The following is a 141,869-nucleotide window of genomic DNA, read 5'->3' on the forward strand; positions in this document are numbered from 1 at the left end:
CTCTTTCTCTCCTCCATCACAACCTGTCACCAACGCAGGCTGGGAGCTTCATTGGCAGTACAAGTCCCCAAACCTTTAAAGTTCAGTCACAGGATATTGCTTTCTCCAAAACATGAGCACAAACAGGCATATATAATTGCAGCAATTATCCACAGATTTTGGGTTTTGCATGATGGACACCCCAACTAGGGTTAGCATTGGCTGCTTCCAAGCTCTCTCCTCTTTATTCACAGGCATTATTGAAGAACTTAATAACAATAACCAAACTAAAAGCGTTCTTCGCCAAGACAAATGTATGTGTAGATGTTAAGCCTTGTGTACAGTCGTCCGCATGGCGTCAAAACAAACTTTGAAAAACCTGCACACGAAAGCTCTCATACCAAGAACAAACTTAGTTGGTCTCTAAGGTGCTACTGGAAGGAATTTTTTATTTTGTTTTGTTTTGACTATGGCAGACCAACACGGCTACCTACCTGTAATTTGAAAAACCTTTGCATTACACATATAATAATAATAATAATAATAATAATAATAATAATAATAATAATAATAATAATAATAATAATAATTTATTATTTGTACCCCGCCCATCTGGCTGGGTCTCCCCAGTCACTCTGGGCGGCTCACACCCACAGGGTCTACTTCAGTCCAAAGCGTTACTCTAATTTCTCCATTATAGCTACTGTTTGCAAGCTTGTGGTTGGCTGTTGGGGATCATCCTCATAGAAAGAGGCACACATGGTTTTAAATGTTTTTATTTTTAAAATGGTTTAAAGGTATTTCTGTACCACTTCAGTGCAGACAATATTCAGCCAGGTGGACTCAGTATAAATCAGCTTCCTAGTTGGGTTGCCTTAAATTGATACACCCTCTTGTGTGAGGCTCCACATTTGGCCAACGAATTTGCTATGGATTGCGTGCAGCCCAATGCACTGTATTTACTCCGAGGGAAATGTTCGCACGGAACCACCCTGTGTGCATCTTTGCTTACTTGCAATCCCTCGTTTGGCCACAGGGGGGCGATTTAAACTCACCCATGCAGGAAGCATCCTGAGCTCACCCTGGCAGGGCGGTGTCACACTCGGCTCATGCTCAGAGTCACCCAGCCACAAAAAGGCACTTCTGTCGTTTACAGGGAGAGCCAGCTGCCCACTTCCCAGGTCTGTCTTGCAAAGCAAGCAGATCCATCTTTCCAAACAAAAACCACAGTAGACAGAGTTACATAATTGTAGAGTTGGAAGGGACCACGAGGGTCATCTAGCCCAACCCCCTGCAATGCATGGGGCTCAAACCCACGACTCTGAGATTAAGAATCTCACGCTCTACTGACGAATGCAACTGCTAGGCTCAAGATAACAGGCTGATTATAGTCAGCTGAGGCGGAGGAGTCATCATGGCTAACATGGCTGTCTCATTCCCAGGTGGAGGCAGTGTGGTGTAGTGGTCAGAGTGTTGGAGTAGGGCCTGGGAAAGACTATGTTCAAATTCCCACTCAGCCCTGAAGCTCACTGGGTGACCTTGGACCAGACACCAGCTCTCAGCCTGACCTACCTCACAGGGTTGTTGTGGGGACTGAATTGGGAGCAGGGAGGGCCATGAGCTCCTTGGTGGGATAAAATGCATTCCATAATAAAGAGGGAGATCCTGGGAGGGTGTCAGGGATGGACTGCAGGCAGCTGTGTGGAGTGGGAAGGGCAACAGCAGAACATCTGCCTTGTCCATTCCTGACATCCATGGATAGGGCAGGGCAGGATCCCGTTTGTAAATCCTGAAAAGCTGCTGCCAGTCAGTGTTGACAACACTGAACTTGATGGGCCAATGGTCGCCAATTGTCTGGCTCAGTAGAAAGCAACCTCCTATGTCAGGCCAGGAGGTGCCAATTGGGTCAGAATTTGCAAAAACTGAATTTTTAAAGCTCTTTCAAACTGCACTATTTTCAAATGGCTTTTGTGGTGATTTTGATGCCTCCTAAGTCGGCCTGGGGGTTCCTGGGTGCCATATAAATACCAAGGGTAAACCATCAGTCAACAGTTTGATGCAGCAGCAAACAAGTCAATGCTGTTCTAGGCTGCACCCACAGAAGTATAGTTTCCGGATGTAATAGCACTTCTCTATTCTGCCTTGGTCAGAGCACACCTGGAATACCGTGTCCAGTTCTGGGTGCCACAGTTTAAGGTGGATATTGACAAACTGGAACAAGGTGACCAGGATGGTCAAGGGTCTGGAAAGCAAGCCTTATGAGGAATGATCGAAGGAGTTGGGTATGTTTAGCCTGGAAAAGAGGCGGTGGAGGGGAAATATGACAGCCATCTTCAGATATCTAAAGGGCTGCCACAAGCATGCTTGTTTTCTCCAGCAGGACCCGAATCAATGGCTTAAGTTAAAGAAAATTCCAACTAAACATCAGAAAAAACTTTCTGGCAGTGAGAGCTGTTAGACCAGGGGTCGCCAAACTAAGGGCTGTGGGCCGGATAAGGCCCGAGGGACTTGTTAATCCAGTCTGTGACCCCCACCGCCCACTGCCGCCACCCACTCTTACCGGTGCTGCGCTGCGCTGCTGCCCACTTCCGGGTCGGAGGAGCACCGGAAATAGCTTGTGCACATGCGCAAGCATTATTTTCTGTGCACATATGGGTCGGAGGAGGCCCGGGAACATGCACATAAGCTATTTCCGGTGCTCCTCCGACCCGGAAGTGCGCCGGAAATAGCATGTGCGTGCGCCCCTATGCCCTCCGGCCCGCCATGCGATCAGTGCTGGAGACACTGGCCCGAGGCACGGTAAGTTTGCTGATCCCTGTGTTAGACTGTGGAACAGATTCCCACAAGAGGTGATGGGCTCTCCTTCCTTGGAGGTTTTTACACAGAGGTTGGATGGTGTCTGTCAGGGATGCTTTAGTTGAGATTCCTGCAATGCAGGGGGTTGGACTAGATGACCCTGGGGTTCCCTCTACAATTCTATGATTAATAAACAAACCTGGGTCTCTGTGGTTTTAGATGCCATTTCCGCAGTGCCTATCTGTTTCCATTACCTGGGTTTTTAATGCCAAAGGACATTTCAAGCCAAGGTTGCCCATGCCTCGTTCTGCCGAGCCAGAGGGGAGCTCTTGCTTTTCTGTGTAACCAGAAGAGACAGTGGCTGCCTTCAGGCTCCATTTATCTTGATTAGTGGACCATTTGGCGTTCATTTTTCAAACCTCTCAAATCGATTGCAGAACTGGTTGAGGGGCTAAGGAGAGGATCAGCATCTGAGCTGCAGAAAAAGCTGCTGGTTGAGTGTAGTGCTTGGAGCAAATCAGTTCAGTTTTTCGGTGAATTGCTTCAAAAATAAGATTTAGGGCAGAAAAATGAAAGGACTTCTTCAAGCAGTGCATAGTTAAACTATGGGACTCACTCCTGAAAGAGGCAGCAATGGCTTTAAAAGAGACAAATTCAGAGAAGGCTACCAATGGCCACCAGCCACGATGGCTCAGCTCTTGGAGGCAGCGATGCTTCAGAATTCTGAATATCCGTTGCTGGAAACCACAGGAGGGGAGAGAGTTGCTCTTTAGGACCTGCTTGTCGGTTTCCCACTGGGACATCTGGGATGATGAGCATCTCCGTTGTTAAAGCATGAGATTCTTAATCTCAGGATTGTGGGTTTGAGCAAAAGATCCCTGCATTGCAGGGGGTTGGACTAGATCAGTGTTTTTCAACCTTTTTTGGGCAAAGGCACACTTGTTTCATGAAAAAAACCACGAGGCACACCACCATTAGAAAATGTTAAAAAAAATTAACTCTGTGTCTATATTGACTATATATAAAGTAATTCTCTTGAATTTTTCAATTTTTCCCACGGCACACCAGGCAACATCTCGCGGCACACTAGTGTGCCGCGGAACAGTGGTTGAAAAACACTGGACTAGATGGCCCTGGGGTCCCTCCCAGTTCTATGATTCTATGACTACTTTGATTGATTCCATTTCTATGCTGCTTTTCATTCAGAGGAACCTCAAGCGTCTTACAAGCAATAAATAAGAGTAGCATCATAAAACATACCAGAACAACGAAGCACAGCATAACTCGTATAAAATAATTAACAAATCATCAATAAAACTATCACAATCTATAAATCACTATTAACAAAACAACAACAAAAACTAAGCCGAATGTCACAATTACAGCAAAAGTCATAGTTACAGGTGGGTAGCCGTGTTGGTCTGCCATAGTCGAAACAAAATAGAAAATTCTTTCCAGTAGCACCTCAGTTGGTCTCTAAGGTGCTACTGGAAAGAATTTTCTATTTTGTTTCGAGCAAAAGTCATATTAACATTAACAAAATAGCAGCTTTTTAAAAAGCCCTGTTAAGTTCATACACACTGTCTCCATTCCCCCATGACTCATAGTCTGATAGAGAGTCATCATGGGCCTCACAAGTCACTGGCCGTCTTTTCCTGCACTGTCTTTATGATTGGAGGCCAAAAAAGTGTTGCGCTGGTGCTCGGATCCTGCTTCCCATTGGGGCATCTGGTTGGCCACGGTGAGAACAGGAGGCTTGACTAGAGGCAGACCCATCTCTGCCCTGTGGCGCAAGTGGTGCGGGGAACCAGGGCGCCAAGGTCTGAAGGGCGCCAAGTCCGGGAAGGAGAGTTGGAGTCCGGGCAGAGCAGAGCCCTTGCGAACGAGGAGTGGGCTGGCGAGCTTCTTCCCCTCCCGAGTGTACCATTGAGGGAGGAGGAGGAGGAAGAGGAAGAGGAGAGTCCACCTCCCCGCCCCGAGCAGCTGGAGGACCATGCTAGGGAAAGAGGCCACACTTCCCAAACTTCCTGCCCCACATTCCTCAACATCTGGGGCCAAATGTGAGGAGCGAGGAGAGAGCCGCCTCAGGAGCAGGTGGAGTCCGGGACCCAGCACCGCCGCCATGCAGGAAAGGCGCTGGGTTTGCAGCCCCAGCGCGTTTGGATCAGCTGCGCGGCCCCCTTTGACAGGGGGGAGGGAGAGGGGGGAGGGAGGGAAGGGCACTATCAGGATCCACATCAGCTGTGTGGCTCTCTTTGGGGGGGGGGGAGAGACAGAGAGATGGCACTCTGGTTTGAGGGTGGACGGGAGGAGAAGCGTCGCCTGGGAGAGCTCCGCAGCCCAGCTGGTTTGAGGGGAGGGGGGAAAGCTGCTGGGGGTGGGGGGGAGAGAAAGGGCTGGCGGGGGGGGGGAGAGCTGGGCACCCGCCCACCCTGCACCCATCCCTACCCTGCCAGCGCCTGCCCGCCCACCCTGCCTCTGTAGGGCTTTTGGCGTGGCGCCTCCTCCAAGGAGACCCAAGGAGACACCAGAGTCGGCGGACCCACTGCTGGGCGGACCCACTGCTGGGCGCCCCTGCTCCCTCAACTCAGGATCCGGCGCATGTGCGAGAGAACCACAGGGATGCTGCGGAGTTGAGGGAGCAGGAGCGCCCAGCAGCGGGTCCACTGCTCTCCGCCAACTCTGGGAAGGGGGGGGGCGTGCCGGAGAGATCTTCGCACCACGGAGCTGGATATGCTTAAGACAGCGCTGACTAGAGGGGGCCCTGGCCTGATCCAGCAGCCAGGCTCTTCTGAACTACACCAGGGTTGCCCAATTAACTGAACATGAATTGAGTTGGTTTCAGTTTGAACTGTGAACAATTCCAAGTTTTTCTCCAGGCTCACTCTCTTGAAGGTGCCTTTGGACCCTTTGAAAGGGGCTCCTAAACCCAGGAGAGTCGGAGGTTTGTGGCAATTCATGAGTGGCAATGTGCAAGAAGCGGCACTCTGCACATGCTCAGGATGCATTGCTTTTAATATGTTGCACCTGCTCCAAGGGAGAGCCTAGGAAGAAAAGTTCTCAAGCCAACCAAGGCAGATCCACAGCAATCGTACTTCAGTCTCCTTGTGTGCCAATTCTGATTCCTTGTGCTGAAAACTCGCCGGCTGAGTTTGGGGGCTGGTGGGATGAGCGATATGACAAGCTGGTGCATTGTGCTGCCGAATGAAAGAAGCTTTTTTTCCGTGGTAACTCTTCCCCTTTTCTGTGCCAACCCCCCCGCCCCCGCCCCATTTCTCCTGCCTGCCAGTGGTTCTAAAACACTAATTGGATGCTTAATGGTGGTAATTAATGAGGAGACTTCATCATGAGCTTGCGTGACATCTAGCTTCAGGGTTTTGGGGGGAGGGTTGCCAGGTCAGAGGAGCGGAGGTTTCCAGGCAGGGAGACAGACAAGGAGAGAAACTGAAACACAAGAGACAAAGGGATTTGCAGACTTTGCTGTTATCTCTGATGAACAGGGAATGCAGGTGACTCTTCTGTTCCCGGCACTGGGGGTCTTCTGGCTATTCATAAATGCCATTTGTTACATCTGGGCTGTAATACTCTGACTCTCAGGGGCCTTGGTATGTATATCAGCTTAACCTCTCTGCTGTCAGAGAGAGAGATCCAGTGCTGTCTTGCTGCAGACATCCCACCGCTCTGGCCCAAGTGAAGTTGGCAAACCCAGAAAAGGACTGAGAAGCAATAGGGATCAGGAATCAGAGGATCTGTTTTGCGTGCAGAAGGTCCCGGGTTCAATCACCAGCATGATCCCTCTTCAGAAACCCTGGAGAGCTGCTGCCAGTCAGTGTAGACAGTACTGAGCTAGATGGAACAATGATCTGATGGGATAACTTCCTATTTAAATGTTGGCATCTGTCTGTCTTGAGAGAAAATGGAGTGCGCCTCTGGGGGTGAAGTCAAAGTGCTGCGCTGTTAGCAGCACCAAAGTGACCTCCCCAGGGCACAAGCCTGGGCAGCGTGTCTGGAGGTCCTGGGCTGCCCAGAGGATAAGACCCCCCCCCCGACCTCACTGAGGTGGTCCAAAAGAAAGAAGAGGAATATGTTTGGCCCCAGCTTGGCTGCAGGAGTTACTGGAAGGAGGCGTACAAGGAGACTTGTGCATTTGTGTAGGGATTACTCCTGAGCCTTTTCTAGTCCTGCAAGGTAGTGGAGGTTGAGGACCAGAGTTTTCCTCCTGGCTGATGGGTTCCCTTCCCAGGTGGATGAGCCTCACCTGCCCCTCATTTCTCTCTACGGCACATGCAGAAACCAGCTTCTTGACTGTTGGACCCACTCTTTGTCTCTCTTTAAATAGGTTAATTCAGAGCTACAAGGACTAGAATCTTACTTTCTAGGTTTACCTGGCTCCCGCCAGGTGATGGTGGAATTGAATCTCCAGGTGGGTGAGAGAGTGCCTTTAAAAAAAGTTTATTATTATGATTAGGAAGACTATGCACACAGCTTGCAAGCTTCATATTTGCAGGATCCAGCTGCAAATTATTTCATAGACTCTCAGGAGCCCTCCTCCCCTCTTGCCTTCAGTGGGAGAGGAAGGGTAGTGTGTGGTAGGGGGCTGCACCCCCGTGTCACCACTTGGCAGGGTTTGACAAAATGCCGGACGGCACTCACCGTGGGGCCCACACTGCGCCCGAGCCACATGTCTCTCCTGGGAGAGACGAGGTGGCTTAGGTGCGCACAGACTCCACACTGCCCAAAAGGTCCACCTGCCACCTCCCCCTCAGCTGTAGGGCGGCTGAGTAGGAGGAGGAGGCAGACTCCTCAGAGGCCCCGTGGAGTTTGCTCTGCTGCTGCTTGCCTTCTCCCAATTAACCTCCATCTCTCGGGCTTTGTGGCAGGAGGGAGTGCAGAGGAAGAAAAAGATTTGGGCTGGGCTCAAGAGGAGGAAAGGGTTGCAAGTGCACATCTCTGGTGGAGCACCCCCCCCCCCAGTGACAGGTTTGTGCCCTAAAACTTCAAAGTCTGGGATGCTCCTGACTTGGCAGCCCTAGAGCTTGAGAAAATGTTATCCATGCAGAAGAGCCTGTGTTCAGTCCCCAACAGCATCTCCTGTCAGAGCTGGCAGAGAGAACAGCCTGAAATCCCAGATACCTGCTGCTAGTCAGTGTGGGCAATACTAAGCTAGATGGACCAATGGCCTGACCTGGTGCAAGGGAGCTTCCTGTGTTTCTCAAGTTCTTGGTTTGGGAGCGTGCTAAGCTGCCAGAGCCGACTGAGGCCCAACTAAGCCTGGAAGTGAAATGGTAGGTAGTTTTTTTGCTTTAAGAAAGCACCTTGCAGAACAAAGGCAAGTATACAAAGGCACTCCTCCGATGGTTAAGTTCTGCCCTGCTGGGCTCAAGGCATTTAGAGGGCAGCTCAATCCTCAAGGGGCAGCTTGGACAGCTCCACCAGGCTCTGCCTCAGCTGCTATCTGGCAGTAGCTATTCCATCAGGCTGTGCAGTGGAGGAATGAGAAGGAGGCAGCTCATGCCACCAGTTCTGCCAAGAGACCAGCTCTATCAGGCACCTCCTGACCCCAAACTGTTTCTAAGATAAGCTGGTCGTTGTTAGAACTACCGGTATTTAGGAATTGATGTCTGAATTTGCTTTTTTCCTCTTCCCTCCCTGTCTCCTTTTCCTTGAGTCTCTCTCTCTCTCTCTCTCTCTCTCTCTCTCTCTCTCTCTCTCTCTCTCTCTCTCTCTCTCTCTCTCTCTCCCTCTCCCTCTCCCTCTCCCTCTCCCTCTCCCTCTCTCTTAGATTGTAAGCCTGAAGGTAGGGATACAGTTGATTGTATGTAAGCTGCTGAAAAGTGCAAATGCTAAAAACAAAACAAAACAAAACAAAACAAAAGGAGGCATCTCTCTTCAAAGAATACCCCTCAAGCATGTAGGGGGTCTCAGGATTTCCAATTCCCAAAATTTCAGAATTGTTCCCCCCCCCCCCCGTCATTTGGGGACGAGGTGCTGTAGTCATCGCCAGAACAAATTGCCAATTAATATCAATGGGTGAACCTCCTCCTTGAGTGTTGCATAAGTACTGCTGGATCAGGCCAATGGCCCATCTAGTCCAGCATCCTGTTCTCACAGGGGCCAACCAGATGCTTCAATGGGAAGCCCCCAAGCAGGATTTGAGCACAAGAGCAGGGCTCTCCCTTCCTAGGGTTTCCAGAAACTGGTCTTCAGAAGCATTGCTGCCTCCAGCTGTGGAGGCAGAGCAGAGACCACCCTGGCTAGAAGATTGAGCCAACCTTCTTTGGAAGCCACCCAAGTTGGTGGCCATCACTGTCTCCTGAGGGAGCAAATGTCATCATGTGTGATGAAGGATTTTATTTTATCTGCCCTGACCCTTCCAACATCCAGGTCCTTGGATGCCCAAGAAACACCTTGCACAGTATTATAAACTTCCATCATTCATGCTGCCTCTTTTGCACCAACTGCTGCAACCTTTCCTCCACCCCCTGGATCTTCCTGGTCACCCTTTTCTGACCCTTTTCCAACTCTAAAATATCCCTTTTGAGGTGAGGCCACCAGAACTGTATGCAGCATTCCAAATGCAGTCTCACCGGAGATTTGTATAACAACATTAATAGAACTGACAGCTTTATTTTCCATTCCATTCCTAGTTGTATGGAATTTGCCTTTTCCACAGCTGCCATGAGTCTCCTTCTTCTGCACCTTTGCAGAGAATCTTGCTCTCCTACAAATCTGCACAAACGTGCACACTCCCCATCTGAATTCTGTGAAGGGTTCCCTCTCAGAGGCTTGATGAGGTTTGGAACAAATTAAGCAGCACACACTCAGTTGCAAAAATTGTTTCCAGACCCTACCAGCCACCCAGTGCTCAAAGACTCTGAAGGGCCGTTTCCTTCAGAAAGAAACGTATATATCAGCTTCAAACGCCACTTTCATGACAATTTTGATTAGACCAGCTGCTCAGTAGCAGACTGAGTCCCAGGAGGGTGTGGATGGCGTTTTGTGTTTCTGACAATGCCAACGCCCTCTCTTCCCACCCCCACCCTTTCCCCCTTCATTGCAGTTCTTACATCAGATGATTACAGCCCCATCCCTTTGATTTGCTAACAGATCGGAATGGAAAAGTTGGGGCGGTGGAGGAGGGCTCCCCCCCTTCCCTTAAAAAACGAAATCTGAATAAAAGGGGACTTTTGCTTCCCAGTTAATGAATTGCTTTCAAAGGCACCCTGCAGAGACATTTCCTAACAGTATCCCACAGAGGCACCAAACAGATGCCACTTTTGGCATGATTAATTCTTTTTGCTCTTCTCTCTCTCTGCCACGCCATCCTCCTTCCCCACACCTCCTGCTGGGCTCTGGCACCATCTTCTCCACCAAAGAAGGTGGCAGTTCATGATGGGAATTGGCAAGCTGAGAGCAGGCTCTCACCAGCCCAGTCTGCTCACATCACATCCTTTTCTCTTTTGAAAAGCAACGAAGAAGTGTTGGGGGGGGGGCAGAGAAGTCTCAGCTTCCATTCCAGGGGTCCTTTGGACTAAACTCCCTAACAGGCTATGAAGAATTCAACGTGCTGAGGTTTGCACACAGTCAGAGGTAACAGTGCTTCTGAACAGGAGTGCAGAGTTCCTTCATGCCACACACAGCCAAGCACCCTCACAGGCACATCCCCTTGTCAGATTAAGTATTCAAAGGACTAAACTTCTAAGAAAAATGCACAGTAAAAAATAAGATAAATCTTAGAGCTGGCCTCATTGCAACACGGTGATTGGTTTGAACGGTAAATCTACATAAACATAATTGCTGTTTAAAAAAAAACACCAAGTGACACAGAGATCTGGCCCCACGTGCAAAGGGATTTTAAAAAGGCCAGATGGTGTTCTTGGGTTGTTTGTTGGTTACCGGTAGCTTGTTTTTTGGATCAGAAATTTAGGCGCCATTGTTTTCACCTTTCCGTTTTCATCGCTTATTATAATTGTTCCCTCTGCTTCATATGCGATTGCGGGGTGAAATAACCAAATAAATAAATTTGCAAAGACGAGAAGAAATTTTAGGTGCCAGAATGAGAGAGAGAAAGAGAAAGAGAGAGCGCGCAGAGAAAGTAGGAGGTGATTGGAGGTGATCTGCGAAGGATGCGAGGAAAGGGAGGGGAGGGGGAAGAGCCCTGGGAGACCCCCCTGCAAGACTTGTGAGCCGAAAAAGGCTAATTGTTACAGACAGATGAGCCCCCCCAGCCTATCAATAATTCAGCCCAGAGAAGTGCTGGAGCATGTTGGATTAATAATATATCAGGCAGCTGGGGCCCTCTGCCGCCTCGCAGGCAGGGCGCTGGGCTAAAGAGCCCTGTGGCCTGGCGCTGGGGCCTATGGATGCCTTTTCAGCTCCAATTAGCTGACCCGAGGTGACCGGATGGAGGTCACGGGGGGGCACCTTGGGGTGGCTGAGGGAGGTGGGCAGGTGTGGGGGGGGCGCAGGGGGCTTCCTGATGCCTCCTTGATGGCAGCAGGAGGAGGAAGAGGTGCTGGTCACTCTACAGCCCCTGGTTCCCTGCCTCCTGAATTGGGCAGGGGGGAAATCTTTGTGAGAACTCCTCTGCCCCAAAGCCCACTGTAATGAGGGAAGGGAAAGGATGCAGGGCACTCACTGCGTCCCTGTCCTCAGGCTTAAATCCAAAAAGGCACAGCGCTAAAGGAAAACGGAGCAGGAGGGAGGAGGAAATAAGCAAACTCGGGGGCCAGTTCTTAGCTCAGAGTGCTGCTAGGGACCAGCAGGGGTGGCGAACTTGGGAGTCAAGCAGCACTGGGGGTGTAGGCAGTTCTTCTGCATGGGGCACCCAGCTGAGGGGGTTCAAAATAACAACAACACCTATACTCATATGGGTACCTACTCAAAGTTAGGTCCTGGTCAGGAAAAAAAGTGAGTGCACCAAAAGGCATTAATGTGAAAATAATAAATATTTAGGGCCGGGGGCACCAAATTTTGTCCTTGCTCAGGGCACCATATTACCAAAGTCTGCCCCCTGAGTCAAAAACCTGCTGCCCAAGTTTGATTATTTTCTCCTCCCTCCTACTCTGCCCTCCTTTTGTGCCATGTCTTTTTAAAGATTTAAATCGGAGGGCAAGGAGCATCTTCTTTTCGCTCTCGCCAAGGCTTAAAATAAATAAAAATGGCTTTTGCAACCCTGCTCATTGCCTCTTGGCCTTCACCTACCTTGAAGGGTATTGTGGGGAATAAATGAGGCAGATTTGGGCGAACCAGGAAAAGGCCGGAAACTCAATACGATTGATTAATTGATCGCTCAGCAATATCATGGAGAACGGGAAAGTACAGTGGTGCCTCGGGTTAAGAACTTAATTCGTTCCGGAGGTCCATTCTTAACCTGAAGCACTTTAGCTAATGGGACCTCCCTCTGCCACTGCGCCGCCAGAGCACGATTTCTGTTCTTATCCTGAAGCGTTATTTCTGGGTTAGCGGAGTCTGTAACCTGAAGCGTCTGTAACCCGAGGCACCGCTGCATTTGATCACATGGGGTTTAGCTCTCTGCAAGAAACCTGGCACAACCTGCCCAGGACCAGTAAGTAATTATTCAATTAATCATTACTGTTATTATTACTATTTGGTGTTCTTGTCAATACTATTATTTTTATGTAAGAAATCCAATACAACCGAGCACGTTCCTCCTCCTCCAGCTAGAATTTTGGGCTTTACCTCTTTGGTTTATTATTGCTTATTTGCCTTTGCATCTCATCTTTTTCTCTCGCTCTCTCGTAATCCTCACAGTACCGAAAACCACAATTTTATGTTGCGCACCGCCCTGAGATCTACAGGTGTAGGGTGGTGTACTAATTTAATAATAATAATAATAATAATAATAGTAACAGTAGTAACGACGAGAGTAACAACAACAACAGCCCCATGGTGTAGGTTTGGCTGAGCTTCACCCACAAGCTTCATTGCGGCCGAGTGGGGCTCTGAACCTCGGTCTCCCAGGTCCCAGTCCAACCCTCCAACCACTGCACCACGCTGCCTCTCCCCTGGGTTTCCTCCCGCAGCCCCGACCTGCCCACCCACCCATAGTTCTCTCTTACAGTCCATGCATCCAGACCAGGAAAGGGGCTGAGTCAGGCTGGCTGGACTTATGGAAAGTGTTTTTCTTGCCCTAGCAAATCAATGGGGCTGCCCCTGGCACTTAGCCGAGTCTCTGGAGAGACATAAACTTGGCCCGGCCTTGTCTTCTGCCGACTCTCCCCGCCTCGGTCTGGTGCCTACAGCTGGTTACAGTTTATTTAATATCTTAAGAGGCATTTTGTCTTACCCTCCGTTCTATGGCAGAGAACTGTGTTTTGTCCTGGGGTGGGCAGGATGCACTCTGCACATGCCTAATGGCACTCTCGCCAGTGTGCAGAGAGGGTGGGACTACGACCTGGGAGGGACCAGGGTTCAAATCCTGCCCAGCTCGCAGGGTTGCTGTGGGGATTAAGTGAGGAGGGAGAATGAATGCATGTTTATTATTACGGCTTAAAAACCAGCATAGTAAAATTCAGCATAATTTTTACATAAACATTAAAATGCTGAAATTTAACAATCAATATACTAACTTAAATAGATTTAAAATATGTATCCAAGGAAATATAAACTCCATTAAAAGTTTTTTTAATAGAATAATTTGACTGTGAGCTGTGTCAAATTATGACTATTTGGGGAGCAGTGTCACCTTTTGCTTTCTTTGACATTTCTGGTGATGTGGGGATTCGGCCCATACAGGAGGTCACTTAAATACTATTCCTCTGTCCTGTACAAGCGGCGTTATGAGAGAGGCTCTGCTATCTGGTGAGGAGGGAGAGAACCACAAACACCACCTTCAGCTTCGGGGAGAAAAAATCAGGATATAAAGATATAAAATACAGTCCTAATACAGAGCCAGTGTGGGACTTATCCCTGCCTCTCCGCCTCACCTACCTCGCAGGGCTGTTGTGAGGGTTGAATGAGAACCAGGGCATGGGGAATAAATGAAATAAATAAAACAATAAAATAAACAATACCGCAAGTGCTGGAATCCAAAACGTTACAGCAATGTCACCGGGATTCCTTTCTGGTCCCCTTTGCTTGGGGGATTAAATGAGGAAAGGGAGTCACATGTTACCTTGAGCTCCTCAGAGAAAGGGGGGAGGCAGAGGTTTCTAAACAGAGGTCTGCTGGCCGCCTGTCTGCATTGCGGTGGGTTGGACTACATGACCCTTGGGGAACTCGTTCAACTCACAATTCTGTGATTCTCTAAATGCAAGAACTAACTAAGAATAGGCCTTGGGCTCTGTGCCTTTCTCCCAACCTAGAGGCTAGTAGGAAGTGGCATAATTTTGTTGCTTGCGGGGGGGGGGGGCGACGACCACATTTTGCAAAACGGTTTGGGGGTGAAGGGTGGGGTAAGGTGAAAGAAAAGGCTGGGTGCCCAGGCAGCCCCGCCATGACTCCCCACATAAGCACGCTAGGCCACTTTTGCAGTTGCAGCCACTGAAGGGCCATCCAGAGTGCCATAATTCTGATCTGTGCCTCTTTTCACCTTGAAGTGACAGGAAGCCTTATTGGCGCAATGCTCTGGTTTCTATGGAGACGTGGGTCCTCCAGGCAAAAGGGATGGAGCCCGGCTGAATTGCGGGGGGGGGGGGGGGAGAGACAGAGAGGCAGAGACGCGGAGGTGAGGCAGACAGCTGGTCTTGGGTAAAACTGGGGTGCGCTTGGCACATTATCCTCCTTTTTGTTTTGCCAACTGCAGTAAGGGATTTGTTCCAGTAACGCAGCACCTGTTTCAGATGCTAAAAGGGGGCTTAGAAATTATTGCACATGCATTCACACCGCGGCCCCCACCCGCTGCACCAATTGCAGTTAAATCTGTGATTCCTGAAGCTGCGATGAACTGACTTTATTGTCGTTTTCGCTTTGCATTTGTGTACCTTTTATTTTTATAATACGGAATTTGTTCAGCGTTTGCTAAATGGTTGGTTTTTGTTGTTTGTAGATTTACTGGCAGGCTCTGCATTTTGTATATTTGTATTTCCAGTGCTCCCAACTTGAATGTTTTGAATGTTTGCTGTGAGCTTCTTTGGGCTCAGCTCATTCTGGGAAAGCAGAATATAAGTAAAACCAGTCAATCAACCAACCTGGTTCCTCCTCAGAGAGCTGACAGAAAAAGGTTTTCTAAACATAAAAAACCAGAGCCAGAGATATCAAAATGGCTGTTTCTTTTTAAGAATGGGCTCAGAATATTCGTCCACTTAGCTCTGAACAGAACTTACCCAGAAAGACCAAGGCATGATGGGAATATCCCCACCTCACCCCAGCATCTGGTAGGCAGGCAGAGGATTGTCTCCAAAAAAACTCACCCCACATTTAAAGCACATCCAATGCATTTGTCATCTCCCCCAAATAATCCTGGGAACTGTAGTTTGTTACAGGCCCTGAGAATTAGAGCTCTGTGAGGTCTAAACTACAGCTCCTGGGATTCTTTGGGGGACATCATGTGCTTTAAATGTGCACTGGATCTGCCCAGGATCACTGAAGCACCAGATATCAACGCTGCATGGAGCATGGATGTACAGTGTGTCTGTGGGTTTGTTTGCTTGCTTGCTTTAATTTTACAACTGCTAGTTGCTTTGAGCTGCAGTTTGTTAAGGGCACTGAAACTACAATTCCCAGTGTGGTTTAACAGCCAGTCTCTCTTCCCAGGGAACTCTGGGAATTGTAGCTCCGGGAAGAGGTCTCCTAACCATTCTCAACACTCTTTGCAAACTATGGTTCCCAGGATTCTTTGAGCGAAGCCATGACTGTTTAAAGTGCTTCCAATGTACAGTACAGTGCAGAAGTACAGTCTGCATGCACAAACTGCTGAGCTATCTCTGCCTTACCCCAGGGCAACTATATGTGCACCCCCTTAGTCCTGCCTGCTCTGACTGGCAGCAGAGAGGAGGACCTTCCACACCCCTGGCCAACTGATCCTTTTCAGCTGGAAAGACCAGAGGCTCAACTGGGGGGTGTCTGCATGGAAAGTGGCTGTCCCCACCCTGAGCTCCATTCCCCTTCCTCATAGGGAAAGAGGCCCTCCCAGTGAAAAAGAGACAGACAGGGCCGTGCGGATGGAGGCGTTTAATGCAAAGGCAACACCATCGAGGTGAAGAGGAGGGGAGGAAATATACTGCACCAGAACACAGGACAAACAGAGGGAACAGACCCCCCCCCACGAGATGCCCCAGGGAACATGTAACAAAGAAGGGAGGGAAAGGACAAACGACCCAGCCTGGGACAGGAGAAGCCCCAATCCTGGGCCACAAACAGGTCTTGTGCTCTCTGCATGACCAACATCAAAGCAGCAGCCCCCCCCATCTCCCCTACACCATGAGTAAGAGGAAAGGCGTCTCACACCCCCTTTGTTGCATTGAAAGCTTCCTCCTCTTCCCTGCTCCATTTAGCCTGGAGTAGCAAGAATTACGAGGCAGTCCAAGCACCATCTGACCGGTACTCTACTTGAAGCAAAAGCAATCCAAGAGTCTTGTGGCACCTGGACGGCTAACAAGGGCATTATGGCACAAGCCTTCGTGGAGTCAGGCCCACCTTCTGCCTCCTACATGAGCAAGACAGGTCAGTCTCCAGGCGAAAGAGCAAATGGCCCCTGATCTGGCAGCAGGAATGGCAACACCCAGCACTTTTATTCTAGGGGGAAAGGTGGCGCCGCCAGAAAAAAGAACTGGCAGAGAGGACTCTGAAACTGCCCTTATACAGAACAAGGGAACATCAAAGGAACTAGATGGCATGCCACCACTTTGAGTTAAATAAAAACAAATGTTGATTAGCATTTTGTGTTCATTAGCAAATGGTGTCCATTAGCTTACCAATGCCACACTACCTGTGCTATCGGTGACCGTTTCTTGGGAATGTTTCCTTGCCCAACTCACAAGGAATTAGAAACACAACCTCCCCGGCCCCCTTGAGAACAGAGCATTTTAGAGCTGGTTATGTGATCAAACTCTTGGCAGCTTCCTTGGTTACTGAGCCGCGTTTCCAAATGATGGCCGCTGCAGTCTTGGATGGTTGCTGCAACCGGTCCCATATGCAGACAGACCCTGTGTCAGCCTCAGGTGGAAGGCAACAGTCCCCATCTGCTACCCTACCCCTTATATAGAGACCCAAGAGATCACTTTCTGAAACCTTTCTTCACAAAAGCAAAATGGTCTGGTTTCTTTTGAGTGACATTACTAGCTTCATAACACAGAGAGCGCCCCTCTATGTACAGGCTGCAGGGGGGGGGGTCAGGAAAAAGAGATATAACTGCTATAAATTATGGTGATTCAGTGGTTTAATTTGAACTCAAGCTGGATTTGAGTTTGTTGGTGTCTCTGTTCACCACTCTCTTAAATTATGGGTGCTGGGCTTATATTATGGATGCATGATCTTTTATTGGGTTTGTCATGGCCTTTGGTAAGAACAGCAAACTTCTATTGAATTGAATTGAATTTCTGCCTTTATCTGCCTGCCAAGTAAGATTCCCCTTAATGCATCTGACAAAGAGAAAGCTTTGTGCCATGATAAATTTGTCAGCCGCCTAAGGTGTCACGAGACTCTGTGTTTTGCTTTTGCTGCAAGAGCTTGTTGCAGAGAGAGGATGGAGCAACTCTGGTCCTTGAGGGAGATCCTGAACCAACAGGACAAGAAAGATGCTCCTTCTCAAAAAGGCTTTTAAGCAGAGGCCTACCTGCCAGGGTTGCCGCAGCAACCCATTTCCTGCATTGCTGGGGGCAAGATGAGATGGTCCTCTGGTGTCCTTCCCAAATGCACTGGGAGTGCCAGCAACAATTGGCCATACTAAACGTTACAGGATAAGAAGGCATTGTTTTTTGGGTGGGACAATCGTACAAATTGGAAATATTGCAGGAGTCTGAGCCTACTGCCAGGTGGAGGCAAATAACAAGCCCTGGGTGCAGGAACGCCCCCCCCCCAAAAAATTCTGGCTGCTTTGAGTAATTCAGAAAAACATGAGCTGTGATTCCTGTGTTGCAGGAGTCCAAATCTACAATTGTGTGATTCTATAGTGGGGAGCCTCTGGAAAGCAAGACACATTCTGAGATCTCAGAAGGCTCATTCTCCCCTCCCCATGAAGGCAGGATCGAGTCTGAAGTGGGAAACAAAACAGAGAGCAGGCTCGGGGGGGGGGGGGAGCCTCAAAACGGGCATCGCCTCAGAACCCAGCAGATTGAGACAGAGAGATTAGCAAGGCCAGAGGTGTCAGGGTACCCAGCAAGTGTGGGGAAGGGCAGGTCACCCCAGGAAACCCTTCCCCACTGCTGGAGATGTGGCGGGGGGTGGGGGTGGGTAGACTGTCCATTGTTCTTACTTAGGAGCAGGAGGACCCGAAGTGAGTGCCTCTCCTCCCGATGTCCTGCACTCCAGACATTCAACATGCCAAGTCTCTTTGGATCAAATGAAAAATAAAGAATAAATGAGCAGCTCCTTTGCTCCCACAGCAGCCAGTGGCCAGAGTCCTTTTCACAGAGTCTGAACGGCAACTGGATACAGCAAGGAGAGGTGCTCAGCACCTTTGACAGGCAGCTCTTGAGCCGTGTAGAAATGGATGACTTCGGGGACACTATCGAATGGGGCACTGTTTTGGCCCAAGACATACTTGTTCTCCTTTGTCCGGGTGAATTTCATGTGCATGAAGCCTTGGCTGCTCCTGCCAGAGAGAGAAAGAGACAGAAGTCAGAGGATCCTGGCTTGGGTTTAATTTCACAGGGGGTGTTGCAGGAGGTGCTAGTCCTCATGGCTTTGGAAGCTAAGAAAGAAAACACAGCCAAGTTGCTTCCAGGACTGTTCTGCTTTCATTCACATCGGAAGCTGCTTTGCTCAGACCCCACCCCACCCCCAACGTCTAACTGAAAATACCCCCCAAGTGTCCTGATTTTCCAGAGACAGCCCTGGAATTACAGAAGCCATCCCAGTTTCTGATTTGATCCCAGAATGTCCCGCTTTTCCTTTTTCCTCCCCTCCATGTCTTGGAGAACAATTAAACGTGTTGTGAGTGTGTGTGTGCAAAAACAAGAGTCCTGTTTATAAGGAAAATAAGGCACCTACACCAAATGAAAGAACCAGTGAAGCTGGCACACAAGGCCTTTCCTATAATTTTGAAGGAAAATGTCACCAATCCACTTTAAATTCTTAAATGGCAATGCGCCAGCAACCAACTCTTTATCAGGAAACATGTGGAGTGTTTATCCCTTTATTATAAATTGTCTATCAGAAGTAAGTCCCACTGCATTCAATGGAGCTTACTCCAAGGTAACAGGGTCAAGACTGAGCAGCCTTACACTGCAGTCCGGAGCATTTTTACTCATTCACACTGAGTTCAAAAGGATTTAGGCTACAGTGGTACCTCGGGTTACAGACGCTTCAGGTTACAGACGCTTCAGGTTACAGACTCCGCTAACCCAGAAATAGTACCTCAGGTGAAGAACTTTGCTTCAGGATGAGAACAGAAATCGTGCTCTGGCGGCGCAGCGGCAGCGGGAGGCCCCATTAGCTAAAGTGGTGCTTCAGGTTAAGAACAGTTTCAGGTTAAGAACGGACCTCTGGAACGAATCAAGTTACTAACCCGAGGTGCCACTGTATTCTATTCTTATCCTAACTTTTTCCCTGACAGGAACTCAAGTCAGCTTACCACTAAAATTTTATTTAATTCCATTTATCTGTAGAAGCTGTTGTACACAATCCCTTTCCTCGCACATTTTTCCTTTACAACAACCCTGTGAGGTAGGTTCGGCAGAGAGGTTGCCCTTGGCTCAAGGTGTATGCGTGCATCTGGTGCCTTTGCATGTGGCGAGATGAAACACAGGAGAAGCTTCCTGAGGTAGAATAAGATACCTGAGAAATGTTGGAGGGTAGGCAGTGACAGGCAGAGGCTCGCTGGGATGTGAGCCTGCTCTGCTCGGAGATGTCAGGAGCGAACTCCTTTACATGCAAAGCACCTGCTCAACAGACTTTCCCATAAAGGACCCCAGGTCTCAAGTCTTGGGCCGCAAAAGACAACATTGGAGGAAGAGGGGGCTGCTGGAAAGGAGCAGACTGCAAGAGTCTGGGGAGGAGTGACATTTCTGCAGCAAGCCGTCCACAGATCATGAGGTGGGGAGGGAATCGGTGCTGGAGGGAGAGAGGCCGTTTTAATGTTCCGGGTTTGACAGAGCAGGGAAGGAGATGAAAGGCCACGTCCACGGCAGTTGACACGGCTTGGTGTGATCAAAGCGCCAAAGGACTCTGGAGGAGAAGGGGGTCGGGGAAGCCTGGAACGCCAAGCTCTGACTTCTTTGCCGCAGATTAAAACTCATCTGTCACTTTGCTTTTCCTCTTTCCCTTCCGTTGCAAGCAAGGGATAAATCCTGATGGATTAAGACACTGCATAATCACGACAGAGGAAGGGGGTGGGAAGCCTGGCAGAGGGGCTGAGCTGGGTCCTGGATTCTGTCCAGAATGAAGCCCAGCTTTAGGGATGCTCTGATATTTCAACCTTCTCGTTTATTTACTATTTTTGCATTTGTATATCCCTTCCTCTTCCTCCAAAGAGCTCAAGGTCAGGTGCCTCACTTAATCTCCACAACGACCCTTGAGAGAAAATAGTGACTGGCCCCCAAAGTCGCCTGGCAAGCTTTGTGGCCAAGTGGAGATTTGTACCCTGGCCTCTCCCAGGTCCTCCCTCTAACCCAGGGGTAGGCAGCCCACAGGCCAGATGTGGCCCAATCGCCTTCTCAATCCGGCCCACGGACGGTCCAGGAATCCGTGTGTTTTTACAAGAGTAGAATGCGTTCTTTTATTTAAAATGCATCTCTCGGTTTTTTTGTGGGGCATAGGAATTCGTTCATTTTTCCCTCCAAAATATAGTCTGATCCACCACATGGTTTGAGGGATGGTGGACTGGCCCACGGCTGAAAAAGGTTTCTGGTCCCTGCTCTAACCACTACACTGCACTGGCTCTCGGGCTCATAGATTTAAAAAGCAAGCATCAAAAAGCATTTAAAGAACACGGAACTTAAGAGAACCAACGCCACACACGGAAGAGCCAGGCGGGTGCGCTCCCTCTCGGCGCATGCTGAGCCCATGCGATCGCACGTGGAGGCCCCAAGCGACGAACGCTTCATCATGTTCATGCACAGATCAGAGGGACAGATGTTCCTTGCTCTCTGAACAGCAGGGCTGGCTATCAAATATTTATCCCGGTGCCAGGGAGGGGGGAGGAGAAAGGCTCTCTCGCTCTCCGCTGGGTGCCTCCGGAGCATCCCATAATAGCAGGAGAGCCCCTTTTTGCCCTCTTCACCTTGCGTGTCCCAATATCAGTGGCCCAGTGGGGCGGACGTAAAGGGTCGCTTCTGGGGCAGTCAGCTCCTGTGCTTTTGGTATATGAATTTCAGGGATTAAATGTCTGGTGTCTTTTTGGCTTGCTGCTGTTTTTTCATTTCTTGAACATTTTGGTTGCTTTTACTACTACTACTACTACTACTACTACTACTACTAATAATAATAATAATAATTTATATCCCACCCATCTGGCTGGGTTTCCCCAGCCAGTCTGCGCAGCTTACAACATATAAAACAACAAAACATCAAACATTAAAAAACAAAACAAAATAAAAAATAAAAAATTCCTTCCAGTAGCACCTTAGAGACCAACTAAGTTTGTTCTTGGTATGAGCTTTTGTGCGCATGCACACTTCTTCGGATACACATGAAAGCTCATCCCAAGAGCAAACTTAGTTGGCCTCTAAGGTGCTACTGGAATTTTTATTTATTTATTTTGTTTTGACTATGGCAGACCAACATGGCTACCTACCTGTAATTAAAAAACAAGATATCTTATACAACAACAATAAACAGTTTGCAGTCATACCCAAATTAAAGTAACTGACACCCCCAAGTAAACATTTAACCAACACCAGCCCAACAAAAATGAAACAGAGGGATCAAAATCAGAACTGTCTAAAACATTTTATAACATTTAAGCCAGTTGCCCCAACCCAAGCGCTGTCCCAGCCACGTCCCAGTGGCCCCCCAGGAGCCTCTCTGAGCTGTCATGGGGGAGTCTGGCCCCCCCAGGCCAGGTGGAAACGGGCCTTGCAGCAGGGAGCAGTCTTTCTTCCAGCACTCGGGCTGCAGCAAATAGAGTCACTGCTTTAGTCTTTTTGCAAATGGCTTCAAGGTTTCTAAATTATTAATTATTAATTATTATTAAGATCAAACAGGATATAATTTTTGTAAAACCAATAGCTTGTATGCTTCTAGTTTATCACAGCTTTTAATTTTCAGGAAGTTTAGTTGCTTCATTTGTACACCCTGCCATGTTGGGAGGCAAAACTCCAATTTTTCATATTTCTTTTTTTTTTGTCAGACATTTAGCTTGTTAAATGTTTGATGATGAAGTGCATAAACTGCTTTTGAAAAACCAAAGTATCTCCATTGTACCTTCTGCAAATGTCAGGAAATGCTAAATCATCATCATAAGAAAAATAATATTAATATATAATATACCTGCAAGTACTTGGCAGTCATTCTTTAAGGGTTTTGAAGTGATTTTGCATACCTCTTACGAAGCAAAACTAATTTAGATTAATTTAACCAGCACATATTTCAGATCCCCAAGTTGCGTTGCAACTTTTTTGCATACCTCATTTTTGGGATTTGAAAGCAGGAAAAGTCCGCATTCCCAACTCCTGGAATGTTCCTTAAGATCCTAGTTTGGAAAGCACAGACAGTGAAGAAGATGCCTGCTTACCTGAGCGAGAGAGAGTAGTCGTTGCGGCTGGTCTCGCTGTTCCGGACTAAGTAGCTTCCTTCCTTGCAGAGGGTCAGGAGGGATTCTGCGTCCGCTCGGCTGATGGTGCCGTGAAACCACCTGGGGGGGGGGAGCCCAGCGTGGTCACGGCTTGCAAATCCTCATTCATCCCTTTGCCCAGACTCCCCTTCCTCTCTACCTTTGCTTCTCAGAGCATCCTTTCCAGGGCCAGCTCACCTGTGTGGCAACGTGACTCCCAGGGGCAGCAGAGGCAGCCTCCAGCTGCATGGGGACCATTGGAGGCTGGATCCCTCTCAGCGACACCCCCACAGTGGTCTCCAGGCAGATCAGAGCCCCTGTAGGTAACAGCTGCCCTCCGGGGTCTCCACTCGCCACGGCCTTTGATTCCCACTTTAACTATCAGGTAAGGTTGACCTGATTCCCCCTTGTTTCTGATGGAGATCTTCAGTCGCCCCGTCTTCCCTGGCGCAAGGAGCATCTTGCAGTTCACCTCAGATCCTTGCCAAAATGTCTTGGGCAGGCCCCGATTCCTCCATTGGGAGGGACCTTAGAGGTCAGTGGCTCCAGCCAGTGGCAGATGGTCTGTTTGGGAAAACAGGGGACCACCCCACCACCCCAAGACTGCCTCCATCTCATTGTTGTTGTTGTTGTTGTTGTTGTTAAACTTGTATACCACCCTTTATCCACAGATGCAAACACAAAATACATAACCCAAAGCCCCACAAACCCATAATTCCCTCTCCCCACACAAACACGTTTAAAAGGATATGGGCTGTTTATCAGCCAAGGCCTGGCTGAAGAGGAACGTTTTTTGCCTAGCACCTAAAGCTATGTAATGAAGGCACCAGGCAAGCCTCCCTGGGGAGAGCACCCCACAACCAGGGAGCCACTGCAGAAAAGGCCCGTTCTTGTGTTGCCACTCTCTCAAGGAGGAAGCACACAAAGAAGGGCCTCAGAGGGTCCAGCAGAAGCAGTTTTAGAGTAGATCAGCCACACTGGGCGCTGCGCCTCATGGGTTGCTGCGACAATGCTGTAGAATAGAGCATGAGGAACGGGGGTGGGGCACATTTTAGCGACACACAGGGCAATGCTGAAACTTGAGAGCCTAAAGTCTGCCACTGGGTCTGGGTAGGCACATATGGGGAGAGGTGGTCCTTGACGTTTCATAGGTCCAAACCAGCACTTTGAATTGGGCCTGCCTAGAGTGCAGTCTGGCACTCTATGCTCCAACCATCTTGCCCTGGAGAGCAACCTGGCCGCTGAATTCTGCACCAGCCGAAGCTCTGTGCTGACATTCCTGTCCTTTAATGCTTAGACCGTTACTCTCGAGTTGCATCCTCTTTACAGCTCCCTCCTCCTCACACGTCTCTCTCAGGTGTCAGTATGAAAAAACCTTTCCCCCCCTCTCACCTAATGCAAGAACTTGCAGACATGCAGTGAGATGGGATCCTGGGAGATTCAGAACAGAGACAGCAAAGTCCTTCTTCACACAGCATATTGTTTAATGATGGAACTCCACCCCGAAGGAGGCAAATGGGCACCCCAAAGGAGGCAAATGCAATGCAGTGGAAGAAGGGGTTAATTAGCTTAATTATTAGCTTAATTAGGTTAATTATATATTTACCTGAATGTATTGTTAGTCCAGTGACTGTATTAAGTATAAAAGAACTTTTTAAGTTTTTCTGTATGAAACCTCTCTGTAAAGCTGTGAACTCTGATCTGCATTGCACTGGCAAATGATGACTAAGTGTCTGGAGATAACAGTAGACCTTCCACAGAGAGTAACTGTCCTTGCAGAGAGGAACTGCCTAGGTCAAGAGATAGGGTGGCCTTGCTGGAGTGCGCATGAACCAACTCACGGCTAAATGTCCTTTTGCCTTATATGTACAACAGGAAATGTACAACAGGAAATGTTCCTTAAATGGACAAGGATGTACAAGAGGCAGAGCCAGGGAACTGTCTATAAGAACTGTCTGAAATTTGACTAGTTTTGTACTTGCTTGGCTATCTAAACACCGAAGTACCTCTGCATGCAGAATAATAAATCTTTCTCTCTGAAGCCAGCAGCCTCAGGTGTTTTCTGCTCCCATGTTTTCTCACCGGGCGCAACCATGGGAACCCGTAGGGGTAAATAAGGCTACAGCAGGAACCCTGCCCACAACCATCCCTGGGGGGGCTCAAGCCACCAGGTCCATTGTGCTAAGGCACATGGTGGTGGTGGGGGGGGGGGGTTGATTGGAGGTTTCAGCCCCACCTTCCATTTTCCCATGGCTGTAGGAGGACAATTTACTGGAGCAGTACATTTTCAATAATTTGGTCAATAGTGGCTAACAAGGAAAATTACCCAGACAAAAATAAATTAAAACATCAACAATATCTAAGAAACATGACAAGAAAGGCGATGATGATAATTCTTTATAATCAGTCAATAGCACTCAGAGGATAATAATGGCCCATTCAGACTGTGCAAGGGAGGCAGGGACTTATTTTACGTAACACAACCTTGATTTTCATCAAAGCTAGTTTTGCAGTGCCTGGGAGATTTCACCGGACCCAGTGTGGTTGTTTTATGTTTGCCTTACTCTTGTTGAGCAACATCAGACACCCCTTCCCCCGCCCCAAATGAAATATCCCAAACTGCTTTTGAAAGTGTTCTGTCAGAACGGCACAAAGCCACAGAATTAAGTGTAGCCTGGAGAACTCCACTCCCTAAAAAACAAATTTAAAAAATAAAGTTCCTAGTCCATAAGGATGCATGCAGCTATGTGCCGGGGCGATGCTTGAGGAAATTCCAAAAGAGATCCTCCCCTACAGAGGTTTTCCAAGTCTTTTGGCCTGTAATTCTCTTGCTCAAAGACACATATTCTTCTTGTAGAGGCCAATCAGTGCCTTGATTTCGCTGGGGGCTTTTCCTTTTGGGAAAGCTTGTTTTATCAAATAGGCTTGGGTCAAATGAAACAGCATAAAAATGATGCAAATCGAGCCACTGGGCATCACTTTGCATAATCTTTGCAAGGCACAGGGGTGTCCATTGGTCTGACTGCATTGCTGAACAATAGCAGCAAAAGGACCTCCCACCACCAGGCTGTGATAATCCCCTACACATATGTAGATTTGTACTCTGATTATTCAAAGCATTCTGCTCTGTGCCTTGTCTCTGACATTAATCCTGCTCGGATAACATACTTGGGTCCATTAATTCCAATGGGTCTGCTCTGAGGAGGATTCAGTTTGAGACAATCTAAGTCTCAAAGCCCTATGCGGCATAGGACCCTCGTACTTAGGGGACCGCCTCTCCTGGTATGCCCCACAGAGGACCTTAAGGTCCACAAATAACAATAGCCTAAGGGTCCCGGGCCCAAAAGAAGCCAGATTATCCTCCGCTAGGGCCAGGGCTTTTTCAGTGTTGGCTCCGACCTGGTGGAATACTCTGTACCACGAGACTAGGGCCCTGCGGGACCTGACCTCCTTCCGCAGAGCCTGTAAGACAGAGTTATTCCGCCTGGCCTTTAATCTAGCCTGATCCCCTATTCCTTTTCCCCTTCCCTTTTTTCTGAAGAAACCCTTCTGGATCCCCACACTAAAATTCCTCCCTGGTCTCCCTACTGGCCTAGCATGACTAACCTGGCCAGTTAGCCCTGCGGATCCCACTGGTGTTTGTTTTTATGCTGTTTTTTAGCTGTTTTTTTAAAGTTGTTTAAATCATCGTCTTACATTTGTTGTTAGCCGCCCTGAGCCCAGTTTTTGGATCGGGAAGGGCGGGGTAGAAATAAATTATTATTATTAGTAGTAGTAGTATTAACTCACAAGGTGAAACATAAGATGAGCCCTCCTGGATCAGGCCAGCCTCCTGTTCTCTCCATGGGAAGCCCCAGAGCAACTCTCCCCCCTGGAGCTCAGCCCCATTGCTGCCTCTGCCTGGGGAGGAAGAGCAGAGCCATGGCCCCCCTTCTCCATGAACTTGCCATTTAGGTTGACTTTCCTGGGTCCTGAATCTGCCAACGTTCAGCTTCATTGGATGTTTGCGAGTTATGGGCGGGGGAGAAAAACTTTCCTTTATCCAAAATGTGTGTCCCCCCCCAAAGTACAATACTGGGAACAGTAATTTACCTGTCACAGGAGCTGTGATCCCCAGCCCCTTTAACAAACCACAGTTCCCAGGATTCTTTGGAGTGTTTTCCATGCACATGCATGGAGTCATGCTCCCCTTGAAGCCAAGAAACCAGAGTGCTTGACCCCCCATGTGATGATTTCGGGGGGAGGGGGAGAGTTAGATGAAGACCACCTCAGGACCACTGAGTGAACTACCTTCGACCCGAACAACTTAGATCAAGGGTACCTCAATCGGTAGAGCATGAGACCCTTAATCTCAGGGTCGTGGGTTTGAGCCCCACGTTGGGCAAAATATTCCTGCATTGCTGGGGGTTGGGCTAGATGGTCCTCGGGGTCCCTTCCAACTCTATAGTTCTATGATTCTGTGATCATGAGTTCATCTGCAGGAGCACTGTTAGCCGTTCCCTGAGTTGGCAAGGCTCACAATAAACTGAGTCTTTATTCTCATTGGCTCAGTCCTCTGGAATTCACTGCCACTAGAGATTCAACAGGCGCCTTCCATCTCAACTTTTAAATACCTGCTGAGCTGAAAACGTTTCTATTCCGCCAGGTCTACTTAGGAATGCATCTATCCATCATAGTTTGTTAATTTCTGATTTTAACATTTCTGCATGGTTTTCATTGCATAATATGAGGCACAATGATTGTAAATAACTCCATCTTTTGTGAATAGCAGTATTACACTTACTTACTTACTTGCATGCATACATACATACATGTGCATGTGTGTGTGGCAATCCCCCATCTATGCACATTTAATATGTGCATGACTGCACACATGCACTCCACACCGAACCTGGAAGTGACCCAAAAACGTCACCCAAAGGGTCGTAATAGGGTGAGGTGGAACAGGGTGCTTGCAGGCTTCCCCAATGGGGTTTCAAATATACGTGCCTCAGAACATAACCCCCACTTAAATGGGGGGGTGGCCTGTACATGCACACACCATCATGCGGGAAGGATCCTGATGAGTTTTTGGTATGTTACTATTTAAATAATTGCAGTAACTAAAAATTAAACAAAAAAGCAGCCAAAATCTCCCTTATGTAGCATCAATGACTCATAGAATCATAGAAGTGGAGAGTTGGATGAAGCCCCCAAGGGTTATCTAGTCCAACCCCCTTGCTTCCCCTTATACCTGGAACTCCCCTCCAAGGCACCACACATCTCCCGCAGTCCTTTATACCTGCAACTCTCCTTGCACAAAGAAGGAACATTGGTGCTGGCCCACAAATGCATTTTTACGCGGGTATCAAGGCTTGCTGGCACCACCCCATCACTTACGCCTGATTTTCCAAGGGCAGCGAGGGGTCAATGCGCTCCGCAGCAGGAAGGCTGTGCTCAGGGCTCTGTGACCGGACAAACTTGGAGCTCCCCGTCAGGTGCGGGCGCCAATGTTCTTTGTGCGTGGAAGAGGCAGCGGCGAGGGACGTCCATTCCCAATCTGGGGTCTCAAACTGCACTGTGTGGGGAGTGGAAGGGACCTGTTAGACTGGGGGGTTCAGCTGCTGCCCAATGGATGTTTTTTTTTTTTAAAAAAAAAGTCCCCCCCAGGTGGTAAACAGATAAAGTAAATCTTCAGACTTGTTTTACTGATTTTTCACAAAGCAAACACATAAGCATTGAATTGTTGTCCAGTATCACAACTTGCATTGCACTGTATACATTGCATTGCCTAGAACAGAGCATGAGACTCCCTGTAGCCAATGCAGTATTTGTTAAGGAAAGGCCTTCGAATACCACGGCACTCTTCTCATTTTCTGTATTTTAACTGATCTGAGGGATTTTATATTGCTTTAATTCTATTCCAGCTGAATTACTTTTCAATGATGATCTCTTATATGTATTTAGCTGTTTGCATTTATTACCGGTATTTATTTTTTCACAGCACTGATAGCCACGCTTGATTGTAAAAACAAAACACATTGAAGCAGTTCACAAAAGATAAAACGATAAGACTGAGTAAAATTTACAACCCTACTTTGAAGAATACAAAAGTTAAAAAGCACTAAAACAGATTAAAATCATGTCAACTTTCTAAGCATCTGGGAAGGCATGTTTGTTTTTAGCAGGCACCTGCTTGATCTCAATAGGCAGGGAGTTCCAAAGGGCAGGCACTGCCACCTGCAACAATGGAGCTCTTACAAATGCAAAACAGGGCTTGTGTGGCGCCTGGAATGGTGCCAATTTTATCTGCGTCATTTTGTGTAAGCTGCCTTGAGTCCCAGTCTGAGGAAAAGGCAGAATAAACATTTTAATAGAAGAAGAATAACCCCAATTTATCACTGTTTTTAATCCTTTGGTCATATTTTTTGAATTAATACAGAGCCTGACCTTCTTCACAATGTTAATCTTGGGGTGGGCTTGTGACAGGATGTGCAAAATGCAGATGGGGGGGGGGCAGTAGCACATGAGACATGCCACGCATCCATGTGCAAACCAGCTGTCATGAATGTGGCAAGCACAGGAACAGCTGGGAAGAGGGATGAAAGAGACGAATCAGAAGAGGAAGAACTAGAGGAAAGTCCCAGGAGACAAGGAAACAGATACAGAATACAGAAAAGCGAGGAGGGGCGGCGTTTATTGGGCTCCCCCCCCCGGAACCATAGGGACTAGTGCCTTTAGGGCTGACGTGTTTGAGGACAGGTGTATTCTGTGGCCAGTGTGGCCTAGTGGTTAGAAAGTCAGACTAGGACCTGGGAGAGACCAGGGTTCAAATCCCCGCTCAGCCATTAAGCTCATTGGGGGCCAATCGCTGCTTCTCAGCCTAGCCTACCTCACAGGGTTGCTGTGAGGATTAAATGAGGCAGAGAACCATGTGCCCCACCTTGGGGGAAAGGAAGTGGGACAGAAATGCAGTCATATAAAAGAAATAAGCCAGAAATACTGCATGAGTGGCAGGTTTATTCTGCTTTAGTTGCTGTTCTGTGATGCTTCCCCAGTGCAACAAAAGTGGGGCAAAAAAGAGAAAGAAAGCAGAGGATTTGTAGTGCGAAAAGTTATGGGATTTCAGCAGGATGCAAAGCAGTGTTGCTGCCCCAGAACGTTGCAGGGTTGAAAGTGGGGTGGGAGCAGCAGGAGCACAAGTCATCACACTGTCTGGGGGGATCCAGAGAAGCTGGAGTTTCCAGGGGGGCAAATCTCATGCAGACTTTTCAGTTCCTGTGAGAAGGCAGCTCCAAGCCGCCCAGGGGCGCTGTGTCCCTGTTGCCAACATCATTTTTACAGGTGAAGGCTCCATGCCTTTTCCTATGTGAGTGGAATGAAGAAATTCAGCAGGTGCAGCTTGTCTGCTGGGGAAGCTGCACCCGTTGAATATTTGCCTGCCCTGTGGAAACTTCTGTCTATGTAACAGACAGCAACCCCAGCGCCACTCTAAGCTGAAAGAAAAAATAAACACAGCGCCAACCAGAGAAGTCAAAGGAAGTGTGCCTGGGTGGAGAGCAGGGGGGAAGATGTTTCCAACCCAGAGGGGAGAGGCTGAGGTGGGTAAGAGGTTAAAAAAAGACGTCACCTTCTGGATCTAGGGATTCCTCTGTGCCCGTGAGTTGTCCTACTGGAGGAGGCCAGGGCAAGACTTTATTCTCCTTAATGTCTACTGCAATGGGAGGGGGCATCATGGAGGAGAGGGGAGAGAGAGAGAGAGAGAGAGAGAGAGAGAGAGAAGGGAGGTTGTCGGGAGGGAGGCCATGCGAAGGGAGAAGCACAAGTCAGGAGTGGAGAGAGATGATGGGAAGAGAGAAGGAAAGGAAGAGCATAAACAGAGATGAGTGCAAGTGAGCGGACAGAGGAGAGGAGGAGGAGGAGAGAAGAGAAGACCAGGAGAAAGGGAGAAGAGGAAAGGAATGCAAGGAGGAAAGGAGGAGGGAGAAGGAATGATGGGGAGAGGAGCATAAGAGGGAAGAGGAGAGAGGGCAAGGAAAGATGAGAAGAAATGGAAGAACATGATAACAGAGAAAAAGACGGAGCAGAGGAATTCATGGAGACAGGAGGAGAAATTTGGTGGAAAGGGGAGAAAAGAAAGCATGAGGAGAGGGAAGAGGAGCAGGAAAACATGGTGAGGAAGGAGAGAAGAGTGTTGAGATGAGAAAGAGGAAGGGAGGAAAGAGACAAAACAGACATGATAAAAAAGAAAAGATCTAATGACGGACAGACAAGGGAAGACAGGCGATTGCCCCCTTCACAACAGCCATTCTCTGAGTCTTGCCCCCGCTGTTTCCTCAGCTCTTTTTAATGAAATAAGTGCTTTATTTCTGCTTGACACTGCAGAGGACTGGAGGATACATAATATTTTTAAAATATATAATAATGTTCTTTTTAAAGCTATAATATTGATGGAGTATCCTGTTTTCAGATTATTTTTTTTAACTGTTCCTCTTAAGCTGGCAAAACAAAACAAAAGCCAAAGAAGTTCCTTAAAGGTAAAGGTAAAGGGACGATTCTGGGGTTGCGGCGCTCATCTCGTGTTACTGGCCGAGGGAGCTTCCGGGTCATGTTGCCAGCATGACTAAGCCACTTCTGGTGAACCAGAGCAGCGCACGGAAACGCCGTTTACCTTCCTGCCGGAGCGGTACCTATTTATCTACTTGCACTTTTGCTTTCAAACTCCATTCATAACAAAAGTTTTAAAACTTTTAGAATGCAAATTACATTTGTAATAATTGACTGGCTAATCTGTACTGTATTTTTATACGCAAAATGTGATAATTTAAAAGCAAAGCCCAGTTATACACAATGCATTTTATGTTCCAAAAGGAACAAAGTGACATTTGATTTGTAAAGCGTGCTTTTAAAAAAGCCTATTTCCCCCCTTTCTCCCAAAATTCCTGTCCCTGAAAGAAGACCAGGAATGGGAGGCTTGGGAGTGGAGAGATATTGGTGGCGAAAATAAAAGAACGAGGAAGAATTTCAAGGAATGGCGCTGAAACGCAGAGAAGTTTGGCTCTGTCTCCTGGCTCAGGGATGCTTCCAGAAGACAGCGAATTGGCTGAGGAGCTCCAAAAACCTGGAGCCAGAGTCTACTCTGAGGAGGACTTAGCTGGGGAGACAAAGCAGGAATGCTTGGCAGAGGGTTGGACTGGATGGCCCTTGGGGTCTCTTCCAACTCTAGGATTCTAGGATTCTATTAATCATAATGGCTAGGAATAAATAAAAAAATTGTCCAGTAGCACCTTAGAGACCAACCAAGGAAGTGTGCATGCACACAAAAGCTTATACCCAGAACAAACTTAGTTGGTCTCTAAGGTGCTACTGGGCAATTTTTTTTATTTACTTCGACTGCCTCAGACCAACAGGGCTACCTACCTGAATCTAGAATAATGGCTAGGAATTTGCCTTTAAAAAGAGAAGAAGAAATGGGATTCTCAGGAAGTTGAATTCTGCATATAGGGAGGTCCCATTTACACCCCTTCCACCCAGGGCCGGATTTCGGTTTGATGCCGCCCTCAGCTCCTGAAGCTAATGGGGCCCTTTATATGTCCAGCTGTCCTTTGTCAACAACAAATTGTCATTGTTTTTTTTCGGTTGAATATATGCTATATGGTCACTGATGGACCTCATAGGTATCTCAAGCCATTTGCCCATGTTGCCATGCAACCAGTCCATGCAGAATGTGGGCACCCTATATATAGAAAGGAGCAAACCAGTGATATTTTAGGGAGCGGGCTAACAGGCAGGGCCATGACTTACATCATAGGAGCCTACACAACACAAAACATGGTTGCTGGGTGTAGGTTTTATTTTATTAGTTTTTTATCTTATATTTTGGAAATATACATCCAGTTTTTTTTTCCTTTAAATTTTTTTGGGGCCCCCAAGAGAGCGGGGCCCTAAGCTATAGCTTGTTTATCTTGTACATGAATCCAGCACTGCTTCCACCCCTCTGGCTCCCCTTCTGGAGGTGGGTTGTGTCTGCTCAGCAAGACCCCTGAGTCGGGCTCTCCAAGTGTCCTGATTTTCCAGGGACAGACCCAGAATTACAAAAGCCACCCTGGCTTCTGATTTGATCCCAGAATGTCCCTATTTCCTGCTGCTGTTTGGGGAGGAGGGTGAGCTTATCCCAAGTGATGGTGGTGGGGGCGGTGGGGGCAATGGAGAGGGAGCACCCTGTTGCCTCTCCATGCCCCCCCCCCCCCGGTTGCATGCCCAGCCTCCTCCTTTGGGGCTCCTAGGGGCTGCTGGAGAGTGGTGAGGAGGAGTAAAGGGGGAGCAGAACAGAGTACAAGGAATCTTGATTTTTTCATAATAGTAGTAATTTTTTTATTTGTACCCCACCCACCTGACTGGGTTGCCCCAGCCACTCTGAGCAACCTCCAACATATAGAAAAACATAATAAAGCGTCTAATCTTGCCTCTTTCTAAAAATGTATTTATTGGTATGTGTTTTTCTTTTTGTAAATTTACAAAGAATAAAAATAAAATCGGGATGAAGCACCGTCTGAGGACGGCGGTGTGTGTGTGTGTGTGTGTCCTGTGTCCCGTTGGTGAAATGGCTCTCACCATTCTTCTGATAGGAAATGCTGTGCGGAGGAGGGAGACAAAAAATGGGGGAGTCAAGGAGGGTTATTTGGGGGGGGGGTGCCCCTATTTCCACGTGAGGGAGGTTGGAGGGTATGCTCTCACCTGCGAAGGCCCGAGAGATGTGGTTCTTCTTCCACTCCCATGGCTGGTCATATTCATCGGCCGGCCTCTCGTCGTCCTGGGGCAGCCGGCTCTCTCGGGGCTTGCTGGTGGGCCTGCCCTCCGGATCCGCCTCTGGCTCCTTCTCCTCATAGGGGGTGTCGTACAGCTGCAGCCCGATCCGGGATTTCTTCACCCTTTGCTCATCCCGGTCGCTTTTCCACTGGAAATCTGGAAGGCAGGCCAGAGAGCCGAGACACTCAGGATTCAACAAGAATGGAAACAACCACAATAAAATGGTAGTCAGAGTAGACCCGTTGAAATGCATGATTGAACATGACTAATGTGGGTTTACTCTGAGTAGAACTTCGCTGCCTACAACCCAACAATAGCAAGACTGGACAAAAGATTCCTGCATTGCTTCAGGGGGTTGGACTAGATGACCCTCATGGTCCCTTCCAAATCTACAATTCTATATTTCCAACTGCATCATGCTCAGAGCAGACCCACTGAAATGAATGCACATGACCAACAGGGGCCCATTGGTCAGGATGCACACAGCCCTAAAACTATTCCATGGAGCTACATTCCGTTTTGATCCCAGCTAAACAAGCCCATAATGTAATTTGTGGAAGGGGTATTCCTCTGCAAGAAGTTACCAGCTTTTTAAATTCCCTTTTCAAATATAATGATTATATTCCTCTTGCTCCTGAGCTTTCTGTCTCTCTAACCCCCTCACTATTTCAAGGATCTTTCTGTGCCAATGGGGACTAGGAACTTGCATAGAGTTGGTTTAAGAAGGATACTGACAAGCTGGAAGGTGTCCAGAGGAGGGCAACCAAAATGGTCAAAGGCCTGGAAACGATGCCTTATGAGGAACGGCTTAGGGAGCTGGGTATGTTTAGCCTGGAGAAGAGAAGGTTAAGGGGAGATATGATAGCCATGTTCAAATATATAAAAGGATGTCATCTAGAGGAGGGAGAAAGGTTGTTTTCTGCTGCTCCAGAGAAGTGGACACGGGGCAATGGATTCAAACTACAAGAAAGAAGATTCCACCTAAACATTAGGAAGAACTTCCTGACAGTGAGAGCTGTTCGGCAGTGGAATTTGCTGCCAAGGAGTGTGGTGGAGTCTCCTTCTTTGGAGGTCTTTAAGCGGAGGCTTGACAGCCATCTGTCAGGAATGCTTTGATGGTGTTTCCTGCTTGGCAGGGGGTTGGACTGGATGGCCCTTGGGGTCTCTTCCAACTCTATGATTCTATGGCTGGCCGGCCAATGAAGGTCACATCCCCCACTCCTACACAAGAGCAGCAAGCACCATGTCACCCTGCTTAAGGCAGATCCTTTCCCAGCCTCATGCTTCCCAAACCAAGTACAGTACCATGAACCACATCCTCCACGGCTGGCTATTGCTCGTCTTCTCCCTCTCGCATTAACAGCACAACCCTCTGCATGTTTGCTCAGGAACAACTAGGTGCCTTGGACAGCCTGGATGCAGAGAAAGCGTGGGGGGAACCAGCTGGGGACACCCCAATGGAAGATGGCTCAGAGCCTGGGGAGTGGCAGTGGGGCGACAGTGAGTGGTCAGATGGAGAAGACTGGGAAGAGCCGATGGCAGAAGCTGAAGAGGCAACAGGCCCTAGTGAGCGGGGAGAATCGGTGGCAGAGAGCAGTCCAGAATCAGAGGCAGAAACTGAAGCAGGAGAGGCCAGGAGGCAGAGATGAGGGCCAGGGGGTCTTCTGCTGTATCCAGCTCCCCTCCCCCTTCATCTCCCAGAACATGAAGACATATGAAGAGAGCGGAGCAATGAGAGACAAGATGACGGAGCCTTAGGCTGCTGGGCAAGGAGGGAACTTAAAGAGGGGTAGGGAGGTAGGCACCTTCAGTCCTTGCAACTGCTTCATTGGGGCAAGACCTACGGGGACTGAACTTGGGGTTGCCATACTTCAAAAAGTAAAAACCAGGGCACCCCAAAAGTTGTTGAGGGGTTTTTTGTTTTTACAAAAACACACAAAAAATCATGGTTTTTGAATCTCAGTAAAGTCTGGACATATGGCAGCCCTACTGAACTGTTTTGTTTCTTTGAATGAAGAGTTAACTTCTCTGACATCGGGTACTTTGTTGTTTTATTGCTGACCTAGGGCTGCCAGGTCAGGAGCACCCCGGAACCTAACTTGAGACCTAGGGGCAGCCTGGGCTGGTGTAATGGGGCAGTCCCTGGTGACGCTTCCTCTGCACTTCTTCTGCCCTGGAGACAGGGGTTAATTGGGAGAGAGGAGGAGGGCAGACACACTTTCCCCAGACCATCTCCCAGACCCTGAGAGGCAGGCCCCACACCAGGTACGTGTGCACTCTCATAACCTTCTTGTCAGGAGCAGGCCAGCAGTAAATTACACCGTGCAAGCTGGAGCTAACTCTCTGTTAGCAGGATCTGCACAGGAGTGTCAGCAACTAATCCCCAGCAGGTCTCTCCCCCCCCCCCCATGAAGCAGTTGCAGGGAGTGACAGCTGCCTAAGTCCCCCTCTCTCCAGGGGTTTCCCCAAGCTATTGACAGTGGCACCTGCATGCAGCCTGCTACTGCTCCCACATTTTTATGTCTCTCCTGGTTCTGGGAGTCAGTGGGGAGAGGAGCTTGTCACAGCAGAGTGGGAACTGTGCACCAGCCAGACTCACCTCTGCTTCTTGGCCTCTCCTGCTTCAGCTTCGGCTTCTGACTTCACTCTGCCAAAGACTCTCTCTGCTCACTGAGCCCTGTTACCTCTTCAGTTTCTGACACCTCCTGGGGTTTTCTCCCTCTGACCACTCATCATCATCCCTGGGCTCTGGGGGTTCCCCAGCTGGTTTCTCCCACTACTCCTCTGTGTCCAAGTAGTCAATGACACTTCTCTTCCAGTTCTTTTTCTTCCTCTGCACTCCCTCCCACCACTAAGCCCTTGAGATGGAGGGGGAGAGGGAGGAAGGAGGACGGCAAGTGCCCCAGATAGTCTGCAGCCGGCTTCTGCTGGGCTGAAGCTTGCAAGCTCCTTGCACGTTCACCATGTACATCACCATCATCTTAAAGGTGCTCTTGTCCACCTGGAAATTAAACCCTCCCTCTGCAAACCTGGAGACATCAGGTCAGCCCTGAAGCTCTGGCAACCCTAGGAATGACTCCCACTGATTCCAGTGGGACTTCCTTCCCTTCCGGGAAAGGGGGCACAGCACTGCAGCTTCAATGACTCACCAACAACCACCTTCTGAGCATCGTAAGGTTCCATGTAGCCGTTGTTCTCAGACTCGGCCTCCTCCTTCTCCTCCTCTTCTTTTGGCTCCCGCTGGGCATCAAAGGGATCGGAGTATTCACTCTCTCCAGGGGCCTACGGAGAAGGAAACATGGATGGCATAGAGACCACCTGGCTTCTTAGACCAAAGGTTCCCAACCTTTTCTTTTGGTCTAGTAACCTCCTCACCCAAAAAAAGTATGCAAACGTTTTCAAAATGCTGCTGATGTGGAGGTGACATAGGAGGCCCCTTGCAGGCACTGGCCAATCAGTGCAATCCCCTCTTCAGCCCAAGGAGCAACCTCTGGGGTGGGGGGAAGGCCCAGGTGCAAAAAGGGGGCAGAGGAACAAATGCAAATCTTGCTGCTGGTTTCTACACACACCTCAAGCTTGTTTTCTGCAGCTCCAGAGGGCAGGTCTCGAACCAATGGATTCAAGTCACAAGAAAGGAATTTCTGACTAAACACCAGGAAGAACTTAAGAGCCATTTGACAGTGGAACGGACTTCCTCCTCGTGGTGGACGCTCCTTCATTGGAGGCTTTGAAGCAGGGGTGGGGGCCCAGGGATTCTTTAGCTAGGATTCCTGCATTCCAGGGGGTTGGACTAGATGACCCTCAGGACCCTTCCAACTCTACACTTCTATAAGTGTAAGTTTATAAAATTAGGCATGGCATGGGAAAAGTGGATAAATAAATGTTTCTCTTTTATTATTTACTGAATTTCTATAGTGCCCTGTACCCACAGGTCTCAGGGCGGTTCTCTGTCCCTCATAACGCGAGAACTCATGGACATCCAACGAAGCTGAAGGAAGGAAGATTCAGGACAGACAACAGGAAGGGCTTCTTCACGCAGCACCGTCCATCTATGGAACTCACTCCCACAGGAGGCAGCGGTGGCCATGATCTTAGGTGCCTTTGAAAAGAATTGGATAAATTCATGGCAGACGGGGCCGTCGTCAAGTGCTCTTGCACCCGGGTCCTGCTGGTGGGCTTCCCAAAGCCTTCTAGTTGGCCACTGCAAGGACAGGATGCTGGGCTAGATGGGCCCTTGGCCTGATCCAGCAGGCCCTTCCTGTCTTCTCATGTTGGTGGGGAGTGGTTTGCCCTACACCCACTCTTGTGGCAAAAATGGCATTGGGCAGGATCTCCCCACAGTTACTGGGGACAGTGGCTGTTGTGCTCAGCTCCCGCTTGCAGGTTGACCACTGTGAGAGCAGAATGCTCCCACCCATTGGGCCTGATCCAACATGGCTCTTCTCATGTCCTTATGTCCTTCAGTGCAGCCAGTTTGGCTTTATAGCTGAATAATTTCTCCCCTACTGGGATGAGCGGTTTTTGCAGACTCCAGCAACAGGGTTGCTCCTCTTTCTGCTCCTCTTTCTCCTTCTCCTTCTCCTTCTCTTCTTCTCTCCCCCCCCCCCCCGGAGGGCTCCCCTCCCTCTCTCCCCCTTCTGCAAGGATGATGCACTCTTCTTTTGTCCTAATTGCTGTTGTCCCCACCACTGCATTAGATGCGCTCAAACAGCCCGCAGAGAGGTAATGTTTTGAGAAGCAGCAGGGAAGCAAATGAGACAGGCGTATGGAAATAAGCCCTCAGCCTCTCCTCAAAGCAATTACCCTGTTCCTACCCTTTCGTGCGTGCCAATTGAGTGGTGCAGAAAGGTGCTCGATTGACGGGAGAATTGTGGGGAGGGGAGAAAGGAAACATCTCCTCCATGCATGCCACAGCGCATGATGTGCAATGTTTGGACTGCAAAATGACTGGGGTTATCCTTTGCCACCCGCTTCTCCCTGTGACAGCCCCGGAGCAAACATATGAACATTAGATCCTGCCTGATACTGAGTCAGACCATTGGACAGTCTTGCTCAGTCTTGTCTACGCTCACCGGCAGCGACTCTCCAGGGATTCAGGCAGGGACATTCCCGGTTTGGAGATGGTGGGGATTGAAGAGGGGACCTTCTGCGTGCAAAGCACATGCTGTACCACTGAGCTTTGGCATTTCCCAAAGCGATGTTCAAGGGGCAACACACTGTTTGGCTGGTCCCACACTGACCTTCCTTAAGGAGATTTGCCAGGAATCGTCATCATCCAATGATTGTTAAATGATTTAGTCATTGTTTAGGTCACCATGGCATAAATAAAACAATATTCTGAAGGAGACCTTTAGTTTTAGACAATGCACAACCAAGTCACAACAGACAACATCTTGGAACAGGACATCCATCCCATGTGAGTGGAAAAGTATGGAGTGTGCCTTCTAAAAGAACCTAAGAATAGTGTTTTCATTTTAGAAGCATACCCAAATCTGAGATTTCAGGGCCCAAACCTGAGTCCTGGTGACGTCACGTGGGGCACGAATGCACACTCATAACCCTCTCTTCCTTTTGAGCCCAGCCCAGTTTTTTCTTCTTCCTCTGCATGCCCTCCAACCACTAAGCCTTGGAGATGGAGGTTAATTGGGAGAGAGGAGCAGGGAGGGGAGGTGAAGCCCCTGAGGGTCTATGCAGTAATCTGTCGTCAGCTGCAGCATCATGCACAGTCTTCTTGATACCCTTTTTTTAAAAGCCTTCTCATACACCTGGAAATTCAGGCCCTCCACCTGCCACCAGGAGTGGGCCTGTCAACCTGGAGACTTCTGGCCATCCCTGGAGGTCTAGTAACCCTACCTAGGGAGATAAGAGGAACCTATGTAGGGCAGCACCTCATTTCTGTCAATGGCCTTTGAGAAATCGTGTCCTCCCTCGAAGAGGGCATGTGTTGCGGTGCGACCTGGCAACCAAACCCTTGTGTTGTGGGTGGAAATGTTTGGATAGCCACAACACCCTATTGGTAGGTCCCTCGATGCTGGGTGTAATCGGACCAATGGGACGCTAGCTAAATGGATCGAGGGACCTAAATAAGCCCATGTACGTGTGTATCATCTGTTGTTGGGACGGGGGCACGGCAGGAATTTCCCCCACTTGGCTGATTGGCTGTTGCCATTTGGGTTTCACCTGCCATGTAGCAAATCGTCACAACTTGTAAGGTTGTGGATAGGCTCTGGTTCAGGTGATAGGGATGGGGGAACGCTCTAGCCATCCCTATGTGAAGGGTATTCAGTTAAAGGAATCCAGGGACTCCATGGTTTGGTCAACCCTGAGAGGGGTTGTGCCCGTGCCTGAGTCCAAGGGGACATCTGGGTGGTGGACTAGCATGACCCCGCTTTCCACTGCTCCAGGTGTTCACCCTTGGCTGACCTATGCTGGTGCCCTGGGTCAGTGCTATCTGCCACGGTGCAGGGAGCTAGTCGAACCAGAGCCTATGCAACCACTCACTTGCTGTAATCAATAAAGTTGTGGCCTAAATTCTGCCAAAAACCAAACCAAAAATTTGAGTCTTGTCTGGATTTATTTTAAGGGGGACGTTAAAGGTCTAAACACACAAACTCATAAGCATAGCATGAGTGTCAAGTAAGAACACAGAGACACAAGGAAGAGCCTGCTGGATTAGGGCAATGGCCCATCTAGTCCAGCATCCTGTTCTCACACCAGAGTCCTCATGCTGGACCCAAGCAGGAGAGCAACACTCTCCCCTCCTGCAGTTTCCAGCAAGTGGGATTCAGAAGCATTGCTGCTTCTAACTGTGGAGGCAGCGCTCAGTCACTACGGCTAGATGCTGGTGACACCCTCGCCCACCCCAGCCCCTCCCACTGGTCTTCAGAGATGTATGTGGCCTCTGACACTAGAGGGAAGGTAAAAAGGTCAAGGACCCCTGGACAGTGAAGTCCAGTCAAAGGCGACTGTGGGGTTGCGGCGCTCATGCCACTTCAGGCCGAGGGATCCGCCATTTGTCCACAGACAGCTTTCCGGTCATGTGGCCAGCAGGACTAGACCGCTTCTGGCGCACAGAGGACGGTGACGAGTGCCAGAGAGCACAGAAACGCCATTTACCTTCCCGCCGCAGCAGTACCTACTGTATTTATCTACTTGCACTGGCATGCTTTTAAACTGCTAGGTTGGCAGGAGCTGGGGCAGAGCAAGGGGAGCTCACCCCGTCGCAGGGATTCGAACTGCCCACCTTCCGATCAGCAAGCCCTGAAGGCTCAGTGGTTTAGACCAGAGCGCCACCCGCATCCTGGCACCAGAGGTGCTACATGCCCATCACTAGCTTTCTCCTTCAATTCGTCTAAGCCCCGTTCAAAGCCATCCCAGCTGGACTGGTGGCCGTAGATCTTGTGGAAGAGAATTCTACCGTCTAACTGTGCACTGACTGGGTGAAGAAGTCACTTTGCCCTGAAACTTCATTGCATGACCCCACTGGGTCCTAGTTGGATAAGAAAGGGAGAGAAATGCCTCTTTATTCACCTTCATCGTGTCCTGAATGATTTTATATGCCTCTTTCTGCCCCTGCTTCCTCACCTCTTTTCTAAACGGAAAAGGCCCCGCTGTTGCCACGGGGCAGTCACTCCACCCATCATTCTGGCTGCCCTTTTCTGAACCTTTTCCAGCTCTGCAATCTCTTTTTTGAGGAGCAAATGCCAGAACTGTACACACAGATTTCCAAATGCAGCACCACCACAGATTTGTATTAACGGAATTACGATATTGGCAGTTTTATTTTCGATCCCTTTGCTAATGAGCAAGGCCTCCGACATCCCTGGATTTGTAAGGACTTAACCTTCCTGCCTCTCCCTCCTTTCCCCCAAAATGCACTGGGCTCTTTTCTTTTCTTTTCTTTTTCTTACAGTCCACATTTCATCTTATATAATGTTTGCTTTGGGGGCTGCCAGATTATGTGAACAGCATTTGTGTTAAAATTATTTACAAACAGAAAAGACAATAAGAAAAGTTTTAGAAAACAAACACTGCTGCCAGGTTCATTGGAGCGCCTTTTAAAAACTGATCAATAGATTTTGAACCAGTTAAATTAATCAGCTAAATGCTGCAGTCCTAATTTCCTTGCTACACCATAGCTTCTAAAATAAGAGCTGCCATTTCCATAGGGAGAAGAGCAGATCACAGCCTAAAGGTGCTAGATTGATTTTCTTCCTTAGAGGACTGGAAAAGTAAGGTCTTGTGGCACTTACCCAACTTCCTGTCTCTAGGGAGGAAGAAACAGGTTCAGCAGGCTTTTATGTTGTTTTCCAAAACCTCCACAACCTGTTTTCCCCAAAGAATGTACTGGAACTGTGGTTTGTCAAGGGTGCTGGGAACTGCAGCTCTGGGAGGGGTAAACTACAGTTCCCAGGATCCTTTGTGGGGAGTCATGTGCTTTAAATATGTGGTGTGGATGCAGACCAGGTATGGAGACTCTCCAGATGTTGGAGGACTGAGCCCCAATTCCCATCAGCCCCAACACACTTGGAAGGAAGAAGTCAGACATCTGGAAGGCCACAAGTTTTCCCATCCCTGCCTTACAGTAAGAATTCACAGAATACTCCATGCCTTTTTAGAAAAGGTGAAAGGCTGCTTGAACAGAGAAGGCCTTACAAACTCACCCCTCTCTCTTTTGGACCATGTTGCAGATTTTCTTTCCTCAGTGATCACTTGAGTCGCCAGGTCAGGAGCATCCAGGACCCTGAGATTTCAGAGCCAAAACCTGGGACTCTGGGGAGACCACTGGTCGTGTCATGGGGGAGGTTCCATACCAGGTCCACACACACTTTGCAACCCTCTCCTCCTCTGGAGCCCAGCCCAGTTCCTTTTCTGTGCTCACTCCCACTACTAAGCCACGGAGATGGAGGTTCATTATGACTCCTCCTACCCCCATGAGAGAGTTTGCCCCACGAGAGAGCTTTCCAAACTTTCCATGTTGGGGACACACTTTTTAGACATGCATCATTTCACGACACAGTAATTCCATTTTACTAGCAAACCGGAGGTTAAACCAATCCCTTTCTAGCCCCTGGAGGAGTGCAGGGAGTGTTCGAGCAACACACCTAACACACTGCAGCCAACACACTAAGGTGTTGCGACACACAGTTTGGAAAACTCAGGTCTATGCAATAATTTGCAGCCAGTTCCTATTGGGCTGAAGCTTGCAAACTGCACATACATCCTTCTTGATGATGATAATGATGATAATAACAACAATCTCACCCATGTGGAGATTCAAACCACCACCACCACTATCTGGAGGGGGCCAGGTAGAACCGGAGACTCCAGGTCAGTCCTGAAGGTCTAGCAGCCCCTCCCCCCCCCCCAGCTCACAATATGCTTGCCTGCCTTTGCTACCAATAATGAGTTCACTGGCATTTATATCCATTATCACCAACGAAGGAACTGTCCTGAGTGAAGGGCCCAAGGCCTCCACTGATATTTTAATTAAAAGTGGGGGGCAGGGCCAGTAATGCCCCCTGGGGTGGCACCGCGTCCTAGTTAAGAAGGCTGGTGTTTGAGAAGGTGATCAAAGCGGGTGCCAATCCTGGCCCAACTGCACTGGCTGCCACTTAGTTTCTGGGCCCAATTCAAAGTGCTGGTTTGAACCTCAAGGACCGCCTCTCCCCATATGAACTGACCCGGACCCTTCCATCATCCTCTGAGGTCCTTTTCCATGTGCCTCCTCCACAAGAGGCCTGGAGAGAACAGGGCCTTTTCCACAATGGCTCCCCATTTGTGGAATTATCTCCCCAAGGAGGTTTGCCTTTGGCTGACTGACAACCAATGTCCTTTTGAATGTGTTGTGGAAGGGGGGTTTTTTGTGTTCATATTTTCATTATATATTTTGTGTTTTTTATGTTCTGATTTTACGTTGTGGTCCGCCCTGAGAACTGCAGGTATAGGGCTGTATACAAATTTTAAAAATAGCAGCAATAATGTGCCTGTGTGCTTCCTCCTCATGGAATCATAGACATATAGAAGTGGAAGGTGCCCTGAGGGTCCTCTAGTCCAACCCCCACAACACAGGAATGTCAACTGAAGCTTCCATGACCGATGGCCATCCAACCTCTGCCTGAAAACCTCCAACAAAGGAGAGTCCATCACCTTCTGTGGTTGTTTGTTCCATTGTCAGGCGGCTGAATGTTCACTCGGAAATCTCCTTTCCTGTCATTTGAATCTCTTATTTCCGGTCCCAGCCTCTGGAGCAGCAGAAAATAAGCTTGCTCCATCTTCCATGTGACAGCTCTTTAGATGGGTCTACTCTGAGTCAAATTTAATTAGCTGCAGACAGTGAGGCTAATGAGGACACAAAGTCCATAGGGGAAAGGTACAAAGATGAGCCTGTGATCTTCTTCCTAGGGTGCAAAATTCTTTGTCAAACACCTGCCTCTGCCTATCTGGAGAGATATAAAGAGGGGCGAAAGAAATCCCTCCAGGGCAATTAACACCTCCTGTGAATCACTGCTGTTCAAAAAGAGAACAGAAAGAAAAAACCCACACCAGCTTATCTGAAAATGTTCACTTGGCAGAAAAGAGAGAAAGAAATCAAAACTTTGCTTTAATTGTCTATTTTCCCTGCCTCGCACATTGCCACGCACACAGCTCTCCTGGGATTACTGGACGTGGCCTCAGATTTCACCAGGAAAAAGTGCACTTTGTTGCATTTCTGGTGAGGAAGCTCATTGCATGCGTGCAGCACAACTCAGAGCAATTCACAACAGCCTGGAGTAGTGGCTAGAGAGCTGGCTAGGCTGGGAGAGACCTGGGTTCAAATCCCCTAACTTGGTCATATGACCAACTTTGGGCCACAGTCACTGTTTCCCAGTCTAGCCTACCTCACAGGGTCCTAGCTAACAGGACCAGTGGTCAGGGATGATGGGAGTTGTAGTCTCAAAACATCTGGAGGGCCGAGTTTGGGGTGCCTGGACTAGAATCATAAACAAGTCACCAGCATAACAGCTCATCCTAAGATTGACTGCCTCAGCTCTTCATCTGCGCTGTTGACCTGCACATCTAAACCTGCTGCACATCAAATTTCACAGACATAACTTTTTCACATCTCCTAAAATACTTTTTTTGGTTGTTGTTTAAAAAATAAGTTGACTCCATCATTAATTTGCCCTGGGTCACCACTGCATATTTTATTGTCCAGTAGATTTTTACTGCTGCTTTGCACACAGACAATCCAAGGATCCTGGAAACTAGAGTTTAACAGTGTTTGAAATTAGCCAGGAGCCAGGCGCATTTTGCACCTGGCTTTCAACCACTTCTGACCAAGTGAAGATGCCTGGGTGCCAGGATGGCGCCTGACGTCTCCCCCATCTGGGGATCCTTGGATCTGGACTGTTTTCACACGCTAATATCACATCCTGTAGAATTCTATCCGTTATATTTTATCTGCACAATCTAAATGAATTTCAGGAACCAAAATGCTTTTTCTGTGCAGCCTGAACAGGAGCAGTGAACAACATCATAGTGAGTTGTTGTCACTTGTCTTCGCCCTGCTCACAGTTGAGAAGAATATTCCTGCGTTATGAATGGTCCGTGTCACCAATAAGAAAAAGAGGTTGGAATATAGGCCAATAGATATGTGAACTGGATAAAGTGACTTTTCATCTTTAAGTTCTCAAAGCTCTTAATCTAGCTCAAGGTTGTCATCTGCGCTAGCCAGATGTTTAACTGAGAATCAATCACAGTCAGTCCATCATTTGAAAAATAAGATTTTAGAGCCGTGTTGCCCCCAAATGGCAACTAGACGTTCCATTTTGCTTACTGAAACCTTTATTGTCCAGTAGATTTTTACTGATGCTTTGCACACAGACAATCCAAGGATCCTGGAAACTATAGTTTAGCAGTTTACCTTGGTTTAAGGAGCCATTTGGTGCCTGGCTTATATTTCTGAGGTTTTTTTACACTGGTTAAGGATGCTGGGAATTGTAGCTTGGGGTAAACTACAGTTCCCAGGTTTTTATGGGGTCGATTTTCTTATTGACCACCACCTTGGGGAACTGCAAGGAAGCTGGTATAAAAATGTTTAAATACGTGAAACAGTTAAGTGCCAATCATCAAATGCCTGGTAACCAAGTAAGATCACTTGTCTGTTTGAATGAATGCTTCAAAGCCGCCCTTTGAATTGGAAAAGTTAACTTTGTAGATTTCAATCTACCCTTTGGCATTCCCATAAACAAACCATTTTTTTCACCAAATCAGTTGCGTAGTTATGAGGACTAGAAACTTAGTATTTTGCGGGGTGGGGGAGGGGAGGGAGAGAGACTTGCAAAAATTAGGATGTGCAAGATTGCATTTAAGAACCATGCTGCAAAATGGCACAAATCTTGGGGGTTGCTTGCAAAAGGGGCCTTGTACTGTATTTCACATACCTGATCTGGCTGGGTTGGCCCTTCCTCAGCAGTCAAGAGGGCTTTGCTCCTGTTCAGGTCAGAAGCTTCCACTTTGATGAGTCTGTGCTTGGGGGAGCCGTACTTCCCTTCCAAACTGATTCCTGCAGAAGCAGCAGCAGCAGCAGCAGCAGCAACCCCCTTGTTTGGGGAGCCTTCCGGATCCGGATCCGGTTTCCCGTTGCCATCTTCGTAGGGATCCTCAAAATCCAAGCTCTTCTGAGCTCGGTATGCTTTCAAGATCTCACTTTCGGTGTAATCTGGTTTGGGGGGCTGTGGGGGAGACCTCCTGCTCCCAAAACTCAAGTAATCCTTAAACCACTTGGCCATTTGTCCCCCTTACCCAACAACAAAGCTGCTGATCCCTCTTGGCAGAAGACACCAAGCCGGAAGGAGAGAGGAGTCTCAAACTGCACCCAGCTAATCCTTCATGGGTCAATGTGATTCATAATCCAAATCAGGAGTCTGCACCTGCCCTTAAGAGATGAGAGAGAAAAAGAGAAGCATTTCTGGTGTTATTACAATCTGAAATATACCCAGTTGAAAAAGACATTCTGGCTTTCTGTAATCCTGTGTTCTCTGTAATCCGAGCGTGTCTGATGGTGTTGTGAGGGCGGGGAGGGGGGAGATCGAAAGCAACCTCAACCCACATGCCATCAGCTCACTGAGGAATTACTCCTGTCCTGGGGGGAAATAAGATATCTGGAGCATAACTGAGGTTAGTGGCTTAAGAGACTGACCTACAAATCAGGAGGCTGGGTGTTCAAATGTATTCCCTGTACTTTGCAGATTTGGGCAGCTCATTATCTCACCATCTCCCCCACTCCTAAATACAGCCTTGGCCTACCTCACTGGGTTGTTGTGAGGATATGACTGACATAAATCACTCCAGACACCCCTGGGGGGGGGAATGCTCCAAAATGTGGCCCAGGTGCCAGATCTCATCTCTGCCCAAGTCTAAGCAAACTCTCAACCTCCTGCTTGGAAATATGAGGACCACCATACTTGCCTGCCTTACAGAGTTGTTGTAAGGATCACCAAAATAAACACACAGAATCTGGTGCATGCAAATTTTGCAATGCACTGTCCATTTCAAGTCAAGGTTTCTTGCACAGGAAAATGATTCTGATGGATCTCACCTCTGGTATTTTAGGTATTAATGCCCAAATAGAGGCAGAGGAGAGACATTTAAGAAGTGGTTATTTAGCAGGGAAATTAATCACACACACACCCACACACACCCTCCCCAGAGACCCACATTCTCAAGCTTTGCAAAATATAAAGTTACATCTCTATGCTGCCTGTCTCAGCCAAAGTATTTTTCCTCTCCTCAAAAATGTCCAAAGAATGAGTTTTATATTTGGGAAGGGGGCTTTGAAGAGGGGGAAGCGTTAAGATGCATTCAATTCTAACTGAAAATATATCAGACCAACCACAACACACACACAAACCAACCTTCCAAACACCAGTTCTTAATGGACACACCAGAATAGAAACCCCAGTGAGCTCACTGAGGCTTGCAAGAGAACCAGGCTAGTAGCAAGCGTTCTAGAACTGACGGCGGCTTACTTCAGAGTAGACCCCTTAGACTGAGGAACCCCCCCCAATAAGACGAGCACCTCCATAGACATTCTTGTTTGGGTCAAAAGGTAGCCCCCTCCAAAAAAAGTGTTTTAGGGTTATAGCCAAGAAATTTTTACTCAGAGTAGACCCACTGAAAGTAATGGGCCAAAATTAGGCACGTGCCTTAATTTCAATGGTGAGACGGAGCAGGACCTTATTTACGTGGCAGAATTCTAGATGCGTCTACTCAGAGGTAAGCTCAGTTGAACTCAGGGCTTTTACTTCCAAGTAAACTGTAGCCTTAATCACAATTCCTTTTTTTAAAGCCCTAAAATGGGTTTAGGATACTAAGAGTCTAGGATACTAAGGTCTTACTAAGATCGTTCTTACCTACTCAGAATCAAGTCCCACTGATTTCAATGGGGGTTACTGCCAAGTAAGGATCTGTAGGATTGCAGCCTTAATTTTTAAGTATTTACAGTACTTGTTTCAGAATGAATGGGGGGAAAGAGAGAGAGAAATAAGACATTTACCAGTTTCTTTTGATCCGAGGGGAAATTCAGCCAAAGGTGATTTTCTGGTGTAAAAACATATTTATAATTCGAAAATAAAAACGAATGCCACACCATTTAACAACTCATCCAAAACCCCTTCCAGGATCAGCCAGGTCCTGTTCCTGCCGGGTCCAGTCACCTCCTTCAAGTCCATTCACACAAAGTTGAGGAGTTATTCTTATTATTTTAAAAATAAATTTATAGAGCAGATCAAAACGACCGTCTTCTTTCCCCTTCTTTGTCCGTACCGGCTCTCCTAGTTTTATTACCCCCCATGCAAACAAAAACCTTGCTTCCCTTATTTATGTCCACTGCTAGCAATATTCTTTGGGGTGGGGGGAGATAACACAGAGTGAGAAAATGAAGACGGATCCAATCAGCTCCTAATCCGGGCAGACCCTCCTGCAAATCAAAAGCAACATTGTCCCACCACTCTGCAGAGAAGCAGGCGAAGGCACACGCCATCCCATAATTTTGCTACTCTGTGGCTGGTGGCGCTTCCATTGATCTGTTGCAAAGAGACCCCAAAACAAAACACACAAAGAGAGAGAGAGAGAGAGAGCGCAGGGATCTTTCTTTGGAAGCAAAGGAAAGAAGAAAAGATGGGGAGGAAGGAGGGGGAAAGAAAAAGAAATTAAAAAAGCTCCTCAGCCAACCAAACCCTTTTGCAGGCTCCCAGCTCTCCACCCCTTTTTCCAAGGGAGATCTGCAAAAGCTGGTCTGGAGAAGGAGAAACTTTCAACTGAGCAAGCTGGTCTGGGATGGCTGCTCAGCTGTGTTTCAATATTTCAATATGCCCCTTTAAAAATGGGGGGGGGGGTCGGGAGCCTTACTCCTCTGGGGATTATCCAGATGTGAGGTGTGTGTGTGTTCCTCGGGGGGGGGGGGTTATGCAGAGATGCTCTCCATCACCCTCAGCCAGCCCTAAAGTAACAACAAGCAAAGACACACACTGGATTTACTTTTTTCTTCCTGGTGTGTGTGTGTGTGTGTGTGTCTAAAGATGATGATGATGGTGATGAAAACACACACACAAACTTCTTTTTCACTTCTTTGGTTTTGCTGCTTTAGGTTTATATTGGAAAATATCGCTAAAAATAAAAGATCTGGGGATGATTCAGAGATATTTCCCGCACTATATGTAAATATGTGCTTGTTTGTGTGTGTAAATATATTATTGTTATTATTATTATTATTATTATTATTATTAATCGAACACACACACAAGCCCAGTCAAACCCATAAGATTTAAACAGCAGCAGCTCAGATCTCAAAGCAGCAGAGAAAAAGGAATGAAGGGGAAAGAAGAAAAGGAAGGAAGGATCTTTTCCCTTCCCTCCCATTTTTCTTTCTTTCTTGGGAAATGGCAAGCTTCAAAGGCGGGGGGGGGGGTAACAGGTTGCTGGTATTTTTGGGTTGGTTTTTTTTTTTTTAAACGGTTTGGAAAGGGTGAGGGAGGAGGAGAAGGGGAAAGAAAGGGGGAAAGTGAGGAGGGCGATTGCTCTCTCTGCAGCTAAGCAGAGCATCATCTTTTGCACGACGCGACACAGCAGCGCTTAACTCAAAGGAGTTCTATTTTTTAAACCCCCTTGCATATTTTCATTGAAGCGTAGGTTGCGTGCGGGGGGGGTGAAGGTTAAAGAGTCCTTCAGCTTCGGTGGGTTTAGCGGGGGGGGGAGAAAGCCAACATCCAGCCGCCCCCCCCCCGTTCCTTTGCAGTTATTTTTTTATTTCGAGGGTGGGTGGAAGGAAATTAGCTTTTTTTAAAAAACGTCATAAACATTTGCTTTGGGGACGACGACTGTATTTCTGTCTTCCAGCTCCTAGCCTCAACATGGCTTGCAAAAAATAGAAAAGTCGGTCGGTGTGTGTGTGTGTGTGGCCTGGGGGGGGGGTCAAACTCGCAAGCAGAACAAAGGGTAAAACGTGTGAGTGGGGCAATGAAAACTTGTGCGCAAAACGTGCCTGGGTATTACACTGGCATCCCTTTTTAGAGAGAGGGATTGAGGAGAGAGAGAGAGAGTAAGAGAGAGAAAGAGAGAGAGAGAGAGAGAGAGAGAGAGAGAGAGAGAGAGAGGAGGGAAAAGGAAAAAGAGAATCTTTGTGTTTCTTCTCCCTCCCTGCTGTGTGAAAGAGTGTATGAGTGTGTGCTGAGAGGCTGTGTGCTTCCGTCTGTGATGGTGAGAGAGGGTCAGAGAGAGCTTTCCATATAACTGCAGGACCCTATTAAGAAGGGGCAGAATAGGGGGGGGCAATTAACATCCTGGCATTTTACCCTGGTCAGTTTCACCAGAATAAAACTTTCTCCCTTTTTATTCTACAAGATGAGGAGACTGGTGGGGGAGACTGAAGGGGAAAATGTTTCGGCCACTTCTCTGCCTTACAATTAATTTTGCGGGGGGGGGGGGAGAGAGAGACCTGCATCTCTTCCACCAAGAAACATCAGTTAATGGAGTAGCCATTTCCAAATTGGGGGTGGGGGATGGGTTTGAAACTGGCGAAAATGATGGAAGGGGGGGGGAACCATTGGAGATTAAGCCCCAACACAGCAGATTTTTGAAGGGTAAGGAAGACAGCACACTCTTTCATTAAGTAACTGAGCTTATGTGGTTCTGTTTATAATAAGTAATTTTTTTAAATTCTTTTGATGTACTGGAGTTCTTTTTGTACACACAACACCCCCCCAAAAAGGGACTCTAAAATATTCGAACAAGTTGTTGTTGCCAGAGAAGATCCACCTCTGTTTTGGAGTGAATGAATCTCGGTTTGTATATGAAATTTCCAGAGAGAGAGAGAGAGAGAGAGAGAGACTTCATCACAGAAGAGATGGAGAGAGAGAATAGATTAAGGCATAGCACAGTTGTGTGTGTGACACACACATAGCTATGATGCCTCAATCCATTCTTACAACCCGCCCCCACTATCTCTTTAAATAACAAAGAAGGAGAAACATCATATTTCCCAGTAATCTGACCCAACCATTTCTGGCTCTTGAATGTCACCCGCCTGCCTTTTCCTCTTAAGGATGGTTGGCGAAATTGATTGGGAAAGAGGAGGGGGAGGGGGAGCTGGTATTGATCGGACTGTGAGGTCCATTCAACAACCCCCCCCCCCAACTTCCCCCTTAACACTAAACCCCTGGAGAACGTGCTCTCCTCTTCCCCTCCCCACCCCGCCTTTAACCATACAGTACTTAATGGGCATTTTGTAGTTTCGATTTCACTCCCCCCACTCCCCTGGGGCATCTGGGGGCGGGGTTGATATTGACCATCAGATGGGAAAGGGTGTGTGTGTGTGTGTGTGTGCGCGCCCCCCCCCCCGCACTGACAGAGGGGAGAGGGGGAAGTCAGAGCTGAGAGATATTTCGGAGGGGACACACACACGCAGCCTGCCTCCTCTGGTTAGACAGGGGACATTTTGCTCCAGAGACCTCTGCCTTGTAGTTTTTACAACCTTGCTAGGAATTAGAGATGGGTAGATGGATAGACAGATGAGAGAGAGAGAGATGAACAGATAGATAAGTAGAAAGACAGATAGAACAGAATAATAGATAGATATAGAAGAGTGAGAAATGGATTGGATAGAGATATGAGAGAGAGAGAGAGAGAGAGAGAGATAGTTCATTGTCCAAAAAAAAGCAGAGATATGGGGAAATAAAAAAGAGGGACACCTGCAGGGAAATGCAGATGGAGAGAGGTGTGTAGGATTGTTTTTTTCAGGCAAGAATGGGTGTGTGTGTGTGAATGGAATTAAAAAGTCTGCACCAAGGATCCAGATACCTTCACTGGCTCTGTGTGTGTGTTTGTGTAAGAGAGATCACCAGAAGATAATAATTTCAAGGTGGTGTTTCGCCTTGGGAGGGGGACACAAGCCCCCCTGGCTGCTTCGTTCTTCTTCCACCATGGAGGAGAGGGCTATGGAAGGCTCCTGGCCACCATGGCTGTGCTCTTGCCTCCACAGCTGGGGGGGGAGGGGGCTCTTGCCCTTGGGTCCTGTTAGAGGGTTTCCCAGTGTGGCCCTGAGAGAGGCGGATGCTAGACTGGGTGACCCCCCTTTGGCCTGATCCAGAAGGCTCTGCTTATATTCTTATGTGTCCTCCTCCCTTCTCCACAAAACAGGTGGACCAGCAGTAAGAAAAAGGCTCTCTCATTACAGAGTTAGGTTTTTTTTTTTTAACCTCTTATCCATAGGGTCGAGCAGATCTGACAATCTCCATTTCTCTGTTTTTTATTCCCCCTCCCCATAGATGTAGCCAGGATTTTTGTTAGGGATCAGGCCTTTGTTAGTGGGGACAGGCCTTTGGGGGGCATAACCTCAGTTAGCCATGTATTTTTATTGATTGGGGGGGCAGCCTCCTGTCCTCCCCCAATCTTTTAAGATCAATTCTCCTCACTTCCACATCAGTTGGCAAATTTTAAAATAAAAGTCCTCGTGAAAGTTCATCAGAATCTTAGTGCCTATTTCTCAGAAAACACACATTTGTGTAGGCACTTTCCCCTAACATACACATTATATATTTTTTGCAAAATAGTTGCCCCAAATAGGGGACGCAGGTGGCGCTGTGGGTTAAACCACAGAGCCTAGGGCTTGTCGATCAGAAGGTTGAATCCCCGTGAGTGATGGGGTGAGCACCTGTTGCTCGGTCCCAGCTCCTGCCAACCTAGCAGTTTGAAAGCACATCAAAGTGCAAGTAGATAAATAGGTACCGCTCCAGCGGGAAGGTAAACGGTGTTTCCGTGCGCTGCTCTGGTTCGCCAGAAGCGGCTTAGTCATGCTGGCCACATGACCCGGAAGCTGTACGCTGGCTCCCTCGGCCAGTAAAGCGAGATGAGCGCCGCAACCCCAGTTGTCCACGACTGGACCTAATGGTCAGGGGTCCCTTTATCTTTACCTAGTTGCCCCAAATATAACACACTTTCACCTTTAATCTGCACTAATACCTGGAGATGCCAGGACTGAACCAGAGACCTTTTGCTTTACCAGTGAGCTACAGCCCTGACCTGCTGTGGTCCTTCCTTGTTTTGGACCCCGAACCTGCTTCTGGCCCACAAAGACTGACAGTTTCCACCCTCCCTGGTCCCCAACAGACCAAGGCTTGGTAGTCTCTCAGCACTGCTCCACCATTTAAGTAAAGTAAATGTTGCTGGACTACAACTCCCACCATCCCTGCCCATTGGCCACGCTTGTTGGAGCAGATGCAAGTCGGAGTCCCCATCCCTGATGTATAGAGATGCTTACAGACCTACTGCTGCGTAGTGCAGGAGTGGGGAACCTTTGGGCCTTTAACAACCTTTGTTGTTCAGCCACAAACAACAGCTGCCATCATCCCTGGCCATTGGCCATGCCTGCTGAGGCTGATGGGAGTTGAAGTCCAGTAACAAAGATTCCCAGTACCTGATTTAAAAACTTAATGTATATGGTTGGTTTAGGTTTGTTTGTTTTTAAAAGCTGGGCTTCAGCTTCATGGTTGGTGGTTGGTGGGAAGATGGTCAGAAAAGTCACCTGTCTCTTGAGAGACAATGCCTCTGTGGATGAAGTCAAACCGCTGTGCTAGCAGCACCCAAGTGCCCGCCCCGGGATGCAAGCCTGGGCAGTGCGCATGGAGGTCATGGGTCACCCAGATGACAAGACACCTCTCCCAGACTCACTGATGGGGTCCAAAGGAAAACACCATCCAGCCGCCTTAGGGACTCCACTCCAGATTGGCGTGGGGTTTCCTCCTGAGCCTTTTCTTCTCCCGGAGATGTTCCACAAGGCAGTGGAGGTTTAGGATCAGAGTTTTCCTTCTCCAAGATGGGCTCCCTTCCCAGGTAGACGAGCCCCATCCTCCACCCTCTCTGGGCAGGCGGGTGAAATTGATTGTGCCAGAAATTACTTGCGGACCTGGTTCAGTCAATTGCACAACTCTCTTTGTTGAATTGCATTTACAGAGTGTTGGGGTGGTCGTTTGCATGGATAACAAGGAGGCAAAATTGAATGAGTTGTGTGTGAAGCAGCATAGTGGGCCAAGGCACATGCTTCAGGTGCCCAACTTGGCCCAGGCTCCAATGGAGCCATAATCACAAACCAGGGCCCCTCTGCCTCCTGATGCCCAGCAGAGGAAGCGAGAGAGGGAGGAGGAAAGGGAGCTGAAAGGCAGAGTCAAGAGGGTGAAATCACTCCAAAATGCTTGGGAGTTGTTTAAAAGCACAATTTTGGAAAGTCAACTGGGATGGATACCACCAAGAGGACACCAGCGTGGTTGATAAGCAGCGTCAAATAAGCTATGGAAGGCAAGAAAGCTTTCTTCAAAAAACCAAAGTCTTGCCCAAATGAAGAGAACAAAAAGGAACACAAACTTTGTTTTTGTGTTTTTTAAAGCAAGCAGAAAGTGAGGAGGAATTAAAGAACCTTTTAATGAGGGTGAAAGAGGAGAGCGGAAAATATGGTCTGAAGCTCAACATCAAAAAAACTAAGATCATGGCCACTGGTCCCATCACCTCCTGGCAAATAGAAGGGGAAGAAATGGAGGCAGTGAGAGATTTTACTTTCTTGGGCTCCATGATCACTGCAGATGGTGACAGCAATCACGAAATTAGAAGACGCCTGCTTCTTGGGAGAAAAGCAATGACAAACCTAGACAGCATCTTAAAAAGCAGAGACATCACCTTGCCGACAAAGGTCCGTATAGTTAAAGCTATGGTTTTCCCAGTAGTAATGTACGGAAGTGAGAGCTGGACCATAAAGAAGACTGATTGCTGAAGAATTGATGCTTTTGAATTCTGGTGCTGGAGGAGACTCTTGAGAGTCCCATGGACTGCAAGAAGATCAAACTTATCCATCCTTAAAGAAATCAGCCCTGAGTGCTCACTGGAAGGACTGATCCATGAGAAGAGAAGACTCCCTGGAAAAGACCCTGGTGTTGGGAAAGATGGAGGGCACAAGGGCACAAGGAGAAGGGGACGGCAGAGGATGAGATGGTTGGACAGTGTTCTCGAAGCAACTAGCATGAGTTTGGCCAAACTGTGGGAGGCAGTGGAGGATAGGGGTGCCTGGCGTGCTCTGGTCCATGGGGTCACGAAGAGTCGGACACGACTGAACGACAACAACAACAACAAAAGCAAGGAGACCTCCAAGAACCCTTCCAGCCTATTGATTCTATGAAACCCAGCTCTGAGCTAAAGTTTTTGCGTGGTGTGTGTAATTTTGAGTGGGGAAACAAGAGCTTCTGCTGAGAAGGAAAAGAAAACACACACTCTCTACCACAATCACGAGACAGCAGTCTTGATTCCATGTCATCTCTTGTGACATATAGAGCAATGATGCTCGTAACAGGAGAAAGTGGCAAATGGTGATTTATGAAGAGACATCAATGCCTGAAGCAAGACGTCCCCAGCCAAGCAAAGGGGGGAAAGTGAGACAGGGAGGTACTGTTAAGGCAACAACGCCCCTCGTTTCCCAAGCGGATGTTTCCTATTCCGTGGAGTGGCAAAAACATCTTCTGCAAATAAAGTCTGGGTGCTCTCCCATTTGTATAAATAGCGACCAAGTGGGAGGGCTGGCAGAGATCTATAAAATAATAATTTAATAAATGCTGCAGAGAGAAAGCAAGGAAAGAATCCACTAGTTTCTTCCCAGGATATCCTGCAAATGGGCAAAAGGAAGTGCCTTCATTGTGGTACACAGGATTAATCTATGGAACTCACTGCCAATGTGTTTTGTGATGGGCAGCTCGCATATTTATACATTCTTTTAAAATAAATATCAGTATAGGTAAGTTTTTAAAAAATCACTGCAGTGTAATGACAGCCTTACAATTTTATGTATGTAGGAAGATAAGTATAGGGTTGGGTTTTTAAATCAGGGCTTGACACCCGGAATGGAATTTCCCAGCTCAGGGTCACCATCCATCATCTGGAACTTCTCACATCATCTGGAATGTCGCCCGCGCAAGTTTCATTTCAATGGGGTTTTTGGCAGTCCATGGCACCCCAAAATCTTTTCCTGGAAGCAGTGAGCAATCAGGGTGCAATAGCTTTCAATTCCGGTTGAAAACCAGAACCTCATGGATAAAGAGGGGGGAAAGAAACAGCTTCTAAAACCCTCGTGTGTGTTTTGGGCAATGTGCTCTTCGACAAGGGTGAAATCTTTGGCATTAGGGAATGCTTTCCCACCCACCTCCCAGATGTTCAAGGAATTGCTTTTAAACACACACAGTGATATTGCTGTTATGTACTGAGCTGAATCCTAGAACAATAGGATCCAGAATGCAGCAGTCTGATTGGTCCATGAACTGTCGGCCCACAAGGGGTGCCTGTTATGGGGAAGCAGGGTCGTTGTTCCCCAGTCCCTCCGCAAAAGGGTCCTCACAGCCCTACATGAGACACACCCAGGGGTAGTGAGAATGAAGGCCCTCACAAGGAGTTATGTGTGGTGGCCAGGGATTGACGGAGAGATAGAGGCCTGGGTCAAACACTGCCAGACCTGCCAAGAATCCCGCCCAGATCCCCCAAGGGCCCCAGTGCAGTCCTGGGAGTCTGCCCGAGCACCATGGTCACGCCTGCACGTGGACTTCGCGGGCCCCTTCCAGAGGAAAACATTCTTCATATTGGTGGACTCCTACACCAAATGACTGGAGGTCGCACTGGTACTGTCCATTTCTACGACCGCAGTCATCTGGGTACTACGTAGGCTGTTTGCAACCCACAGCTCCCTGACACCCTCGTCTTGGACAACGGAACCGCACTTACGTCAGAAGAATTCCAGACCTTCACAGCGCAGAACACCATCTGCCACATCTGCTCAGCACCATTCCACCCTGCCACCAATGGCCAAGCCAAGTGCATGGTGTGGACCACCAAGGACAACCTCCGCCACATGACGCAAGAGGACTGGGAGTACCACCTCGCCACATTCCTTCTAGCACAGCACAACACCCCCAGCACAACGACAGGCCGGAGCCCAGCTGAACTATTAATGTGCTGACGCCTTGCAATCAGACTGGACCGCCTTCACCCCAACAGAGCTCAGGATGAGGTAGTGGTGGGGGAAGGCAGGAACCCCCTGACCTTCATGGCCCAGTTGCGACTCCCCCTCCCCCCTCAGTGCCGGATAAACCTCGGATCCAGAATGCAGCAGTCTGATTAGTCCACAGGAGCCACCCAATCCAGCTCCAGGTGGAAGTAAATCAGCGACTTGATTGGCCTGCAAGAGCAGCCTATCAGGCTCCTGGAGGAAGTGAATCTGCAACCTGATTGGCCTATAGGTGTAGCCCGGAATTAGCCAATCACGTGGGGCCCATTGTGTAAATAATGTATTTATAGCAGACTTTTGGGGGAAAGATCCATTTGTTGCTACTATGAGCCGAATAAAGAGCATGAAATTCACACTTGACTCCGAGTATATTTCAATTGCATTTTGGGATATTCCAGCTTTGGGCTGTAAATTTGTATGTTGTAAATGCAGATGGAATCAAATTTCTTCCTCCCATCCCTATTTGGAAGCATCCCATAATAAACTGCAATACAGTATGATGTTTCTCTTTCCCCACTGCACCCAGTGTCTTGAACTGCATTACTCCCTTTCTTTGTCAAGGATGTACTTTTATTTATTTTTTTACTAATCAAATAAAGCTTTGCTCTTTTAGCATCCACAAAACAACTAAATTGAAACAAGAGATGCCAGCTTCTTTCAGTGTTTCCAAACTCTTCTAAAGCAGAGGTTTCATCTTCTTAAAAAAATCACAAACCTTTTGTTGTTATTCTTAATCCAGAATATTTCCCAACCCCCCTCCAGATTCCCCTTGAGCTGTCTCGGATGCTGTTTGCCTCAGCCGCGACCCCCATGTTGGTCGCCTTTGTACTTCACATTCATAAAAGAGTCCTGTTGCCTGTCATACAGCCTTGCCGCCCCCAGGAACGTAATATATTCCTTTCCCCGCTCCTTTTTTTAGAAGCTGTGAACAAAGAATTGCACAGCCTCTTCTCACCCAGCGCGCAGCCCTAGCCACCTTTCTGAAGGGAATAACCATAAAAGCAGCTAATTGTTCTATTTATGAGCGCTGCTGGAAAGATGTGAAGTGGGGTTTGGGGACAGAGAGAGAACAGAAGGATGATGGGGAGGGGAAAGGACCATCCGCACCCTTGTTGACAGTTCTCATCGAATGGAAATGCCAGGTCTCTCTGCAAATACCCACCAACTTCCAACGCAATAATTTTTGAAGAGGGCTCTAATTACAATTTGTACGCCGAGAATGTTAATTGCTCGGCTAACAGGAAAATGAAGAAGCATCTTTTCATCTCCCTTAAACGTGAGAGGTTAACATCTCCGCCTCTGCATCCCTGCTGCCTCTGTTCCTCTTAAGTTGACAAGAGACCCTGTTTACAGAAGGTTTTCTTTTTTAAAAAAAACCAACAACAACAACAGTGAAGGTTAATTAGTTTGGAGTTTTTTTAATTATTATTTCTGTGTTTAGGAGAAAACTCAGCTTGTTAATTAGAGGTCTGGTGCCTTGCCTTGGGACAGCGGGACCCAATTCCTCATAAATACCTCCTCCCTGTGTCGATGCGCCACAGCTCAATAGGATTGACTCTGGGTCGATGCAGCGTGCAAATCCAGCCCAGCTATTGAGCAGGTGGAAAGTCTGAGGTCGCCAGCAAAGTGCCTTCCATCGCAAGGGCACACGGCCGAAGGCTCGTGGCAGCCTGGTAAGGGCAAGCTGGCTGCTTTTCTCAACGAGGAGGTGGCCACCTGGGCCTCAGCACCCTCCAAGTGCCCCAATTTTCCAGGGACAGTCCTGGAATTAAAGAAGCCATCCTGGTTTCTGATTCGATCCCAGAATGTCCTCCTTTTCCTTTCACATACAGTATTGAAGAACAATTAAATGTAGTGTGCATAGGTGCAAAAACAGAGTCTTGTTTGTACTGAAAATAAAATAACCGCACCAAATGAAAAAAATGGCGAAGCTGGCATGCAAATTCCTTCGTACAATTTTCAAGGAAAAGGTCAGCAATCCACTTTAAATTATTTCACTGCAATGCTTCATCAACTAGCATTTTTTTAAGGAAACACGTGGAGTATTTATTCCTTTATTGTAAATTGTACTTCTATTTACTCAGAAGTAAGTCCCACTATCTAGCATGAGTTTGGCCAAACTGCGGGAGGCAGTGAAAGATAGGGGTGCCTGGCATGCTCTGGGCCATGGGGTCACGAAGAGTCGGACACGACTCAACGACTGAACAACAACAACAAAAGTCCCACTATATTCAGCGGAGGTTACTCCAGGTAAAGACTGGCCAGCCTTACACTGCAATCAACCCTAAGCATTTTTACTCAGAACTAAGTCCCACCGAGTTCAACAGAATTTTGTCTCTGGTATGTTCCTGATCATTTTCACAGTTTCAATTATAATTATAACGATATCTCACCTTTTTCTGTCAGGGACTCAGGGCAGCTTGCAGCTGAAATTTTATTTTTTTCCATTTATCTGTTGAAGGTGTTGATTCCCTCCCCTCGCACATTTTTCCTTTACAACAATCTTGTGAAGTAGGCGAGGCAGAGAGGTTGTCATTGGCTCAAGGTGACCAATACTGATGTGTCTATGACGTCCGTGTCTGCAGTGAGATCAAACGCAGGAGAATAGGATGTTGGAGGGTATGCCTCTGAGCATGCCTAGAGTCCCCCCCCCAAATATTTATGGGGTGGCTATATTTCAAAGGTGTAACATTTACCCTACCTGCCAGAGGATGTGCAGAACCTTCTGCTTCACACCCTCGAGGGCAGCGAACATGGGGCTGGCGTAACCTGCAGATCCTATACTGCTTGAGGAGCTTTGATTATGATGTCAATTTTCAATAGGTCAGAAAAGGAAGCAAGTGGAAGCTGGGAGGGCATCCAGCTGAGGCTTGGCAGACCTCCAGGGCTGGTGGGGGTCCCCAGGTGTGCCTGAGCCCCTTCAGCTGACAGGGAGAGGTCCAGGTGGGTGAGAGTGTGCTTTTGTTTTCAGGCCACCGGTGAATTTCACAAACATCTGGCTGGCCACTGTGAGAACAGGATGTTGGACAAGAAATTCCTGCATTGCAGGGGGTTCAACTAAATGACCCTTGTGACAGAACCAGAGCTATAGGAGTGCTAGCCGGAATTTTGCCCTGCGTGAAGGCCTTCAGAGGGGCACCATTGAGGCTCCCAGCCTGTGTGTGTGTGTGTGTGTGTGTGTGTGCGCGCGCACACACACACACACAAATGTGCGTGGAGGTGTGTGCCAAACTGGGTATTTGACCCCAGTGAAAATGAGCCTGGTATCGTCCCTGCTTGTGGTCCCTTCCAACTCTACAGTTCTTTGATTTTATTACAAGATGGCCCTTTGGCCTGATTCAGCAGATTCTTCACACGCCCTTCTTCTACCTCAAAATCCCAGCTGCCAGGGGACAGGAGGAGGAGAGGGGATTCATAGCATTCCATAATGGTAGAGTTGGAAGGGACTACGAGGGTCATCTGGTCCAGCCCCCTGCAATGCAGGATTCCTTTTGCCCAGTGTGGGGCTCGAACCCACAAGCCTGCTAACTGAGCTATCCCACAGGCTTCTCAAAAGGCACCAGGAAGCAAGGCACTGGATGCTGAATGAGACAGGCCTTTGGCCATTTCCAGAGGTAAAACTAGTAGCACTGTATGAAACTGAGAGAGGAAAGTTGATTTGGGGGAGAATGGGCAAAGCAGCATAGAAAATCTGTGCCTTACCCGAGAAGAATCCATCAATTTAGAAAGCAGAAAATACCTTTTAACAGGAACAATGGAAATCTGTCGTGGCTAATGCGAGTATTATCTTAATTGCATCCTGCATCGTGCCAGCGCCCACGCCCCCTGCTGTTTTAATTTTGCTTTTGCAATTGAATACAAAATATTTAATAAAAGCGTATTACAACTATTCCCCAAGGGGCAACCTGAGGACAAGTATCACCAGCGCTTGTGACTTAACAACACTGAACAGCAGACACAGAAAGAAATATATTTTCAAAATGGTGGAAGCAAGCACTTAAAATTTTGGGGTGTTGCTGCTGGAGAAAAGGTGGGATATGAATGAATGCAATAAGTAAATAATCCCTGGTAATAGAGAAGTAAGCTTTCCATCGCATCCCTAACTCCTGCTGGATCCCCCAGCTGAGTAGTGACAGGGTGATGGGCGGCTTCAGCCAAGCTCTCCTTGACCCCCAGTGGAAGTTGAGCGAAATCCCTTTTGCAGGCTTAAAATCCTGCAGGTGATTTTTTTTTTTTTTAATGCCAAGTGCTAATGTGCCAAGTGGAATATTCCCTCCTCTTAATTTCTGGCTGTGTTTTAAAAGCAGACCCAAATCAAACAGTGTCTGTAACAGGGAACAAAAAGAGAAACTAATGAGAATAATATGCATTTGAATATCCTTGCAAACAAAATCCACCTGGGGTTCTGATTTCAAATGCACACCTGTGAGCGTCAAGTGGTCCTTGGCTGCCCATTTCCTTTGCTCCACTTGTCCCCCATCTCAAGCCCCCCCTCCTCCCTGAAAGTATCACAGGCCCTCCTGCTCACTGTTCTCCTTCCCACCGATGGTGACTGGGGAGAGATAAATTACCGCTCAAGGTAATGAAAGGAGATGAAGAAGCAAAAAGGCCTGACACATCCAATTTATTACCCCGCCACCAGCCGTTTTTAACAGGGACTAATGCAATTCCAGCAGCCGCCACGACCGGGGGAAGAGAAGAAAGAGAAGAGAAAGGGAGAGAAAAATCTCCAGAACATACAGGTTTATTACATTGCGCACTAAGTTGCCGGAAGCCCTGCCGCAGAGGGATTGAACGTTTAGCACAGCGGCAGCCGAGAGCGCCGGGGTGACAGAGGAGAACGTGCTGCAGAACAGCCATCCGCCTCTGGCAAGACTCGGGACGGAGGGGGGTGGAAGGCCCACGCCACTGCTTGGAAGAGTCCCTGGGATACAGGCAGCTTAATTTCTATTAAAATGAAGCGGATCCCTATGCCGCTGCCTCTAGGTATATGGTCCAAAATGCGCCTGGCTGGCTAGGTGGCTTGTAATGGCTTTGTTTCTGTGGGGAAAGGTTACTGGTGGGTACTACATACTCTCCAACATTCCTTAGCTGAAAACTGGGACATTTCTCACTTCCCCCAACTGACCCTCTATGACACCCATTTTTGTCGTCGTCCCCCCCTCCCCAGTGCAGAGCATTTCCTATCAGAAGGAAGGCGAGAGCCCCCGTCACTTCACCAATGGGACACAGCCCACACACCACACACCGTCCTGAGAAAACCCCTTAATCTTGATTTGACTTTATTCTTTGGTAGATTTACAAAAATAAACACACTTCTCCTAGCCTGCTCTCCAGCAGCCACTACAAGCTGCCACGGGAGGAGCTTGGAAATCAGAAGCCAAGGGGGCTTTCATAATTCGGGGCCTGCCCACTTGGAGGGTGTGCAGAAAGGTGATGGGCCCTGGAGCTGCTTGGTGAGGCTTGGTGCCAATGCCAGCCAAACCTTTCTCTTGCCAGTTTGTGCAAGAGAGCTTTGTCAAAAGGCACCAGAACATCAGAAGAGCCTGGTGGCTGGATCAGACCACAGGGGGCACATCCAGCCTAGCGCCCTGTCCCAAAGGAAGCCTGGTTGCTTGTCCCAGCACCCCACAAGCAGGACCTCACAGCCAGACAAAACTCTGCTAAAAGGTGAACCTGCAGGGGAGATTCCCTCTCCGACCACAGCTGGAACAAAGTAACTTAATAAGCCGTGTCACCTCTTATTCCTAATCACATCAATCTTTTGTGCACGACAGCTCCCCGAATGCTCTCTCCCGGCAGAACCATGGAAGCAACTTCCACGTGGTGAGAATGGTTCTGCTTCTGAGGGAGACAGTGGTGCCTTTGGGGCGGTGCTTTAAGTCCTCAGTCACCTAAAGGCTCTCACGGGATGAAGGCCTTAGACAGGGGTTATGTTTTTCTGCTAGAAGCCTAAGGGTGAGCCTACTGGATCAAGCCAGTGACCCATTCAGTCCAGCACCCTGTTCCCACGGTGGCCCCTAAGAACCGTAGACAGATAGACTGCCTCTGGACCTGGAGGTTCCATATGAACATAAGCCGAGTCTGCAGAGTCAGGCCACGGACCCATCTAGCTCAGGTGCCCCCGTTGGAAACCCACAAGCATTGCTCTCCCCTCTTGTGGTTTCTCCCCTCTGCCTGGAGGCAGAGCGTGGCTATGGGGCTGAGCACCCATTGATACCCTTCTCTTCCATGAATCTGTCTAATCCAAGTTGGTGGCCATCACTGCCTCTTGTGGGAGCAAATCTGATATAGCATAACTATATGCTGCGTGAAGGTCTGTCCTGAATCTTCCAACATTGATATAAGAACATCAGAAGAGCCTGGCTGCTGGATCAGGCCAACGGCCCACCTAGTGCAGCCTCCTGTTCTCACAGGGGCCAACCAGATGCCTGAGGGGAAACAGCAAACAGGAACTGAACACAAAGCCAAAACAAAATAAAAAATAAAAAAACTCCTTCCAGTAGCACCTTAGAGACCAACTAAGTTTGTTCTTGGTATGAGCTTTCGTGTGCATGCACACTTCTTCAGATACACTGAAATAGAAGTCACCAGACCCTTATATATAGTGAGGGAGTGGGGAGGGGTATTACTCAGAAGGGTGGTGGGAATGGGTGAGTGGCTGATAGGTGTGGAAAACCTGTTGGCGACTGTTAACGACTGCAATTGGTCTTACAGGAAAAGGCAAGGGGTGTTACATAAAAGCTCATACCAAGAACAAACTTAGTTGGTTTCTAAGGTGCTACTGGAAGGAATTTTTTTATTTTTTATTTTGTTTTGACTATGGCAGACCAACACGGCTACCTACCTGTAACTGAACACAAAGCAACACTCTCCCCTCCTGTGTCTTCCAGAAACAGAGAGTGGTTGCATTACTGCCTCTGACAGTGGAAGCAAAGCCATTGTGGCTAGTAGCTGTTAAACCCAACTTTAATGCTCAAATCAGTATGTTACCTATGCAAGGTGAGGATTGCAGCCATGGCAGATGCAAGCTCTCCGTGGGGCTACCTTTAAAGGTGATTCGGAAACTACAACTAACCCAGAATGCAGCAGCTGGACTGGTGACTGGTGCCAGCTGCTGAGACCATATAACACCGATCCTGAAAGACCTCCATCGGCTCACATTATGTTTCTGAGCGCAATCCAAAGTGTTGGTGCTGACCTTGAAAGCCCTAAATGGCCTCAGCCCAGAATACCTGAAGGAGCGTCTCCACCCTCATTGCCTTCTGGCACTGTGAGAGGTGAAGCTACAAGGAAGCAGGCAGAGGGCCTTCTCAGTGGTGGCGCCCTCCCTATGGAACAGTCAAGGAGATAAGTAACTACGGTATACAACCTTTAGGAGACATCTGAAGGCTGCCTTGTATAGTGAAGCTTTTTAATGTGTAATGTTTTATTATGCTTTTATATATGCTGGAAGCCACCCAGAGTGGCTGGGGCAACCCAGTCAGATGGGTGGGGTATAATAATAATAATAATAATAATAATAATAATAATAATAATAATAATAATATATTATTATTATTATCATCTGAGGTGCTGATTCAACAAGCAACATGCCCTCTGGGCTCCTGTTGGGGCCAGTAATCTTCCCTGAAAGAGGGACTGGCTGTTTTACCACTGGGAATTTTAGCTCTGGGAGAGGAAATAAGTCACCTCCTAACAACTCACAGTACTTTTAACAAACTACAGTTCCCAGAATCAATCCTTTGTGGGAAGCCATGCCTGCTTAAAGAGGCACCGTAGCGATTTAAATACATGGCGTGAATGTGGCTGACCCATTTTCTTCATGCATGTGAACCTCCATCATATACCTCTCTCTTTGCCGTTTCCCCTGCCCACCACCAAACTAAAAAAAACCCCAACATTCAGATTTTAAAAATTTGCCCCAGGATTCAAACCTGAGAATCCTCCTCCACCAGACATAACGAAGGGGAGTGCAGAAGGAATCTCAGATAAAGTTTGACAAAGCTCAGCGGAAGGAGAGGATAAGAATCGCGAGAGACAGCGGGTGACGGATGGAGCTGTCGGGGACCCAATCAGGCAGAGAGAGGGATGTGGAGGAGAGGGGCAGGATAAGGGCTAAGCGAGCGAGGGGGCAATACAAGGGAGTCAGGCAACCTCAGTGGCAGCAAGAGAGGATAAGGGAAAAACAGAGTCTTCATTTCAGCCCAGACTGATGGCATGTTTGTATCAGAAATTGAAGCCAGGAAGCAGGGAGTAGCTTTGCTGACTACTGATCTGACAGGCAGACGCTCCTTGTGGACTCAGGCAGGCAGCCTTCACACCACCCGTTTCCTGATCTTCTTTTAACTGGATTGAACCTGGGACAAAGCCTAAGAACTAAAGCAGAGCCCTGCTGGATGAGGCCCACAGCCCACCTCGTCCTGCCTCTTCCTCCTCTCACAGCAGCCAGCCAGATGTCCCAATGGGAAGCCTGGAAGCAGGACCCGAACACAGCAGCATCGCTCTCCCCACCACTTGTGGTTCAGAGCCAAGTCTGGGATTCAGAGGTGGTGGGTCTTCGACCATGGAGGGAGAACATATCCATTGTGGCTAGTAGTAGCCATTGATCAATAGCCTCCTACTCCTCAATGAATTAGTTGAATCCTCTCTTGAAGCAGTCCAGTGTGGGGCCACCACTGTCTCCCACAGGAGCAGGTGCAAAGCTACCCATCTGCCTTCAAGGCCTTCAAAGCCCCCTGCCTCTTGGAGAGGAGGCTAAGCAAATCTGTAGGCTCCAGATCAGCCCTGGGGGTCTGGCGGGCGACATAGGGCCACCAAGCCCAGAGACTTAAATGATCTATGTGCCGCATGGGGAAATGTGCAGAAAACCAGCTCTGGTCTCTGGAAAAGAGTCTTATTGTCTCTCTTTTGCAAACCAGGCTCCTGGAACAATCCTTGCGACAGCCCAACCGTTGCTGCTTAATATGCGCGGGAGGGAGGAGTCCCCCATCATCATTAGTGAGCAGCATGAAAAGAATCGCATTTAACAGAGGCTGAGCAATTACATTGATCACCGAGGGCCAGGGAGGAGGGAGGGAGGACAGCCAAGGCCCAACAGATGGCTCAGCAAGCCTTGCGGAGAGACTGGTCCTCTGTGCTCTGGGGACCCAGGGAGAGGATTGGTGGCCTTCAAGCCATGGCACCTTGTACACATCATTGTGGGGTGGGTGGCAGGAGCAGTGTGCTGGGAAACGCAGAAGTGGATTTCCCGCCTTGATAGTCACAGCTACGCGCCCGCTTCCGAGCTTACACAATTATCTTATGCAATTGGTAATAATAATACTACTGTAAAGGATGTGTTGCAACGATCAGGGCAGATGCCCCTGTGTCACCTTTCAGCTAGATCTACTGTTTTCTGTGCTCCAATACCTCAACAACAACATCATCATTCTTATTCTTATTCAAATAATGTACTACAAATAAGAAAGACTTAAGAGATTCTGCAAACTACAAAATTATTACACATGATCTCGTGACAAAATACACAGTCCATATACAATTACAAATCACCACAAAACCAATAAAGACGTAAAATAAAAGCAAAATAAATTAAACCCAAGGCATGTGAATGTGCAGAAGGTAGCAACTAGAACTATTTATAACAGAAACATAGTGGCTAAACAAGGCAAGACTGCAAAGCGTGAGCCCGATTACACCAAGGGAAAGTAATTAAAGTATTATTAAATATCATATTGTTATTTATTATGTAAGTATTATGTAAGCAACATGGGCGGCTTCTAGAAGCTGTCAGCAGGCAACAGCAGCCCCACCAGGTGGGGGAAGCCAAGGGGTCTCAAGGGGTCGGTCTCAGGGAGCTGGGGGCTTGTCCTGCAGGCAGACTCCAGCAGATTGGCTGGGTCCAACTGAGAAGAAGGCGCTTTCTGCCTGGGCTGTAGAGGGAAGTGAGGGGCAAATGGGGCTCATCCTCACCCTGTGAAGGGAGCCTGTCTAGGAGAAGGAGAACTCAGGTCCTAAACCTCTGCTGCCTTGCGGGATATCGTTGGGGGAAGAAGAGGCTTAGGGGTAAACTCTACAGAAATCTGGAGAGGAGTCCCTAAGACGGCTGGGATGGTGCCTTGTCTGCCTCCTTCCGGCAACTCCTGCAGCCCGGATGGTGCCCAACGCCTTGCCCTGCTTCCCTTTGGAGCCCTCCAATGAAGCCAAGAGGGGGGTCTTGTCGTCTGGGCAGCCCAGGACCCCCAGACACACGGCCCAGGCTTGCACCCCGGGGAAGGTCACATCATCGGTGCAGCTAATGCAGCAAAAACAGCACAGGAGGTATAGTGGGGGAGGGGAGCTGGAAAGAAATCACACCTGACAACCAAGGCACCCCCTTGGTTTCAGGCAGATGAGTCTAAAAAGCCTGGGCCACAAATTTTCTCCCTCGTCTAGCTGCAATCGTGGCTCATTTACCAGAAAGTAAGGTATTTAGCATTAACTCTGGAAGTATTTACTCAATTCTGACCAAACTGAGCCTCCTGACCTCTAGTTAATGCTACGTCTGGTAAATGAGCCACCATAGCTGCTAAATGGCCATGAAAAATTGTGTCCTGGCCTTTTTAGACTCGTCTTCCCATGTACTACCTGAAACCAAAGGGATGCATTGGTTGCCAGGTGTGAAATATCGGCATTATTTTCAGCTCTCCTAATATATACTCTGCTGTTTCTCAGGACAGATGGCTGCCCTCACTAGGGACTGAGGCTCTAGAGCAGCAGGCCCTACCTACTCTGTGGAACTCCCTGCCACTTGAGGTTCACCAGGAACTGCCCCTGCCTTCTTTCAGGTGTCTTTCATAAAATCATAGAATTGTACAGTTGGAAGATAGGTCAACGAAGACATCAACCTAATGTGCAGCCGCTGTGAAAAAGGCAAATGCCATGCTAGGGACTGTTAGGAAAGGAATTAAGAATAAAACTGCCAGTTTCAAAAACTATCCTGTTCAGACAGGCCTTTGCAACATGAATTTCCTTCCCCTTTTCCCTTTTTAATCAGGGAAAATCGATACCAATCAAATATCAATCAGTATTTTATCGATGTTTTAGATGGATAATTCTGCTGGATTTTATTCTCGTCCATTGCGTTTCACCTTTAAATGCTTGACTTTTTAAAAAAGATAAAAGTGCAGATTAGGAAAGAAAGAAAGAAAGAAAGAAAGAAAGAAAGAAAGAAAGAAAGAAAGAAAGAAAGAAAGAAAGGCTTTAAAAATGTGAATTTCCTCCCCCTTAAGTATAAATATTTCCAAGTGGCTTATGAATAAGAAAATTTTCTGATGGCTAAGGTGGGATAAAGGTGCTTTAAACATGCACTATGGATGTGATTTAAGCCAAGCTAACAGCTCAGTTGGATCAGAAGAGATAAAGTATTTTTAAAAACAAATTCTGAGCAGCACTATAATAAGGCTCTTGTTCCAGACGGGCTGAAGCCCCGGAGAGAGGAAGCACGTCAGGGGGTTGGAAACCTGCTGCAACATTTCGCTGCAGCGCCCTGCTCTTATTTCTTGTCATGCTTTAAGCATGCCATCTTGAAGGCACTTAGTGCTTTCAACTGGATTCAAATCATATTTTTTTGGAGCAGGGGTGGGGACAAGGGGGGAGAGAAAAAGCAGTTCATTACCCGACTGATGGGGAGGATTTCAAGAAACGGTGCGTGATAAATCTCTGCGTCGCCCAGCGACCTCCAACTCTGCCAAGAGACAAAGCTGGTTGGCACTGCTGGCGCCCTTGCCAGCTCCCTCAGGCAGAGGGCTGGAGGAAAGCCCAGGAAAAAGTCTGTCTTCTCTAATGGAGATTCATCTCCCAGCGTAACGGTTTGCTGCCTCTCGCCATAACTCATTGCTGAGGCAGGGAGAAAAAGACCCTGTGTCTGTGGTTCATTAGCAGCGGGGCTCTACCAGCAAGCAGAGATGGGAGCAGGGGACAGGATGCAAAGGACGCCATAACATAGCCAGGCACAGGGCTTGGTTTTAGCTGGGGTTTAAGTTCTGGGATTCACTTCCTTTTCCTTCTCTCCCTGGAACATGACATGGCTTAGCTCACAGCTGCAACACACAGGGAATGCACATTTACAGGCAGGTCCTGCTAATGCCACGGAAGACGGAATCGGGATTCAAAATTACTTTAACTGGGCCCAGGCTAACAAAATGAATTTCAATAGGAACAAATGTCAGGGTCTGCAGTTAGGCAGGAATAACCAGATGCACAAATATAAGATGGGTGCTTACTAGCAGTACATGTGAAAAGGATTGAGGGGTCTTGGTGAACCACAAGTTGAACCTGAATCCAGTGTGATGCAGCAGCAGCAGCAAAAAAAATAAAAATAAAAAAGCTAATGCTACTCTAGGCTGCATCAACAGAAATACAGTAAAAGGGAAGTAAAAGTTCTGCTCTATTCTGCCTTGATCCGACCACACCTGAAATACTGTGTCCTGTTCTGAGCGCCACAATTTAAGAAAGATGTTGACAATCCAGATGGTGTGCACAGGTAGGTGAACAAGATGATCTGGGGTCTGGAAACCAAGCCCTATGAGGAATGGTTGAAGGAGCTGCATCTGTTTAGCCTGGAAAAGAGGAGACTGAGAGGAGATAGGAGAGCCATCTTCAAATATCTCAAGGTCTGTCACAGGGAAGAGGGAACAAGCTTGTTTTCTCCGGGTCTGGAGGGTAGGACTCGAACCAATGGCTTCAAATTACAAGAAAGAAGTTTCCTACTAAATATCAGAAGGAACTTTCTGACGGCAAAATATGCTTGGCAGTGGAACGGTCTCCCTTGGAAGGTGGTGGGCTCTCCTTCCTTGAGGTTGGGTGGGCATCTGGCAGACGCCTGCATTGCAGGGGTTGGACTAGGTGACACTGCAATACCTTCCAACTCTACGGTTCTATGATTCTATCCAAACACAAACAGTCATACCTACTGCAAACAAATAAGCAGCCTTACACAAGCCTTACTTTTTGTGTTTTGCTGGTCTGTGGCAGCTGTTTCACCAAAGACTGGAGAAATAAGAGAGCCTTTCTTCCTTGCTTGCCTGCCTTTTACAGAGGGTTTTTCAAAAAAAAAAAAAAAATCATCATTTTGGGGTCAGAATTTCCTGTCCAGAAATGCCTTAGAAAATTTCCCACAGGAATCAAAGTATATTTATTATTATTATAATACCCTGTGTATCAAACTGGGTTGCTACCGCCAATCTGGGCAGCTTCCAACTAATATAAAAGCACAATAAATCATCAAACATTAAAAACTTCCCAATACAGGGCTGCTTTCAGATGTCTTTTAAAGGTTATTTATCTCCTTGACACCTGATGGGAGGGCGTTTCACAGGGCAGGCGCCACCACTGAGAAAGCCCTCTGCCTGGTTCCCTGTGACCTCCGTTCTCACAATGAAGGAACCGCCAGAAGGCCCTCGGAGCTGGACCTCGGAGTCTGGGCTGAACGGTGGGGATGGAGATGCTCCTTCATGTCTGCGGGGCCAAGGCTGTTTAGGACTTTAAAGGTCAGCACCAGCACTTTGAATTGAGCCCCGAAATGTACTAGGAGCCAGTGTAGATCCTTTAGGACCGGTGTTATATGGTCCTGGCAGTCACCGCCTGGTAGCTGCGTTCTGGACTAGTTGTAATTTCTGAGTGGCCTTCCAAAGGTAGCCCCACTGAGAGCACATGGCAGTAGTCCAAGCTTAGCGAGTGATTTCCTGAGAATGCTTGGTGTTATTAGCAAGTGGTATTCAGAAGCATTGTTGCCTCTGCTTGTAACTGCTTCTCTGTCTTCTGACTCCATCAGGTGCCTCCAATCCTTGAAGTCTTTCAATGTCAATTGGTCATTATTAGGTTTGCAAGACCTTCAGGGCTGGTCTGCAGTTTGCCTGATGCCCTCCAGGAGGCAGGGGCAGGTCTTGAATCTTGCAGTGGGTGAGTGCCTTTAACAACAACAGCATTAAAAAGATTGCACTCTTCAGTCCAGGGGCTGGGTAAAAAATACTGCATAATTATCTGGGGAGGGAGGTCTGCCCTCCTGTGCTCCCTCCATCCCTCTCCCAATTAACCTCCGTCTCTGGGGCTCAGTAGCGGGAGAGTGCACAGGATCACCCAAGCCTGCCCTGTGATATCACCAGCCCATTAAATCACCAGGAGCCGACCCTCGGTCTCAACTTTGGGTCCTGAAATCTCAGGGTCCGAGATGCTCCTGACCTGGCAATTCTAGGCATTATACAAAGTATTATTGAAGAACTGGTGTTCAAGAGCCTTTTTGGCTGAAGAGCGAGGCAAGAATGCTCTCAAATAAACAAAGCCAGCTCAACCCTGGAGCAGAGAAGGCAGCCTTCGCCAACCCAGTGCCCCTGCAGATGTTTCTGGGCCACAACAGCTCTCACCAGAACCTTTTCCTTTTGCGCTCTGTGTAAGAGGCAGCAGACTGTTTCACTGCACACTTCCCCCTCCCATCCTCTTTATGCATGTGCCATTCACACCAGAGCATCTATGAGGAGGCGGAACAGCCACAGACAGTTTGACACACCAACAGAGGGACCAGGAAGTCTGCCAGCTGTGCTACTAGGATCTGCTCATCGGGGAACCAGAGGATGCAGTTCAGAACTGCAGACCATTTGCCTTGTTCCAGCTGCAGTTTAAAAATAAATAACTCTCACTGCAAGAGGCCTCCTGCAGGCTGCAAGAGGAACTGAGATGTCTGTCTGGAGCAGAGGTACATTATGAGGTCAGCAGAAAAAGGCCCCTGTGACTTCATCGCTGTGAGGAAGAGGCAACAAGATAGGTGCGTATAAAATTATGCATGGCACGGAGAAAGTGATTTGGTCCCTCTCTCGTAACACTAGAACAAGCGGACGTTCACTGAAGGTTGGCAGAATCGGACAGGCTGCTCCTTCCAGCCCCGGAAAGGGAGCTCTTTCAGGCTAAGCCAGAACTGGGATTCTGCCAAAGAGACTTTCTGCTGCAGCTCACTTGGACAGAGATTTTCTTTTCATGTACAAGGTGGGGCAACCAAAACAGAAGCGACAGCCATTACTCTACTTGCAAACACTACTTAATAAATAAATAAATATATTATTTTATTGTACAAAGCGGAAGGTGTGATGCATTAAGGGCACCCTGGCCAAGATCACGGTCTTCCTCTCCCCTCTCTTCCCCCAGCCACACCAGGATCCCATTTAAGGAAAAGCTGCAGCGCTTGGGACTTTTTGTTTTGCAGAAAAGGCAAGTAAGAGGAGAGAGGATAGAAGGGGGAGGGGTGGGGTGGGAAAAGCATCCGTCTCTTTCACAACACTGGAACCCACAGGCATGCAATGAAGATCAATGCTGGAAGTTTCAGGACAGTAGACGAATGCCTCGCTAGACGAAAAACTCGCTAGACGAAGGCATTCATCTAGCGGGAGGCTGCCCCGCTAGACGAAAAAGTCTATGGGGCTGCCTCACAAGACGAATTTTTTTCGTCTTTTTTTTTCGTCTAGCAAAAGCGCGGCTGTCATTGCCACTTCGCTAGATGAAAAACCCGCTAGACGAAAAAATTTGTAGAACGAATTATTTTCGTCTAGCGGGGCACCACTGTATAGGAAAGTCCTTCTTCCCACTGCTCATAAACTGGGGAACTCCCTCCCACGGGAGGCAGTGATGGCTACCAACTTGGATGGGCTTACAAGAGGGTTGGACAAACCCATGGAAGAGAGTGCCACCAATGGCTACTAGCCAGGATGGCTCTGCTCTGCCCCTGGTTGGAGGCAGTGATGCTTCTGAATACCCATTGCAGGAAACCACAGAATTGCTCTTGTGCTCAGGTCCTTCTTACAGGTTTCCAACATGCATTGGGTTAGCCCAATTGAAGTGGGCAGAACCTCCCCCCCAACTTGCTTTGCTTTTAAGGTCAAGGGACCCCTGACTGTTATTGGCGCTCATCTCGCTTTATTGGATGAGGGAGCCGGCGTACAGCTTCCGGGTCATGTGGCAACATGACTAAGCCGCTTCTGGCGAACCAGAGCAGCGCACGGTGATGCCATTTACCTGCCCGCCAGAGCAGTACCTATTTATCTACTTGCACTTTGACGTGCTTTCGAACTGCTAGGTTGGCAGGAGCTGGGACAGAATGGGAGCTCACCCTGCCACAGGGATTCGAACCGCCGTCCTTCTGATCGGCAAGCCCTAGGCTGTGGTTTAGACCACAGCGTCCTTTAAACTTCTGCAAAATGACCTTGGACCCTGAAGTCGCCTCCCCACCTACCTAGTGCTCAGGATCTCTTGCACTCCGTTGCGTAATCTGTGCCTGCCTTGCCTCTGGTTGCTCTCTTACCCCGGGACCCGTTTCTGGTCTTCAGCCCTGTGCTACTGCTGTTCTTGGGCTGGTGAATTCAACCCCAAGCTTTCAACACCATTTCCCTTACAGAGACCAGCCTGAAAACATCCCAACTCCTTTGCAACCCAAGAAGCTGGAAAAGTTGTGTAGTTTCGGACCACCATGTCAAAATGTTATGATCTATGAAATTAAATACACTAGTATTCACTCTACATTTGGACACCTCTTAAGTTAGCACAACTTCGCACAAGTTGGGTATAATTGGATCCCATTTTGAATTAAAACTGCACTGACTTTAACCAAATTTTGCATGATGGTTCCAGAGGATGAGATGCCATAATTGAGATGCATGATTGTTCCTGAGATCAAGGAGCAGGTTTCTTCTGTGCTTTCATACAACTGGACGTCATTTTGAATCAAAATGGTGGACTGAATTTTCAAGCCTGATGTTTTGGTTTCTTAGAATTTCCAAGCAACACTGGGCATGAGGATGCAAGAAGATATAATTCAAGGTGCAGGAGTGTCAGGAAAACATTCTTTAGGAAACAGATAAAAGTTCCTGGAACTTTAGAGGGTTCCAGAATTTTCTTTAGTGTGTAGGAGTGGCGCTCTAGGCTTGATTGGTGTCAGCGGGAGATGCAAATAAAGGAAGCTGCAGGCTGCAATTTCCGCACGAGGAAAGCACACACACACGCCGTCAGCACGCTCACGGACAACAAGGTTGGAAGTAAGACAATGTGTGCTGCTGGTACTGTGAGTTTTGCTGTGTCAGGATTGTTAATTACTGGACTGAGAGTATAATAGGAACAGAAATGCCTGTGCAACCAGTCAAGCGATAAAGAAGCTCCTGACTCTGAATTTGAGTATGACTCCTGTTCTTGTCCTCTGCCTCCGGGGAAAACTCTGCTACAAGCAGTAAGAAGTGGTTTTACCGAGGTGCCACCACACAAGCAGAGAAGCGCAGCAGAAGTGTGTGGGTGGTAACCTCTAATAAGGGGGGAACAGAACACACTTTCACCTGTATCTTTTATTAAGTTACACTGATGCAGCTTGACTGATGCAGGCAGACAAGGGTGGATATTCTACTAAACAAGCCCCAGGACTTTGGGAGATGAGGACAAAACAATCCACCTGAGGTTAAGCACATAACTTGGTTTTCAGGAAGGGGAAAAAAGACTTAACCTTTGCCTCCTGCAACCCCCATCTAGAATGACTTGAACCCTTGAGTAGCTGCTACTTACGATGAATAATACCTGAGCACACAAGGTGTGCTTAATCTCATGTCCAGTCTGTGCTTAATCTCATGTCCAATCTCATGTCCACATGCAAACCGATTAGCATGAACAAATATGGTAAGCCCCCCCCCCATTTCCTTCCAAGTTGTTATCAAAATGGCAGACATCTATCTGTGTTTGTGGGTATGACAACAGGCTGTTCTTCTTTCATTGTCAAATTCAAAATGGTGGATGGATGACACCGACACACTTTGCTAGGCTTCTGGTTATTGGAAATGTCCAATAGAGAGCAGGGGACGGAACGTGGCTGTGTCAACTTGGAGGACCTTCAACTGGGTAAACAAAGCAACGGGCCCCCACTTCTTGTGCTGGTTGAGGTCGTGGAGGTCCTATTTCCCCTCATTTTGGCTGTTCACTAGCTGCCCCCCTTGCATTCGGGGTCCTGCTCCTCTGGAATGAACCAGCTATACCGAGTGGTCTTGTAAAGGAGGGCAGCAGAGAAGACCAGAGAGGGAACTTCCCTGGCCTGGCCTGGGGCTTCAGCTCTCTCTGGGGGCTGGCTCTGCAGAGGGCCCTTCAAGCTTTGCTTTCTCTGTACCAAACCACCATAGGAATCCAGGAGGAGGCTGGCCTGTCAGGTTGGCTGGAGGTGGCAGAAAGGAGACCCGTTAGTGGATGCCCAAGTCACATCGGGAGGAGCAGCTCAAGGCAAATGTTGCAGCTGGTGGGGAAAGGTTCCATAGAGAAAAAAACCATCTGCAGGTATTTGGTGTGCGGGTGGACGAGATACCACCTTGCAGGGAGACCAACTACCAGGGAAGTATTGTGTGAAGCTTGGGGGGTGTCACTCTACTGTGGCGCTCAGTCGCTCTTGCTGTCCTCGCTGTCAGAATAGGCTCCCAGAAGGCTGAGGGAGGAAGCTCCTGCTTTGAGGACAGAAGCCAGAGAGGCGCCCCCAGAGGTGCTGCTTGTATTCCCGGCACCTAGAAACAGCCAAAACAGAAGCAAAGGTTTGACGTTTTGCACAAGCTGAGGAGGCAGAGACCTCAAAGTATATTCTAGATCAGGGAAGGGGATCCTCCACATGCTGCTGGACTCCAACTTCCAGCAGCTCCAACAGCCAGCATGCTCAATAGCCAGGGATGGTGGGAGCTGCAGTTCAGCAACAGGAAACGAGAACTGCCAGCATCATGATGCCATTATCAAATCTATGGTGCAACCACCTTGGGAATACTGTGTACAGTTCCGGTATCCTCAGAAAGGAGGTTGTAGAATTTGAAAAGCTTCCGAATTGGGTCACCAAAGATATAAAGGAGATGGAGCAACTCTCCTGGAAGGAAAGGTTGTAGCATTTGGGATTTTGTAGGTTCACAAAAAGGCGAGAAAGAGGAGATGTGGTAGACATGTATTAAATTATGCAAGGCATGGAGAAAACAGGCAGAGAAACAGTTCCCCCCTCTCTTCTAATATTGGAACTCAAGGACACCCAATGAAGCTGAATATTGGAAGATTCAGGACAGCTAAAGGAAGGGCTTCTTTGCGCAGCGCAGAGCTGAACTAGGGAACTCACTCTCACAAGATGGCAGTGAAGGCTACCAAGTTGGGTGGCTTTAAAAGGGGCTTAGACTAATTTATGAATATCAACGGCTACTAGCCACACAGACTAGCCACACACTTCCAGAGTCAGAGGCAGCAATGCTTCTGAATACCAGCTGCTATAAACCACAGCTGGGGACAGGACACCTGAGCTCAAATCCTGCTTGCGTGTTTCCCTTTGGGAATCTGGGGGCCACTGTGATGTTCATGAGGCTGGACTAGATGGGCCACTGGACTGATCTAGCAGACGCTTGCATTCTTACCTGGAAAGCCATGTAAGACTACGGCCACGCGCTCTACGTGGGGCTACCTTGGAAGGCGACTCGGAAACAACAACTAATCCAGAAAGCAGCTGACAGACTGGTGACTGGGAGTGGCTGATGGGACCATATAACCCCAGTCATAAAGGGATCTACATTGATCCCAGTACATTTCCGAACACGTGGCAGTGGCGCTAAATGGCTTTGGCCCTGTATACCTGAAGGAGCATCTCCACCCCCATCGTTCAGCCTCTGAGGGTCTTCTGGGGGTTCCCTTCACTGCGAGAAAAGAAGTTACAGGGAACCAGGCAGAGGCCCATCTTGGTAGTGGTGCCCGCCCTGTGGAGCACCCTCCCATCAGATGTCAAGGAGACAAACAACTAAATGACTTTTAGAAGACATCGGAAGGCAACCCTGTCTTGGGAAGTTTTTAATGTTTGATGTTTTGTTATGCTTTTATATTTGTTGGAAGCTGCCTTGAGTGGCTGGGGCAACCCAGCCAGGTGGGTGGGGTACAAATAATAAAGTTACTATTATTATTATTATTATCATCATCATCATCATCCCTGATTTAGAGCAAGGCTGTGACCATGGGGGAAGTCAACCCATTAGTCTTTGGGGCAATGTAAAACCTGTAAAGCAGCTAACAGAGGTTTATCTGAGCTTCTGCGGCTTCCTCCCACGACTGTGATGAAATGCAGGGTCTTAGGGTTTTGACATCAGTCAATTATTCCCACTTTACTCCCTAGAAATTGGCTTAGTTTACCATCAAGTCTGATGAAAGAGAACCCAAAAACCTTGCCCACTATTTTGTAACACTTGGGTCAGCCTAATAAAGGAACTAGTTGACATGGCTGCTTGTGCGTGTTTTATGTGAAAGAGAGAGAGGAGAGAGAGAAATACTTTTAAACTCTCCACCCCCTCCATTACCTGTGCCTGGCGGTGCATCTCCACTGTCTGCTCCATTGGCCGCACTACTAACTGGCTTCCTCTTGGCAGTCACCAGCCCAGACAGTTTGACCTTGCTTGAGAGTTTCCCGATGCTCCTCTCCCAGCTCTCCACCTTCAGCTTCTTTGCTTGAGGCTCAGAGTCCTGAGATGAGGCCGGGGGGCGGGATGGGACAGGGGAGCACAATAAGATTTTGTGTTGCATGCTGGGGGTTAAAAGGCTAACAACTTCAGTAACCTATCTGCTCAGCTCCGCAATTGTGGCTTGCACAAAGATAAACTTTAAAATTATGCATTTATAGTAAGTCATCTTTGTTTTCTTCCACCCAGGGAATCACTGAATGCACCAGGTGCAGGGGACCCTCTACTCTGCCAGGTATCGCTGAACTACAACTCCCAACACCCCCAGCAAGCACAGCCAATGATGGGAGTTCATTTATTTATTTCGACAATTCAATACTGTTTTGTCACAGGTGCCTCTAAGCACTGTACCAGATGCCCAATGCAATAAGATTAAAAATGAAAACTATAAAATCTGAATGTGACTGAAGTTCCTGATGGAATGAAAAAGCCTTCAGCAAGTGCTGGGAGTTCAAAAACCTCAAGTGGAAGTTCCCATAAGACTAGGCCCCAAATACAGAACCCATTGCTGGAAATGGCAACAGAGGAAGAAGAGAAGAGTTTGGATTTGATATCCCACTATTCACTACCCGAAGGAGTCTCAAAGCGGCTAACATTCTCCTTTCCCTTCCTCCCCCACAACAAACACTCTGTGAGGTGAGTGGGGCTGAGAGACTTCAGAGAAGTGTGACTAGCCCAATGTCACCCAGCAGCTGCATGTGGAGGAGCGGGGAAGCGAACCTGGTTCCCCAGATTACGAGTCTACCGCTCTTAACCACTACACCACACTGGCGAGTGCTCTTGAGCTCGGATCCTACTTGTGGGTTTCTTTTTATGTGTTATGGATGCCTGGGCTCCTGGTGGATCCAAGCCAAGCATCTGTGTCAAGGGAGACCACTAACACAGTCTTCCCAAAAGACTTCAGTGATCAAGTAGGGATGCAAGAGATGAGGCACACCTTGAGGCACCCTAGACCCAAATTGTTAAAGGCCTCGTAAATTCACACAAGAACCTTCCACCTGGCCTGATAGCAAAGGGGTAGCCAGTGTAAGCTTTTGAGCACCTGAGTCTGTCCCCAACAACACTCCAGCTGCAGTATTTTCCACCAGGTGGAGCATCCAGACCACGCATAAAGTTGTAGCTATTGTTCAGCAATCCACACTATTCTGGCTGCATCTGCCTCAACAGTCATGATCTAGCCGTTTTCCTCCTGCTGCTGTAAACACACCCTAAAATCAAGGTGATGCCCGAGCTTGGGAAGGGATTCCCCAACGTTCCAATGGAATTCCCTTTTGCAAGGTGTGGGCAGGCAGAGGGTGCCAAGTTTGAACTCATCACTAGCAATGCAATTGAGACATGACCAATGACCTGGGGCTCAGGGGGTGGGGGTGGGGGTACGTCTCTCAAGGCAGCTGGCATCTCAGGGATGCACCTGTCTGCGGTGGGACAGTCCTCTCCGCACAATACCTCTTGCAGGATGTCTGTAGGCTTCGCTTTTGCAAACGGCTTAGCAGGACGTGAAGCAGAGTCCTCACCCTCTGAATCAGAGTCTTGTAGCAGCCTCCTGCTCTGAGCTTGTTCCAGCATAGTTCTGGCAGGGGGACATATAAGCAGGCAGAACACAGGAATGTGGCAGGTTAGCTCATTGTGCCCAAGTCAAATTTCAGATTTCTGCTAGCTGCTCTAAGGGAAAGATTTTGTCAGAGGAAACCAGGGTTCAGGGAGTAGGGGGTGGAAAGCAATTCTAAATTTTACTATGTAATAAACATGTAAAATGTAGATATGCTGCTAGCTAGTCGGCCACAGGCAGGTGGCACGATGAGCTACAGCAGGGTTTCCCAAACTTGGGTCTCAACTCCCAGAACGACAGTGTGACAAGAAGCAGTGGATAGGAAGACCAGGCAAGAAGGAGTGGATAGGAAGACCAGGCAAGCTGCAGGTGGGCTGCAGCTGTCCACAAACTCCACCGGCTCCTCAGTCTCCCAGCGCCAGGGCCCCTGCCTCCAGGATCCAGTTTGTCTAGCTGACCAGCAACACAACTGGCTGGTGCTACTATCAGCCACCTTCCTCCTCCTGAGCCAGCTCAGGGACCTGCTCCTTCTGCTGCTGCCACCCAGCAAATTAGGAGGAAGAGCTGTTCCGTCAGGAGGAGCAGCACAGGAAGGAACAAGATGGCCAGAAGAGGTGGCAAGATGGCCAGTGACGGCATGAGAAGGTCTAAGCTTTCTGCAGTTCTCCCTGCCCTTCTCATCTGCACCACCAACATGAGGGCAGGCCTGGCAGGGAAAATGATAAGCGGGGGGCGGAGGGGCGGGACGACAGTTTTATTAAGTTTTTATATATGCTGTAAGCCATCCAGAGTGACTGGGGAAACCCAGCCAATGGGCAAGGTATAAATAAACACCCTCATCCTCATGCTTCTCTAAGGGGAAGGAGAGGGTTAGGCAAGCAAAGCAAGCAGGGGGAGCAGCCCCTAGTTAGCAATAAAACATTCACACACCACTGTCAGCACTAGCATACGCCCCCCCCCCCCGGTTTTGGTGTGTCCTCTGCAACAGGAAGTGATGTGAGGCAGCCCTGGCTCTCACTTGGTCTCCTGCTCGTCCTCCTCCAGCTCCCGCTCTTTCTGCTGCTCCTCATAGTCTTTGTACTGCTGCAGCATGGACTCAAAGTCCACATGGGCCTGGCGCTGGTTCAGCTCCTTCAGCTCCTGGAGGTTCTCCAGAACTTCCATCTCCAGCTTGGAGTCCTTGGTCCTGTTTTCCAAAACCTTAGGGGTAAACCAGGAACATATGTTTTATTACTTTGTTATTCATTGTTATTGTCAATTAAACTAACTAGTTTAACCAAATTAACTCAAAGCAACCTACAGCAATTAATGAACAGGGAAGGTTTCCCTCATGGGACTGGTGGGAAATACCTTCATTGGGTTGTTCAGCTCTTCATCCTCTCTCTCTTTCTGCAGGCGCTTCTCCTCTTCCTCCAGTAGCTTCTCGGCCTGGAAGTTCCGCGTGGCCCCATGCTCCATGGCATAGTCCGTGTTCTCGGGGTCTGTCTGACGGGGACACAGGAAGCAAGAGGGAGCTATTTCAGTGGGAGGATGAGTTGCTCCTGGCCTGTGCACGGCTGCTAGTCATGAGCGCACACTTGGCCAGTGAGGACAGCATGCTGGGCTAAGCCTGATCCAGCAGCTGCTGCTTCGTTCCTTGCAGCAGGAGAGGCTCTGGTTTTCCAGCCCTCACCCGTTTGTCCACTGGGGAAAGAAACACGCTGGACTAGATCAGTGTTTTTCAACCTTTTGGGGGCAAAGGCACACTTGTTTCAGGAAAAAAATCACGAGGCACACCACCATTAGAAAATGTTAAAAAAATTAACTCTGTGCCTATATTGACTATATATAAAGTAATTTTCCCACGGCACACCAGGCAACATCTCGCGGCACACTAGTGTGCCGCGGAACAGTGGTTGAAAAACACTGGACTAGATGAGGGACCTTTGTCCCTCATCAACAAGAGTCCAGCAGGACTCTTGTTACGTTCTTACTAAACAAAAAACTTTATTTGCCCAAGCTGTCTTGAGCCATGCTTAGCTAAAGGAACACAAATAATCAAACCCTGCCAATTTATTTAGGATGCATAGCAGGGAGGCAGAATCACAAAGCCTTCAAATGGCAATTCTCTTGTACGGGTGTCCCTCCACTTACACGCGATAGACTCACACGCAACCGCTTATACAAGCAGTACAGGGAAATAAATAATTTGATTCAAAGCTGGAAATGGCAGGAGAGAGCTGGAGAGTCCACGTGGCTTGCAAGGAGACCCCCCCCCAGAGCCCGAAGAGAATGTCAGTGAGGGTGGAGGAAGCCACAAAAAGTCTGGAGACACAGTGGGGCTTTGTTTAAACCACTCAGCCTCCCTGCCTCCAGCCTCCTGCAGGCCCCAGAGCTTCAATTCTAACTATCCACAATTTCTGGATACAGTATTTTTGGCCCAGATTGGAGAGAGAGCAGCAGAGAGGGTGTTTAGAGGGTGCTTGCTTATCTGCAGGAGCCCAGAATGTAACCCCTGCATATGTGGGGAGAGACCTGCAATTATCCTGTGCTAAGGAACGCATGATCAACACACCTCAAGGACAAGGACTTTCTCCTCCATCATGCTCTGGTTACCTCAAGGCTGGATCACTGCAAGGCCACTCAATTTGGGGGTTCCCTTGTGCATGACCCAGAACCTGCAGTTAGTGCAGAATGCTTTCCCACTGACTGGTGTTTCCAATTTGCTATTGCATTGATGCATCAAATGGTGTATTTCCATTATTTGTTTTTCAGCTGCACTGGGGGAAAAAGAAGGATGAAGACAACTCATACCTTGAAGGTGATTTCTGCAAGGCAGCGGGTGCATTTGATATAAAACCGGAAGATGGGAAGCCCCAGGTAAGACTCATTCTGGACTGTCTCCTTCCGGGCGTTGAACTTCTTTCCTTTGTAGATGTACTCGCCACAGGTCTTGCACCTAGACAGTTTAAACAGTTGCTTCTTCTTATATCAATGACTCCTCACTGGGGCATCTGGGTGGCCAGTAGGAGAACAAGATGCTAGGATGACTATTACTTAATATTGGGGGCAAAAAAATTAAGAATGCCAGCTTTGGAGGAATAGATATTGTCTAGGATACTGTATTGTAAATATGGTTAAACATACAAGTATGGTAAGAGTAAGGGAAAGAAGAGAGCTTGGCAATGTTTTCACTGAAAAATGCATACTGTATATGTATTGACATAATAAGGTACAAGAAAACATAAATCTGCAGAGATTGCTGTGAGTGTTATAACCCTGTATTACTTCCTTGTTTAGGGAAGTTTGTAATGTCCGATGTTTTATTGTGTTTTTAATATCCTGTTGGAAGCCACCCAGAGTGGCTGGGAAGGCCCGACCAGATGGGTGGGGTATAAGTAATAAATTGTTGTTGTTGTTGTTGTTGTTGTTAGACCAGAAACTGTAATCTCAGTTCTCATGTTCACATTTGGTTCTTCCTTCTTCGTTATTATATCTCAAATGAAATCTTTTTGGGTTTTGAACTTCTTGGGTTTATTATTGTAAATAATAAAGCATTTTTATTTTTTTCCTTTAAGGATGCATAGCTTAGTTCCACCTTTATGCGACAGCACTTTAAGAGCCATGGCTTCACCCCAAATCATCTTGGGGGCTGCAGTTTGTTAAGCATGCTCAGGAGACTCCTATTTCCCTCTTTTACAATGACTGAGAAAAGAGTATAATAAGAACATCTATGTCAACCAGTAACTTACTTTTCGATATCTGTTTTCTCCCCCTTGTTCCGAGGCCTCAGGATGGGGACTAGCTGCTTAAAACGGCTGTTAAATTTTTAATCAAATAGTTGGATACAAGGAAAGGTGAAATAGAAGGCAAGCCAACCAAGAACCTTTACAAAGGTTCAAGAGCTGAGAATGGGTTTAAATCCCCAGAAAACATCACCAACAAATTCCTGAGGATCCAGGTGCCTTTCACCTTTCTCAAACAATATTAAAATCCTAACAAACACCTTCCACACAACTAAATCATTTCACACAGAAAGCTCTGGCGATGTTAACTCAGGGCCCAAAAATTCTCGGGGGGGGGGGGGGAAGGGTCTCGCGCAACATTCTTCCTTACCGCATGTTGAAAGGTGCCATCAGTCGGACCACATACTGCCTGTCCTTTGGAAGTTTAAGCTTGGGGATCTTAGATGGATCGAAGTCTGGAGGGTAGTATTTCTAGGACACAAGGAAAAAAGATGGGTCAGATAACAGAGCAGATCGTTCTCAGACAGGCTTTGGCAGCGCCCACTACAAACCTTGGCAGTGCCCAGGAGCTGGTGGTCACAAAATCACATCTGTTTTCCAGTAGCACAAAAAACCCCTGCTAAGCAACTTAGCACTACCTCCATCCCAAATGGGATAGGGCCAGCCACTTCTCTATTCCGCAAGCTTCTCTGGCAAATTTGCTTTTCAAGCTCCTTATTTATTTCTGGCCATGTCTATCCCAATTTCCCAGCCCTGAAGAGACTGGCTGAAATTTGCTCCCCAGACATGAAGTTGACGCAGTGAACTTGGGCTCTTTGTTCTCTCTTGCAGCAAGGAGTGGTGAACCTTTTTGGGTCTGCTTGAGAAATCTGCTCACCAGTTGACCACACGGTGTCTTCAAAAGCACCATGGATAACACTGGTGTTGGCTGAGCAAGGGAGTTGAGGAAGCCAGATTTCCCTTGCCAACTGGGAGTGCACTTCAAAGCTCCTCTCTACCTGCCTCGCACCTGATGTCACACGTGTTGACATCCGCCTGTCTTGAGAGATCATAAAGTGCGCCTCCAGGGGTGAAGTCAAACTGCTGGAGAATCACAGCGCCTGCTATGGCTGAAGAGTCTGCTAACTTTGTTAGCAGCACCCAGGACCTCCAGACACAAGCCTGGGCTGTGTGTCTGGAGGTCCTGGGCAGCCCAGATGACAAGACCCCCTCTCAGCCTTGCTGATGTGGCCCAAAGGAAAGCAGAGCAATACATCTGCCACCAGCTGGCCGGCAGGAATTGCTGGAAGGGAGACCACCTTGGAGGAAAAGCCGGGTTCTAAAGCTCTACTGCCTTGTGGGACATAGGAGAAGAAAAGGCACGGGAGTAATCCCTACACAAATTCACAAGTCCCTTAGGCACTTGGGTTGTGCCTTGTACTCCTCCTCCTCCCACCAACTCCTGCAGCCAAGCGTCTTGCTCTGCTCTCCTTTGGACCCAGCCCAGGAACTCCAGACACACAGCCTACACTTTTTCCTTGGAGAGGTCATTTCTGTGCTGGTAACACAGTGCTGATGCAAACACCCTAATCTTCCTCAGGGGATAAAGTGCGGAGGGAGGGGGCAAATCAGTATGCCATCTTGAGCTCCTTGGAGGAAAGGAGTGATGTAAAAGAATTAATAAAGGTAAAGGTAAAGGTACCCCTGACCATTAGGTCCAGTTGTGTCCGACTCTGGGGTTGTGGCGCTCATCTCGCTCTATAGGCTGAGGGAGCCGGCGTTTGTCTGCAGACAGCTTCCGAGTCATGGGGCCAGCATGACTAAGCCGCTTCTGGTGAACCAGAGCAGCGCACAGAAACGCTGTTTACCTTCCCACCGGAGCGGTACCTATTTATCTACTTGCACTTTGGCGTGCTTTCAAACTGCTAGGTGGGCAGCAGCTGGGACCGAACAACGGGAGCTCACCCCATCATTGCGGGGATTCAAACCGCCGACTATCTGATCGGCAAGCCCTAGGCTCTGTGGGTTAGACCACAGCACCACCCGTGTAATAAATGATATAAAATGGGGGTGGGAAGAAGCAGGTCTCTTAGGGAAACAAGATGTAAATGCTATAAGGACATACAGAAAGTGGAGGTTACCTGGATCTGTTTTAGTATTTTAACTTCTACACATTTTAACCTAGGGTTGTGGTTTTTTCTGTCAATTTTACTGCTTTGTTGTTTGTTAACCGCTTTGAGGTTTGTTTGTTCTTATAGTCAAGTGGTATATATTTTATTTTAAAAATAAAATAAAATAGAAATTAATAACCCAGCATTGTCTGGCTGGCTCATTGGGGTCTCAAGGGGGCTCTTTCCTAATGTTCGAACTTGGGTTTATGAGCACAGAAAAGCCAGTGAAGTAGCAACCCAGATTCAAATCAATCAATTAATCAAAGAGCCCCAGTCCTGCGAGGTAGGCCTCTCTCCCCCACCCCAACCAGGGGCTCCCCATTAACTGATTGCCAGCCCCGCTGTTTCCCAGTGCCCCCCGACTTCTCCTCTTCATCCCTCCTGCCTTTTATCTACTTGTCTCTCTATCAAATAACACAGAACCATATGCAGGTGAAACTCGAAAAATTAGATTATCGTGGAAAATTTCTTTCAGTAATTCAACTTAAAAGGTGAAACTAATATATGAGATAGACTCATGACATGCAAAGCGAGATATGTCAAGCCTTTATTTGTTATAATTGTGATGATTATGGCATACAGCTGATGAGAACCCCAAATTAACAATTTCAACTTTGGGGTTTTCATCAGCTGCATGCCATAATCATCACAATTATAACAAACAAAGGTTTGACGTATCTCACTTTGCATGTCATGAGTCTATTTCATATATTAAACTCCAGTAGCTAATGAAAACAATTGCTTACATAAATGGACTTTTCCATGATACTCTAATTTTTCGAGTTTCACCTGTACAGTGGTACCTTGGTTCTCAAATGCCTTTGGTAAATATTCTGGTTTTTGAACGTTTTTTGGAAGCCGAACATCTGATGCAGCTGTCGGCTATTGGTTTCAGGGGCACCTGTGCCAATCAGAAGCTGTGCCTTGGTTTTTGAACATTTTGCAAGTCAAACAGACTTCTGGAATGGATTAAGTTTGGTGCTTTTGTTTTTGCGGCTTTTTTTGGTAAATTTGTTTTTGTGACTTTGCGGAACCCAGTTCAGCTCCTGATTGATTGATTGTGTGACTGCAGAAATGGATAAAAGCCCCCCAACCAAACAATGACAGTCAACAGTGCAGGAAAGAAAAAAATAATTTTAATCATATACAATACTGCCTTATTTATTTTATAGTACGGTATATTGATTACTGCTTTCGTCTTATGGATCAATGGGAGAAGGGAAACAGGGGTGGGGAAAGCGCGCCTTGGTTTTGGAACGGATTAAGTTTGAGAACCAGGGTACCACTGTAATCCTAGAGTTGGAAGGGACCCCAGGTCCAGTTCCCTGCAATGATAAAGGGCGCCCCCTTCTTCCCCACAGACCCCCAGGAGACAAGGGCCCGATTCTGCCCTCCCTCTCTCGCCTGAGGGGCGTGTGAGGCAGACCTCGACCCCCATCCCTCTCTTCCCCTCCCCTCCTTTCCAGCCCCACATCCCTCTCGGGGCCCCTGGATCAACCCCACAGATCTCCCCCCCCATATTAACCCCCTCAAGCCAACCCTCACTTATCGGGGCTGGTTTGGGGGGACCCCCATTGTTTCATCTTAACAACAACCTTGTGAAGTAGACCCCATAACTGACCGCTGACGTCATAGCCCCCCTCCCCCCGTTCCACTAACATTTAACACTTTCCTCTCCGACATCTCGCCGCTTCAGCCGTCGCTGGGATCTCTCCACTCCGCCCCGCCTCTTCCCGCCTCCGATTGGCTGCAAGCGCGCCCTCTCCAGCCGGCGCTCCTGGCGCTTTCCGATTGGCTCCCGGTGTCGGTCCGTCAGGAAGCCCGAAGCCTCCGGTCACCGAATCTCTTCCTCCTAGAGCGTACAGCGTGCGTGCGATGCGTTTTCCTTCTTAAAGGCCGTCCGTCCAGGCAACGAGACCCCGCACGTTTTGGTTCCGGGGGGGGGGAGCGCGGTTCTGCGAACATTTGTGGTTTTCTTGCTTTCTCAAGGGGTTCTGAGGCGATATCACGAACGGGTTCCGGATCTGTCCTTTGGTGGACAGTTTGTTCATTTCCCCTGAGGGTGATGGCTGAACACAAGACCCCGGAGGAGGAGGAGGAGAAGAAGAAGTTTTGACTATGGCAGACCAACACGGCTACCTACCTGTAACTGGAATCATACTACATTTTATACAAAAGATAAAAAGAGATAAAGGGAAAAGGGAAAAAAAGAAAAAGAACAATAGGTTCTTCTTAGATACATAACTTACATCACATTATTGGGTGACTTTCCTCGGCCCCCCCCATCTGAATTTCATTTCCTTGATAATCTCTAGCAGTTTCTATAAACTAACATCCTAACCGTTATACTTCTAAAACATATAATTAACCTATTTCAAGAGAATCTAGCAAAAACCTATAGCTACTTCCTAAGGTGACCCTAAATATTATAATATTTATTCAAATAAATTTTAAATTTCTTCCCATCTTCCTCAGCCGTCTCTTCTCCCTGGTCGCGGAGTCTTCCAGTCAGTTCGGCGAGTTACATAATGTCCCTCATCTTCATTTGCCATTCGTCTATTGTTGGTATTTCCTGGTTCTTCCAGTTTTTGGCAAGTAGTAGCCTCATGGCGGTTGTGGCATACAAAAAGAATGTTAAGTCTCTTTTGGGTATTTCTTCTACTATTCCCAGTAGAAAGGCTTCTGGTTTCTTAGTAAAAGTGTCCTTCAGCACTTTTTTCATCTCATTATAAATCTTTTCCCAGAACTCCTTTATCCTGGGGCACGTCCACCACGTAGAATCATAGAGTTGGAAGAGACCACAAGGGCTATCCAGTCCAACCCCCTGCCAAGCATGTGGTAAAAGGTCCCTTCTTTTTCTTTACACTTCCAACATTTGTTATCAGATGTACGATACATTTTTGCAAGTGTCACAGGTGTCAGATACCATCTATATATCATCTTCATTATGTTTTCTCTCAAAACAGTACACACGGTAAACTTAATTCCTTTTTTTCTCCCAGTCTTTTAACATGATCTTGTACCCCACATCCTTCGCCCAATCTATCATTACAGATTTCACTTGTTCATCCTTTGTATGCCATTCCAACAATAAATTATACATTTTGGAAAGATTTTTAATCTTGGTATCCAACAATTCTGTTTCCAGATGGGATTTTTCTAATTGAAAACCAAAGTTTTTATTATCCGTTTTAAACACTTCATTGATCTGTTGGTATTGCAACCAATCACTTAAATTATCTTTAAGTTGTTCATAAGACTTTAATTTAAATTTGTTATCAACTTCCATTAAAAGATCACTATATTTCAACCGCTTAGTTTCCCTATTTAACCTTTTATGAGCTTTAGCCTCTAATGCAGTGTTTTTCAACCACTGTTCCGCGGCACACTAGTGTGCCGCGAGATGTTGCCTGGTGTGCCGTGGGAAAAGTTGAAAAATTCAAGAGAATTACTTTGTTGTTGTTCAGTCGTTCAGTCGTGTCCGACTCTTCGTGACCCCATGGACCAGAGCACGCCAGGCACGCCTATCCTTCACTGCCTCCCGCAGTTTGGCCAAACTCATGTTAGCAGCTTTGAGAATACTGTCCAACCATCTCATCCTCTGTCGTCCCCTTCTCCTTGTGCCCTCAATCTTTCCCAACATCAGGGTCTTTTCTAAGGAGTCTTCTCTTCTCATGAGGTGGCCAAAGTACTGGAGCCTCAACTTCAGGATCTGTCCTTCTAGTGAGCACTCAGGGCCGATTTCCTTGAGAATGGATAGGTTTGATCTTCTTGCAGTCCATGGGACTCTCAAGAGTCTCCTCCAGCACCATAATTCAAAAGCATCAATTCTTCGGCGATCAGCCTTCTTGATGGTCCAGCTCTCACTTCCGTACATTACTACTGGAAAAACCATAGCTTTAACTATACGGACCTTTGTCGGCAAGGTGATGTCTTTGCTTTTTAAGATGCTGTCTAGGTTTGTCATTGCTTTTCTCCCAAGAAGCAGGCGTCTTCTAATTTCGTGACTGCTGTCACCATCTGCAGTGATCATGGAACCCAAGAAAGTGAAATCTCTCACTGCCTCCATTTCTTCCCCTTCTATTTGCCAGGAGGTGATGGGACCAGTGGCCATGATCTTAGTTTTTTTGATGTTGAGCTTCAGACCATATTTTGCGCTTTGCTCTTTCACCCTCATTAAAAGGTTCTTCAATTCCTCCTCACTTTCTGCCATCAAGGTTGTATCATCAGCATATCTGAGGTTGTTGATATTTTTTCCGGCAATCTTAATTCCGGTTTGGGATTCATCCAGCCCAGCCTTTCGCATGATGAATTCTGCATATAAGTTAAATAAGCAGGGGGACAATATACAGCCTTGTCGTACTCCTTTCCCAATTTTGAACCAATCAGTTATTCCACATCCAGTTCTAACTGTAGCTTCTTGTCCCACATACAGATTTCTCAGGAGATGGATGAGGTGATCAGGCACTCCCATTTCTTTAAGAACTTGCCATAGTTTGCTGTGGTCGACACAGTCAAATGCTTTTGCGTAGTCAATGAAGCAGAAGTAGATGTTTTTCTGGAACTCTCTAGCTTTCTCCATAATCCAGCGCATGTTTGCAATTTGGTCTCTGGTTCCTCTGCCCCTTCGAAATCCAGCTTGCACTTCTGGGAGTTCTCGGTCCACGTACTGCTTAAGCCTGCCTTGTAGAATTTTAAGCATAACCTTGCTAGCGTGTGAAATGAGTGCAATTGTGCGGTAGTTAGAGCATTCTTTGGCACTGCCCTTCTTTGGGATTGGGATGTAAACTGATCTTCTCCAATCCTCTGGCCACTGCTGAGTTTTCCAAACTTGTTGGCATATTGAGTGTAGCACCTTAACAGCATCATCTTTTAGGATTTTAAATAGTTCAGCTGGAATATCATCACTTCCACTGGCCTTGTTGTTAGCAAGGCTTTCTAAGGCCCATTTGACTTCACTCTCCAGGATGTCTGGCTCAAGGTCAGCAACCACACTACCTGGGGTGTATGAGACCTCTATATCTTTCTGGTATAGTTCCTCTGTGTATTCTTGCCACCTCTTCTTGATGTCTTCTGCTTCTGTTAGGTCCTTTCCACTTTTGTCCTTAATTGTGGTAATCTTTGTACGAAATGTTCCTTTCATATCTCCAATTTTCTTGAACAGATCTCTGGTTTTTCCCATTCTGTTATTTTCCTCTATTTCTTTGCATTGTTCGTTTAGAAAGGCCCTCTTGTCTCTCCTTGCTATTCTTTGGAAATCTGCATTCAATTTCCTGTATCTTTCACTATCTCCCTCGCATTTTGCTTGCCTTCTCTCCCCCGCTATTTTTAAGGCCTCATTGGACAGCCACTTTGCTTTCTTGCATTTCTTTTTCATTGGGATGGTTTTCGTTGCTGCCTCCTGTATAATGTTACGAGCCTCCATCCACAGTTCTTCAGGCACTCTATCCACCAAATCTAAGTCCTTAAACCTGTTTTTCACTTCAACTGTGTATTCATAAGGAATTTGATTTAGATTGTATCTTACTGGCCCAGTGGTTTTTCCTACTTTCTTCAGTTTAAGCTGGAATTTTGCTATAAGAAGCTGATGATCAGAGCCACAGTCAGCTCCAGGTCTTGTTTTTGCTGAGTGTATAGAGCTTCTCCATCTTTGGCTGCAGAGAATATAATCAATCTGATTTCGATGTTGCCCATCTGGTGATGTCCATGTGTAGAGTCGTCTCTTGTGTTGTTGGAAAAGAGTGTTTGTGATGACCAGCTTGTTCTCTTGACAGAACTCTATTAGCCTTTGCCCTGCTTCATTTTGAACTCCAAGGCCAAACTTGCCAGTTGTTCCTTTTATCTCTTGACTCCCTACTTTAGCATTCCAATCCCCTATAATGAGAAGAACATCCTTCTTTGGTGTCATTTCTATAAGGTGTTGTAAGTCTTCATAGAATTGGTCAATTTCAGTTTCTTCAGCACTGGAAGTTGGTGCATAAACTTGGATTACTGTGATGTTAAAAGGACTGCCTTGGATTCGTATCGAGATCAATCTATCATTTTTGAAATTGCATCCCAGTACAGCTTTCGCCACTCTTTTGTTGACTATGAGAGCCACTCCATTTCTTTTACGGGATACCTGCCCGCAGTAGTAGATATGATAGTCATCTGAACTGAATTCGCCCATTCCCGTCCATTTTAGTTCACTGATGCCTAGGATGTCAATGTTTATTCTTGCCATCTCATTTTTGACCACATCCAGCTTACCAAGGTTCATGGTTCTTACATTCCAGGTTCCTATGCAATACTTTTCTTTACAGCATTGGACTTTCCTTTCGCTTCCAGGCATATCCGCAACCAAGCGTCCTTTCGGCTTTGGCCCAGCCGCTTCATCAGCTCTGGATCTACTTGTACTTGTCCTCCACTCTTCCCCAGTAGCATGTTGGACGCCTTCCGACCTGAGGGGCTCATCTTCCAGCGTCATAACTTTTATATGCCTGTTGTCTTTGTCCATGGAGTTTTCTTGGCAGGGATACTGGAGTGGGTTGCCAGTTCCTCCTCCAGGTGGATCACGTTTGGTCCAAACTCTCCACTATGACCTGTCCATCTTGGGTGGCCCTGCACGGCATAGCTCATAGCTTCCCTGAGTAATTCAAGCCCCTTCGCCACGACAAGGCAGTGATCCATGAAGGGGAGAATTACTTTATATATAGTCAATATAGGCACAGAGTTAATTTTTTTAACATTTTCTAATGGTGGTGTGCCTCGTCATTTTTTTCATGAAAGAAGTGTGCCTTTGCCCAAAAAAGGTTGAAAAACACTGCTCTAATGGTGAAATCCACCTAGGTGTTTTCCTTTCTAATAAATCTTTATCTCTCATCCAGACATTATACAATGATTTTCTGATTATATGGTTATATGGGCCTTTATCTTATTATACCATAAATATGCATGCCATCCGAATACATTATCAAAACCTTCCAAGTCAAGAAGATCAGTGTTTTCCAGCATAAACCATTCTTTAAGCCAGCAGAAGGCAGCAGCTTCAAAATAGTTTTTTTAATCTGGCAGGGAGAAGCCCCCTCTATATAAGGAGAGTTAGCGTGGTGTAGTGGTTAAGAGCGGTAGACTCGTAATCTAGTGAACCGGGTTCGCTTCCCCGCTCCTCCACATGCAGCTGCTGGGTGACCTTGGGCTTGTCACACTTCCTTGAAGTCTCTCAGCCCCACTCACCTCACAGAGTGTTTGTTGTGGGGAGGAAGGGAAAGAAGAATGTGAGCTGCTTTGAGACTCTTTTGGGTAGTGAAAAGCGGGATATCAAATCCAAACTCTTCTTCTTCACATCTTGCTTACAAGGGCATCTGGCTGGCCTCTGATAACAGGATGCTGGACTTGTTGGGTCATAGGCCTGATTCAGTAGCCTTTTATTATGTTCTTGCTCTTGTTTTCCAACAGTAACATTATATAAGAAGACTGGCTGATATCAGCCCTTTGAGATGTTATTAATTCCTATTAAGATAAATCTGAATACTGTCATTGGTTGCAGTGTGATATAGATAGTGCTTTCTCAAAAAGCCCTTGTCAGAAACATCCGGATTGGTGGTCTATGATCTATGATCTTTTGGGGAGAGTGTGTGAAAGAAACTAGGTTTTTTCTTTTCTTTTTTAATAAGAAACTATTATTATTATTATTATTATTATTATTATTATTATTGTCATTTTTCATACAGAATGGTTATTGGCATAAGCACATACCAAATGCAGTGAGAATTATGAATGTAAAAAATACAAATAGAAAAATAAAATGAGAATACAGAGGGGCGGGGGAAACCGGGAAACAACTGAGAATGCAATGGGAGTATACATTTATCACATATATAGAAGAAAAAGGGGAGTTAAATTAGTTCCCACTAAAGGAAAAGGAGCTGAAATTTCCCCACAGAAATTAGACTTTCGTGAGTCAGGCTCTGTGTGAACTCCAGAATTGCAAAAGGTGATGAAGAACTCTTGGCCATCCCTGGGAAGCGGGGGCACACACGAAAGCCCCCTTGCCACAGGAACTCAAGATGCTCTTCAGGCGAATCACTCCGGCATCCAGGCTGCCCCTGATGCTGCCGGACTCCAGGCACTGTACTCGCCGTGATCGAGGAAGTCCTTCGCTGCCACCTGGGCATGGTACGTCACTCCAGGGCGGATCCCAGTCAACACAAAGGATGTCTGCTCAGTGGGCCTTGTCTGCGAGAGACAAAAGACCACAGTTGTAATTTCATTTTTCAAAAACCTGACACCCACCTTGCCACTCTGAAGAAAAAGGAAGCCAGTGTGGCCCAGTCTAGTGGCTACTGACTGGAAGTGGGGAGATGGGTTCAAATCCTGCCCCCCTCTAACGTGATGCTTCAGCCAGTATCTCTGCCCAATCTACCTCAAAGGTTGTTGTGAAGATAAAATGCAAGGGGAGGGACCTTAAGCAACCTTAAAGCCATCCAAGCTGGTGCCCATCGCTGCTTCCTGTGGGAATGTGTGGAGAAGGGGTTTCTTTTATCCACCATTTCCCCACATTCACTTTCATAGGAGGTCTCCGAGCTCTAGTGTTAAGAGAGAGAGAAAGCTTTCTCTGCCCACTCACTCCACGCCCTGCATAATTATATTCCCTTCCACAGTGGTACTTTGGTTCTCAAACAACCTGGAACCCAAACACTGCAAATCTGGAAGGAAGTGTTCTGGTTTGCAAACGTTTTTTGGAAGCTGAACATGCTCCGTTTTGAGTGTTATGCTTCCAATTTGAGTGCCACACTTCTGTTTTGAGCGTTACACTGAGGTCTGTCTGTTTTTGTGGCTTTTTTGTTTTGTTTTTGTTTTTGTGACTGTGTGGAACCCAGTTCAGCTACTGATTGATTGATTGATTGTGTGACTGCAGTACATTGTTTATTGCTTTCATTTTATGGATCAGTGGTCTCATTAGATAGTAAAATCCATGTTAAATTGCTCTTTAGTGGTTGTTTTTAAAAGTCTGGAACGGATTAATCCATTTTACATAACTTTCTATAGGAAAGCATGCCTTGGTTTTGGAACGCTTTGGTTTTGGAACGGACTTCCAGAACGGATTATGTTTGAGAACCAAGGTGCCACTGCATTTGGACCCCCTCCCCCTAAAATTCACAGCATGATTTCTTACAGGTCCTGCTCGCAACCATGTTTGAGACTTGCAGCCGTGCTTAGCTGATAGTCTGACTCGTATCCAAGTGGGCCACGATATTACATTGGAAGCCTCCTAGAGTGAGTGGCTGGGGAACAGAAATAAATTACTGCCACTCCTACTGCTTCTACTATTTCTGTTATCTCCAATAAGTCAGCAGCCTGTGCACCACCAAAGCATTAAGGGAAGGGCTGCAAGAAGAAGCACAACTGTTAAATACAGGAAGCGCAGCAATTTTGTCCTACAGCTACAGAGCCCTGACTCATTTATGGTGCTCTCTCTCACCGTTTTGCTGACATTGGTTCCATCCCTTGAGTAACGGATCAAGTATTTGAGGGGGAAGTATTCTGGGAATTTCCAGGAGCTGGGGGGCTTCCACACCAAAAGTATTTTCTTCCTCTGGCCCGGGATCTGGGAGACGGTCAAGTCTTCTGGAGGGTCAGGTTTGACTAAGAAAAAGCCAGTGCAGAGAGAGAGAATAATACAAAACAAGCAGCAAGTGGAGAGATGAAAGAAGCATGTGTGGCCTACGGTGCCACCTTCACACTAGGCACTAAATGGTTATGGCTCCCAAAGAATCCTGGGAACTGTAGTTTGTTAAGGGTGCTGAGAATTGTTACGAAACCCCACTAGTCCCCTCATGGAACTACAGTTTCCAGAGAGGTTTAACAATCCTTCCCGAGGAACTCTGGGAATTGTAGCTCTGTGAGGGTGATAAAAAGGTAAAGGGACCCATGACCGTTAGGTCCAGTCGCGGACAACTCTGAGGTTGCAGCGCTCATCTCACTTTACTGGCCGAGGGAGCCGGCGTGCAGCTTCTGGGTCATGTGGCCAGCATGACTAAGCCACTTCTGGCGAACCAGAGCAGCACATGGAAACGCCGTTTACCTTCCCGCCGGAGCGGTACCTACCATTATTTATCTACTTGCACTTTGACATGAACTGCTAGGTTAGCAGGAGCAGGGACTGAGCAACGGGAGCTTACCCTATCGTGGGGATTCGAACCACCAACCTTCTGATCAGCAAGCCCTAGGCTCTGTGGATTAACCCACAGCGCCACCCGTGTCCCTTTTGAGTGGGATAGAGCCCTCCTAACAACTCTCAGCACCCTTTACAAACTACATTACCCAGGATTCATTGGGGGGGAGCCATGCTTGTTTAAAGCGGTATAAATGTGTGGTGTTAATGTGGACAACATTCAGAGTCAATCCTGCCAGCCCTGTAAAAGCCACTCTGAATAACACAATGTGCCCTCCAAACTCTGAACCTACAAATCTGTTTCTGTCACCCTTGTGGTTTAAAACCTTTTAAATCCCCTGGTGATGGACAAAACGGAAAGTTCCCTATCTCTGCACTGTATAGACCTTTGGCCCAACGAAGCAGTGGAAGACTCTTGCTCATCTGCCTCCACCAGAGGACAGGGGATCCTTCTTTGGGCTAGCCAGTGTGGCCAGGTATTGGCTAGTGACTCATCATGACCAATGGTCAGGGATGATGGAAGTTGTAGTCTAAAGAGCAACAGCACGTTACTGCCGTCAGCATGAATCCTGTTTCCTTCCATTAGAAAAGTTGAGGGAAATTGTGTGTGTTGTGATTCTATGAAAACTTACGGATCTCGTTCTGGAAGAAGTAGTAGTGGGTTGACGCTGTCCCCAGGGGATTCACCGCTGTTACATTCAGCACATAGGGATTGATGGAGAACATCTGGACATTGTCGATGGAGCAGCTGTTGGCCACTGTGGTAGCCTGGAGACACTCCTTTACTTCTCCTCCCATGCCAAGCCTGGGTTGCAGAGAAGTCAAAGATTAGCAGGGGCTGCCCAGGCCACCTACTGACAGGAGCAGGCCAGCAACAAGTCACCCCAAGCAAGCTGGAGGTAACCCTATATTAGCAAAACAGGAGTGTCAGGCCTCGTGAGCACAGCAATTCTTGCCCTATGGATTGGTTGCTGAGACTAAAGGTCCCTGGCTCCCCACGGCTACCCAAGTCTCCTCCTCTCCAGGGTTTCCCCCATGCAATCTGCACTTGCGAAGCTCACTTCTCCTCCACCCTTTTCATCCCTCTCCTGGTTCTGGGAGACCTGCGGGGAGGGGAGCTTCTCGCAGCAGGACAGAGAGAAACACATGACACTTCACCAGCTGGACTCATCTCTGCCTCCTGGCCAGGGGCGGAGCGAGGGGGGCGTAGGAGGCGGGCTGTCCCAGGTACCGCCCGGGGGGTGACACTTGGGGAGGGCCCCCGCCCCCGCGATTGGTGCCTCCAAAGCCGGCGCGCGTGCGCCGCGGCAACTTTTAAGGCTGCAGCACGCGAACAGCAGCACAACGTCTGTGCTGCTGTTTGCACGCTGCAGCCTTAAAAGTTACTGCGCCACCACACGGTCAGAAGGGGTGCCTGCCGCTCGCGCCCACCATTTTGGGTGGACTGCGCAAAGCGGCTCCCTACGCCACTGCTCCTGGCCTCCCTCCTCTCCAGCTTCCTCTTCTGCCTCTGAGTCTGGACTTCTCTCTGCCACAGACTCTCCCTGCTCACTAAAACCTGTTACCTCCTCAGCTTCTGACACCTATTCCCAGTCTGCTCCCTCTGACCACTCATTGTCGTCCCACCTGCAGTCCCTAGGCTCTGAGCCTTCTTCCCTTGGGGGTTCCCTAGCTGGTTCCCCTCCATTCCTCTGTGTCCATCCAGTCCATGACACCTACTAAGGAAACAAGTTGGTTTATGAGCGTCCTGAGTAGCCCTGCAGCCCGATCTGGTTCAGAAACCCCTCTGAAAGCTTCACTTTAATTTGATAAATATTGTTTCCTCTGTCTCTGTGAAGAGAGAAGCCGGATTGCCACAGCTGTATCTATCATAGCAATAAGAGGGAGTTTCTCCTTTTTACCTGTACGTGGAGGAAAAAAAAGTAGGCAGGTGTGTCTTGGTCTCCAACCTCCAGGAGCAATTGATGGCTGGGTAGGTGGTGGACCAGCACCACACTAAAGGGTTATCAGGTGGGTCTGGAGGAAAGGGGAGGAGCAGAAAGGTGGTTTAATTATTTATTTCATAAAATTTATGCATTGCTTGATAGTAAAAAAAAAACCCTCAAAGAGGTTTACAAAAAAAGATAAATCAATAAAACTGGGGGGGGAATCCATAACCATACTTTAAAGCATACAAAAGTTAAAAGGCTTGTCTAAGCAGGCACCAAAATAATACAGTGAAGACGCCTTCTTGATATCAAGAGGCAGGGAGTTCCAAAGTGTAGGTGCTGCCACACTAAAATATTGATTTCTTACATGTGTAGAATGGGTTTTATGTGGCACATGTAATATTGTCAATCCTAGCTGCTTCCTAGCAGTCAGACCCCTCCAGCTTCCTACGGTGGCTGCTAAGGGCAATGTTCTTTTTCGCTTTCTGCTCTGAGACACGCAGATCATGTCTGGTCCTAGGGGAAGGAGGATCTGCCCCTCCTCATCTGCACCACGCTCTCATCTGCCCAGTCCCTGACAGTTCCCAGGATTCTGTAGGTGGACACCCAAATACTACACCACACCTTCTTAAACAATCCAGCAGTAAAATCAGTAGCCACTAGGCCCTTGACCACATTTGAAAACCTTCACCTGCTGACAGCAGATGAACACGGCTAGAAGATGGTATCCACAATATACAAAATACTGCTCCGGAATCCCTCAACACAATCAAAAAACAATGGGATCGCTACAAAGGCTACGAAATAAACCCTACCCAATAGACGAAAACAGGCATAGGCAAACTTGGCCCTCCAGATGTTTTGGGACTACAAATCCCATCATCCCTAGCTAACAGGACCAGTGGTCAGAGATGATGGGAGTTGTAGTCTCAAAACATTTGGAGGGCCGGGTTTGCCTATGCCTGGACTAAAATGTGGTCTAAACCCTCCTTTAAATCCATCTTAGCTAAAAGAATCCCTTCTTTTATTTACTTATAGATAGTACCTAACACCACAGCAATTGGTGCTGATACTGATACACCCAGGAACCTCACTGAAAGGCTGGAGAGGCTGCAGCTCTACAGGCACATACCTCCACATGTAGTGGGATTGTCCTAAAATCCAACCCTTTTGGACAGCAGTCCTACAAGGAATATGCAAAAGAACTAAACAGGCATTAGAAGCCACCACAAAAATGGTTGAAAGCAGTCTTGAACAAAGTGTAAATGGATTTTTAACATAATAAACACCACAAACACAAAAAATTAATGCCATTGTGGGAAATGTGATTATCTCAAAAGAAAGAAACAGCAATTGAGGTCCTGGTGTCAGTTGGCAACTTTGTTGAGTTTGAGACTGGGAAACTGAAAAGAAAAACTGTTGCCCAGCTGATGCAATAGGATATTCATAAGTGTGAAACCCTCTTTTTTAAAAAGGGGGACTTCTGTGACATTTACCTTCCCTGGTATATGGTAAGTTGAAACAAAAACCAAATCATTAGGATGTTGCCATGGCTAAGGGTAAATTCCTGTGGACGTTATAACTTTTAAACCCTACTGTGCCTTTAATTAGAAGCTTATTCCTTGTGGCTTCTACAACCAATTGCGTCCTTTTCAGTAAGGAAAAGCCAAAGCCCTGCTGAATTGCTCCCTTTTATGCCTTTACTTATTCTGTTCCCATTTTCCTGCCATCAGCACCCCAAGTGGCAGATTACAGGTACAGTGGTACCTCGGGTTAATAACTTAATTCGTTCCAGAGGTCCGTTCTTAACCTGAAACTATTCTTAACCTGAAGCACCACTTTAGCCAATGGGACCTCCTGATTTCTGTTCTTATCCTGAAGCAAAGTTCCTAACCTGAAGCGTTATTTCTGGGTTAGCGGAGTCTGTAACCTGAAGCGTCTGTAACCCGGGGTGCCATTGTATTGGTTTCCTCTTGTTTCCTAATTTACACACACACACACACCCCGCAAATCCCCCCCTTTTCCATTTATTTTTTTTAAATGAAAGAAGCTTAGTGATTTAAGTCACCTCCCACAGACCAAGACCAGACCAAATTAAGGGGCAGCTGGTGCCTTAACATGGAGAAGACCCAAGGAGCAAGCTTCTAATAAACATTGCAGGGGCCTTTGGTGAGCAGGACCTATTTCTGAGAAAATACTAAAGAATCTTGGTCATGGGACAGGGCATTGCACAATAGCATGCAATTAAGGGCTACGCAGAATTTTAATTCCTCTTCCAGCCAATTCAAAGTAGGGTTTCCCAAACTTGGGTTTCCAGCTGTTTTTGGACTACAGTTCCCATCGTCCTAGTTCTGAAGCTAGGGATAATGGGAATTGTAGTCCAACAACAGCTAGAGACCCATGTTTGGGAAATCCTGGATTACAGAAAGGCAGACTCTTAGTTAGACTCTGGTGAAGACCAAACATCAAGAACTTGAGACGCAGACACAAGGAACGTGGACTGTAATTGTCTTTTTCTACTCACAGCCCAGCTTCAGATGAATTCTCCGCAGCAACCGCCCAGTGGTGAGATCATGGCAACTATATTCACCATTCTGAGCCAGGCTGGCGTTCTGCAAAACAAGGCTGCCATCTCTTCTCACTGCCTTCAAAATCCCATGTAACGTGCTGCTCATTTTCCATCCCACCATGGAATTGCCTTCAGGGACAGGGCAATGCAGGAGTACTTCAGATGCCCCAAGGCTGGCGTACTGCTGCTCTATTGGAACTCCTGTGAACAATGGAAGGGGGAACGATTAATAATAGTATACAACATTGGTGTGGTATCGCGGCAGAGAAAGAGAGAAGCTTGCAGCACTTCTCTTTTATTCCAGACAAGTGGTAGGCAACCTAAGGCCCGTGGGCCAGTTCCGGCCCAATCACCTTCTAAATCTGGCCCGAAGACGGTCTGGGAATCAGCGTGTTTTTACATGAGTAGAATGTGTGCTTTTATTTTAAATGTATCTCTGGGTTATTTGTGGGGCATAGGAATTCGTTCATATTTCCCCCCAAAATATAGTCTGGCCCACCACATGGTCTGAGGGACGATGGACCGGCCCATGGCTGAAAAAGGTTGCTGACCCCTGTTCCAGAGCTTACAAGTGGAATACAAGAAAGAACTCCTATTTTCTTACAATCATAGAATTATAGAGTTGGAAGCGACTCCCAAGGATCATCTAGTCCAAACCTTTACAATGCAGGAACCCCATTTAATGAATCCCTGACAGATGGTCCTCTGGCCTCTGTTTACAAACCTTCAATGAAGGAGAGACCACCACTCTCCGAGGGAGTCCGTTCCACTGTCCAACAGCTTTTACTGTCTGAATGTTCATTTTAATGTTTAGTTGGAATCTCCTTTATTGTCATTTGAATCAGTTAATTCAGGTCCTCCTCTCTGGAGCGGCAAAACACAAGCTTGCTTTATCTTCCATATGGAGCTTTTCAGATATTTGAAGGTGGCTCTCATATCACGTCTCAGCCTTCTATTCTCACAATGATCCTGTGAGGTTGTTGTTGTTTGAATTTATATACCACCCTATACCCAGTGGTCTGGGTTAGCTGGGCTGAGCTGCTTCAGTGCCTCTTGCCCTAGTGGTATAGACTGTGTCTGCTCACTCTGCTGCTCAGGTACATGGGAAACATCAAGGATATCCCTCCATATGGCCTTTGAACCAGGACAGTATCACCAATGCCTGATCCCCTATAAAAGTTTTCAATGTGACCTTGCTATGATTTGCTGGGACTGCAAGGGAGCCTTCCCAGACCCATTTAATAATACAAATAATAAAATTACTACTACTACTACTACTACTACTACTACTACTGATAGGCACCCCAAGCTTGCAATTTGGGCAGTAGAAGATTTGTTCCAACTGTTGATAATTCTACACAATGCACTGAAATGTACAGTGATGTCCCCAAATTAACCACAACACACATTAAAGGGGACCACAGGGGCTGCTAAGTAAGAGTTTTAGGACTGGGGAATCCCACCAGTTTTAACCCAATACAGTATGTATTAAGTAGTGGGTGGACATAGCAGACGACACAGTGATTCTCCAAGCAGCTCTCTTTATTCTCAGGCTGGAACAGAACTGAACTGAAGGGTTGAGCCAGCCTGCTTATATAGTACTCAGTAACATGCAACAGTAACAACTCTCTCTAGCTACCCAATCTGTGAGCGGCAATCTCAATCCTTCATTTGCATGTGTGGACCTGAGTGAGAACTGCAGCCATGGTAGGCAGAGTGAAACTATACATAGTGGTACCTAGAATCATAGAATCATAGAGCTGGAAGAGACCACAAGGGCCATCCAGTCCAACACCCTGCCAAGCAGGAAACACCATCAAAGCATTCCTGACAGATGGCTGTCAAGCCTCCGCTTAAAGACCTCCAAAGAAGGAGACTCCACCACACTCCTTGGCAGCAAATTCCACTGACGAACAGCTCTTACTGTCAGGAAGTTCTTCCTAATGTTTAGGTGGAATCTTCTTTCTTGTAGTTTGAATCCATTGCTCCGTGTCCGCTTCTCTGGAGCAGCAGAAAACAACCTTTCTCCCTCCTCTATATGACATCCTTTGATATATTTGAACATGGCTATCATATCACCCCTTAACCTTCTCTTCTCCAGGCTAAACATACCCAGCTCCCTAAGCCGTTCCTCATAAGGCATCGTTTCCAGGCCTTGGACCATTTTGGTTGCCCTCCTCTGGACACGTTCCAGCTTGTCAGTATCCTTCTTGAACTGTGGTGCCCAGAACTGGACACAGTATTCCAGGTGAGGTCTGACCAGAGCGGAATACAGTGGTACTATTACTTCCCTTGATCTAGACGCTATACTCCTATTGATGCAGCCCAGAATTGCATTGGCTTTTTTAGCTGCTGCATCACACTGTTGACTCATGTCAAGTTGATGGTCTACCAAGACTCCTAGATCCTTTTCACATGTACTGCTCTCAAGCCAGGTGTCACCCACCCTGTATTTGTGCCTTTCTCTTTTTGCCCAAGTGTAGTACTTTACATTTCTCCTTGTTAAAATTCATCTTGTTTGCTTTGGCCCAGTTGTCTACCTCTGGTTAAATACTTAATTCGTTCTGGAGGTCCGTTCTTAACCTGAAGCACCACTTTAGCTAATGGGGCCTCCCGCTGCCGCTGCGCCGCCAGAGCGCGATTTCTGTTCTCATTCTGAAGCAAAGTTCTTAACCTGAAGTGTTATTTCTGGGTTAGCGGAGTCTGTAACCTGAAGCGTCTGTAGCCCAAGGTACCACTGTACACAACACCCCTAGTGGCCTCGGGTGAGAACTTCAATACATAACAGTATTAAAAGGTTCTAAAGGGGTCCTCTGGATGATATGGCAAGAGTTGCTACAGGAAGCAAGGTGCTGGACCTCATGGAGCTCTGCAGAATTTGCATGCAGCTTTGGAGCAGCAAAGCAGCCCAACTGCCAAGCCTCTTCCCATCAGCTGGGAAGGAGACCTCCTTGCCTCTCTTCCGGCCATACCTTTTGATCCGTTGAACCAAACAATGTCCTCTTGTGAAGGGAAACCGGGTGACAGGACAAATGTGATTGTCAGTAGTATCCGCTGCATCTTCCTTCAGAATTCAGGAAACAGTGTTTGTGCAGCTTAGAATCCTGTTTGAAAGAGTAATCAAAAGTCAGCTTACGTAAAATCCTTAATATGCAGTATTCTCCAAGCTTGCAACTTAACTAAGACGGCTGGTTTTTGGGTGGGTATATTCTGTAGCATGTTATTGATGCAGTGGGAGTGCATGAGTGGTAGATTTACACTGGACCACCCACAGGTCATTCTTGTTTATTAGTTCTGCAATGTTACCACATTATTGCTGTCTGGAGTGGCACTCTTGTACTATAGTGCAACAAAAGTAGGGCAAGAAACTACAACTGAGGAACATTTGTGGTATGAAAAAATACAAGATTTTAGCAGGAAACTAGAGGATGTGCACCAATTGCAAGTGAAGCAGTATGAACACCCGAAAGCTTTTACAGGCACAAATGGTCTTCATTCCTATATACATAATAAATGCAAGGCTGTCATCACACTGTAGTTCACATGGCTGCCAGTAGGTGGAGAACTTTAGCATGATGGCAGGTGGCCCAGGTGAGCTATTTGATGGGGGGAGGTGCCTTGCAAACCACTCTGCAAAGCCCACCCCCTTCCTTTAAAAACAAGGCGAGGGGGTCATGGTGATCAGGGAGCGGAAGGCCGAGAGAAAATGTTTGGGGCAAGCAGGGAGGGGATAGGTGAGTGAGGTGTAAAGGGAGGAGGGGGAAGCAGGGGTGGCAGGTAGGCAGGGGTGGCAAGCAGAGTGAGCGGGGGGTGGGGGTGGCACCTAGCATTTATTTTATTTAACACAATTCATAAACCATTACATTTTTTCTTCAAATAAAAAACCACAACACCTCTAAATGATTTACAAAAATATAAAACAAAATATTAAAATTATCAACAGTCAAAACAAGTAACTAAAAACATAATTAAAATTAGAGAATTAAAATTAGCAGCTGGTGTGTGTGTGTGTATTGTTTAATTGCAAACTGATGTCGAGGACTGAACTCAAGGCTGGGGAAAAACGAGAATATGAGAGAAAGCAAAATTGACAGGTTAGCCCAGCTCTACATGACTAGCAAGGGCCCCAAAGTTCAGTACTAAGGGAGGAGATGATGTGGCCCCCGGGAACATTGGGAGAGCAACAGGTATGCCATGCCATTGCAGGCTCATTGGGGCAGAGATCCTTTTATGTTATGATTTTTTAAAGGCGCTGCATTGCATGCTGCTGCCACGGCAACAGTAAATGGAGTCCTAAATTTTTGTTTTTATTTTTAAGGGATTGGGGGGGGGGAGGACTCACCAGTAGCAAAGATTTTGCCTTCCGAGTCTGGGCTGGTTAATGACAACCGTCTCTCTTCGGGAGGCTGGATATCTATCTCTGTGGTTTTGTCATTCCCCTCCCTCCCTGGCTCTTTATCTGCTCACAGCTGAGCTCAGGAAGCCTTTTCTCCTAAGAAGGGGCGGATTCCCATAACAGCCTGCCCTCCCTCCACTGGCTCGGATTTCCCCTCCTGTCACACGTCCTGGACAGTCAACATCCAGAATGACAAAACAGGCTTCCCGAAACATCCCCAAGGCTGTGTACTCCTCTCTCTCTCTCTCTCTCTCTCTCTCTCTCTGTGTGTGTGTTTAACACTTCTTGGAGCAATTTTTATTTAGCAAGAGGCATTCCTGATTCTCTCACAGCAACCCTGTGAGGCAGGCTAACTGACCAGAAATGGGGGTGGGAATGTGAGTTATTCAGTATTTTCTTCTACTTCTTCTTCTTCATTTTAAAGCAGTTGTTAGAAGCACAAGTGGCAAGGCTGTTGATAACTTATTGTGCCAATTACAGGTAGGTAGCCGTGTTGGTCTGCCATAGTCAAAACAAAATAAAAAAAATAAAAAAATTCATTCCAGTAGCACCTCAGAGACCAACTAAGTTTGTTCTTGGTATGAGCTTTTGTGTGCATGCACACTTCTCCAGATACACACGAAAGCTCATACCAAGGGTGAAAGGTTGTTTTCTGCTGCTCCAGAGAAGCGGACACGGGGCAATGGATTCAAACTACAAGAAAGAAGATTCCACCTAAACATTAGGAAGAACTTCCTGACAGTAAGAGCTGTTCGACAGTGGAATTTGCTGCCAAGGAGTGTGGTGGAGTCTCCTTCTTTGGAGGTCTTTAAGCGGAGGCTTGACAGCCATCTGTCAGGAATGCTTTGATGGTGTTTCCTGCTTGGCAGGGGGTTGGACTGGATGGCCCTTGGGGTCTCTTCCAACTCTAGGATTCTATGATTCTAAGAACATACTTAGTTGGTCTCTAAGGTGCTACAGGAAGGAATTTTTAATTTTTAATTTTGTTTATTGTGCCAAGTTTATCTATAAGCCTACAGATGCCTTCCAGGTGATTTGGAATTATGCAGCATCCAACAAATTTGCTGACTGGGGGTTGATGGGAGTTGTAGTCCAAAACTGTTCTGAATGGGGCCGATAGGATACCTGGAATATCTGGAGAGCAATAAGTTTGCAAAGGCTCCTGCAGATAGAATGTCCCTGCTACTTATTTTAGCTTCCCTTGCCAGAGTTATGAGTGGTGGGTGCCTTTTTTTCAGTCGGAGTGCTCCGGCTTCTCTCAGGCAGGTGCCATTGCAGTGAGCATCGAAACAAACATTTCAAGTCAAAATGGAAACTGGCCAGAGTGTGCAAGTTTACCCTTTTATTTAGATTGGAAGACAATAATCAGGCATTGCCACAACACGGCCAGTCCAGTGAAGCTGATGTTGAAGAATCATTGCTTTGACACGGGTGATCAAAGTAACTGCTTTGATGGTGTTTCCTGCTTGGCAGGGGGTTGGACTGGATGGCCCTTGGGGTCTCTTCCAACTCTAGGATTCTATGATCATTGCTTCTTCCAGGACACCGGTATTAGTTCGCCTGTCTTCCCAAGTGATGTGTAAATGTTTTTGGAGACATTGCTGAATCAAAAGAAACAACCGCCCACCTCTAAGCAGTTTACATAAAACAATATATGAAAATGCCGATAAAATCAAGCTTATAAATCAGCCAGCGACAATAAAAAATCATCAAAAGACAGGTGAAATCAACAGTTTTCAAAACTAATACAGAAATGCTGCTTTGCCTAATCCTCTCCCCTGCCTTGCAGGAGAAGAAAAGGCTCAGGAGCAAACCCTACAAACCTGAAGTGCAGTCCCAAAGATGGCAGGATGGCAACTCTTGCAGCCAAGCTGGTGCCCAGCATCTTGCTCCGCTTTCCTTTGGACCACATTTCTGAGGCTAGAATAGCATTGTTAACTAAGTGTTAACTTCCAAACATCCCCAGGGTGTGTTGGTGGGTGTAGGAAATCCAAGCGTGGTCAAATTCTGTATCATGAAGATGGCATTCATTTATCATAGAGTCTAGTCCAAGCCCCTGCGATGCCAGAATATTTTTGCCCAACGTGGGGCTCGAATCCATGACCCTGAGATTCTCATGCCCCATTGACTGAATTATTAAAATATTCATTTGCCACTTTCCCGAAGCAGTTCATCACAGTTTCTGGCAACAACAGGCATTTCAGAATTCCTCATTTATTTAATAAGGCAACAAAACGCAGGTTGTCGCTGCCAAATGGAAAGCAATACAAGGATAAAGTGTGCATCAGAATTATATGCAGGACACAGACATTTTAAAAAAGAAACTAAGGAACAGGGCAGAGTCAGGAAGCCCAGCAGGTAATAATAGTACATGATTTCCTTTGCAATTTCAGTTTTACTTGGGGACCGTGAAATTGCATGTTCCACAACTGAGGATTCATAGCTGTGCAAACCTGAGAAGGTTCAGGTGGGGTGGGGTGGGGGTGGGATCCTGGCTCTTGAGAAGCTTACAGGGCGGGGTAGCTGGCTTGATTGGCTATGCCACAGTGATTGCCAGCGCCCTTCACCAATCGCATGTAGCCTTGCTCTCCCCATTTCTCAGACCAGCTGACAGAGAAAGAGAGAGAAAGGAGGGATCAGTACATTATTTTATTTTATGCAATTTACGTATATACCACTTGATTGTAAAAAGCCCCCAAACCCTCAAAGCCATTATCACCATCATTACTATATATTGTCAGTAGTAGTAGCAGTAGTGTTTTCATTTCCATACCGCTTTATATTTTTAAGGGGGTGAAATGTCTTTTTAAAAATTATATTTTATTAGGTTTCCAGATGTTTAGCATATACAACCAAAACATGATTTCATCTTTTCTTGATTTTTTTATCTGCTTCCCACAGTTTTCCATGGAGTTGTTGTTCTTCTCCTTCTGCTACACCCTCTCTTCTATTAAATCATAACCACAGTATTATAATCTAATTATTTCTGTTGCTCATATCTCAAATCCTGCTCTCGAGTTCATCATACTATAATACTTCTTTTAATAGTCCAAAAAGGCATCCATTCGTCCATTAGATTCTCTTAATTTTGAGAGTTCTGCAAAGTCCATTATCTTACTTTTCCATTCTTCTTTGGTGGGAATTTCTGCACATATATAATCCTAGCCGCTGTTGTTACATAAACAACTTTAATATTTTGGGGGGAGGGATTTCTGCCCCCAAAATCCCTAACAGAAATGCTTTGGGCATTTTTTTTTATTTCATCATGCATCATTTCCCACAATTCCCTTGCTTTCTTGCAATTCTACCACATATGGGGGGAAAAGACCCACCTATGTGTTTACACTTCCAGCAATTGTTAGGAACATTCTTATACATTTTAGATAATTAGTTAGGTGTTAAGTATATCACTTAAGTCATGCATGTAATTTTCATGTAATTTACTTTTAAAGCATACCAAGCAGTATATTTCATATCTACTTCCCACAGCTTTTCTCATGCACTTATTTCCATATTATGTCCCAGATATTTAGCCCAGTGTATATTCTTGATTTAACCATTTTGTCTTTCGTATCCCATTCTAATAATGGGAGATGGAATATAATTCGTAATATAATTACTTTGTAATATAATTTAAAATCTTCCAGCGAGAATCCAACTCTTTCCTTAACATCTGTTAGTATTTTAAATTTAATCCTTGGTTGGTGGGGGAATCTCAAAGTGGTTTACAACCTACATTTGAACATCCAATGAAACAATCCAAAATAAAACATTGCAGAACAACAACAAAAACCAGATGTACAATATACATTCAAAGCAACATAATTAACAGGAAACGAAAATAAAATTAACAACAACAACAACAACAACAACAACAACAACAACAATAATATATTTATACCCCGCCCATCTGGCTGGGTTTCCCCAGCCACTCTGGGCGGCTTCCAATAAAGCATTAAAATATAATAATTCACCAGATATTAAAAGCTTCCCTAAACAGGGCTGCCTTCAGATGTCTTCTAAAAGTCAGATAGTTGTTAATTTCTTTGACACCTGATGGGAGGGCACCACTATATACGTCCCGTGCCAGATGGCAGTGACAATCTCCCACAATTCCTACACCTTATAAAAAGAATCCTCTTCTTGGCACCATCTTTTCAGTTCCCATATTAGTTCCAAACCCTCTTTAATAGATGTCAGATATCACTGGTGATTTTCACTGCCATGTTTGCTTCTTCTTTTCTCCCTTCAACAAGCAGCAGATAAAACTCCTCACGATTCATTTCAGCATCGTATCCGGGTGAGTTCCTTGTCCACATCAAGAGAGTTGAGCACATGGCCAGCTTCTGTTCTGTGCATTGCCCAAAGGAGGAGACAGCAAGATGGACCCCTGCCTGCTCCCTTAAGGCAGCTCACCCCTCTCTCCTTGGTGAGGGGATCCGGCTTGGGGAGTGTGTGTGTGTGTGGGGGGGGGTGATCTAAGTCTAATCTTTTTGAGCTAGGGATGATGGTGGGAGGTGTGGAGACCCCCACAATATCTCCTCCCCTGTCTCCCTGGTAAGAGGAGTGTTCAGTTGAGTCAGCACTGAACTGTGTGTGAACAGTTAAAAAAAAAACCCAGTTTAAAACAACTGTTTATAACATTTTTTTAAAACCCAAAGTCAACCATAAAGCTAAAAGAATAGATTAAAACACCAGTAACATCTCAGTGTCTGAATAGGCTTGCCTAAACAAAGAATGCCCTCAGCAGGCACTGAAAAGAATACAGCAAAGCCTGAGGTCAATAGGCAGGGAGTTCCAAAGTTTAGTTGCCACCACACTAAAATACCTATTTATTGGGAAGGAATATTGCTGTAACAGTGCCAGTTCTGCAGATAGAGGTGGTTAAATGGACATATATATGAGGTAAGGCAATCATGCAGGTAAACTGGCCCCCATTTCTTATGGGATTACAAGCTGCGATCCGGGAGGCCGGGAGGTTCAGAAAAGGGCAGCCACAGTTATCAAGGGGGTGGAACAACCACCCTGTGAGGAAAGGTTTAGGGGCTGGTAAAATGACGCATGGAATGGAGAAAGAAATTGGGTTTTCTCCCTCTCTCACAAACACTGGAACTTGTGGACATCCAATGATGCTGAATGCTGGAAGATTCAGGACAGAGGAAAGAAAGTCCATTGCCATGCAGCTGTGGAACTCCCTCCCACAGGAGGCAGCAGTGGCCACCAACTCAGGTGGCTTTGAAAGAGGAGTGGGCCGATTCCTGGAGCAGTGCGCCATTGATGGCTGTGCTCTGCCTCTGCACTTGGAGGCAATAAATGCTTCTGGGTACCATGTTATAAGAAAAAACGGCTCCTTTTCCCTTATGGGGCACCCAAGAGCCTGTATAGAGTCCATATGTAGGTTCTCTATCGGTAGGAGAAAAATAACAGAGGCCAACTAGAGAATATTGAGAAGCAAAGTGGCTAGTAAGCCTGATCTTTATTAAACTGTTACAACAGGGTCCCCACTCCCCACACGCAGGAGGGAGGAGGAACTCAACGCCACCCCCCAAGAACATCATACATACATCAAAGAAGGAGGTGGTCTACAGCAGAAGTCCTGTCAGGAGGATACCTGATAATGGTCACTGATTGCATTACCTGGTCAGCCCAGCCATTCTTTTGTAATGGTAAATACTCAGTTCCTGAATCCAGGTCACAGGCTCACCCTTTTCAGACACTGACAGGATTTGTGAGCAAAGAGGCAATGGGGAGGCTCTCCCATTTCCTTCCTCCTTGCAGAGAAATATTTGAGGTCAATTTGGGAGAGTCAAAATGGCTTCAGGACTATTTTCCTGTACTGTTTCAGACATGTGGTTTTATAGATTTATGAATGTGTTTGCCTGGTACATTTATGAACATTTATTTCATATCTTAGACCTTACAATTCTCATAACAATCACTTGCTGGCGACCACGGGAGGAGGAGAGGGTTGCTCTTGTGCCCAAATCCTGCTCTCAGGCTTGGGGGCGTCTGGTCAGCCACTGTGAGAACAGGAGGCTGGACCAGATGGCACACTGACCTGATCCAGCAGGCAGAGGTGGCCCAAGACATTTGGGCACCTGAGGCAATCACTCAATGGTGTCCCACCACCCGGGGTGGGGGGAGAGGAGCTTCCCATTGGCCAAGGGGCTGCTACAGAGGCTGGATCTGCTGCCCCTGTGGATCCTGCAGCCTGAGGCGGTTCCCTCCCCTCCCCTCATGGGTGGGCCAGCCCTCACAGACAGAAGAGCTTGCCTTATGTTCTCCCGATCTTTTCCCGCCCCGGCTCAAACGCCCCTTTGGTCACCTGTTCTTTAGGATCCAGTAAGCTGTGTTGTTCCCCCCGTCCTGGAGCATCCCATAACCAACCACCAGCATGGCGTGGCTCACCAGCTGGGTACACGAGGCGCTGTCAAATACCCCTGGCAGGAGAAGAGACCTGGAGTGAGGCAGGATCAGAAAGGAGAGGGAGGTGCGCCCAAGGGGGCTTCATCCAATGTGAGCCGTACTTGCCCAGATCCTCCAATATGAATGTAGGTGACATATTTAACATAAATACAAACAAATAAAATAAAAATGACCGACTGAGACCACTCAGAGTAGACCATAGCCGGCTGCACAAACACTCTGAAATCTAGTTATCTACTTTGTGTGTCATGTAGGACTTTCCAATGGGAAGCTTTTTGGGGTTTAAAAAAGTAAATAAATCCCAAGTTCTATTTTTTTAAGAGCACCAGGATCTTTGAAGGAGTAAGGCACAAAGAGGGAAGGGGTATGGAGAAGGGCTGTGGAAAGTCAGGGCTTGTCCTGTCATCCCAAGGAAAACTGCTCTTTAGCGCTCAATAGGCAATTTGGGTTTTCCATTGGATTGCCATTTGTTCCAATTGATCACCAAAAGAGCCACTTTTCCCTTGGAAAGGAGCAGGGCAAGGGGGAGAGCACTTGGGCCACGCTTTCTGTGGCACACGGGCAGAAGTGTGGGTGAGCCCTTTGCGTAGACAGTCCTGAGTAATATAGACCAATGGCCTGACTTCCCATAATACAGCTTCCTCTTTAAATCAGGCCCACGAGGACTAGAATCTTACTTTATTTACAAGGGAAGGAGTGTAGCTTAGTGGTAGAGCATTTCCCACATCGGCTCAGTCCCCAATGGCATCTCCTGGTGGGGCAGGGAGAGAGAGACCCCCCTGCCTGAAACTCCGGAGAGCTGCTGCCAGTCAATGTGTAGACAATACTGAGCTAGATGGAGCAATGGCAGCACCCTCTGCCCCTGCGCTCACTCTGCCTCATAGATGGGCTAGCTCTAGAACTGTATGAACTTCCCCAACCATCCGATCCTGGTTTTTAGCATGTGGAGGGTCCGAGTTCCAAAGTTCTCAGGCACAGGACCCGCCTTTAAGCCAAGCACATCCAGCCAGATGGGCAACATATAAATGTTATGTGTGTGTGCGCCTGCTTTACAATACTAGTACATAAAACCATATAGTGTAAAACCATATTAAAAAGTTTAAATCAGAAATCAGCTAACTCTTGTGGGAAGATGCATTCTTCCTTGTCTGCTTAGGCCTGGAGTGGAAAAGTTTTCAGCAGGTGTTTAGAAGTTGGCACAGGCGGTGCCTGCTGGCTCGCTGGTGGCAGAGAGTTCCACAGGATAAGGTCACAGGATAGGGTTCTGATTCTTGTTGCTGTCAGATGAGCCTGAGTTGGGGAATGACCCTGCAGTGCTCCTGCAAGTGATCTCAGTAGCTGAGCTGGGAAAGAAGGGTTCAGGTGATCCCTGAGGCAGTCTGGACCTAAGTTGTTCAGGGCTTTGTAAATCTAAACATGGCTGGGCAGTGGTTGGGCAGCCGGTACAAGGGTGTTTCTCGTCCTCGGCCAGATGTCCCCATCAGCAGTCTGGTCACCGCATTCTGCACCTGCCAGAGCTTTCAAACCAGGTGCCAAGGGCAGCCCCACGTGCTGAACATTGCAGAAGTCCAACCTCAAGCTCACCACTGCATGGACTACAAGTGTCTGGCACTGCTGCTGCGGCCCACCTTAGATGAGGCCCACAAATAAGCCATCTGTGCCCAGGAGTTGCCTATTATCCCCCAGCTTGTTAAGTATAATTGTATAATTGCACACACTGAAATGGAGAATGCCTGTACAGTATGTATGTTGCTAAGGGTTTAACATTTGAAAGTCCCATTGTATACTGTACTAAGTTAGAAAAAGCTCTCTCTAAGCATCTAGCTGAGTCAGTAATTAACTGTTCATATTCTCTGCTAGCCTTCACGTGGGAGTTTAACCTAAGATGATGCAGTTAATGTGTTCCATTGCAAAGTCATCATTTTGGAGGGAGCTGGCTGGGTCTTTTGTTCCCAAGCACAGGGAGAGGAGGGTGTCCTCCAGGAGCTGCACAGAGACACAGCGTGGCTTTTTGCTCTGGTCATAATTCCTTGATGCAAATGCTTTATACAACTTTCTGGATGTATTGCTGATTGTTTTGTACCTTTTAAAGCTTTGAATCATATTTATGGATCTGGACAATTCCCCCCCCCCAAAGGAGTCAGTTTTTATGCATCCAATTGTTTCATGCTGCACAATATTAATAATGGCTATATAGCTGCCACCCAAATCACGCTGGAGGCTGCCCCCCTCTCCAAACGTTTGGCCCCTTACCTGACTTGTAGAAATGGAAGTAGAAGCTTCTGCTGTCCACGGCCACCGAAACCGGCCCAATAGTTGCCACAGCCTGCTCCAGGGCCACCTCACTCCCCACTGGGACCACCACGACGGATGTGCAGTTGGCTGCGCGGTCCTGCGAGTTGTAACTGCACATGGATCCATCCTGCGGAGAAGTGACAATCACCTGGAGGCAGCTGCAGAGCAGGGTGAGGGAGGAGAGTTCCCAGGGCTGGAGAGAGATGCATTTGCAACTCCAAAGAGCCACCAGGGCATTCGGGGCTCAGGGCATCTGGTGATTAATCAGAAGGCTGGTGGTTCAAGCCAACCCACGTAGGGCTGTGGGCAGGATTCCTGCACTGCAGGGGGTTGGACTAGTGGACGCTTAGGGTCCCTTCCAACTCTACAATTCTATGAATGACAGAAACTCATTTTGGAAACTGAACTCCACAAGAAAGGGAAACATTTCAATCTGCCCTCCTCAGAGGAAGGGCTGCAGTGCAGACTTTGCATGGCTATGAATGATCCACAAGGAGACTTCCGGCGGCGACGCCATCGCGGAGCGGTCGTGGGTTGCCTCGGCTGCGAGGCGACCCAGTCCGTCCCGGGGGTTGGAGCCCTGCTACCGCAAAGCGGGGCTCCGGTGGGGTGCGGGAAGAGCGTCCCGCACCCCGGGCTCCCCGGCTGTGCCCATTATGGCTCTGAACCCTTCCCTCGCTCCCCCTGTAAAGGGGGAGTGGGGGTGAAGGGACAACGGAGCCGGGCTATAGGGGATATGCCCCAACCGGGATGCAAAGCGGTGGTCACCCCCGCGACGAGCGTCAAAGTTCTACCTGTTATGTTCGGAACTAAAGAAACCCGGTGGTCGTGAGTATTTGATTGGACTACTTTCTGTGTTCTATTAACGATCCGGGGGACGTTTGGAAAGGAAGCCTGCCTCCCTCCCTTCGGGGGAAAGAAAATAACCAGTTTAAGAGGCTGCTGTTACAGAGATGGTTACAAAGTATCTGAACTTTAACAAGTGAGACTTTTTAGATCTCCCCTTGGGGAGCAAGTTTGTGGAAAATATCCCCTTTTAAAATTTTGGTCTTTGCGCCCTGGTTTCAGGGGAAATGGCTGCGAAAAGTTTGAGTTGAAGTGGAAAACTACTGGTACAAAAGGGAGAACATAGAAATAGAAACTGAAATTTGATACCCATCCCCTTTCTCAACATGTTGGACTTTGTTTTTGAACTTGTTTTGAACTCTGGACTAACGGATGAACAAAGGTTTACTATCTTGAAGCTGGAACTGCTTAATCGGAAATTGAAGGTCTTGAGTGGGGACATGAAAAATTTTTTACTTCCCACAGAGGAGGCTTTCCAAGTTTTTGACACCATGGAAGAAAACCTTGGCAAAGAGCTGAAAGGGATGTTTGAAGGATGGAGAGAAATGACAGGGCGACTCCGGGAAAAATACACGTCCTACGGGGGTGGCAGCCCCGGGACGGTAAGAACTGTTATATCCAGCCCCCGAGGTGTGAGCTCGGGAGTAAGGGACAAAGAATCAAGATTTCTACAAATAGAAGAAAAATGCAACATTGAAGCGGAGAAGCCGAAAGATGAGATGTGTACCTTGATGCTCGATGCAAGGTTTGTTGGGAACTGTGTCTGGATCTGTGGATGGATAAGAAAAGGGGAAAATTGGAAGATTGGTTCCGGTGATAGATGGAAATGGACAATGGACAGAGGGGGAGTAGGGTGAATTATTAAGTGTAAAATCTAAATGGTCTGTTATGGTAATCTGAAATCGGAGGGTGAAGACTGTAAGTTTTATTTTGTTCTTTTTTTAATAAGAAAAGGGATATTTGGAATTTCATGTTATTAGCAGCAGTATAAGGGATAGAAGAAGTTAGTATAGATCTGTTATAAGAATAATTTGTTAAGATTTAAGGATTTACTATTAACTACTACAGAATAAGATGATTGTTTATTATTAGTTATTATTAGCTAATATTAGCTATTAAAGATTAAGATGATTGGGTATTATCAGCTATTATAGATTAAGATGATTGTTTCTTTAAATGAATTTATTTTTTAGAGAGACGTTGTTATTAAAGTAGATTATGGACTTAAAACCGAAGGTGAAAAGGCAGGGGAAGTCAACTGTCAAGATTCAGAAATAGAAATTTTTCTTTATGTATATGAATAAGAAGAAGAATCATGGCAATATTTGTATTTGTTTCATATTTGTAGGTGTGGGTGTGGGTATATGTTTCTTTATGAAAATGTCAATAAATTCTTATTAAAAAAAAATGAATGATCCACAAGAAGTGGACTTTCCTGAGCAGTTGGCTGCTTCCAAACTAGGTGTAAAATTGGGTGTGGGCTTATGCATTGCCTTCCTGCGCTGGTCCCAGTGGTGTAACCTGTGTTGACAGCGCCCAGGGCAAGGCAAGGATTGCGCCCCCTAACCTCCTTGTGGTTGTCATGCAGGGGGCAACAGGTGGGCTTCTCTGCACCCCTGAGGGGACCAGTCCTCACCTGGAGGCCTGCCGGCCACCACATTCACCCTTTCAGCTCGGTGGTGCTCCTTGGCGAGCTTGGCAGCATCCCAGCAGCACTGGAGCTGCAGCTGCAGCAGGCCGAGGAGGAGGGTGGCGGAGAGCAGCCAAGGCTCCAAGCACAGTCCGTCCCCAGGCGCCACTCCTTGGCTGCACAGCACGAGGACAGGTGCTGAGGAGCACAGTGAAGGCGCCTGCCTGGTGTCAATCAGCAGGGAGTTCCAAAGTGCTGCCACACTAAGAGACTGAGTTCTTATTAGATCAAACAGAAGTCTAGCAAAAGGCTCCCTTCTCTCCCTAATCTCCCAGTTGTGTTTTCCACCTGTGAAGGGCGTGTTAAGTATTATTATTATTATTATTATTATTATTATTATTATCATCATTGCTTAATTAACATTGAAATAGAAAATAACTCTGTATGTGCTTTTATGTGTGCTGCTGAAAATTGGAAAATCCCATTGGGCTATAATAAAGCAAAGCAGATCCCTCTGAGCATCATGAATGGGTCTGCGCATGGTGTATGCTCAGAAGTGGAGGGAAGATACCCACAAAGGAGGAATGGCAGGCAAAGTTAATAGAATATATAGAAATGACAAGATTGACAAATAGAATAAGGGTCAGGATTAAAAAAAAATATTCGAAGATGATTGGAAATGTTTTATACATTACTTGGAAACATATTGAAAGCATGCCAAAAAGTTAACAGTAAAAGCTGTAAGAAATGTTGAGATATAAAGCTGAGAAAAAATAAAATATAGGGGGAAATTAGAATATGTAGTAGAAAAGAAAGTAACAAAATGAACCATGGAAGGGGGGAGGGGAGGTTCTTGTTTCATGTGTAAAAATGGAAATGATAAACCAAAATTGAAAAATAAATGGGTTGATAATCAATTTAGGATGTTCTCTGCTCTCTCATAACGTGTTTAACTTTAGATCATGTGAGAGGGTTATTCAATTGCAAACTGCCATTTTGAAGGGAGTTGCCTTTGAGTGCTTCTCTGGAAGCCACAGAGAACAAAGGATGTGATAATGAGGTCTCTCCTGGAGAGAAAACAGCTGTGGGCTAATGGAAGCTGTGGAGGTAGACCTCTGGTTTTTGGTCCAAACACAGAACTTTCTTCAAAACAGAACATCAAACAATCAGTGTTACATCCAGATAGTTGTGTAATATCATGTGCACATCCAGCATAGGTTCACCTTCTTATAAAAATGAAATTTGGAGTAGTTGAAGAAAGTTCTGTGAGTAAAGCTTTTGAGTCTGGACAATATATAGGTCTGGACAATTATTTTTCCAAGAGGAGTCAGTTTTTATTCATCTTATTGCTTCAAGCTGCAAAATGTTAATATATGCAATAGGGCAGACTATAAATTAGAAGTAATGTGAAGGTGGCAAAGGTCTGTGCTTGACTGCACAATTGTGCACATGTGTGTGGCCCAGATCAGTGAGGCATGTGCACTGATTTCTCCTTCTTCCTTACTTTCTCCAAGTAGGGGTAGCTGGTCTCTGAGTTTATGCCTCCGTTTTCCCGCACATACTCGAAGGCCTGGGTGATGTACCCTCCATGGCACCCCTGGTTGCCCAGCTTCCAGGAACAATCAATGAGGTTCTGTTCACTTAGCGGGATCAGCTTCCCTGTCCTGTTGAAGCGCAGCCCTTCAAGTGCTCCGGTGGCGCTGAATGCCCAGCAGGATCCGCAGTGGCCCTGTGGGAACAGCAAGAGGTGGTGAGGCAGAAGTAAATCAAACATGCATGGTGTGGGGGTAGACCCCACCTGGAGTCCTGTGTCCCATTCTGGGAGCCACAATTTAAGAAGGATATTGACCAACTGGAACATGTGCAGAGGAGGGTCTGGGAACCAGGCCTTAAGAAGAAAGGTTGAAGGAGCTGGGTATGTTTAGCCTAGAGAAGAGGAGACTGAGACGAGGTATGAGAACCACCATCCAATATCCGAAAGGTTTTCACGTGGAAGATGGAACAAGCTTGTTTTCTCCTGCTCTGGAGGGCAGGACTCCAACCAACGGCTTCAAGTTACAAGAACGGAGTTTCTAACTAAACACCAGGAAGACCTTTCTGGCAGTAAGAGCTGTCGGACAGTGGAAGAGACTCCCATGGGAGGCGGTGGACTCTCCTTCCTTGGAGGTTTCTAAGCAGAGGTTGGATGGCCACCTGCAGCTTTAGCTAAGATTCCTGCATTGCAAGGGGTTGGACCCTCAGGCCCCTTCCAATTCTGCAATTCTATGATAAAGCAAAAAGTTTTTCTCCCACTTCCATAACACTAGAACTGGTGGACATGCAATGAAGGCAGATGTGGGGAGATTCGGGACAGAGGGAGCAAAGCCCTTCTTCAAAAGGGCATTTTAAAGGGCAGAACTCCCTCCCACAGGAGGCAGCGAGGCCCACCAGCCTGGATGGCTTTAAGAGAGGGTTGGGGGAGAAGGTCAGGATGGCCACTAGCCAGGGTGGCCAGGCTCTTGTATTTGGGTCCTGCTTGCAGGTCTCTTGTTGGGGCATCTGGCTGAGTCCTGTGAGAACAGGGTGCTGGGCTAGATGGACCTGATCCAGTAGTGTTCTCCATGTGCAGAACCTCCATGGCCAGGGGCAGTCCACCTCTGAAAGCCAGTTGCTGGGTATCACAAGTGGGCAGAGAACCGGATGCTGGACTGGACGAGCCACTGGCCTGCTCTAACAGAGAGATGTTAAAAAAGGCCCCTCTAGGAATCCAGAGCTTGGCCATTAAGTCTCCCCAGGTTGTTCTGGACTCACCTGGTTCTTGACTGGGGTGACATAACCTTTGGTGCGCCAGTCAACTTCCTTGGGGGTCTCCAGGGTGGCTGATTCTTGGAACAAGGCAACCTTCTTACCGGATTGGTTGGCCAAGTCAGAACGGAAGCTGCTTAGCATCTTGTTAAACTCTTCGTCCGTCTGAGGGAGGAAAACATAGTTGCTCTGCTCTTACTTGCAGATTTTCAGAATGCCCACCCCTGCCAAGCTACTCCTGAGGCCTGCATCCCAGGGCAAAGCTTTAAGTCACTGGCCAAACCGGCATCCTCCCTCTCCACTCCCAGGAGCTGTTATAGTAGTAGTAATTTTATTAAAGGCCATTGGCCCATATCCAAACAACAATAACAGCAATACATCATGTAACATTTAAACTGATACAGTTTAAACAGTTACAGGTGGGTAGCCATGTTGGTCTGCCATAGTCAAAACAAAATCGAAAATTCTTTCTAGTAGCACCTTAGAGACCAACTGAGTTTGTTCTTGGTATGAGCTTTCGTGTGCATGCACACTTCTTCAGATACACTGAAACAGAAGTCACCAGATCCTTAAATATCCACTCCCTCACTATATTTAAGGATCTGGTGACTTCTGTTTCAGTGTATCTGAAGAAGTGTGCATGCACACGAAAGCTCATACCAGGAACAAACTCAGTTGGTCTCTAAGGTGCTACTAGAAAGAATTTTCGATTTTGTTTTGACAGTTTAAACAGTTTTCCAATTTAAAACAATATATATATACAAAATTTTCAGTTGGATTCCCAGGAGCTGGACTGCAACCATTCCCAAGACCTGCGTTCCCCCAAAGAGAACGCTCACAAATGCCAGCTCAGTCGGAAGCTGTAACGGATCAGCCCTTAGGGAGGGTATGGTCAGGAGCCCAGCGTGTTAGGAGTTAACATACACTCTATGTGACTGGCGGCTCACTCGCAGGAGGCGGGACTTTTCGCCCTTTAAAAAGGGGAGAATGGCAGTTGGTCAGGAGGGTTAGAGGGTTGGAGAGAGATAATGAGAGGTTAGGCTTTGGGGGGATGGGAGGAAAGGTCTTTACCATTGCTATATTATAACCAAGCTGAATTACATGAGAAGAAGATTTGTAACAGTAATAACCCGGGACATCCATGTTTTCAAGTTACCTAATAAAGTTAAATGTGTTTCAACGTTCGTTGACTCTGGCAGTGTATCCGTACCTTAAGAGGTGTGACTAAGAGGAGAGAACAAAGTTTTCCTGTGGAAGAGGAAACGGTTTGCTAATTCTCCTGTCATACAGAGGGCTGGACAGTGAAGCCAAAGTTGCCACGTAGTTGCTTAAAGGGAAGGCAAACTGCTGTAGTTGGGAACCCTGGTAGGGAGATCCCATAGGTGGCAAGAGGTTTTCAAACGTAGAGCCCTGAGGTACCCCAGAGACATCTCCCATATGAACACTTTAGGTTTCATCGTAGTTGTTAGTGAAACCTAGGGAGAGTCACTGTTGGGGAAGCATTGAAGGGGAGGGATCGGGGATAGGATCCCTCACATTAATTGGTGGCAGAGGTGGGATCTCCCTACCAGGGTTCCCAAGTACAGCAGTTTGCCTTCCCTTTAAGCAACTGACAAGGGCGATGCAAGAGATTTCCAGTTACCAAATCACCCAGGTGGTTCATTGCCAGCTGGAAGCTGTTCCCCTCCTGGTTATGCTGCTCAATCCTCCGCAGGTTCTTTTCCCAGACAGCCCGACGAAATGCCTCTTCCTCCTGCAATGGGAAGCTCAGTTATGCATTAGTGGTTCTCGAGCTTTTTTCTCTGGGCCACACAAAAATAGTCTCATGGCTCACCAACTTTTTTCTTGATAAGAAATACATTAGAAAACCAAAAGGAACACCTCCTAGCAATGCTTGATTTGTAACATAGAACACGCTCTCAAGATGAACATTATTCCCAGAATGATCTACATTTTGAGAGGAATTCCAGTTCATATATCTAGTAAATATTTATGTAAAATGAACTCCTTAATTAGGAAATGCCTATGGGGTTCTGCAACTCCAAGAATATCCTTATTAACGAATGCAGTTACCAAAAAAAGGAGGATTTGACATCCCAAATCTAGAACTATACCATCAAGTTTATTTCCTATCAAATATTAGATGTTGGAAAGTAAATTCCAACAATATTTTTCCGACTTGGGTGTCCCTTGAATATGCAGATATAACCCCATTAGTTGAATGGACAGCATTGGGAACAAAATATGTTATAATTCAAAATCCACCTGACACAATTAAGTCAGTCAGGAAGTTATGGAACATGATGGCTAGGGGAAATAAATTTGATCAATTCTCCCACAATAAACTGATGCTATGGGAAATTCAACTTTAAAAATTGGAATGTAAATGGCATTTCTGAGGGACAGAAATCACTTGAAATAAACAGAAGTTTTATAGTATATTGTGTGTATTACAAGCTGGAAGCTGAAACATGTCAGAACAGGGCCAGTACAAGATTCAGAACATGTCAGAACAGGGCCAGAACAGATTCTCATCTGTTCTTTTGTATTTGGAATATTTTTCAGAGGAACTGGGTGCAGCTGGACTGAGCAGGATTGAGATCAGCCCTGTTATCTTTTCTCAACGATATGCTGTTTTGGACAGGCCAGAAGAAGTCTTATTCATTCTCTCTTCATTCCTGTGTTTTTCTCTTGCAGCAGTGAGTTCCGCAGGCTTGGGTTGGAAGGTAAAACAAGGTCAAACAAGACTGTAGCCAAGAAATTGAAGCAAACCAGCAGCCAGGGGGCCTGGTCTTTATTGTTTTAAGAAGACTCCAAACTACAACATAGAAGATGCAGAGAGGGGTGCTCTTCTCTTTTAAAAGTTGTGATGTCGCACATATGTCATAAACATGTCATAAAATAGGAGTTGCATTTGGGCTGAAAACTGATGCCATGTCAATCAAAGATATTCTACATTCCTATCACTGGGTAAGACAAAAGAAGATGCCCGCCATCTCCCACTCCCCAGGCCAAGGCAAATACCCCCCATTGTCTCTCCCAGTATCCCAATACACTGAAATCGGCTGGACATGGTTCTCTGGCCATCCTGAGTCAGGATGATGCAGTCTGGCTGGTGAGTGTGTGACCACACGCTTCAGGGATTATGGCCCTGCCTCAAGTCCCTCCTCTGATGGCCATCTTTTCCCTGAGTAAAGCAATGTTGGAATGATGAAAACCCACCACAGGAATGATTTTATATGAATTTCTTTCTTTTTAAAAAATATTTTATTATTATTAATGTAATAAAAATCATACAACTAATCATACATAAATAAGAATAAAAGTGTGCTTCCCCTCCACTGAGACGACTCCACAATACCTATCCAACTGCCCCAAATCTCAATACCTCCTGTGATGGTCCAACCCTTTCCCATTTTAATAATACAAATTCCAAAAACACCCTCCATATCTTTTCAAAATCATTGCTCCTACGTATCCCTGTCTTGCCCTAATGGTACATGTCAACTTGTCATTAATAGCTACCGGTATATCCCAAACACCTTTGTACTATTCTTCCATTTTATATTCTCCTTGCCCCTTCCACTTCCTAGCTATAAAGATTCGTGCAGCTGTCAATAAATCTGTGAGCAAGTCCTTCCTAGCCTGTGAACTTTCCACCCCATCGTAAATTGATAATAGCGCTACCTCTGGACTTTGGATCACCTTTACCCCCGTGATTTCTACTATCTCCTTAAATCGGGTCCTCCCTCAAAGAGGGCACGTACTGTGGTGAGACCTGGAAACCGACACCCTGTGTTGTGGGTGGGCACAATTGGTCAGCCACAACACCCAATTGGTAGGTCCCTCGATGCTGGGTTCAATCGGACCAATGGGGTCCAGTCTAAACGGATCATGGGACCTATCTATACCCATGCAAGTGACCCAGAGCTTCCTCTTTTGGTGCGTGCATTCGGAACACCCACCCACCTCTTCCTACTTTTAGGGCTTGTGCGCTTGACCTTGCTATGCCGTCATGTGTCGTCTGTCGTTGGGACAGGGGCACGCCAGGAATTTTCCCCATTTGGCTGTTTGGTTGTTGCCATTTGGGTTTTGCTTGCCACGTAGCAAATTATCACAACATGTAAGGTTGCGGATAGGCTCTGGTTCAGGTGATAGGGATGGGAGAACGCTCTCGCCATCCCTAGGCGAAGGGTATTCTGTTAAAGGACTCCAGGGACTCAATGGTTTGGTCAACCCTGAGAGGGTTTGTGCCTGTGCCTGAGTTCGGGGGGACAATTGGGTGGCGGAGATAGCCTGCTCCCGGCTTTCCACTTATCCAGGTGTTCACCCTTGGCTGACCTATGCTGGAACCCTGGGTCAGCGCTACCTGCATGGCCGGGAGCTAGTCGAACCAGAGCCTATGCAACCACTCACTTGCTGTAATAATAATAATAATAATAATAATAATAATAATAATAATAATAAAGTTGTGGCCTAAAATTCTGCCAAAAACCAAACCAAATATTTGAGTTGTGTGTGAATTCCTTAGGGGGAGGTTTCTGGGTCTGAACATGCAAACATCCTTTGTCATTATTATTATTTTTACATATTTACACCCCCACCAAATGTGAACATAATTCCGTGTTTCCTGGCATCCCCTCCAACATAACCCCGAATATCCCTTGTTTATTTGATTTAATCTAACTGGTGTTAAATACCATCTCCAAACTAACTAACAAAAATTTTCTTTTATTCTTATAGACAACATTTTCAACGTACGTTTCTCTCATATTTCCCCCCAGCTTTGACAATCTATCTGCCCTGTTGTCTCCTTTTCCCACACCTCTTTTAATTAATCTTCTTGATCCTCCATTTCTACTAATATTTTATAAATTCCACTGGTTTCCCCTTTTATAAATGTATTTTCTTCTTTATCTCATGTGAGAAGGCAAATAAATTTATGACAAAGATAGGAAGCAAGGGGAAAAAATAATATTATTTTTATTCTACTAAAAGGCCACCACCATTTTATATTTATTTATACCTCTCACCTTCCTCCAAAGGAGCCCATTTGGTGCTGCCTGCCTCTGAAATGTTCCTTTTCCGGCTGGTCATTATAAGAATCTTCATGCCCAGGAGCAGTCTACCTCTAAATGCCAGCTGCTCGGGGCACAGAAGGGCTGAGGCCCATATTCCCCATCAAGCTTCCCTCACTAGAACGCAATGCTGAATTAGAGGGAACCTTCGTCTAATCCAACAAAGCAAATACATTTTTATAAGTAACCAGGCACTCTGTATGTGCACAGAGTGCCTTTGCCTTTAGGTCCCTTGAAAAAAAGTTTGATTTCCCAAGGGAAATTGCTCTCTGCAATAATCAGCAGTGCTACCGGTAGTACTTTGGGGGAATTGACATCTTGTCACGGCAAACTCACCTTGAGGTATTGCTTGGAGTGAACTTCCTTCCATCCTTTCCATTCTCCTTCCAGGGCCCAATCCAGTGCACTGGCGGGTGTTCCCAGGAGCATCAGCAGGATCAGAGGGACTGTTGAAACTGAAGACATGCCTTTGTCTAGAAGAGATATTTATTTATTTATTTATTTATTTATTTATTTATTTATTTATTTATTTATACATACCCCGCCCATCTGGCCGGGTTTCCCCAGTCACTTTGGGCAGCTTCAAACAGAATGTTAAAATACAATAATCTATTAAACATTAAAAGCTTCCCTAATCAGAGATGGGCAAACAGCACCATTGTCAGGTATTTGAAGGGATGAGGTTTGAAGCCAAAGCCTCTGGACGATAATTGAGAGCTGGTGAGTGGTGATCTGCATTCGGAAAGCCCATCTCGCCCAGCAAGTGCCCCCACCCAGCCCTGCAATGGCTCAGGGATTTCAGGGCCCAGACCAGAGACCTTGGGGAGAGGGGAGCAGAGCAGCTCAGGCCCCCCCAGCATCTTTGCAATAATATGCAGCCAGTCCCTGCTAGGCTGGAGCTTGGAAGCAGCATGCACAGTCAGGGGTACAGTGGGACCTCGGTTTAAGAACAGCCCGATTTAAGAACAATTCGGTTTACAAACTCCGCAAAACTGGAAATAGTGTCTCGGTTTGATAACTTTACCTTGGTCTAAGAAGTAAACGATGGAAGGGCACCGGTGGCAGGAGGCTTCATTAGGGAAAGCACGCCTCGGTTGAAGAGTGGTTTTGGTTTAAGAACAGACTTCTGGAATGGATTAAGTTCGTAAACTGAGGTACCACTGTATGTATATTAGTTTGATGCCTGAGTCCCTTCTAATTCCTCCTCAGCAAAGTGAAAATCTAACAGATTTCCATTGTTGAACTAGCCAGGCAAGTTTCTTGTTAATGGTCATACAGTAGTTGCCACCCAAGGACCACTGTGATGGTGCCCCCTGGGCAAATAGATGGGCCTTGCCCCCCCCCAGTGGTGGTTAGAAGGACAAAAGCTGGGCAGTTGTGTGAGAGCGGAGCCTGAACTGGAAGCAGGCTGCAGGCAGAAGCCAGAGAGACAGAGCCATGCTTGACTTCTGCTAGATTCCAAGGCTGTGTCACAACACCCATGATCCCTAGCTAACAGGACCAGTGGTCAGAGATTATGGGAATTGTAGTCCAAAACATCTGGAGGGCCGAAGGTTGGGGATGCCTGTGTTAAAATATAAGCCAGGCTTCCTCCCTGATGGGCCGTTAAGAGATCAAAGGAAAGAGGGCTCTGTGCAATATGGCAGATCGTGGAATCATAGAGTTGGAAGGGACCCCAAGAGTCACCTAGTCTAACCTTCAGTGCAGGAATCGCAACTGAACTTGCAGATAGTGTGAAGGACAAAAGGCAGAGTTTGGGAGCAGAACTAGAATCTGGAGACAAAAGCAGCAGGCTGGGAAGACGGAGAGAGAGAGAGCCATAGCTGATTTCTGCTGGGGTTCAATGTTGCGGCTATGAGATCAACAAGACCCATTTGGGGTGTTGATGCTGTGAACCTAAGCACCCCATAAAAAATTGCACCCAGGGCCACAACCCCCCAGCCCCCCCCCCATGCTACACCCCTGACCTAGGGACCCAGGCTGCCTCTGGTCTGGGAGGTTCCATGAGAACATCAAAAGAGAAGCCAATGGCACATAGCCCAGCATCCTGTCCTCACAGTGGCCCACCAGGTGCCTGTGGGAAACCTGCAAGCAGGATCTGAGCACAAGAGCCACTCTGCCCTCCCACAGCTTCCAGCAACTGGCATTCAGAAGCATTTCCATCTCTGGCTAGCAGGCACCAATAACATGACCCTCCCATTTGTCACAAAACCCCACACATTTATCCAATCCTCTTTTAAATCCATCTAGGTTGGTGGCCTCCTCCCGGAGTTTGTTCTGCAGTTTAACTATGCGCTGCATCAAGAAGCTGCCAGCTCAAACTTCTGAAGTGCAAGCAAATGATGTTCTCACCTTCCCCTTGCAAAACCAGCTCCCCTGCGCCCCACCCCACCCCCACCCCGCTCACGGCAGAGGCTTATCTTGTCCTCCTTGTGTTACTAAAGACTCTGCAGCAGGATGTGGACTCTTTTGCAAAACCCATTGCTTGAGAAAGATGAGGCAGAAGGGGGGGGGACCAAAGCTGCAGAGGACACTTCCTTAGAGCCTCTCTATATTCTGGTTATTATTCGTGCTGAACCTTCAGCTAATGCTGAAACTACTTTGTGCATTTATGTGCATTGTTCAAGTTACTTTTGCATATACCCCCCACCTGCATGAAATTGATCTTTCACTGTGATAGAAGTTATTCTCCAGAACTCCTTTCCTATAGGCAGGCACCTTCATTGAGTTGTTTTTGATGCCTGCTAAGAATTTCTTCACCAAGGCAAGCCTATCCAGACATTTCCATTGGGTTGAACAGTTACAAACATAGGAAGCTTCCTCAGTTCACATTTAATGCCAACCCTTGTGCATTAGAAAACCACACACAAATTGGAACACAAGCATCATAGAATTGTAGAGCTGGAAGGGGCCCCCACCCAAGCTCTGCTTCCTCCAAGGAAGGAGATTCCGCAAGAAGAAGAAGACACTGCACGCAGCTTGTAAGATTCAGGAGGTGGCTGCAAATTATTGCAAGGATTCCTGCAGGGGGTGTGGTGTGTGTGTTTGTGTCCTCTTCCCCCTCTCCCAATTAACCTCTTTCTCCAGGGAGAGAATAGAACTGGGCTGGGTTTGAGAGGAGAGAGCTGAGTGCTCATGCTTGCCTGGCACGGAGCCCACCCCAGATAATATCACTCCGTCTCAGGTTTGGGCCCTGAAATCTCAGGGTCTGGGGTGCTCCTGGCCTGGGAATCCTAGTTCCACACAATGTAGGAATCAGGCCTTTGTGACACCGACTCTTTGAAACTCCCTCCTGTTAGATTTTGGACAGGCACCATCTCGGTTGCCTTTTCAGCACCTGTTGAACAAGACTTCCCAAAAGATTAAAGTTCTCTGCTATTGCTACACATAGATTCTTTTTTTTAATAAAGTGTGTTAGACAGAAAGTGCCTCTAGAAGCATAGATATGTAGAACCGGAAGGCCCCACGAGGGTCACATAATCCAACCCCCTGCAATGCAAGCTGTCCACAGGTCCATTTGCTCACCACGACCCCCCATTTCAAGAGCCTGAAACACACAGGAAGGTGGCTTGCTAGCTTCCTGAGGATGGAAAGTATAGGACAGGGGCCAGCAACCTTTTTTAGCCGTGGGCCAGTCCACTGTCCCTCAGACCATGTGGGGGGGGGCGGACTATATTTTGGAGGGGAAAATGAACAAATTCCTACGTCCCACAAATAACCCAGAGATGCATTTTAAATAAAAGGACACATTTTATTTACTCATGTGAAAACACGCTGATTCCCGGACTGTCCGTGGGCCGGATTTAGAAGGCGATTGGGCCGGATCCAGCCCCCGGGCCTTAGGTTGCCTACCCCTGGTATAGGACAAGGGAACAGGCTTCTCAGGAGATGGTGGCCTTGCCTTTGCTGAAGAGGCTGGCCAGCCAGCCATCAGCCATGGATGCTGTAGGTGGGGGGCCCAATGCCCACAACAGAATGCTTCTTTCAGGTCTAATTTCAGCCCTGATCTGGCCCTTTGGCCCTCCAGAGTGCAGGTGAGCTCTGAGCCTAGGAGAGCAGCTCAGACTATTCATTGATCTAGCCCAGGACTGTTAACTGTCTCTGGCAGCAGCTTCCTTGGATGTCAAGCAGAGAGGTGTCCTTTCCTTAAGAAGAGACAGCGGGGCCAGGCCAAGGCCCCCTTTAACCCATCATCCTGTCCTCACAGGAAGAGTAGGATTTGGGTGCAACAGCAAGTCTCCCCATTTGTGATTCCCAGAAACTGATATTCAGAGGCATTTACAGCCTCTGAGGCAGAAACTTCACCCTCTCCTTCTAATGGGAGATGCCTGGGCATTGAATTACTGAGCTCTGTTTCCAATCTCTATACAATACAGGAATTTAGGAAGATGCCCACCTACCCAAACAGGGACCCAGGTCTTTCCCACCACCTGCTCTTTGGTCTGTTTTAGCTGGCAATGCCAGCGGGCATCAAACCTGCAAACTCCTGCATGCAAAGCAGCCACTACCACCGATTCCCACACAGACAGACACAACCTACCTCTCTGTGCAGCAGGGCTGGTTAAGGGGGAAATATACTGCCTGTCGGTTTGCCTCACTCTGTGAGAGGAAAACCAACCGTGACACTTACACAGATAGTGTGCCCTAAAAAGCACAACTTCCTCTTGTTCATGCACGCGCGCGCGCACACACGCACACACACACAGGTCTGCCTGCTTGCACAATTCGGGTTGCTGAGAGAACAGGCCAGAAACAAAAAGCCATGTTTTTGTTTTTTAATATAGTGTTATTAATTTCCAATATATAACAATTACAAAAAAGAGAAAAAATACAAAAACAAAATCCCAACTCTTTCCCCCTCCAGGACAGATCAGTCTAGTTAAGTTTGCAAAAGTCAAATGTGTGGTTTCGGTAGTTGCCATTCTTCAAGATTATCAGTGAAGTATTTTATAAAAGGATGCCATAGTTCAGCAAAATGTATGTAATATCTTTGTTGTTTTTTCTGATACAGCAACAGACCATGCATCCAGCTTCCAACTAGAGATACACAGATGTTCCAATCTTTCAATTCTCTGTCACTAGTTGGCAAAAGAAAGGTAATTAGTTCTTTATAACATAGGTCAGATTGCCCTTCTTTAAAAATAGCTAACAATCATAAACTTGGGGTCCATTCCACATGTTCACCTGTAATATAGCTTATTTCTTATAGTTGGAAGAGACCAGGAAAGTCATCTAGGGCGGTACAGAATAGTGAATCGGAAGAGACCAAGGCATCCAGACTGACTCCCCCCACAAAACTCACAACCTCATTTAAGTTTGGCCTACACCGGGGGGGGGGCGTAAGGGGCGTGTTCAGGGGGGGACCAGCCCAGCGGGAGGCGTGGCGAACGCGTCTGAAGCAGCTGGAGCGCCAGGGAGCGCACCTGGGAGGAGGGGCTGAGTCCTCAGCGCGGTCGGCAGCTGGACGTGCAATGGGGCAACTGCCCCCTCCTCAACCAAGGGGGAAATGTTGGGAGGAGCAACAGAGTTGGACCCCCGCCTTTTAAAAACAAACAGATAAAATTATCTTTATTGTTAAAGGAGTTAATATGGGGTGGGGGGGGGAGTTGAAAACTTATTGCTCCCCCCTCCCTAGTTTGTCTCCAATAGCTTAGGGGGCTCAAAGTCCGTGGCTCTGGCCTCTCCCCATTTTAAAGGCCCGTTCCACTTGAGGGGAGGGGACGGCTTGCTTCCTGTCCTCCCCTCCCCTCTGGGTTGAAATTGGTTGGGGGGTCTTATGTCCATCTGTTCCATTGGGGGGGGGCTTATAAATGTGACCCTCCCCCCATTCTGAAACCAGGGAGGCTGTAACCGGAGAAAATAACAGAGGACTGACTTCGCCGGTGGCGCACTGGACTTTGATACTGTGTTTTGTTTGCCGGCTCTTTGCACGTATTGTAGACATGCACGTCTGTACAGTACATCAAGGCCGTGCAACATAGCGTCCAGCGATCCCTTTCCTTTCCTCCTTTTCCCCATTCATGAAGTGCTTGACCAATCAACAAGCGCCGTTCCTGACAGCGCCCTATTTCCTTTGGCAATCAGAAGCGCGGGATCAGGAGAGGTTGCAAAACAGCGCCCTCTAGCGACGACTGCGCTGGTACTGCAGCTGCCAAAGCTTTCCTCTGCAAAGCAGAAGCAACAACAGTCAGTCACGGTATCTGTACTTCTTTCTTGTAGTTTGAATCCATTGCCCCGTGTCCGCTTCTCTGGAGCAGCAGAAAACAACCTTTCACCCTCCTCTATATGACATCCTTTTATATATTTGAACGTGGCTATGACATCACCCCTTAACCTTCTCTTCTCCAGGCCAGCTCCCTAAGCCGTTCCTCATAAGGCATCGTTTCCAGGCCTTTGACGATTTTGGTTGCCCTCCTCTGGACACGTTCCGGCTTGAACTGTGGTGCCCAGAACTGGACACAGTATCCCAGGTGAGGTCTGACCAGAGCGGAATACAGTGGTACTATTACTTCCCTTGATCTAGACGCTATACTCCTATTGATGCAGCCCAGAACTGCATTGGCTTTTTTAGCTGCTGCATCACACTGTTGACTCATGTCAAGTTTATGGTCTACCAAGACTCCTAGATCCTTTTCACATGCACTGCTCTCAAGCCAGGTGTCACCCATCCTGTATTTGTGCCTTTCATTTTTTTTTGCCCAAGTGTAGTACTTTACATTTATCCCTGTTACAATTCATCTTGTTTGCTTTGGCCCAGTTCTCTAATCTGTTAAGGTCATTTTGAAGTGTGATCCTGTCCTCTGGGGTATTAGCCACCCTTCCCAATTTGGTGTAATCTACAAACTTGATCAAGATGCCCTCAAGCCCATCATCCAAGTCATTGATGAAGATGTTGAATAAGACTGGGCCCAAGACAGAACCCTGTGGCACCCCACTAGTCACTTCTCTCCAGGATGAAGAGGAGCCATTGATGAGCACCCTTTGGGTTCGGTCAGTCAGCCAGTTACAAATCCACTGAATGGTAGCATGGTCTAGCCCACATTCTACCAGCTTCTTTACGAGAATATCATGGGGCACCTTGTCAAAGGCCTTGCTGAAATAAAGATAGGCTATATCCACAGCGTTCCCTTCATCTACCAGGCTTGTAATTCTGTCAAAATATGAGATCAGATTGGTCTGACATGACTTATTTTTCAGAAACCCATGCTGACTTTTAGTGATCACAGCGTTCCTTTCTAGGTGCTCACAGACCGTTTGCTTAATGATCTGCTCTAGAATCTTTCCTGGTATTGATGTCAGGCTGACTGGGCGGTAATTGTTTGGGTCTTCTCTTTCCCCCTTTTTGAAAAATAGGGACAACATTTGCCCTCCTCCAGTCTGCTGGCACTTCGCCTGTTCTCCAGGAATTCTCAGAGATTACTGCCAGTGGTTCTGAAATCACCTCTGCCAGTTCTTTTAATACTCTTGGATGTAGTTCATCTGGCCCTGGATACTTGAATACATCTAAACTAGCCAAGTATTCTTGTATTACCTCCTTACTTATTCTGGGCTGTGTTTCCCCTGCTGAATCATCTGCTCCATATTCTTCAGGTTGGGCATTGTTTTCTTTTTTTGGAGAAGACTGAGACAAAGAAGGCATTGAGGAGTTCTGCCCTTTCTCTGTCTCCTGTTCGCATTTCACCATCTTCTCCTCTAAGTGACCCCACTGTTTCCTTGTTCTTCCTTTTGCTACGGACATACCCATAAAAGCCATTTTTGTTGCTTTCTGCACGTGCTGCCTATTTGTTTGAATTCCTCTCTGGTGATTTCCCCCTTTCCCCATTTTTTGTACATATCCCTTTTAAATCTTAAATCAGTTAAAAGTTCTTTAGATAGCCACCCTGGCTATCTAAAGTTATGGTTATGCAAAAGTCTATAAGACGTATGGGTCTATCTTCCCAGTTGTTGGAGATGGTTATACAAAGTCATTCAGACGTGTTGGTATGCCCTCCCGACGGGTGGCCAGCTTCAAATCTGATTCATGTACTCACCATCAAATCAGAACGAGGATATTAAACATAGCTAAGCTATTCAAAGTGACTCAGACCCCCATCATTCCAATATAGCTAATGCGGACTCAAACTTTCTCCAGGTTAAATACTTGCAGGCAGGCTAACATTTAAAGGAACAGATTACTATTGTTACTATGCTTGATGTAGATATTTAAAGATATAGCTCCATTCACAGGTATAGCTCCATTAAAAACATCAGTACATGATATACAGACTTTCAACAACTTCTTTATAAAAAGGTTATTAGAAATCCTATAGAGATTCTTATATAGGCCGAGCATCATCATTGCTGTCAGGAACTATATAAATATATGATAGATTTGTATAAATAACAGCAAATTAGTATACAAAGGTTTCCCCAGCTTACAAATAAGGACTAAAATCAATATTGAGATTTAAACCTGTGGGTGCTAAACACAGATCTGTAAAACACATTTTACAAATAGCAAGAAATACAGGAAAAATTGACAGCAATGAAAGAAGGAAACCGACAAGCCCCAAAATGGTCCCCGCATTGTCACTGGCCTTCAAAACTTGGATTTCTGTCCTTGTCACCATCTTTAGCCACCATTACTGTCAAGTATTTTCCTTGGAAGGGAATGGAGGAGAGTTTTGCCACATGCATCGACTTGCCACATTTCTAGCCCATCATTCATCCAAAGGAAAACAGGGTGGAAATGCACACCTGGGCAAGTTCCGAGGACAGGAAATCTGTGTCTGAAATGGTTGTACAGTGTGGAGGAGCTCTAGGCGGGCTGAAGTCCTGGTGCCAGAGCCTCATTGCTCGTTCTCGTGCAGAAGCCAGGTACAGTGCGTTGTCAGTGCTTTGCAGGGAACTGGAGTTCTATAGGTGTTTGGTCCAAGAGATCCGCGTTCAGAGTTGCCTGCCCGTGATGGTTTGGGAGGACAACCAATGCTGTTTGTTGGTGGCAGAGTCTGGACGAGTCAAAGCCAGACCCAAACACCTAGACGTTCTCTTTCGAGACGTGTGCGTTCAGACCGGCTTGGAGAAGCCGAAGTACTGTCCTGCGTGAGATAAGAGAAGAGAACTCTGCAGATGGCACAGGAGAAGCAAGCGAAAACGTACGGCAGGTACGTGTGCAGAGGAAGCTTGCAGGGCTCCATTTGTGTGCGTAAGTTGGTTTGAAGCCTTTCCAACAATCAAAAACGCTTCAGCGCATCCAGCTTCGCAGCCGTGCGCAGAGCCTCCTCTTCCCTGGTGCTGCTGGCGCTGGTGGTCTTCTCAACACCCTCCGGAACCATGAAAAGAGGGACCGGAGGGGGAGGCAGCTGGGGGTCTTTGGAGGCCTCTCTGTGTCACAGACCTGTGAGAAAAGTAAACAATTAACCTCCAGATTCTTGGAAACTGCCATGATTATCAATCAATCAATCAATCAATCAGATGAATTAAATCTGTATGCCGTCCTTCACCTGAAGCTCTCAGGGCGGCTTACAGCATTAAAATACAAAATCAAAACACAGAATATGTATTAAAAACGAAAACGAACTCTTAAGCCAACCTCCCAATGCACAAGCATGCTTAAAAGGCCATGGATTGTTCAATGAGCCAAAGGCCTGGTTCTAGAGCAGAACTTTCCAAGCTTTTCATGTTGGGGACACACTATGGACACAGTCCTCATTTTGCAACACAGTGATTCAATTAAACGAACCCTTTTCCAGCCCTGGGAGTAGCCCTAAGGTGCCACGACACACAGTTTGCAAAGCTCTGTTCTAGAGAAACGTCTTTGCTTGGCATCTACAGATAAGTATTGGAGGCGCCAGATGAGCCTCCCTGGAGAGAGCATTCTGCTGCCTTTCAGGGCCACTGCCATTGTGCTATGAGCCCCGCTAGGCACCTCCCAGAATCCGCACTCACACCACAGCCTACCTGAGAGCGCTGTTCTTCATCATCTGACTCCTGGTCCTGTTCCTCCTCCTCCACGGGGGTGCCTGGCTCTTCAATGGTCTTGTCCTCCTCGGAAGCGACCTCCTCCTCAGATTCTGACTGTTGGCACAGAAAGGATAGAGGAACCAGTCCAGAGGTGGTGGCCGTGGTGGTGGGGAGACAGGAGAAAGACAGAAGCCCAAAATGAGACAGGGAGGAACCCAGAAGCCAAACTCTCCTGCCTGCCTTGAGTCGCTGGCCAGGGAAGTCCTAAAGACTAAAGCCCTGGCGCCATGGGGGGCTGGTCCATCAGGACAAGTGGGGCAGCAAGCACAGCCTGCCCTTAGCAGCCCCCTGCCTGTCTGCCCCCATGCTCACAACCGGCCGGCCGGCCAGCTTCCTCCTCCTCCTCTTCCTCCCCAGCCTCAGGGTTGCCCTTGTGCGACTCAGCAGGGCTTCCCTCCAGTTCTGTCTGCTACGTACCTCATTGAGGGAATCGAAAAATGAATCCAACGAGGACAAAGAGTCCATTGAGCTCAGTGAGCTTAGTGATGTAATAGAGCTGAAAGGTGACATTTTAGGAACCTGCAATGAAAAGATGCAGAAGACAAGCAATTAACACAACCAAACATTAAATCTCAAGGCACCCATTAATATAACCTGGGGGGGGGGAGGTCGCCCTCAAAAGGCCCTCCTCCCCTTCTGCCAATCGTTGCTTAGGCCGCTGCCACTTACCCAATCCGGACTCAGGAGATCCAGTTGTCTGCCACCGTCTTCAAGCTGCAGGGGTTCTTCTTGTGGCTCGTCCACTTGGCCACTGGTTTCGGGACTCTCCGATGCTGACTGCTGGCAGTGACAGGACCCCAGATGTGGTGGCCGTGGTGGTGGGGAGAGAGGAGAAAGACAGAAGCCCAAATTGAGACAGGGAGGAACCCAGAAGCCAAACTCTCCTGCCCGCCTTGAGTCACTAACCACGGAAGCCCTACAGCCCTGGCGCCATGGGGGGCTGGTCCATCAGGACGAGTGGGGCAGCAAGCCCAGCACATCAACTCTCAAGGCACCCACAATTGAAACAGCAGAACAGCAGCATAGCTAGTTGATCAGGTGCCCGGTTCAACACGGAGGTCCTGCGGGTGGGGGGCACTGCCTGGAGCCTCCCTCTGCCACCGCCCCCTCAGGCTCCCAAGCCACCACGTCACTCCCAGGAGAGACGCATGGCTGGGACACGCAGGCTCCCCAGTAAGTACTGCCCCCCCCCAGCCAAAACTAAAAAGTTTGGTGAGCCCAATTTATTTTTTAAGCTTGGCTTTCTGTCATTTTGCCACCCCCCTCAGTAATGACACCCCACCGTCCTTTCTCTGCAACTGCAACAGAATAAAAGGACTCAAAACTCCCTTAGCAATTTCCTGTTGGTCCCCTCACCATTTTGGAGTCTGTGGAGCGTCTTTATCTCTGGCTAACAGAAGTAGTTGCTGTCATGCAACCCAAAGGCGGTTGGGCCTAGTCTGCGGCTTCAACTGCAAAGTGAGGTGCGGATTCTGAGCCGATGTCACAGACAGGTTCCGATCAGTCCATTTTCTCTAAGGGGGGGACCGATTTCCCCTTAGGGTGACCACTTAGCACCCCCCCCCCCCCCAGAGAAAAAGGAGGAAAGCGGAGAAATCTTTTAATTCAGTAGCAAGAAAAAATGAGTGCCAGGAGTTTTCTTTTCCCTGCATTCCTGCGTTGCAACACCTTTTCATTATTATTATTATTATTATTATTATTATTATTAAACTAGATTTAATGAACACTCATATGAAAGTGCTCTGTAAATTGATAGCCATAGTCTTTATATACGAACCTTTTATTCTCTTCCACATCCATTGAATGTTCCTAAACCCTTCTTTTAGACTTTTATATATACTTTACTTTTTAGCTTTCCAAAACGTTTTACAGATTGAAAATGACTGTATCCCAATTTACTGATGCTGGTCTACTACCGTAATAAAGATTTGGTGGATTGAAATGCAGTGATTGGACTCTAATGTAGTGTAATGTATTCCCCTCCCCCCAAATTGGGACCCAGGTGGCGCTGTGGGTTAAACCACAGAGTCTAGGGCTAGCTGATCAGAAGGTCGGTGGTTCGAATCCCTGCCACGGGGTGAGCTCCCGTTGCTCGGTCCCAGCTCCTGCCCACCTAGCAGTTCGAAAGCACGTCAAAGTGCAAATAGATAAATAGGGACCGCTCCGGCGGGAAGGTAAACGGCGTTTCCGTGCGCTGCTCTGGTTCACCAGAAGCGGCTTTGTCATGCTGGCCACATGACCCGGAAGCTGTCTGCGGACAAACGCCGGCTCCCTCGGCCTATAGAGCGAGATGAGCGCCGCAACCCCAGAGTCGGACACGACTGGACCTGATGGTCAGGGGTCCCTTTACCTTTTACCCCCCAAATTAATACTTCTTTACTCATTAATAATAGTAACAATAATGAAATAAGTCAAGCCAGAGGCTCCTCCCAGCTTTGCCTTGCCCCACCCAGTGGGCGTGACCACTCCCCACTAAACCCCGCCCCCTCTCCCCCTTTTCCGACACTGCCTTTGGGACCTTTTGCCTTCCCCAGCTCCACTCTCCCCGCCTCCTTTCCCCATGGCTCGCCCGGATTGGCCCAGGTGTTCTGCCACTCTCGCGAGCACAGGAGCTCCCCTCTCCCCCCATTTACCTCGCCCGCCCCGCCCCTCGCCCTTGTCCCGCGCTGATTGGCCTACACCGGGGGGGGGGCGTAAGGGGCGTGTTCAGGGGGGACCAGCCCAGCGGGAGGCGTGGCGAACGCGTCTGAAGCAGCTGGAGCGCCAGGGAGCGCACCTGGGAGGAGGGGCTGAGTCCTCAGCGCGGTCGGCAGCTGGACGTGCAATGGGGCAACTGCCCCCTCCTCAACCAAGGGGGAAATGTTGGGAGGAGCAACAGAGTTGGACCCCCGCCTTTTAAAAACAAACAGATAAAATTATCTTTATTGTTAAAGGAGTTAATATGGGGTGGGGGGGGAGTTGAAAACTTATTGCTCCCCCCTCCCTAGTTTGTCTCCAATAGCTTAGGGGGCTCAAAGTCCGTGGCTCTGGCCTCTCCCCATTTTAAAGGCCCGTTCCACTTGAGGGGAGGGGACGGCTTGCTTCCTGTCCTCCCCTCCCCTCTGGGTTGAAATTGGTTGGGGGGTCTTATGTCCATCTGTTCCATTGGGGGGGGGCTTATAAATGTGACCCTCCCCCCATTCTGAAACCAGGGAGGCTGTAACCGGAGAAAATAACAGAGGACTGACTTCGCCGGTGGCGCACTGGACTTTGATACTGTGTTTTGTTTGCCGGCTCTTTGCACGTATTGTAGACATGCACGTCTGTACAGTACATCAAGGCCGTGCAACATAGCGTCCAGCGATCCCTTTCCTTTCCTCCTTTTCCCCATTCATGAAGTGCTTGACCAATCAACAAGCGCCGTTCCTGACAGCGCCCTATTTCCTTTGGCCATCAGAAGCGCGGGATCAGGAGAGGTTGCAAAACAGCGCCCTCTAGCGACGACTGCGCTGGTACTGCAGCTGCCAAAGCTTTCCTCTGCAAAGCAGAAACAACAACAGTCAGTCACGGTATCTGTACTTCTTTCTTGTAGTTTGAATCCATTGCCCCGTGTCTGGAGCAGCAGAAAACAACCTTTCACCCTCCTCTATGTGACATCCTTTTATATATTTGAACATGGCTATCACATCACCCCTTAACCTTCTCTTCTCCAGGCCAGCTCCCTAAGCCGTTCCTCATAAGGCATCGTTTCCAGGCCTTTGACTATTTTGGTTGCCCTCCTCTGGACACGTTCCGGCTTGAACTGTGGTGCCCAGAACTGGACACAGTATCCCAGGTGAGGTCTGACCAGAGCGGAATACAGTGGTACTATTACTTCCCTTGATCTAGACGCTATACTCCTATTGATGCAGCCCAGAATTGCATTGGCTTTTTTAGCTGCTGCATCACACTGTTGACTCATGTCAAGTCGGACACGACTGAACGACTGAACAACAACAAAGACTCCTAGATCCTTTTCGCATGTACTGCTCTGAAGCCAGGTGTCACCCATCCTGTATTTGTGCCTTTCATTTTTTTTGCCCAAGTGTAGTACTTTACATTTCTCCTTGTTAAAATTCATCTTCTTTGCTTTGGCCCAGTTCTCTAATCTGTTAAGGTCATTTTGAAGTGTGATCCTGTCCTCTGGGGTATTAGCCACCCCTCCCAATTTGGTGTCATCTGCAAACTTGATCAGGATGCCCTCAAGCCCATCATCCAAGTCATTGATAAAGATGTTGAATAAGACTGGGCCCAAGACAGAACCCTGTGGCACCCCACTAGTCACTTCTCTCCAGGATGAAGAGGAGCCATTAATGAGCACCCTTTGGGTTCGGTCAGTCAGCCAGTTACAAATCCACTGAATGGTAGCATTGTCTAGCCCGCATTTTACCAGCTTCTTTACAAGAATATCATGGGGCACCTTGTCAAAGGCCTTGCTGAAATCAAGATAGGTTACATCCACAGCGTTCCCTTCATCTACCAGGCTTGTAATTCTGTCAAAACATGAGATCAGATTGGTCTGACATGACTTATTTTTCAGAAACCCATGCTGACTTTTAGTGATCACCGTGTTCCTTTCTAGGTGCTCACAGACCGTTTGCTTAATGATCTGCTCTAGAATCTTTCCTGGTATTTATGTCAGGCTGACTGGGCGGTAATTGTTTGGGTCTTCTCTTTCCCCCCTTTTGAAAATAGGGACAACATTTGCCCTCCTCCAGTCTGCTGGCACTTGGCCTGTTCTCCAGGAATTCTCAAAGATTACTGCCAGTGTTTCCGAAATCACCTCTGCCAGTTCTTTTAATACTCTTGGATGTAGTTCATCTGGCCCTGGATACTTGAATACATCTAAACTAGCCAAGTATTCTTGTATTACCTCCTTACTTATTCTGGGCTGTGTTTCCTCTGCTGAATCATCTGCTCCATATTCTTCAGGTTGGGCATTGTTTTCTTTTTTGGAGAAGACTGAGACAAAGAAGGCATTGAGGAGTTCTGCCCTTTCTCTGTCTCCTGTTCGCATTTCACCATCTTCTCCTCTAAGTGACCCCACTGTTTCCTTGTTCTTCCTTTTGCTACGGACATACCCATAAAAGCCATTTTTGTTGCTTTCTACACGTGCTGGCTATTTGTTTGAATTCCTCTCTGGTGATTTCCCCCTTTCCCCATTTTTTGTACATATCCCTTTTAAATCTTAAATCAGTTAAAAGTTCTTTAGATAGCCACCCTGGCTATCTAAAGTTATGGTTATGCAAAAGTCTATAAGACGTATGGGTCTATCTTCCCAGTTGTTGGAGATGGTTATACAAAGTCATTCAGACGTGTGGGTATGCCCTCCCGACGGGTGGCCAGCTTCAAATCTGATTAATGTACTCACCATCAAATCAGAACGAGGATATTAAACATAGCTAAGCTATTCAAAGTGACTCAGACCCCCATCATTCCAATATAGCTAATGCGGACTCAAACTTTCTCCAGGTTAAATACTTGCAGGCAGGCTAACATTTAAAGGAACAGATTACTATTGTTACTATGCTTGATGTAGATATTTAAAGATATAGCTCCATTCACAGGTATAGCTCCATTAAAAACATCAGTACATGATATACAGACTTTCAACAACTTCTTTATAAAAAGGTTATTAGAAATCCTATAGAGATTCTTATATAGGCCGAGCATCATCATTGCTGTCAGGAACTATATAAATATATGATAGATTTGTATAAATAACAGCAAATTAGTATACAAAGGTTTCCCCAGCTTACAAATAAGGACTAAAATCAATATTGAGATTTAAACCTGTGGGTGCTAAACACAGATCTGTAAAACACATTTTACAAATAGCAAGAAATACAGGAAAAATTGACAGCAATGAAAGAAGGAAACCGACAAGCCCCAAAATGGTCCCTGCATTGTCACTGGCCTTCAAAACTTGGATTTCTGTCCTTGTCACCATCTTTAGCCACCATTACTGTCAAGTATTTTCCTTGGAAGGGAATGGAGGAGAGTTTTGCCACATGCATCGACTTGCCACATTTCTAGCCCATCATTCATCCAAAGGAAAACAGGGTGGAAATGCACACCTGGGCAAATTCCGAGGACAGGAAATCTGTGTCTGAAATGGTTGTACAGTGTGGAGGAGCTCTAGGCGGGCTGAAGTCCCGGTGCCAGAGCCTCATTGCTCGTTCTCGTGCAGAAGCCAGGTACAGTGCGTTGTCAGTGCTTTGCAGGGAACTGGAGTTCTATAGGTGTTTGGTCCAAGAGATCCGCGTTCAGAGTTGCCTGCCCATGATGGTTTGGGAGGACAACCAACTCTGTTTGTTGGTGGCAGAGTCTGGACGAGTCAAAGCCAGACCCAAACACCTAGACGTTCTCTTTCGAGACGTGTGCGTTCAGACCGGCTTGGAGAAGCCGAAGTACTGTCCTGCGCGAGATAAGAGAAGAGAACTCTGCAGATGGCACAGGAGAAGCAAGCGAAAACGTACGGCAGGTACGTGTGCAGAGGAAGCTTGCAGGGCTCCATTTGTGTGCGTAAGTTGGTTTGAAGCCTTTCCAACAATCAAAAACGCTTCAGCGCATCCAGTGTCGCAGCCGTGCGCAGAGCCTCCTCTTCCCTGGTGCTGCTGGCGCTGGTGGTCTTCTCAACACCCTCCGGAACCATGAAAAGAGGGACCGGAGGGGGAGGCAGCTGGGGGTCTTTGGAGGCCTCTCTGTGTCGCAGACCTGTGAGAAAAGTAAACAATTAACCTCCAGATTCTTGGAAACTGCCATGATTATCAATCAATCAATCAATCAGATGAATTAAATCTGTATGCCGTCCTTCACCTGAAGCTCTCAGGGCGGCTTACAGCATTAAAATACAAAATCAAAACACAGCATATGTATTAAAAACGAAAACGAACTCTTAAGCCAACCTCCCAATGCACAAGCATGCTTAAAAGGCCATGGATTGTTCAATGAGCCAAAGGCCTGGTTCTAGAGCAGAACTTTCCAAGCTTTTCATGTTGGGGACACACTATGGACACAGTCCTCATTTTGCAACACAGCGATTCAATTAAACGAACCCTTTTCCAGCCCTGGGAGGAGCACTAAGGTGCCACGACACACAGTTTGCAAAGCTCTGTTCTAGAGAAACGTCTTTGCTTGGCATCTACAGATAAGTATTGGAGGCGCCAGATGAGCCTCCCTGGAGAGAGCATTCTGCTGCCTTTCAGGGCCACTGCCATTGTGCTATGAGCCCCGCTAGGCACCTCCCAGAATCCGCACTCACACCACAGCCTACCTGAGAGCGCTGTTCTTCATCATCTGACTCCTGGTCCTGTTCCTCCTCCTCCACGGGGGTGCCTGGCTCTTCAATGGTCTTGTCCTCCTCGGAAGCGACCTCCTCCTCAGATTCTGACTGTTGGCACAGAAAGGATAGAGGAACCAGTCCAGAGGTGGTGGCCGTGGTGGTGGGGAGAGAGGAGAAAGACAGAAGCCCAAAATGAGACAGGGAGGAACCCAGAAGCCAAACTCTCCTGCCCGCCTTGAGTCGCTGGCCAGGGAAGTCCTAGAGGCTAAAGCCCTGGCGCCATGGGGGGCTGGTCCATCAGGACAAGTGGGGCAGCAAGCACAGCCTGCCCTTAGCAGCCCCCTGCCTGTCTGCCCCCATGCTCACAACCGGCCGGCCGGCCAGCTTCCTCCTCCTCCTCTTCCTCCCCAGCCTCAGGGTTGCCCTTGTGCAACTCGGCAGGGCTTCCCTCCAGTTCTGTCTGCTACGTACCTCATTGATGGAATCGAAAAATGAATCCAACGAGGACAAAGAGTCCGTTGAGCTCAGTGAGCTCAGTGATGTAATAGAGCTGAAAGGTGACATTTTAGGAACCTGCAATGAAAAGATGCAGAAGACAAGCAATTAACACAACCAAACATTAAATCTCAAGGCACCCATTAATATAACCCGGGGGGGGGAGGTCGCCCTCAAAAGGCCCTCCTCCCCTTCTGCCAATCGTTGCTTAGGCCGCTGCCACTTACCCAATCCGGACTGAGGAGATCCATTTGTCTGGGGATCTCCTCCCTGCCACCATCTTCCATCTGCAGGGGCCTGCATGGTTCGGATTCCAGACTCTCCGATGCTGACTGCTGGCAGTGACAGGACCCCAGAGGTGGTGGCCGTGGTGGTGGGGAGAGAGGAGAAAGACAGAAGCCCAAAATGAGATAGGGAGGAACCCAGAAGCCAAACTCTCCTGCCCGCCTTGAGTCGCTAACCAGGGAAGCCCTACAGCCCTGGCGCCATGGGGGGCTGGTCCATCAGGACGAGTGGGGCAGCAAGCCCAGCACATCAACTCTCAAGGCACCCACAACTGAAACAGCAGAACAGCGGCATAGCTAGTTGATCAGGTGCCCGGTTCAACACGGGGGTCCTGCGGGTGGGGGGCACTGCCTGGAGCCTCCCTCTGCCACCGCCCCCCCAGGCTCCCAAGCCACCACGTCACTCCCAGGAGAGACGCATGGCTGGGACACGCAGGCTCCCCAGTAAGTACTGCCCCCCCCAGCCAAAACTAAAAAGTTTGGTGAGCCCAATTTATTTTTTAAGCTTGGCTTTCTGTCATTTTGCCACCCCCCTCAGTAATGACACCAGGGGTGGCCCCCAACCCCCCACCGTCCTTTCTCTGCAACTGCAACAGAACAAAAGGACTCAAAACTCCCCTAGCAATTTCCTGTTGGTCCACTCACCATTTTGGAGTCGGCCGAGACTCTTTATTGCTGGCTAACAGAAGTAGTTGCTGTCATGCAACCCAAAGGCGGTTGGGCCTAGTCTGCAGCTTCAACTGCAAAGTGAGGTGGGGATTCTGAGCCGATGTC

The 141,869-nt window shown here is 47.4% G+C and overlaps 4 protein-coding genes across 7 annotated transcripts; all 4 read right to left on the reverse strand.

The window, feature by feature from the left end:
* Positions 1 to 18,025: 18,025 nt before the first annotated feature.
* Positions 18,026 to 46,316, reverse strand: SHD (Src homology 2 domain containing transforming protein D). 3 transcript variants are annotated; one of them, XM_033136729.1, is made up of 7 exons: positions 45,823 to 46,316; positions 36,547 to 36,679; positions 33,326 to 33,553; positions 30,219 to 30,299; positions 27,989 to 28,166; positions 22,571 to 22,690; positions 18,026 to 18,490 (listed from the first exon to the last, which is right to left on the reverse strand). In XM_033136729.1, exons 1-7 carry the CDS (start codon positions 46,168 to 46,170, stop codon positions 18,304 to 18,306), a joined length of 1,275 nt encoding a protein of 424 aa, XP_032992620.1. In that variant the 5' UTR covers positions 46,171 to 46,316; the 3' UTR covers positions 18,026 to 18,303. The 3 variants fall into 3 exon arrangements, with proteins under 3 accessions (XP_032992620.1, XP_032992619.1, XP_032992622.1); XM_033136728.1 differs by having other exon boundaries at positions 30,219 to 30,302; XM_033136731.1 differs by lacking the exon at positions 30,219 to 30,299 and having other exon boundaries at positions 18,027 to 18,490.
* Positions 46,317 to 74,308: 27,992 nt separating this feature from the next.
* On the reverse strand, positions 74,309 to 86,712 carry YJU2 (YJU2 splicing factor homolog). Its single transcript, XM_033136687.1, has 8 exons — positions 86,563 to 86,712; positions 83,124 to 83,224; positions 81,822 to 81,966; positions 80,379 to 80,513; positions 80,047 to 80,228; positions 78,926 to 79,049; positions 77,321 to 77,483; positions 74,309 to 75,517 (listed from the first exon to the last, which is right to left on the reverse strand). The coding sequence occupies exons 1-8, from the start codon at positions 86,584 to 86,586 to the stop codon at positions 75,396 to 75,398; spliced, it is 996 nt and encodes a 331-aa protein (XP_032992578.1). The 5' UTR covers positions 86,587 to 86,712; the 3' UTR covers positions 74,309 to 75,395.
* Positions 86,713 to 92,605: 5,893 nt separating this feature from the next.
* EBI3 (Epstein-Barr virus induced 3) lies at positions 92,606 to 103,955 on the reverse strand. Of its 2 annotated transcripts, none has more exons than XM_033136854.1 (7): positions 103,899 to 103,955; positions 102,529 to 102,664; positions 99,512 to 99,757; positions 96,961 to 97,075; positions 95,692 to 95,864; positions 94,367 to 94,530; positions 92,606 to 93,120 (listed from the first exon to the last, which is right to left on the reverse strand). In XM_033136854.1, exons 2-7 carry the CDS (start codon positions 102,614 to 102,616, stop codon positions 92,968 to 92,970), a joined length of 939 nt encoding a protein of 312 aa, XP_032992745.1. In that variant the 5' UTR covers positions 102,617 to 102,664; positions 103,899 to 103,955; the 3' UTR covers positions 92,606 to 92,967. The 2 variants fall into 2 exon arrangements, with proteins under 2 accessions (XP_032992745.1, XP_032992744.1); XM_033136853.1 differs by having other exon boundaries at positions 102,529 to 102,660; positions 103,899 to 103,953.
* Positions 103,956 to 106,428: 2,473 nt separating this feature from the next.
* Positions 106,429 to 127,590, reverse strand: LOC117039593 (cathepsin L1-like). The gene is made up of 8 exons (XM_033136757.1): positions 127,552 to 127,590; positions 123,348 to 123,484; positions 119,576 to 119,686; positions 117,940 to 118,098; positions 116,654 to 116,878; positions 112,632 to 112,800; positions 110,278 to 110,392; positions 106,429 to 106,559 (listed from the first exon to the last, which is right to left on the reverse strand). Exons 2-8 carry the CDS (start codon positions 123,474 to 123,476, stop codon positions 106,460 to 106,462), a joined length of 1,008 nt encoding a protein of 335 aa, XP_032992648.1. The 5' UTR covers positions 123,477 to 123,484; positions 127,552 to 127,590; the 3' UTR covers positions 106,429 to 106,459.
* Between the last annotated feature and the right edge of the window lie 14,279 nt (positions 127,591 to 141,869).

The sequence above is a fragment of the Lacerta agilis genome, chromosome 18, assembly GCF_009819535.1.
Source record: "Lacerta agilis isolate rLacAgi1 chromosome 18, rLacAgi1.pri, whole genome shotgun sequence".
Taxonomy (NCBI): Eukaryota; Metazoa; Chordata; class Lepidosauria; order Squamata; family Lacertidae; genus Lacerta; species Lacerta agilis.

What these genes read in the sequence shown, in the direction of transcription:
- YJU2 (XM_033136687.1), bottom strand. Translation starts at nt 86,586, where the DNA reads ATGTCGGAGAGGAAAGTGTTAAAT. An exon ending in CGGAGAGGAAAGTGTTAAAT is followed by an intron (nt 83,225 to 86,562) that starts GTTAGTGGAACG and finishes CTTGTGTCCTAG; the next exon opens with AAATACTACCCTCCAGACTT. An exon ending in CTACAGACATCCTGCAAGAG is followed by an intron (nt 77,484 to 78,925) that starts GTATTGTGCGGA and finishes GCCTCATCTCAG; the next exon opens with GACTCTGAGCCTCAAGCAAA.
- EBI3 (XM_033136854.1), bottom strand. Translation starts at nt 102,616, where the DNA reads ATGCAGCGGATACTACTGACAATCACATTTGTCCTGTCACCCGGTTTC. An exon ending in TTGGTTCAACGGATCAAAAG is followed by an intron (nt 99,758 to 102,528) that starts GTATGGCCGGAA and finishes CATTGTTCACAG; the next exon opens with GAGTTCCAATAGAGCAGCAG. An exon ending in GAACCAATGTCAGCAAAACG is followed by an intron (nt 93,121 to 94,366) that starts GTGAGAGAGAGC and finishes TGTCTCTCGCAG; the next exon opens with ACAAGGCCCACTGAGCAGAC.
- SHD (XM_033136728.1), bottom strand. Translation starts at nt 46,170, where the DNA reads ATGGCCAAGTGGTTTAAGGATTACTTGAGTTTTGGGAGCAGGAGGTCT. An exon ending in GGCCAACCCAGCCAGATCAG is followed by an intron (nt 36,680 to 45,822) that starts GTATGTGAAATA and finishes CCTTCTCCGTAG; the next exon opens with GCCCCTGGAGAGAGTGAATA. An exon ending in CTGCCCTTGGAAAATCAGGC is followed by an intron (nt 22,691 to 27,988) that starts GTAAGTGATGGG and finishes CCCCCCCCCCAG; the next exon opens with GTGGTTTCACGGCACCATCA.
- LOC117039593 (XM_033136757.1), bottom strand. Translation starts at nt 123,476, where the DNA reads ATGTCTTCAGTTTCAACAGTCCCTCTGATCCTGCTGATGCTCCTGGGA. An exon ending in GCTACCCCTACTTGGAGAAA is followed by an intron (nt 112,801 to 116,653) that starts GTAAGGAAGAAG and finishes ACTTCTCCGCAG; the next exon opens with GATGGATCCATGTGCAGTTA. An exon ending in TACTGGATCCTAAAGAACAG is followed by an intron (nt 106,560 to 110,277) that starts GTGACCAAAGGG and finishes TTTCTCTGTCAG; the next exon opens with CTGGTCTGAGAAATGGGGAG.